At 42.6% G+C, this 144179-nt stretch overlaps 1 protein-coding gene across 1 annotated transcript; it reads right to left on the reverse strand.

Moving 5' to 3' along the window:
• Positions 1 to 34370: 34370 nt before the first annotated feature.
• On the reverse strand, positions 34371 to 111152 carry SLC16A1 (solute carrier family 16 member 1). The gene is made up of 5 exons (XM_054980826.1): positions 111069 to 111152; positions 62715 to 62971; positions 40794 to 40937; positions 38769 to 39635; positions 34371 to 38318 (listed from the first exon to the last, which is right to left on the reverse strand). The coding sequence occupies exons 2-5, from the start codon at positions 62929 to 62931 to the stop codon at positions 38047 to 38049; spliced, it is 1500 nt and encodes a 499-aa protein (XP_054836801.1). The 5' UTR covers positions 62932 to 62971; positions 111069 to 111152; the 3' UTR covers positions 34371 to 38046.
• Positions 111153 to 144179: the final 33027 nt, after the last annotated feature.

A 144179-nucleotide genomic window follows, 5' to 3' on the forward strand; every position in this document is an offset into this window, starting at 1 on the left:
GCGAAGAACGCGACTGCTGGCTGGGTCGGCAGAGCAGCCTCTGAGGCATTTGGCTCCGCCCCCAGCCAGAATGCCCGGATGGAGGGAGGGGGTCTGTCTCCCTCCCACAAGCCTGCAAAGTTACGGCCCCAGGCTGAGCGCAGCGAAGCTGCTGCCTGGAGTGCCGGATTGCAAACTTAGTGGGAATAAAGAGACAGACACCGGCTTGGAACTAAATGGCCGTTTATTGAATAACATAACATAAACAACGGCAAGGGCAAACTAAGCGGTACAGGTCAAGCCACGGGGTCCACTCTGGACCTCCGCCTTGACCTGCCTGGGCGAGCCCCACAGCCCCAGGATTGGGCCATCCAAGGAATGGCTGCCTCCCGGCCAGCTAGGCTGCTGGATCCCCCCATCAAGCTCCTAACGCCCCAGCCGTACAGCATGAGGGAAGGACTTGTGCCTGGGGATCCCCGCAGGCGTCTGCCTGTGCAATGGTAGCCGTCACAAGCATACCACACTGTTGGCAGACCCTGTTTCCCCTATGGGGAAATGCCTCTGGGTGCTCACCGGCCCGCTCCCTATTACCCAAAACTCCTGCCACTGCAAGGGTCAAGCCTCTGCTTAGACCCTCGCACCCCACAGGTGGCTTAAGGCCAACCTAAGCCCTTGCCGGAAGTCGTCTAAGAAAATTTCATTGCCTTCAGGAGACAAATGAACTCCATCATCTCTGTAAAGATGGGCAAATTCGGCCTTAATTCGCGGATGGGGCAAATAAATTCCCAAGCCAGTCCCCAGAGGCTTTTTCATAGCCCTATTCGCCTTGCGACGCGCTCCCTCGATGGCCCGGGGGTCTAAAGCTTCCCTCCAAACCCGACGTTGAAGAATTTCAGACCAAAATATCAGGACCCCAGGCCAACGGCTAGCTATCAGCCGGAGGTCATCGGTCGCCTGCAGGGACAGGGCCTTCCCCTGTACTAACCCCAAGTCGTTCCCACCGAGGTGGATTACTAAAATATCCGGAGGAGGACCCGTCCTGCCCCCAAACAACAGTGGTAGTAGGCCAGGCCAACGAAGGCCGCGCCGACCCCGCCACTCAACAACGGCCACAGCACTGAGCCCCAGCTGAGATCCGATTTCAGTTCTCCTGGCTTGATGGGCAGCCCAGAAAATCATGCTGTGCCCGCATATCAGGATCCTGCGCTTTCCAGTGCCCGGTGCCGCACCTACGGAAAGAACAGTTAGTAACCAGTCAAAATTGCATGAGGGGACGGATGTAACTCTTAAAAGCCCTGGACCGCCACCTGCCAACCCTACGAATAGCACCTGAGGAGTAACCCATCGCAGCTGCCGTAGAGGCCGCACCAATTCTAAATGAATGGGTTCCAAATTTGACCCCAGAAAGCCCTATCTTTCCGAGGGCCCGCTCCGTGACAGCCCAAAATTGAAACCGCGTCAATGGGGACTGATCAGCATGCCTAAAAAGAAAACCCTCACATGTACCGCGTATGCAAAGATAGTCCCTGAGTGCCTGGACCGGGCAAAGGTCAGAATCAGCACAAGGACCCAACAACAGTGAAGTCCCCTTCTGCCGCTGATCAGTCTTAGACCTCCGTATCCTGATGGACACTTTATCCCCAACAAAAGCAACGTCAGATGCCACCAATGCCCTACCAGACAAGTCCCTGCGCGATTGGGCTACTAACTCGCTGACCCTCAGGGCCCCGAAGAAGGCCACCAGCGCAGCAGCATGGAAAAGCAGCCGCTCATAGTCGGAGGAGCACACCGTCTCCCAAGCTGCCCCAAGTCCCTTCAGCACCGATGGGGAAATGGGCTGGCGCAGGTCCCTGGGCCCACTGGTCTCCCTCGACCAACCTTCTAACATTTTGCGTATGCGGAAATCCCCAGTGACTTCCGGCAAACCACGGGCCTTGCAGATGAATGCCAACGCCGACAGCTGACCCCTAATGGACTTAACGGAAAGACCCCTGCCCCGCTGCACCACGCAAAAGTGCATCAAATGATCCACGGGAACAGGCCAGAGCTCCTGCAGACCAGCTGACTGCCGAAAATCAGTAAACTGCCCTACCGCACGTTGATAAGCCCGCCGAGTGCTAGGGGAGATGGCTAGCTGGATCGCCCGTTCCGCTTCCGCCTTCCAAGCTCCCAGAGCTCCTTGGGCATCTGCACAGGAAACCGATCCGCTTCCGGAGCGAGGTGCCAGAAACGCCCCATCTGTTGGCGAGACAGAGCGTCTGCCACCCCATTCAAAATTCCAGGAACATGCTTAGCCCGAAATAAGATATTCAACTGCAAGCATTTTAAAGTAAAGGGGCGCACCAGCCCCATGACCCTTGGAGACCTCGATGACAAGGAGTTTACCACATGTACCACCGCCTGGTTGTCGCACCAGAAGTGGACTGTGTGGTTTGCTAACTCCTTACCCCAGATCCACACTGCCACCAATAAAGGAAAAAACTCTAGAAATGTTAAGTCCTTAGACAAACCTCGATCTAACAAGTCAGCCGGCCATTGTTCAGCGCACCAATGTCCGCGAAAATATACACCAAAGCCCAAGGTACCAGCAGCATCCGAGGCAATCTGAAGTTCTGCTTCCAACAAGAGGTCTTCCCTCCAAAAGGACACTCCATTAAAGGAGGCCAAAAACGCCAGCCATACCTCAAGGTCATCGCGTAAGCCCTTACTGACCCTCATTTTGTGATGGGGTAACCGCAAGGAATCCATAGCATCACACAGGCGACGCAAAAACGCCCTACCGGGGGCAACTGCCCTGCAGGCAAAGTTCAAGTGTCCCAGCAACTGCTGTAACTCGAGAAGGGAAACCTTGCTCTTCCCACGAAAGTCTGCAAGCCTGCGTCGCAAATCTTCAACCTTAGCCATGGGGAGCCTCAATGATTGCTGGACGGTATCCAACTCAATGCCCAAAAAGGTCAACACCTGTGAAGGGCCCTCAGTTTTCTCATGTGCCAGGGGAACACCCAGCTCCCCCGCAAGAGAAACAAAACCCTGTAAGAGCTGGGCGCACTGCCCGGTACCCGCTGGCCCAACGAATAAAAAATCATCTAAATAATGACAGGTGTTTGGGCAAGAGAATCGGCGCCGCAACTCCCATTCCAAAAAGGAACTGAAGCGCTCAAATGCCGCACAGGAAATCGAGCATCCCATGGGGAGGGCCCTGTCCATATAGTACTTGCCCTCAAAAGAAAACCCCAGGAGCTCGAAGTCTTCAGGGTGAACAGGGAGCAAGCGGAATGCCGATTTAATATCGCACTTCGCGAGCTCCGCCCCAACGCCGCACCGTCGAACCACCTTGACCGCCTGGTCAAAGGACGTATAATGCACGGTACAAAGTCCCTCAGGGATGGCATCATTCACCGAGCCACCCCTGGGGAATGACAAATGATGAATAAGGCGAAACTCACCAGCCGCCTTTTTGGGAACAACACCTAATGGCGAAACTCTCAAACATGGAACAGCCACAGAACGTAAATTGGCAGACATGAAAGGTGCCCGTTGGCCCTGAAAGGGAATACGGAAACCAAAACGGAAACCAGAAACCAAAAATTCAGCGTCCTGACACCTGGGGTAGAGCTGCAACAAGCGCTCAAGAACTTTCAGGTTTACCGGGCTGGGGCCCTTTTCCAACAGTATGCTGGGTATTGCCACCCTCAAAGCGCTTACCACCGCCCCCTTGCCTAGCCTTAGGACAGGCTGCGTATGAATGAGGTCCCCCGCAGGTGGGGCACTCATGCCTGTACTTGCAGGCCTTCCTACTGCACACACCCTTAGAAGTGAAATCCCAGCAGAGCAGCCGGAATTGAACCTGCTGCCCCGCGGAACCGCGGGTGCTGGGCATAGCCTGGGGGCGCTGAATCAAATGGCCGCTATCAGAACGGTCCCCAGCATTTGGCTTAGCAGGGGACATCACTTGCAGCCAGAGCTGCTGCTGAATTTGGTCCCACGGCAAACTGGGGTTCAATGCGGCCCGCATTCTAAATTCCTCATCGTATTGGAGCCAAGCTGGCCCCACAAAGTCCGTGTAACCGCGATAAATAATATTCAGGTATTGGAACAGTGGCGCTGCCCTCCAAGGGTGCGCCCTGGCCAACACGCCCGCGTATATGAGGAATCCAGGCAACCAATTAGACCAACACCTATCAACGCGCCTATGCCTGATCTTTTCTTTATCCCGTTCATCTAAGTCTTCCTTGTCCTTCTTCTCCAGTTCCCTGAAGAGAAGGGTGAAGACATCGGCATACTCCCCCTTTATAATCTTATCCCGAGTGGCCTGTGTCAGGTGATCACCCAAGGGGAGAGCGGTGTCACCAAATGGCAAGGCTCTATACGGGACAAAGCCGTAAGGAGAGGAGCCATAGGGGGGGAAAACCCACTGTTGGCCGTGACCATAAGGCCAACCTGCAGCCTGAAGGCTCCCAAATGGATCAGCCACAGCGGGCTGCTGCTGACTGGTTGAAGGACTAGCATAGCCTTGCCAACTGGCCGCGACAGGAGGAACCCAGACCTGTGGTGTATGCAGAGCCGGTGTAGGTGTAGAGCCTGGAGGTCCGGAGGCAGCCAACTGACCCCAGGGCCCCCAAGGCCAGGTGCACCCTTGCGAAGGCAAGGCAGACTTACCCTCCTGGGTGTTCGGGTCAACAGCAATGGCAACCGGCCCTGGATCTACCGCTTCGCACCCTTCCTCTGGGGGAACCTCCTCGGCAGTCCTGGGTTCTGCGGGAGTGTCGCTGGTCACACCTCCTTCTGGAACTGCTGTGGACTCTAAAGCAGAAAGGCGCATCATAACTTCTCTCTGGAAAGCGGCCGTAGAAGCCTTCTCAGTGGGCCGCCTAACCCTGGCCCCTGATGCTCCAGATGGCGCACCCCCCCGTGCTTGTTCCAGAGCAGCCAGCCGAGCCAAAATCTCCTGCCGGCTAGGACCACCGTCCTCATCCTCAGAAGAAGACAGAGCCGGGGGGTGAGGCCGTTTGGAAGCAGCCCGCTTAGCAGGCTGCTTGCCCTTAGATGGGCCACTTCCTTTCTTAGGCGGCATTCCTCCGCTGAATATGTTATTATTATCCTCCCAACAAGACCAGCGCACTCAGTGGGGGCTAAAAGACCCCCAAAGCCCTGCAAATTACCCTTGCACGAGGTATAGCAGTGGCTGATGTACTCAGGCACAAACGCACTGACTGCTTTGACCAGACCACAAAATGGCCGCTCCACCACCCAGCTCCAAAATGGCCGCCAAACGGCCACCGCTTCTGGAGGAAAATGGAGACCAAGCCGAAGGCCAACGAGGGGCAATCAGCCCAAGGAAGGCTAAAAGCCCCCAACGGGCCAGCCGGGCAGGCCAAAGGCCGGGGCCGAGGGGGGGGGAGAAGGGTGCCCAGGGGAAGCCCCGCAGGGAGAGCCCTCCAGAAAACGCCACTCCAGAAAACGCACCACCGGGCTGCCCAGAACGCAGAGGGCAAACGCACCCGCCCCCGGCCCAGGGACACGACCTGCAACCAGAAGCCTCTGGCTGCAAGCAGCCGCGGCGCAGTGCACGCGACCAGCCGCCTCAAACCGCGCCGCTCGTTCTCCGCGGCGCCGCGGGCCTCCTCGAGTTGGGGCGGCTCAGAGCACGCGTCAGCGCGGCCGCCCCAAACAGACCGTCCGTCTGCCGCCGCGTTAGCCGATCAACCGGCCCAGTCGCTCTGCTCGGGGAGAGCACGCTGCTTTCCCCTCCGAGCGAAGAACGCGACTGCTGGCTGGGTCGGCAGAGCAGCCTCTGAGGCATTTGGCTCCGCCCCCAGCCAGAATGCCCGGATGGAGGGAGGGGGTCTGTCTCCCTCCCACAAGCCTGCAAAGTTACGGCCCCAGGCTGAGCGCAGCGAAGCTGCTGCCTGGAGTGCCAGATTATATCTGTAGGGGCATACCTGAGAGTATGTCTGTTCAGCATTACACATGGAGAAGGATTTAAATACTAGTACCAGATGAAGCAGCACATGATATATTCTGCCTCTGCTGGGCCCATTTCTAACATCTAGTCTTTAATGCATTCATCCTTACAACCTCCCTGCAGCTTGGATGTGTTGAGGCAAATAAAGGGCTTAGCCTTTAGGACTCCTGTGGGAAGGGAATAATAAGCAGTCCATTTGCTTTGGCCTCCACTGAAAGTCACTCTGTTACTTCCATCTTCCATGCAGATGAAGGCAATGAAGATATCAGAAAGGTGACAGTCAGTGGTGTGAGACTTGACTCTTCATTACCGACTCATCAAGCTGTGGGATCGATTCCATTTTCCCACAGTTTATTGTCGTTCAAAGCTTGGTTAGCTTTAGCATTTCATTTTGTAAGGGCTCTCTGCACTCCTAAGGCAGACATCAAAGACAGAGTGGTATTAGAGAGGTCAATGAAGCACTCGGAAATAGCAATAGCACCTGCAGAAGTACAGCGCTGTGTTCATTAAGATGTATGACAATAAGCCTTTCTTCAGCAAGCATTGCACAAGGAAACAGCAAAACAGGAAAATGGTATGCTAACATCAATAGAGGGGTCATGATTTGTTAAATAACTTGCAGTCACAAAATGAAGGAAACCTAAAACAAAAACATTCATATTCTAATGGCAGGGTATGGCATTGTTGTTTAGCCTCACATTCTAATTAGTTCCTATGATATGAATTACCCAATATAAGCTTGCGGAGAGGTTTTGTGAGGCCAGGATAAGCCTGGTAAACAACATTTGTGTCTTTCCAGTACACAGGAGCTAGTCCAAGTTGGGAAAGGAACATAACTCAGTGATTAAAGTGCCTGATTTGCATTCAGAAGGCTGTATGTTCAATCCTTGGCATCTCATGTAAAGTTTCAAGTAGCGGGTGATGTCAGAGACCTCAGCCTGAAAGCCTGGAAAGTTGCTGCCCGTCAGATTAGCCCATACTAGAGTAGATTGACGAGCAGTCCAGTTCGGTATATGGCACTTTCATGTGTTCAAGTGAACAAAAGGGACAACAAGGGAGGTGGGGCAGAGGGGGAGAGTGGCAGTTGTGTTTGGCTGGTGATCATACCACTCAGGAAGTAGTATGCAGTACTTGCATTCAGGCTACTACAGACAGATGGCAGAGATTTATTAATTTATTTTGTGACTATCAAATTTCACAACTGTGAACCTAATAACTATGGCACCTAGAATCACAGCTGGCATCACTGTCAGCATTGCAACCATCTTGGGTAAGGAAACAGCAAACACTTCTGCACCTCTCAGTACAACAGGTGCCTAAGGGGATTATCTACTAGTTGTTAAGCAAAGAACGCCCAGAAGCTGCCTGATGCAGTAGCATCTCTGGAATGAACTTTGGACCTTGCCAATACCTGTAAAGAACTCCTTTGAATACTTCCTATATTGACACTCTGAGGAAGAAGGGTGAGATACATATGTAACAAATAGTAACAACAATAATAGAAGCTCCTTTCATTTGGATCATTAGGTCATTGTGTAGGCCGCACTCAAATGGTCCTATCCGATGTGATACGAGAAAGCCAGATTGCATTTGCTGGCTGACTTTCTACTAGGTTTTTATATGCATAAACACACACACCCAACTTACATTACAGGTTCGATACAGAGTGAGGGGGTGTACAAACCCCAGGCTCACTCCCATGCCCTCCCTGTGTATATTCTATATGTTTCCACTGTGTATGAGCAGTCCCTAAATACAACTGAACTCCTTGTACTTCGTAACTATTGATTTCATGGAATACAGACACATCCAGCTTTCTCTAGTTTTGGCCTACCCTGTACTGTAATATCTGTAATAACTGTACTGGGATATTATAAAATAATGCCTGGTCCTGCAGTTCAGAAGCTCTATGATTATAGTCAATGACTGGCTAGAGAGCGACATCTTTCCCCATAATATAAGGTGTCTTTATATTGAGTTTGGTTGTAATTGTAAACCACCACCACCTCTTTTTTTAAACTTGCCTTTAGCAGCTGCATAACAAACAGAAATTCTGCAGATGACATTCTTTATAGCATGGAGGTGAAATGATGAGAAACCCTTTAGCTGCTGATTTCTGCCTATATGCAGCTTGACAAAAAGGTGGCAGTCCTACAGGGCAATCTTAGATAAACCACCTTGAGTTCAATGATGGAAGAAAAGTGAGTTGTACATGCAATAATGCCTGAAAGCATGAAGCTGACTTATGATAAGCCAGACAGTTGGTCTATCAGTATTGTCTGCTCAAACTGGCAGTAGCTCTCTGGGATCTCAAGTAGATCACCTGATCCCTTTAACTAGAGATGCTGGGGATTGAACCTGGGACCTTCTGCATGCCAAGCAGATACTCTACTACTGAGCCACAGCCCATCCCTCATATACAGGTTATAAAAAACTAATTATTTAATTCCTGGAGGATTCCTTTTTCAAAGTTTAGCACAATCTGAAAAACTACCCCCCTCCCCCATCTATGTGAAGATGTTTGGACAATGATATTGATTCTTACTTTACTGCCACCATTTTTCACTCTGAAGGATGTTGTACAAGCTTTTCAACTTGATATTTGATTTCACATCTAGAGTAAGTCTCATCAGCTCCTGACACCTGGCTCTATCTTCAGCTTCCATAGAAGATTGTCTGAAATCTTGACTGTTACCTGCTTGCAGAGTCTTTGTGTCTAAATGTGCGCAGCTGAGATAAATGGCACATTAGCATAAGACTCATTTTACTTCTCAGGCTCCCCGTTGTGTCCTTGTCCAGAACTATTAAGAATGAAGCAATTCTTGCCAAAGGAAAAAAGCTGTTGGTGCAAAGGTTAGGCTCTGCATAGAATATTTGATAGACACGTTTTGGAAACAGAGATAGCTCTAAGAAATATGGGTGTTTGCTTTGGATAACAAGGCCCAAAATGGCTCATGTTGTGTTAATTTAGATAACCTCATTGAGACTCCTCCAAAACACTTAAAAACTTAAGTTCAGAGTTTCTGAAATCTGACAAAGTGGCAGGCTTGGGAATTGAGTTGGCAACAACCTGGAGAGAAAGAGTCCTGTCTCTTTAATAGAGGCTTAATGTGTGAAAATGGGCAGCTGAAGATTTTCATGGCATGGAGATAGGTAATATTACCCAGTATGTAGCATACCAATAAGCCTCCATTAAGCAAATCGGACACTTCTTTTGCAGACTTTTGGCAACCCTACATCATGGCTCCTTGTACCTTTACTAGTAAAAAAACAATTCAGTCAATGAAGCTTTCTCATCACTGTCTGTGCATGCCAGGACAAATGTCACCTGCTGCATTTCTGCTGGCTGCACAGCTGTTAGACACAGGGTTTTTTTCAGCTGGGACGTGGTGGAACGGAGTTCCAGCACTGCTTTAAAATGGTCACATGGCTAGTGGCCCCACCCCCTGATCTCCAGACAGAGGGGAGTTTAGATTGCCCTCCTCACAGGTGCAAAGGGCAATCTAAACTCCCCTCTGTCTGGAGATCAGGGGGTGGGGCCACTAGCCATGTGACCATTTTTGCCAAGGGCAACTTAAACTTTAAAAAACTCCCCCATTGTTCCAGCTGACCCAAAGTGATGTCATTGTGCGGCCCTGGGAGCATGCGCGCACTTTACACATGTGCATGTGGTACCAGGGGCACTACCGCCCACCAAGAGTTGCCCCCTGTGCTGACAACCCACTGAGTCCCACCACCTCTTTTCCCAGAAAAAAATCTCTGGTTAGACATAGATTCCTTGCCAGAAAAATAAATATTGGCAAACACCTTTACCTATTTTACAAAGGCTTTGAGAACCAGTATGATTAAAAGGGAACTTGGAAACAGACTTCACAAAAAGTTTTTCCTTGGATTTTACACAGGAATTAGGGCCTACCGGGGGTGGAGGGGGAGTGTTCTGGCAAGGATCCTGTGCCTTCTATAGCTGACACAACAGGCGCAGCTTTGCATGGAAGTACGCTGATGGAGTCTGCTATTGGTCCAGCTGGTGAAGACTCAGGAGGAGTCCAGCCAGAATAAAGATGAAGCTAGAATGGCTAGAAGATATTAGCAAGTCTGAGTTGACATTCACTGTCAGAATGCCCCACCCTCCAATCCACAACGTAATGTGCAAAAACTAGAAACCACCTGATACTTGCTGATATCTTACAGTTCAGTTTCTTTAACTGAGCCTTTTGGGGTAATGCTAGTAAAATCCCAGTAGCATTTACCTCAGAAAGGACCTGGAGAGAGTTGGCAGCTTTCCTCTTCACCTGGTTCATTGGCATGAAACCCACCAGGTTCCTCCATTAGCCAGAAGGCTTGTGTATAAATGGAAGCCTTGAGCCAAGCACTGCTGGAGATGGGAGATGGCTAATTGCCTGACAGGGAGGAGATGAATATGAGATGCTGATCTTTAATTGCAAACAATTATATTTGCAAGAAACAAGCTCATCCTCATGCATGACATGCAGCTTCTAATTAAATTCTAAACTCAACCCTTTTTTTCTTGTTCTCATCTCCCCCCTCCCCCAGTTTTCTGTAAAGAGTAATTAACTAGCTTGTCTACAGGTAAACCTGTAATTAATATTTTGTCATTATGATCAAGATCAAATTGTTTTGATTTATTTAATGTTACTTCTTGCTTAATGCAATTATACCCTGATTCTCAGGAATGGACAGCAATGGCTGATCTTTAATACATGGCAGCAGTCAGGTAGGAAAAGGGCATATGCAGTACTTCACAGATGCATAGCTGGGGTGGCAGTCAGGGTTGCGAACGGCCTGGAGAAAAATGTTCTGTCCTTTTAGCAGAGGCTTAATATGTGGACATAGAGTACCTCCACCTGCTAAACTTCACTCATAGCTGCATGTAGGAACAGCCTCTTTTGAGAGGGATTGGTGAGGGCTCAGTCTGTGCTGCTTGACAGATAGAAGTTCCGTGTGCAAATCATTGCTTAAACTTGTAGTTACTGAGCTATAGAGCAATCTTTCAGCTTCCATTTCTTACCCATATTTCCTTTTTTCTGTAGCTGGGATCTCTAACCTAGTCAAGCCTGTGAGCACTTTTTGGATTTTGAGAACAGGTGATAGATGCCACTGTAAAATGGCTGTTGGGGTAGACATAGCCAACCATAAAATGGCTGCCACAGGGGGCTGAGGTCAGTCACAAAAATTTGGAAGGTTTCAAACCAAGTGTCCTCCTATTATGAAGGTGGCAGCTATTTCAGAATGGGTGTTCCCTGTAGTGATTCCTCCTAGTCTCTTCTAAAACAATTCCTACTAGGAGTGTGCACCTTGGCACATATTTGGGTTTCTCACTTCAGGTTTACTGAAGTGAAAAAAAATGCAGGTAAACTCAAATCCTGAAGTGGCAAGCTGCTTTGGCTTCAGGTATTTAAACCACTTCAGTATTAGGTAAGATCCAGACATTGTTTCCAGTAGGAAATGCCATTCCCAGCAATCTGGGGCCTGGGAGGGGGGCATTTTCTAACCAGATAATTCCAAAGTTGCTGGGGACCCTCTTCGAATCCTCCTTTCATGACCGTCAAGTTTCAGGAATATTGGACGTTGGGAGGGCCATGTTATGGCCCCTCAAAGAAGGTGCCCATATCCACCGCCAATCTCCATTATTCCAAATGACAAAAACTCGGGGGGGGGGGTCTTGGTGACTGGGGGTGGCATTTTGCAATCAAATTTGCAGAGGACCTACACCTACCTGTCCTCCCATGAAGACCTAAATTTCAGGGAGATTGGACTTCAGGGGGGCATTTTATAGTTCCCCCCCAAAGGTGCCCCTATCCTCCAATTTAAATCCCTGCAGCATTTTTAAAAAGGGATTCTTGTTCCAGCCAATCCCGATTGGCTGGAAGGAGAGCTGCTGCAGGACTGGCCACTCTGAGTCACCTCTCCCTTCTCTGATCCCCCTCCCTCCTTCCACTTCTGACTCTCACTTACTCCAACCCTCTCCTCCCCTCCCATTGACTAAAAAAGGTACAAACGCCAGGAAACACTTTTTCCTTTCCTGGAACAGCAAGGGAAAGAGTGCTGACGCACTATGCGAAGCTTACCGAAGTGTTCCAAAGCACTTTGGTAAGCTTTGCTTTGGCATTCTCAAATCGCTTCAGCAATGCTGTGACTGATTCGGGAATGCCAAAACTTCCCAAATTGGGCTCGATCTGGGTCCTGAACCCAAAGTGCACATCCCTAACTCCTACTTCAGTGAAGTGGATGTTTGCTTTGGGGGAGAAGGAAGGGTGCACCAGGAAACACAGCAACAGGTACCATGGAACTCAGTACAGCATCCTCACGGGGGTATTCAATGAAGTTCATGAGCAGTAGATTCAGGACAAGCAAAAGGAAATATTTCTTTACTCTATGAGTGATTAAAATGTGGAATTTCATGCCAGAGGGTGTCGTGATGGCACAGACAACTTTAAAAGGGGATTAGACAGATTCATGGAGGAGAGGTCCATCAATGGCCACAAACTGTGCTAACTAAAGGGAACCTCAATATATAGAGGCAGCAGACCTTGGAGTACCATTGCCAAGATGCAACATCAGGGGAAGACGTCAGCCTACGTTCCCTGTTGTTGGTCTTCCAGGGCAACTGGCTGGCCATTCTGTGACATAGGATGCTAGACTTAGATGGACCACTAGTCTGAATCAGCAAGGCTCTTCTTATGTTTTTATATTTTTATCCATCACAGGGATAAAAACCACATGCTTTCCTTCCAAAGCTACATGGAAAGTGCAGGTTTTGCCCTGTTGTGCCTGAGCTGTTTGAGAGATGGAAGATATAGGTTTGTCTTTTTGTTTACCATCTTTATGTGATCTTGCTCCTTTGCTTTTTTATCTGCAGCCTGAGATGCACATATTTATGGAGTGCAACTTTTCCTAATACTCTTCATGCCACGAAAAATGGCACCAGCTAAATGTCTGAGTTAAAGGTGCAGGGCCATTAAGAGAGAGGGGAAAGTTTGAATTGTGCCTGCTTTGACTTGTGCAAGTTGTTTTGAAGCAGATACTTTTGACCATCTCTATAAAATATGTAATCAGGCCCTTTGGTAGCTGAGAGATGTAATCAGAGCTCTTGCCACTAGAGGGTACCATAAACTACAAAATCAACCCAGGTCTTATGCAAGAAGACATGAAAAATGTCAAGCCCTGGAACAGTGCAAAAATGGACACAGCCTTCCAGTACGGTTTCATCTACCCCAAATTCCAAAGATACGTAGCGCAGAGTCTTGGTAGACACTTGCACTCTGCTTAACTATGTATGGTGTTCCAGATCCACATTCCTACCTATACATTTTTAGGGAGTGTAAGCATTTTTTTCATGTTTCCAAGTGAGAGACTGTCTGATTAGCACGTTCTCCTTTTCAAGCAGACATGACCAGCTGAACCTGCCGTATTTAACAATATGCAGAGATAGGACCACTGCCTGTTTTCATTTTCCTCCTGTTCATTCCTGCATGAAGAAACAGAGTATACAGCAGCCAAAAACCTGACACCCTAATCTGAAACTTGTTTTCTAACAAGGTTTTTTCTCCTTTAAGTAGAAGTACACCAGTTACTTATGATAAACAACTGATAATTTCACAATTTCTTTCTTCTTTCTGCTTCCCATTTCAAATGTGGCTAATCCTAAAACATGAAAATGCAGCATTTCTGAATTACTGCCATATGTTTCCTCCCAATCCATGAGTTCACAAATATGCAAAAAAGATTGCCTGCATTTTTGAACCACACTATATCAGCATTAAAAACAAATGCTAGTATTAAATAAAGTATGCTCTTAAACTAATAGGAGCACTAGTATTTGTAATCTGCTTTGAGCCTCAAGGAAAGCGAAGATAAAAATATGTTAAAAAAATGTTAAGGAGAACACTAAAGAGAGTCCAGTAGCACCACCTTTAAGACTAACCAATTTTATTGTAGCATAAGCTTTCGAGAATCAAGTTCTAACAAAGTTGCAAAGTTCTAACAAAGCTGCATGCATCTGACGAAGAGAACTTGATTCTCGAAAGCTTATGCTACAATAAAATTGGTTAGTCTTAAAGGCGCTACTGGACTCTTTTTGATTTTGCTACCACAGACTAACACAGCTAACTCCTCTGCACATAAAATACTGGCTTTAACCTGATGTGTTCCATCTATTGTTTCTTCTCTAAACAGTGGGGCAAGAAATACATAGTGGTGTGACTATAGGAGTGGAGAAAATATAAGTGTTCAGTTTTTATTGTGGTATCCAGCGTGGCTCATTGGTGCTTTGTTAAAAATAACCCATATCCTGCAGGCATTCTTGTAGGGTATGCAGTGGTTCCTTGCTTTTGGTACACAATAATCTGAATGCCATATGCTGATGTGTTTGAAAGACCCGTCTTCAGTGCTGATGGCTGGTCTTGTATATCTATGAATGAAGTAAAGCCATTATTTTTTCTACTGTTTCCAGCAAGGAGACAATGTTTCAAGCTCCTTGGATCTTTGTTCACTTATCTTTAGACTTACTTACTTCTCATATCAGTGGACAACTCCTTTAACTAACTGTGACATAGCAAGATGCCTCTGCTGCAACAACCACACAGACAGTTGGATCACTGTGCTCAGCAGGAACAGGAAACTAACCATCCACAAGGATTGTCTGTGGTTTTAAAGGATCAAGAGCAAAAGAGCGATCTCTTTTGCTTTAAAAAAAAAAAAAAAACCTCTGCCATCAAGTTATTTTTCTAAATCAAAGTGTCTGGAAGGACTTTTATACATTACAGCAGTAGCTTGAGAGATGCAGTTCTCTGACATCACTTCACAGCACCACTGGCGAAGTATAAAGGCCAGACTTCCCACCTGATCATGGTGTTGGGAGATCCAGCCTTTAAATTAGGACCATGATGCCACATATGGAATTATCTCAAGGCAGATGCACAATCTAACAAGGGGGACTTTTACACACTTTCTACACACTGTTGATTTTCTTGGAAGCAGATCCTCAAGCACTGGAATTGGTTTGGGCACAGTTCTTCCATATGACTGCACTCTCTCTGCATTTTTACAGATTTGCAGGTGGCTTGTTTTATTAAGGGCTGGATTTTTAAAAAAAATAAAAAATGAACACACTGCCTGTCTTTGCATGAGGGAGTCTAAAATGGAAGCAGCTAATACCCCCACCTCATGATCCAAACTAGAGTGCCCTGCCCAAACCAGCCAACCCAGAGCGAGGAGGTTGAGGATGGCACCAGCAGGACAAACCGACCTCTGCAGGGATGGAGCCCAGAACAGCAGTGACTATACAACCATGCTGCTTTTCCTGGTACTGTAAACAACCACCACAACCGACATCCCTGGCCACCAGGGCTTTTCCATTTTTTAAATGGCACTTTAATATCGCTATATTGACATAACACTGTATTGATAGGCTTAGCAGGTTCTCTGAATTTCCAATTATCACTTTTTTTTTTTTTTGAAAAATTTTTTATTGGGTTAGAGCATTTTTATTTTTACATTACAGTCAATTTTCCCCTAATTTTTCGTTTCTAACCCCCTCCCTTTCCCCCCCTTTTGTTGACTTCCAACAGCTTTCCCACCCTCTGTCCCTTTTCCCTTACTTCTATTAAATTCCTCTGTCTAAAACAGATATACATTCTCCATTATATTAAGCAGTACATCTTTAACTCCTTTACTTATTATACACCCAAACTATACGTCTTTAGATAAACAATTTATCCCATTTTCCAGTTTTGAATATTTCTATATAAACCTATATATCATAAACCATAAAAATTTCCCACATTTAAATCAAACAATTTGATTTGTTCTCTATATATTACTCATTTCAACTTTTTATGGTAATTCTATATAACTCCTCGCATAATCAATCAATTTAACTCTTCTGTACATTCAGTTTGGTGCATATAAATCTTATCAAAGAAAGAAAATATTGTTATTTACTCAATCCTCATGTTTAAACCTTATCATTAATTATTCTCTATCAATGTTCTATCAATTAACCTATACATATCTATATATATCTCAATCAATTAATCTAACTGCTTATAAATTCACATTTCTCTTCCTCCCCCGGTAAAGTCACCCCTCTCTTTTATACTTTTATTATACTTCAATAGTTCTCAAACTGCCACAGTTTTCCTCCCACCTCCCATTTCTTCTCCAGATATTGTTTCAGCTTCTCCCAGTCTGTGTTAAACTGCCCTGAGTCCAGATCTCTCAGTTTTCTTGTCATCTTGTCCATTTCAGCCATATACAGCAATTTGTAAATCCAATCTTCAATAGTTGGCACTTCTTGTACTTTCCATTTCTGCGCGTACAAAAGTCTAGCTGCTGCAGTCATATAAAAAATCAACGTCCTATGATGGGCTGGAATTCCCTCCATTCCCAAGTTTAGCAGCAGGAGTTCTGGGTTCTTATTTATTTGAAACTGTAAAATTTCACTCATTTCTCTTATTATTTCCCCCCAGAACTGCCTAGCTACCTCACACGACCACCACATATGATAGAGGGAGCCCTCATGTTTCTTACATTTCCAGCATTTATTAGAAGTATTCAAGTTCCCTAGCGCAATCTTCTTTGGTGTCATGTACCAACGATAGATCATTTTGAAAATGTTCTCTTTAATATTTATGCATGTCGTTGTCTTCACTGTAGTTTTCCACAAGTATTCCCATGCCTCCATTGTTATTTCTTTATTGAAATTTATAGCCCATTTCACCATCTGTGTTTTAACTATCTCATCCTCAGTATACCATTTCAACAGTACTTGGTATACCTTGGATATTCTTTTCTTGTCTTCTTTAAGAAGGGTCTGCTCTAGTTCCGAGTTCTCTGTTCGTATGCCCCCTTTTGCAAAGTCCGAGTTGTATAAGTCTCTAATCTGTCTATACTGGAACCAATCATAGTTAGGTGATAGTTCCTCTTGCGTCTTTATTCTAAGTTTAGATACTTCAATCTTAGTTATTTCTTTGTACGTTAAACATTGTTGTTCATTATCCACAGCTCTCGGATCTATCACCTCATATGGAACCACCCACAGGGGGGTTCCCTCTTGTAGGTAAGTTCTGTACTTCTTCCAGATTGTATATAGACTTCTCCTTACAAAATGATGCAGGAACATCGAGTTGACCTTTACTTTGTCATGCCATAGGTATGCGTGCCATCCAAAAAATTTTTTATATCCCTCTAGGGCTAATAGTTTCTTATTCTTTAATGTCATCCAGTCTTTTAGCCAAACTAGGCAGATTGCATCATGGTAAAGTCTCAGATTGGGCAGTTGCATTCCGCCTCTCTCCTTTGCGTCTTGTAGAACTTTTACTTTCACTCGAGGCTTCTTGCCTGCCCAAACAAAATCTGATATTTTCCTCTGCCATTTTTCAAATTGTTTAGAGTCTCTGATGATTGGTATTGTCTGTAACAAAAACATTATTCTTGGTAACACATTCATCTTAACTGCTGCAATCCTGCCCAACCATGACAAATTCAGTCTATTCCATTTGATCAAATCTCTCTCTATCTGAGTCCATAATTTTTCATAATTGTTCTTGAACAAATCTATATTTTTTGCAGTCAGCTCAACTCCCAAATATTTCACCTTACTAGTTACTTCACAGTCCGTTGTTTCCATTAACAATTGTTGTTTCTGCTTAGTCATGTTTTTACATAGTATCTTTGACTTCTTTTTATTAATGAAGAAACCTGCCAAGTCACCAAACTCCTTGATCTTATCTATCACTTTTGGCATGTTCTCCAATGGATCTTCTACAATTAACATTATGTCATCTGCAAATGCTCTGACCTTGTATGAATAGTCCTTTATTTTTATTCCTCGTATTTCCTCGTCTTGTCGTATTTGTATCATCAGAATCTCCAATACTAATATGAACAACAATGGAGATAACGGGCAACCTTGTCTTGTTCCTTTACTAATCGTCAATTTCTTGGTCAATTCATCATTCACTACGATTGCTGCAGTCTGGTCCCTATATATTTCTTTAATTGCTCTGATGAATCTTTCTCCCAATTGTAGCTTTTCCATAGTGGCAAACAAAAAATCCCAGTTTAAGTTGTCAAACGCTTTTTCAGCATCTACAAAGAAGAAACCAACCTCTTTATCGCAACGCTTGTCATAGTATTCAATAGCATTGATCACTGTCCTTAAATTGTCTCTTATTTGTCTGTCCGGCAAAAAACCTGCTTGTTCTTCCTCTATAACTTCCGAGAGCCACCCCTTCAGTCTCTCCGCCAATATCTTTGCAAAAATTTTATAATCATTGTTAAGTAATGATATAGGCCTATAATTTTTCACGCTAGTCAGATCTTGGCCCTCTTTTGGGATCAATGATATATTCGCTTCGCTCCAAGTGTCTGGAATTCTTTGATCCCTAAAAACTCCGTTCATCACCTCTTTTAGGAATGGTGCCAGTTCATTGGCCATTGTCTTATAAAATTTAGCCGTAAGTCCATCTGGCCCTGGCGCCTTTCCTAGATTTGCGGATTGTATTGCCATATTTATTTCCTCATCAGTTACTTCACTGTTCAGCTTTTTTCTCCAAGCTTCCGAGATCTCTGGAAGTTTAGTTTTCTCCAAATATGATGCTATTGATTCTTTGTTTACTTCTTTTTTATTATACAGCTTAGCGTAAAATTTATAAAAGGCTCTGCTAATGGTAGTCTGCTCCAAATACGTTTTGTTTTCTTCACAAATTTTATTTATTATTTTCTTTTCCCTTTTCTTCTTTAATTGCCATGCCAAATATTTCCCAGGTTTATTAGCACCCTCAAAAGCTTTTTGATTCAGTCTTGTAAGGTTCCACTCCAATTCTTTATTACTCATTGCTGTTAACTGTTCTTGAAGAATTTTGATTTCCTGATGTATTTTCTTTTTCCCTGGTCTCTTTTTTAACTGTACTTCTTTGGCCTTTATTTTCTCCTCAATCTCTTGTCTTTTCTCCTCTTTCTTTTTCCTTGCTCTACCATTTAAGTCCATTAGTATGCCCCTTACAACCGCCTTATACGCAATTATCACTTTTTTTAAAAAAAAAAGAAGAAGTAAAACTCTAATCCCTTCCCTTATTGAGTTATAAAGAAAAGCGCATATTTCCTCAAAGGAAGGGACTAGAGACTTAATTTTTTAAAATGAAAACTGGAAATCCAGAGAATCTGCTGAATTTATTAACTTGGGTGTGTGTGCCCATGCTCATGAGCACACGTGCATGTTTATATCGCTATGTCAATATAAGGATTGATTTTTTTTTTAGATCAAAAATGAAACAATTCAACTTCGGGGGAGGGGGGAGGAGAGGGAGTGGTTTGACAATGACAACATTCAATCTTTGCAAAGGCAAGTGGCGTGGGTGGAACAAAGAAACCAAAAGAAACATTACATACAAGGGGGACCCAAATTAGCTTCTAGAAAAAACGCTGTTGGAAAAGGGGGAGGGCAAAGCAGTACAGGGCGAGAACCTAGGGGAAAAAACTCATGAAGAAAAGCCAAAGTTCAACTTTCATGTCTTTGATCTCCATTTCAGTTCTGCTATGATGACTTTTCTGTCTCCTCTCTCCCCATCACACATGGAACATGCATGGCCAAGTACATTGTGATGAGCTGAAAACATCTGTTTTTCAGTAAGAGGAGGGTGAAAAGTAGCTAATATGTGAAGTGTTCTCCCAGGCATAACGCTTCTAAATGAAAGGGGATACCAATTTAGGTAAGTTCCTGAAAACATAGCAGGTGATTAAAAATCCCTGCTGGCACTAAGGGCCAAGCTACAAGTGACGAATGACACTTGAACGGCAAGTGGATTGAGTGGAGGGCAAGTGAACAGGGAGAAATACACTTGCCGTTCAAGTGTCATTCGTCATGTGTAGCTTGGCCCTAAGAGGAAGTAGATTTATAATGTTTCCTCCAACAAACGGCATATACTTAACTAAGTCGCTTGCTACGGTAGGTACCAGTTCACATAGGATTCCAAAATGGAGGTTCTGAATCCATGGAAAATACATCCACAAAGATCTATGTATCATCAAACCCATTACTGAAATACTACGGTTACTGTAATTTATCATTTCCATATAGAACAAACTGACCACAATACATTGAATATTCCCATCAGAACCATTGATCTGCAGTGTGACATGATGCTGAAGTTGAACTAAGCATACAGCAATAACAACTGTGCTCATATACTGCTGTTCTAGACAGATAAGTGCCCCATGCAGAATGGTGAACAAAGTTAGTGTTATTATTATCCCCACAATACAACTGGGGAGTTGGAACTGAGAGGAGTGGCTTACCCAAGACTGCCTGCTGAGATCATGATGGCAGACAGTAGCGGGATTCTAACCAGCAGAGTGCTGATTTGCAACCTGACCATTTAACTGCTATGCTACAGCAGCTCAATCTTTATTATAATTAATGTACTTAATCTGACAGGTAATAATGTTCAAGATGTGACAATTACAGGAAACAAATGGAGGATCCCGCAAGGACTTGCAAGGGCATCTCATTCCCTGTTTCCCACTATTTCCTCTTTCCTTTGCCTGAAAACCCCCATACTTTCCCCGCTTTCCCCGTTTATGACATTCCCTTGTCCTTAAACAACAGAAATGGCACCAGAGGCGTTTTTAAAATTCCCAAAATAACTAACTAGGTTATTTATTAACAACAACATTCAATGTATATAAGAAGGGAAAGATCAGGTGAAATCGGGTTGACAGAGGTAATTCAAGAGAAAGAGAAAGAGAAAGATGAGAGGTAAAATCAGAATATGCACAGACTTCAGTTCTTATGCTCTTCACAGATATGTAAAGACTTCTGTTTCCTGGCTTTGGTTCCCTTGTTTTTCCCCAAGCATTCTAGTATACTTTCTTTTAGTATTCTCTTCCTCTTCTGGAGTTAGAAATGCTGGTATTCACTTTCTAGTACCCCAATCCCCTTCTCTTCACGCACCAGTGCTTTCCTTCAGTTTTTAACTAAATTTGAAGGTCTCTATAGGCAGTTTCCAACCACACTTGACCAGGGATTTCTTCACTCTCTAGAGCTACCTCCTTGTTTGACTGGGTAGGAAAAATCTCCTCTCCTTAGAAGATCTATCTCCTTTCTTTGACCCATTTGGGAATCTGCACCTTCTTCCCAAACTTCTTTGCCAACTTTACCCAGTTCTCCTGTTGGTATTAAAACTGCTCTCCCTTAGGACTCCATCCCCACTCTTCAAACTTGATCTTACTCTGCTAAGACTGAAAACAGACTCTCCTCTTTCCAGCTCTTGCTACCTAATCACCTCCCTTGGAGTAGCCTGTCACTCATAGCTCTCTGATTCTGTGAGGGATTAACCCCTAACAGTTCTGCAGCTGCATATGTACAACACTTTCGGGTTTTTTAAAATTTGTGGTCCATCACACTGCTCCTCTCTTTCCCACCTACCAGCCAGCCTATATTTACCTACCCCTCCATCTCCAGGTTTCCCTTCTACTTCCAGCCTCTGCCCAGGAAAACTATGGCCAAGTAGTGCAGTGCTGGCCACCTGGCCCAGCTGTGCAAAGGGAACCCACAGGGACTTGTGGGAGCAGGCCACAGTCACCCATATCCTCCTCCTAAGGTGGCCAAGTCTCCCAACCCCCAGGCGGGGGTAAGAGGCCTGGCACCCACCTTTTTGATGTCCTTATCACTCGTGCACTCTGCATGCATGTGCTCCCAGCCCACACAATGACATCACTTCCTGGAAGTGACATCATCGCACGGGCCATGAGCCAACCTGGGAGCGCTCCAACACTTCACAGGGGCCAAATCAGGCTGCTGAACGTGGGAGTGCTGCTGAGCTTCACAGCAGCCTAAATCCAGCCCTATTTGGCTTGAATTTGGTCACTGTGGTGCACAGGAGCATGCAGCACCTCCCAGGAGCACAGCTCAGGAGGTTTGCCCCCCCCCCACTGGCCAGGTAAGCAGGGGTGAGGGGTGGAGGGGTGGAGCAGGGGATCCCCCACCCCCAGTGGGGGACTGGCAATCCTACTTCCTCCTCATACTATTTCCTCTGGCAGCCTTCATATCCTCTCCACTTTCTTTGTTTCCTTTTCTCTTTCCCAACCATGCGCCACCTTTTTATCTGCTCCCCATCCCGAGTTATTTGTATTATTTATTTATTTCATGTATAACTTGCCTTTTTCCATTATGGGGACTCAAAGCAGCGTATATAATTCTTCTCTCCTTCATTTTATCCTCACAACAACACTGTGTGGTAAGCTAGACTGAGTGCGTGTGATTGGCCCAAGATAACCCAACAAGCCTTTGTGAAAGAATGAAGACTTGAACCCCGGTGTCCCAGTTTGTGGTGAAACACTAACCACTATGCTACACTGGCTTTCCTGGGGTGGCTGCTGTTGAACAGTAGCAAGCAGACGGGCCTGGGTGAATCACATAAGTTATATGGTAGCAAGCTGGTTGTGGTTACTACTTAGGCATGTCCCAAGGAGTTCTCCCTTCAAAGGCCAAAGCAGCCCTGCCACATCCCTTTGCCTTTTACTGAGTGAAACCAAGGCTTGAAGGCTGGCAAGTCTCTTTGGTTGTCTAGCAACAGCCACTGATGGCATTCCGTCCTTAAACTTATAGGCAATCTTTCTATCATTTTTAAGGGTTTTAACTCCCAAATTGATTTTTTTTAAGAGTTCAGATTTTTTTTGCAAACTTGGGGAACTTCTTAGGCTTGTAGAAAAAACTGTCTTTGTTCATGGCTCCAGTCTCTGGATTTAAGTACCCAAAGATTTGGCCACAATGAGAATTACATATATTTATGTTTATATCTGATCATTCCCTGAGTCCTTGTGAACTAATTTAAGTTCCCTGAATAGCAGGAAGGGTAGTGAGGGAAGATAGTGACTCAGTAGATATATGCCTGACAGGGATATTATCCAACCAGAAAAGTTAACATATGTTGTGTAGGTAATTAACAATGCAATCCTGTGGGTGTTGAGACTTTGAAATAAGTCCCACTGTGCTTAACAAGACAAGTGTAAATAAGATTGCAGAGAGTCTACTAACTTTCAGCTTGCAGCTTCCTCTAGGTTCCCAAGCTTCTCTAGAGAGCAAGCTCACAAGCTGTCCTCCTCATGGACCCTTTGACTGACTTAAAGTTATCAGTTGCCTTTCCAGGAGACCTTGCCAAAGGCAACATATGACAAACACCGGGCCAATTAAGACATGGGTGATTGAAGGCAGGGAAAGAGATAAGCTGATTGACACGAGAGCTTAGTGGCTAGCTGGTGTTCATTAGTTCTGTAGCTTTCTCACAACTCTTTCCAGACCTAGTTACCTCAAAGCATTGGGCTTTGAATAAGCAGCTTTATCTCCTTTTTTCTCGGGACTCAGGAGGGCTCTTTCACCCCACATAACTTCTTCATAAAACACACGCACTGGAGGCAAAAAGATGGCTTGCAGAACACCAGCCTCAGCTATTCAACAAGTGATCCTGAGTCAGCAGAGCTGAATTTTTTTTAAAAAAAAATCTTCCCAAAAGGGGACAGGCAAGAATGCCAATCCACCCCTCATGGCTATCACATGAACAAGCTCAATGCATCCGTCTTTGAAAAGGACTGAAGTGCATTACGGTAATGATTAAGCCGCTTTACAGCAGCTTGAATGCCTGCCTCTGTGTGACAAGGAGATTGAAAAAAGATCACAAGGACAGGTTTCACCTATGCCAGCAAAGGAAGCAAAGAAAGGAGATGCCATCTTCAAACCTTTTGTCTTATAATGCACTACAGAGCCAAGAAAAGCCGTTGCTGCTGCATCATTATGTTAGATTAGCAAGAAGCTATAAGACAAGAATCGTAGAGGCAAGAATTTAGGTGTAGTTACAATAGCTTGAGTAATATAAGTGAGTCACAGTGACATCATGTGACTCACAGTGAGATGATGGTCAAGCACGTGTTACAGAGAGAGCGCTACAATTTCAGTAGACACAAAGCCAGTCTGAATATTCCTTGTAATTTGCAACTGTACAGGGGAGATCCTAGTGTTAGAAAGGCAACCACAGTTTTTCTTAGAAGTAAGAAAAGTATTCCAGGGAACTGTATGCGACATGGCTGTTGGGATTTTTAAAAAATGTATATATATCAAATTTCTATGAAATCAATAAAAGTTTAAGACACTTGCAACTCTACATTCAGAAGTCTTATGTGCTGTCATTTACCAGCCACAAATTGCTAGAAAAAAGAATAATACCTTTGGAAGTATAGTTACAAGAGTGGAGGGTCATTTTTTGGCATACAGGGATATTTTAGAAACCTACAGTAAGCCAGAGTTTAATAATAATAATAATAACATCCAATTTATATACCGCCCTTCAAGACAACTTATCCACTCAGAGCAGTTTACAAAACATGTCATTATTACCTCATGACACTCACCCTGGGTGGGGCTGAGAGAGCTCCAGGAAGCTGTGATTGACCCAAGGTCACCCAGCTGGCTTCAAGCAGAGGAGTGGGGACTCAAACCCTGTTCTCCAGATTAGAGTCCTACTACTCTTAACCACTACACCAAACTGGCACCAACTACTAGAAGGTATCCATTTATGTATTTAAATTTCAATCCTGTACTTTCACAAATGTATATGAAATTTCCATGGGGAAATGAACACGAAAGCTTCAAGCTCAGTGACGTGTGTACAGATAACTCACTTATCTTTGATGCTAAACCTTGCACAACTTTTCAGTTTACAGAGGGAAAAAAGTCCCAGCGGACTGAACAGGGTAACTAATGCCTTCTTGTTAATCGTAGAACTGATCTATAGATGATGCTTACAAGACAAAGTGCTTGCAACTCTGCATAGTCTTAGGACAACCTTTAAACTATACCGGAACCCATGAAAGGCAGCCATATGTCCTTATTTTGTATGCTAGAGCTCTGCAGCCCTTGCCAATACTGTGTTGGGCCTGCATCTTAAACACATGTAGATATTTGATCACATTGTAGCACAGTTTAAATGAGTCTGAACGCCTGCAAAGTACTACAAGGAAAATCTTTTGCCTTGCCAGCCTCACATTTGAATCAGATCTTAAGAGCTGCAACTCCTGTTCAGACATCACTCGAAGCTATGTATATCTGTCAGTAGCCAGGTGGGCTTAAAAATGCTCTGAAAAGGTGATGTACATTTTATTAGTTCCATGTATTTTTAAAATTCAATGCGTTCACATTTTCAAGAACTTCTGAAGAAAGTTCTTTATAGAGAAACAAAAGTCATCAGTAGAGTTGTTTAATGTCAATGAAAAGGGTTAGGCAGTTTCACTGCATTGTTTATTGTAGTATACTATTTTTATTGCATTTTTAAACAATGTTGTAAACCATCTTGAGTTTTATTTATTATCTTAATTTATTCCCCATCTTTCTCCTCAACGGGGAACAAAAGCAGTATACATCATTTTCTCTCTTCCATTTTATCCTCACAACAACCCTGTGAGGTAGGTTAGGCTGAGTGTGTGAAGGCCCAAGGTCACCCAGCAAGCTTCTATGGCAGACCAGAGATTTGAACCTGGGTGTCCCATATTCTAGTCTGACACTAACCGCTATACCACACTGGCTCTTGACAAAAAAGGAAGACTACAAATGAATGAATGAATTAAACTGAGATTCATTTTTCAACAATTACAAACACTATCTTCACAAATGCCAAAGCTAATGGAAAGTAGCATGAAACCAATGCATGGCTTATCTACAAGACAACCTGGTGTAAGTGAATTGCTTGCTGCATGAAGGAGGGATGGTTTGAATAGCAGTCAAGTGGTGTCCATGATTTTTATTTAAATTTCATTCCACCCTCCCCACACAGGCAGGCTCAGGGCGGATATGTTCCCTCAGTCAGAATCTACACGTTTTTTAAAAAGTATAACTATGCCACTGAGTCACTACATAAACAACTGTGCTGCACCTTGCACTAACAGTGACATAAAGATCTCTAAGTTTTTAATGGATGTGATAAAACTCAAATGTAAATACTTTTAAACCAGTCTGTAAAAAATTAGCAGAAAATGCATGTCTTGCCTATACCTAACCTATCATGAAGGAAGCAGAGGAAGAGGGTTCTTCCACAGGGTCACACAAAGGACAAGACAATGTGTGCTCATCTTCCTCAGATAAAGCTGGCCATCATTTGCAATTCTGGGTAGCTATTGTGAAATAGAACTGGTTTTAGCGGATATTGCTGCAGCTGCATTCTTTTGTTAATGGTTCAGAATGATCAGCTGACTTTCTCAATAGGCCCTCCTGCTTGTGAAGAGACATTGATTCCTCAGCAGCTTTGTAGAATGGTTGGGGAGCTGATCCCTCCCAGCTGGGGGAGGGAAGAGGGAGGGCAGTATGAGAAAAGAAAAGAAATGGAAAGTTCGAGTCAAAGAAAAGTTCATAGAACAGTTGAAGCAACTTAGGGGTGTATGATCTCTCAGGAAATTTGATGTGTTCCAGTGAATAGTATGTCCTGGAGGAATGCCTCTTGCCCCCCACTGGAGCTTTTCTTGTCTATTTGTACATAAAGGAAACGTTACAAAATTGCCCTGAGTCTCCAGTGTTCTTTCCTCAAGGAACACTGAAACTTCTCATCACTTGTGGAACCAGGCAACACACAACAATATTTTAAAGACTTGCTTTTTGTTTTATTTTCTTATCTCTTGGGTGGGGGGAGCATATCAAACAGCAAAAGAGGCTAGTTACGTTTTCTAATCAGCACTTGTCAGAAGAAAGCTGAGAGGAAGAAAATTGATTCATTTGAAATGTGATGCTGGAGGAGTTTTGCAGATACCATGGACAGTCAAAAAAAGAAGTGGGTACTAGATCAAATCAAGCCTGAATTCTCCCTAGAAGCTAAAATGACAAAACTAAGGGTATTGTACTTTGGTCACATCATGAGAGGATAAGATTCCCTGGAAAAGTCAATAATGCTAGGAAAAGTAGAAGGCAGTAGGAAAAGAGGAAGACCTAAAACAAGATGGCTTGACTCAATAAAAGAGGCTACATCTTCCAGTTTGCAGGATCTGGGCAAGTCTGTTAAAGATAGAATGTTTTGGAGGTCTTTCCTTCATAGGGTCATCATAGATTGGAGGCATCTTGACAGCACATAACACACACACTGATCAGGAAACAGTTCCATGCCATCAGGATAACCCTGCTGGAAATCTGGGAAACTTTCACATCTTGATTCAAGTCCAGTTGCACTTTAGAGACATCAGGCAGTCATGCCACCAATACACCTTCTGAAAACCCCTCACTTAAGACACACGTGGAAAGCATTGGCTGCTCTCATCACTGCTTTCATTTCTTCAGTTTCAGCTAGTACAGAGACTGGGACAAGCTAAATCTTATTTGTGATAATCCAGAAAAGAAGACTCAAGAAAGAACATTTGTCTATTGTAACCCTACTTCACTCTCCCCCGCCCCATTCCAGCCAAGGGTTTTAAGCTCCAACCAAGCACAAGGAATGGTAATAATATCAGTAAGCTCTGGCAAAGGTGGTCTTACTGAGTCTGGGAACCTGTGCAAATGTCAAGGAAGGCCTCCCAGACCACCTTTATTCCAACACAACTCATTGAACTAGAATAAAGGGAAAGACTTGTCCAGGGCTACAGCAGCCCACAGAGGGGAGCAGTCACACAGCCCAGCCAGCTTCTTTGACCCTATTGTCTGTCACCTGAAAGCAGTGGCAGGATCCACACCAAAGCCCCTCCCTCCCTTCCAGTCATTGGTACCCTATGAAAACCACAGAATACCTGTTTTCTAGGGCTGGCAGTACTTGTCTTTTACTAAAAACAAAAAGTTCTTGTCATACCTTAAAAACTAAATAGCTCTATTGCAGTGCAAGTTTCTGTGCTATTTATTCATTCATGTTCCACCTATCCCACTGAGTCCAGTTTACAGAAGACTGCCATCTGGAAGAGCTAAAAGGCACAAGGAAGAAGGTGCAGGCAGAAGAAACTTCTTGAGAGAATATGGAGATGTCATCAGAAGAGTGATAAAGTTACTTGTGCTAGCTGCTTGCTTACTTTTTATATTTTTGCAGACAAGCAGATTGCAATGTTTTGTATGTAGTTAATGTATTTCTGCAGGTTAATTGGGTTTTTTAATATTTCTTACTATGAGGTTAAATGCAGGCATCTGAAGTAAGGAGGCTGGATGGTTGAATGGAGTCTGCTCTGTTTGGATGGTAAAAGCAAACTGCAGTTGTTCATCATTGTTCTAAGAGAAAATATTCATTCTGGCCAAATCAAGCAATGTGTAGAACCTGAGCACTCTCTCTCTGAGAAATTATTTTTTCAAGGTCAAGCAAAAAGGTCAAGCCTGAAAGAGTTTCATTCTATCTAGGTCAGGCAACCTGTGTGGGTAAAAGCCTAAATGGGTGGATGACAGGAGTGTTTATCCTGTTCATAAAGATTTGTGTAGAAAAGAAGTCTTTGCAACTGGGTCTGTGAACGTATAACTGTTCCTGAAACAACCAAGCTTAAGAACTATTCTGAAACCTATACACTTACCAAACTCTGCAACCATCACACATGTTTTTTTTAAATTCTACTTTTGTTTTAAAAAAGATCCCTTTTTAATTTCATAACCATCTCTCACACACTGACTGTTCTGTCAAACTACCATCTATAACAAGCCTTCCTATGTTATCATTAAACTGAGGTCTACGGTGAAAATCTTCGGTAGCAGCAGGGCTCATTTCGAGGGGGAACGCGCAGGAACGCAGTTCCAGCAGTTCCCCAAAGAGGTCACATGTTAGTGGCCCTGCCCACCTGACTCTCGGCCATTTTGGGCCTGTTTCAGCCTGGATTAGGGCCGAAATGGTCCGGATCAGACCTCTGATGTGTGGTGTATCACTCTCCCACTCAGCAGTGGCCCGATCCTAACCATTTGGGGCCCCTTTTCTGCCATTTTCAGCTCCTTTTTGGCATTTTGGGCCCAATTTCGGCCCTGAAAGGCTAGGATTGGGTCCAAAACAGCCTGGATAGGTGATGTCAGGGGCTGTGGCATATGCAAATCAGTCATGCCAATGACACACTTCCGGTGATGGCAAGGGGGTGTGGCATATGCTAATGATTTATGCTAATGACTTATGCTAATGAGTTCCTCCAGCTCTTTTTCTACAAAATGACCCCTGGGTAGCAGCAAAAACTTTTAAAGGAAGTCAGGGAGGCAACAACATATAGGTCACATAAACAAGAAAGGGAAGGTGTTATGAAGGTAAAAGCCTGGGTAAAGTAGAGAAAACCTGAAGCTCTGTATGTGTGGAGAAAAGGGAGTATGGGCTGTGACCTGAGGTAAATGTTCAAAGGTAACAAAAAGTTTAAGGTAACATAAGGAATAACTCAAATAAAAATCCAAAGGGAAAAGATGTTATCTCCTACTAGCTTTAAAATAACTAAGTTGAAGTAATCATGACTTGCCATTTTGAATGCAGCAATAGGGGTGAGGTCTCTAGGGTTGCCAGGTCCTCCAGGGTCTAAACCGGGGGGGGGGGATGAGAGGGGTCGTGGGAGGCACTAGTGTGCATTCACGATTTCAGATGATTTAAGCAAAATACCCCCACAGGGGCCTTCCCTTTGTTGTCCCGCTGGGAATGCTGTCATTACAACAAAGGCTCCAAGGAGCACAGGAGTGTGCTCCAGAGCACCTGGGCCCTTCCCCGCATGCACACACCTTGCCAGCCACATAAGAGGAGGCAGAGGGCAGAGGTTGGGAGTGGGGACCCCCACCCACTGGGGGACTGGGAACCCTAGAATCCTCCCAGCTATTTTCTGGAACAAAGTCCCTCCTAAAAGGGTTGCTTGGCCCATAGGGGGCATATTTTTGACTAGCAGGACAAAGCTTCAGGGGTGGGCAGGGCAATTTCATTCTAGGAGAACTTCACATAGCAGCAGTAAATAACATCCCATTAAGCTTCTATTAAAGAAACAACATTTTTTTCTCCAGGCCACTTGGCAGCCCTACAAAAATAGCAGGCCTCTGCTGCTGCATTTTATTAATAGAAAGGCATTACAAGATCAGCAGCTTCAACACTATGGGCAAGAGATTTGACTAAATATTTAGAAATTTTCAGTTGTTGTAAGGTCATTTTATTTGCCAGCTTTTAATGGGGTATAGATTGCTGGTATCTGCTAGGATGGAGGGTAGTTTTGGGGGTTCTTTCTGTTTTACATTGTGATTAGTAGCCATGTGAGCCATGATGAAAAATGGCATATATTTTAACAAAGTAGAGATAAAGTAGTATGACATTTCAATTCACAAATACATGTGGCACAAAACTGGGAGCCCATCCTCCTGCTGTATGACACAAGATAGGCACAAGGACATTCACTCACAGAATGTGACTTTCTAAATTCTACCTTCTAAAGGGAGCCCAAGAGACTCCCCCCACATCCTGGCCTTAAGAGTTACCAGTTCCCCAAGAACAGGATGAGGACTGGTGTTCAGGCTTCCATAGAAAGGAGGAAGTGGGAAAAATTGTACTTTACAAATGGAAGTCCTTGTGCTTGTGGAAATACTAGTCACGATCCAAATTAATGTCTGTAGATACTGATTTGCTGCCACAGGTCTCATGTCCTGAGAAGAGCTTGTGATGGATAATGCACCATCCTGAACTCTGTGCCAATCTGGGTTTTGTTTGCACACAGTAATTCTCCAAGTGCATACAATGGCATATGAAAAGCCATTCTGTGTTGCATCAGCCATTACACAACTAAGGCTGTGGTATGCCTGGCAGGAATTCTGCCTGCAGAGGAGACCAAGCTAGAACGGAGAATAGGTCTGAGAAAAAAACAAGGCAGGTTTCATTCTCTCTGTAAAAATGTGCATAACAATAGGCCTCCTGGATCGCTTGGAGGAGGCAGGGAAGCAGGGAAAGCTTTATTAGCTCTTAAGAATAACTCAAAAATAAACATATACCAGGTTCATAAAAATGGGTGTTTATATTACCAATGGCCAGGCTACAATAATTTCTGAAGCACAGCAACAGCCTTTCCATTGCTATTAAAAGACATCATTGGCCAAGACAAGATTTACTTTGGAATTCCTTATTTGAATGGAACTTTGTCCTAAAGGCATGAACACTTAATCCGCTGTGCTCTGCTGTCCTTGCTTCTGCCCTGCCAGCTATGAAGACCATTCGGTGCTCTCCTTAAAACTTTCTCTCTCTCCTTTTCCCATATGGGTTCAAAATGTCCTTCTGCTACTTCCAAAAGTAGCAACATATTCTGAAGGGGAAATTAACACATTATGATCCCCTTTGGGGCCATGACCCAATAAGCCTATAATGATAGGGATATTTGGAAGCAGTAATAGAAAGGACTTAACAGAAGCAGCCGCACGAAACTCCATCCCAGTGGTTTCCCTTTCCAGTTGATGTATTTGTACAGTTGAGCTAGCTATGGAAGGAATCTTGGCATTGTCCCTCACTTTCTTCCTTTACCTCTACAAGTAATAAAACCATTACCAAAATTATGTGGACATTTTTAGCCTTTGAAGTTCTGGCTCCCTTCATTCTGCCTTAATCCTTAAAAAAGGTACTACTTGACTTATCTAGTTTTCCTGATATACTGTAAAGGAGTTTGTAAGTAGAACAGCCATCTCTGCTGCCCTCAGAAATAGCACATCAGCAGTTCTTAGCTTAATACAGTTAAAAAGTCACTCAGTTAAGGGGACTGTAACCACAGGAATGTGGCTTTCTTTTAAAAAAAGAGTCCTGTTGTTCAGGAAGGAGGTCCTGTCATTAATACTAGCAAGGCACTACATCCTATATCCACAAACATGGAAGTAGCAAATAAAACGTGCAAGGCAATAAGTATATTTTCCCAGTTGACTTTAAGCATTTCAAATTTCAGTGTTTTTAAAAATAGCTGCTTATGCAAACAAAGAATGGTTCAAATGCCTGATGGGTACTAGCAGAAGGTAGTTTCTTGCTTTCTAGAAGTAACCATCATTAAAGTTCCTTTGTCCACGTAGCAATGAGACTCTGGTCCAAACTTGCTATCGCATCCAAGCATTTAAAATGTACTTGGCAATAAAGTGACTGTAGACTCTTGAATATTAATGCATTTCAGTGTTTCAGGACAGAGCTGTAGAGCTGGATTCCTGCCCAGCAGTATGGCCTGCAGCAGCAAAAGAGGACAGTAGTACTCAATTACTGAAGACTCCCAGGCTCAACAGATCACCAAGATTAAGATAAAGGTATGTTGTTTCCACACCTGAAGCTGCTCCTTTCAATGTATTTGCTAGCAAAATCTTATCGGTTGGGCACTCAGCGAACAGTCCCAACATGGCTTGAAAACATCTCTGTACCTGTTATGAAGCAATCTTAGCTAAATATTATCATATCCAAGCTGAGTACTAGGACTAACTGTGAGTCTGCAAGAAAAGACTATTGTTAATCTACCATTTTTATTTATTTATTTTAAGTATATGTTATTTATAATCTGCCTTTTTCACTGAGACTCAAGGTCAATGACATAGTGTAAGTCTATATGATCAATGGCTGAGACATTCAATAAACAATACAACAGGCTATCAAAAATTAGATACTTAAAAAGCTCCCATGAGCCCAAATCATCCAATCCCAGAACAAGCAGCCAACTCTGCCTCTGCTGGTGTCGTGGCTCCAGCCTCCTTTCAACCTGCCTTTCTTCAGTATGGGACATGCCTCCAATCGACCATTCGCTCATTTCTGATGCATAGATGGAGCACAGTTTAAAGGAAGCAGTACCGAGCATCTTTGCATGGGTTTCTGCTCCTGCTTTGCCTCTTTTCAATCAGGATGGCCAGATCAGGAACCCATATAGAAGCAGAATAGGTGTGTTCTGAAGAGAATGTGTAATGTTGGTTGTTGTGGATTTTCTGAACTGTATAGCCATGGTCTTGGCATTGTAGTTCCTGACGTTTCGCCCGCAGCTGTGACTGGCATCTTCAGAGGTGTAGCACCAAAAGACAACTTTCAGCAATATTTAAACTAGCAGTTTTAAACCTCAGTTCAACGAATTTAGCGAGTACTTAATTTAGCGAGTACTTAATATTTAGAAATCTGATGTGACAATTGATGCATACAGTAGCAAATACTGAAATTTCTTTACAGTAGCCAAGACAAGAGACTGCCTATGCCTTGTCCTCCTTTCCCTCACCCCTGCCTCCACCTCACTACACGTGGAACATTTTTGAAGATACTGAGTTGTTGAATTATTGGAAGAAATTAGGTCTTCTAAAATGAAGGTTTGAAAACCATGTTGCTTTAGGTGGCTTTTTTTTTTGAAGCAAAGAAGCTGCTGAGAAATCTCAAGCTAGAAATCTCAACCCACTAACACACAAAATCAAGGAAGTGCTGAAACAATGATGACTAAATATTTTCCCAGCAGTTGCAACAATTTACTTTTTTGAACTTGATCAATCTCTGTTTGTGCAGTAACTAGATCTGCTTCATATACCGTAGCCTTTGTCAGCACTGTTAAGAGAATGCCCACATATCAGGTGGTTCTTTTGCTCAAGTATATAATAAGAAATTAAGAGGCAGATATGATAGTTAATGTCACCTTTCTCTACATTTCATATAAATAGCCTCTATAAATGCAGGCAAAGGAATGGGCATGCATCACACTAGAAACGGCAGCATTTTCTACACAATAAGCAGAGGAGAGTTAAATACCTCTGCCCCGTATGTATCTAAAAAAGAAAAGGAAGTCCTTATTACCGCTACTTTCAGCCAGCCAATATTACATGTTCCAAGTTTATTCCTAAGGTCTTAGGAGCAGCATCAATCCCAGCCCTATTTTATTTGCCAACAAATTTCTGCACCCATTCCTACTCAAGAGTTCTATGTACCACATAACTTCCTCCCTAAGTTAAAGTTATAACTGCAACTGTTTCAACCTTTGTTTTATACTGAAATTAGTAAATATGAACCTTCTTCTCCTGGCACAGGATGAGAACCTAATGTAGCATTTTTCATATACACTATATTTTACAATAGCTGTTCTACACCCTCACAAATACATAAGCATTATTGTTACTGACAAAATGAGTCAATGGTTACACTATAAATTGAATCAGAATCACTTATTTCAAAATACAAGACCACCATTCAGTGGACCATACTGGCTTTCAAATTTAATTTAATGCCTTAACATTGGGCTCTGGCTCTACATTGAGATGTAGACACGTGGCTCTATCCTACTAGATTATTAAAAATATACTTTGAGGACTGAGGACCTGAAGCAGTTCTATATGCTGCGGGGGCGGGTGGGCAATAGCACCTAAATAGACTTTGGATATCCGTGTACTCCTTGCATTTGGCAAAATATGAAGTCAAGTCCAAACATACATTGTTATCATAACATACAGCTGTTAGCATAACTCCTTATACTTCAAAGAACATGGACCGCACCACAATTTTAATGGTTAGTTTATTGCAATGTGAACCAGTTGCTATGAAGAACTCTTGACAAATGGAATTTTTGAACATACAATAACTTGGTTTTACAATGTCACATCTCAGCATAGTACAATAAAATCTGTTCATACAAAACACTATTGGTTTTATAAACTTATTTTAAAATATGAAAATACCCTGACCTGCTCCTTTTATACAATTTTAGAGCAGAATGCAATAACAAAATAAAAAAATAGTAACTAACTTCAGCAGCCAAGACAACAGAATAGTGGACTTCACAGTGCACTGAGTAATACTGTCCAGGGATTTCCAGAAACTTTTTTTTTACAAAGGGAAGGTCACTTGTCAGAAGCTATGAAGTTGGGGGGGGGGTACAAAAAACCCAAAATCTGATTTGTTCAGCTATATGCATACTAACTATGTTTGGACCATTTCCTAGCACTACTATTTGCATAGCATTCTAAGCATACAGGCGCTCTGCAAAATTAAAAGCATTCTCTCTTCAGTATGAGCTTTAACAAGACAATACAGGTTCTCTGTGTGAAAAGTTTTCAGGATACAGTGGAGACAGATCAGAGGGCAAAACTTATCAAACTCCTGTCTTTTAACAGAAGATAATTACAGCGGGAGAAGACTAGGGCCTCATGCAGTGATCAGCATTTAACAATGTGTCTGAATGGACCTTCTTGTAAAGACTGAAGAGTTTACAAGAAATCTGATTTATCATCCTAACAGACAAGCAATGTACTGCAGTTTACTTCAACACCCATATTAATTGTAACACTCATATTAAATGCAAACCACCAAGCATAAAGGCATCTCATTCTTTCTGGGAGAAAGCCTGCAACTGCATTTCTATCTAAAACTTTCTTGCTTACATGAATTCAGGAATGTGACACTTTATTGATGTTAGATGAATAATTTGCAGCATTGCCTCACAAAACAACCCACATGCCATTCACAAGACAGCGCTATTCCTGCAAAGCCTATGAGGGTCCTCTAATATGCCCTCACTGAAACTGTGGACTATCATGGGTCAGTATTGGTTTTGCTAACTGCAGAGAGGATTTGGTGTGAGAAATTCTTGCTCTACTTCAAACCTGTATTTAGCAAGAAAATGGTCCCACGCAAAAAAAGTCCTGTACTTCTGGAGTGGTAACACACAGGAGAAGTCACCCAACATTATTACAGAGATGGCCTGCACATTCAGTGTTATAGGACATTGTACAAGAGCAGTCTTCTCCAACTGACCAGAACAAACCAAATGGCAAGGACAACATCAGAAACACCTGTCAGAGTCTGGAAAGAAACAGTAGTTTACAGGAAAATAAGTTACAAGACACCAATGTAGGGCTGTTATCAAGCAAAATCCCCACTGATCAAAAAGTATGCAAAAGCAAATTTTAATCTCTCTGCATCTTAGAGTAGAAGACAAATACAGCACAGCTACTTGTTTTAACACTGAGGCTAGAACTTAACATACAGAAAGGCTACGTCGCTGCCAACAAACCACAGGCCCATGTCTCTTTTTCCTTCTTCCATCTGGCAACATGTAGCAATACAAAAGTACAAGATACTACCAAGCTGTGTGTATGAGTCTCAACCTGCAGCTAATGAAACTGGCCCACTGTAGTGAACAATGTACAAGATGATCAGTATATATTCACTCAATTCCATTTTATTGTATTATAATACAAATTGTAGAGAAAAAGAGAGGCCAAACACTGTAGGGCACAGAAACCAGAAGCATACTGTTATCACCTGTTTTGCATTATAAAAAGTCATCAGATGAAATGAGGAAGAGATGAGATAGGTCCACATTTGGGCATTGACAGCTAAGCATTCCATGTATCTAGTTCCAGTTTAAGGGTGTCTGAACATTACACCTATGTGATCAAGATAACACCATTCACTCCAGCAGGCACACTGAGTGAGGATCTGCTAGCTTTCATAGGACTGAGTAACTCATGAAAATACATCTTAATTAAATAAAACTTTATTTGCAAAAAGGGCTAACTTAGATCTTAATCCTCACAAGGACCCACACACTTTGGAATGTGGCCAAAAAAGGAATGTGGCCAAAAAGGACTCAAGTAGGCAGGAGACTGGGCAGAATTATACAAAAGAATTTATTGGAAGAAGTAGTGAGTGTTACTGATTAACTTTTAGTAGAATTAGCAATGGCTGAGAAACTGCTCTCTGACCCTTCCATGTAAATTGTAATTTTCATGACATATACTTAGGATTATCCCATCTTCTTCCAGACAAATATCCTGCATTTGAGCAATTACGTATCAATTCATATTCTCAGCTCATTAGGAATGAGGATGCTGAGAAGAACTAGTAATGCCTTCACTGGGGAGGCTGTTTAGTTTGCAAAGGGGGAAACGTAAATTGATCTAAGGGGGAAATGTAAACGGAAACTCTTTTTCCCACCACAGGAAAGAGGCAAGCTGTTACTGATGTAGAGCCATATCCTCAATGAAGTCAGGGATAGTTTTCTGCTGTACCTGTTCTGGCATGTTAGCAAGCGTTAAGGCAGTTATTCATAAGCACAGAGCAGAGTATTAGTGTTTTGCCCAGGTAAAAAGGAACGTAAAAACTGAAAACATCTCATTTGAAAGCAGCAGAGTTGAACAGCAGTGAAACAGGTATAAGTGGCAGTGATGCAGATGATAAGCCTGATTCTACATGCACTTACTTGGAAGTAAGTCAACTCAATTTCAGTGGGACTTACTTTCTAATGAGTATGTCTACGATAGTTGATTCAGGCACAGAATCATTCTGAGAAATTGTTAAAAGATATATATTTTGATTCTCCTAACTACAATTAAGGAACGCATTTCATACTCAGCTCACTCTCTTGCACTGATACCTGTTTCATTTTGTGTTATTCCGTCAATACAAACTTTCTAAGCCAAAAACAGCCAAAGGCATAATAGTTAAACAGTAGGTTTGACTCCATAGTAAGTTGTGAGAAGAGTATGAAAGTGTCTCTTTACATAGTTTACTCAGTTCTAAGACCTCAGATTTAACCAGGAGGAGATTAAAAAATTCTGCAAGTTAGAAAAGGTTTTCAAAAGATGCTAGCTAGACAGCACAATCAGTTTGACCCTGTCATCCAGAAATTTCAGAACTAAAAAACTACTGCATCAAGATCTACCAATCTCTCCCCCCACCCCATGCCCCATTCTGCCAAGAGATTCTAAGCAGCAGTGTGTTTTGGAACTTTGAGATAGTGTTCATTTAACACTCAACTTTGGGGCCCTATGAACAAAACAAGTCAGACACCCTTCATGGAAACAGCCTAGGCACACTACATACTTGCAAGGAGAACACTTTGTAGGCTGGAGTTAAGGCTTTGCCAATAGTGTAAATGTGGAAGCTCTAAGGCACATATTAGTACATTCACATTACTGTTAAAAAAGCCAGAGTATAAAAACTTCCCTCCCTTCCCACCCAGTCCCAATAAAAAGATGGCACTGCCCACTGAGCTCTGTAACTCCTGTCAAATGCTGATATACACACAATTTGTAGTTTTGTTTTTTCTTTAAAAAAATCACCTGATTTTTACACTTCTCATCATTGCCCACAACCAGTAGTGCTTCCAAACACAACATATCATGTTAATAATATTTTATCCTATCCTCCTGGACTTAAAATACCAATCCCTCACATGTGGCTCTCCTCCTCTTTTATACCATCTTCTGTAGTTTTCTGAGGCAGATTGACCACCTTATTGCTAGGCTCTTTTTGTTTCACAGCCTCATCAACATTGGTTTCCTCTTCTTTCCCATCAACCTTCTGCTTGGCTTCCTCCTCTTTAGCCATGAGCTGATAATTGATTCCCATTCCAATAAATAGGAAGATTCCGGACACGACTAGGATGATGCCACACGCCCAGTAGGTATATTTGTAGTCACCATATATATCATTCAGTTTACCTAGTAGGCAAAAAAAAAATTAATTAGAAAAAAATTAGAAGACAGTCTGCAGAAGTAATTCATGGCAAGGCATGAGTACCTCAGCCTTACTACTAGACAGCAATAGCTGCTTCCTCCCCTTTTACATTATTTCTACAGAGATGCAAAGCCATATTTCTGTTTAAACAACCTATATGATGATGTACACTCAACCTATTGGATGAAAGACAGTTTTACCATGGATGCAGGCTGGTGCAGAATAGAGATATAGAGTCTGCATAACAAAATGACATGATCATTCCACTGGATTCTGGATGGTACTAGAATCAGCATAATTGCAAGACTGTCCTACATATATATGATTGTAGAGACTGAATAGACTTTCTTGCCCTCCTCATGTTTTGACAGCTGATTCCCCCTACAAGCATATACATTCCCAAACAGTTATCCCTCCAAACAGAAATACTCTACCTAGGAGAGGTGGCCCCAAAAGCACAGGGCAGCATTCCACAATAGTCACCAAACCAACAGCACTGGAGAATCGCTGAGTCCCAACTAGATCCATCAGTGTCTCAAATAAGACAGAGCTCAGCCAGCCAAAGGCAAATCCAAAGAAGCCAGCATAGATGCAAAAGCCAGCATAGGTGGTGGCTAAAGGAGCCAGAAGGTGGCATGCACCATTATAGATCACAGACACAGCAAAGAAATACTGCACTCTGGGCCTCACCCACTTGGTATTTGCTACCAAGCCCATGGATGGCCTGGCAACCATATCTACAAAGGCCAGAATGGACAGCAAGAAGGCAGAAGACTCATTAGAGAAATGCAGACTCTTCCCATAATTACTGAGGAAGACTAATGGTGTAAACAGTCCAAAAAACATGACCACATTGCCAAACAGATAGAGTAAGAAACCACGATGTGTGAAGAGGGACAAATCCAAGAACTTGTTAATAGTTTGGAAGATTGTGGCTTTCTCTTCTTTTGTCTTCCCAGCAATAAGATCTGTGTTGACATCTGCTTCTCCTCCTTTTCTCACAGGTTTACCAGCTTCCTGCAACACTTCTTTAGTAGCCTCTTTCTTCTGTGAGTCTGGTTTGGGTCCTATTGGTCTCATCAGAGATCCAGCAACACAGCAGTTCAGCAAGAGCCCCCCAAGAATTAAGAAGCTCCCTCTCCAACCAAAAATGCTGTAGAAATATTGGTTCAAGGGAGCCAAAGTAGACAAAAACACAGGGCTGCCTGCCATTGCCAGTCCATTAGCCAGGGGACGCCTCTTGTAGAAATACTTGCCAATCATAGTCAAGGCTGGGTTTAAATTAAACGCAAGTCCAAGTCCTAGGGAGCCAAAGTAAACACATGATTAAAAGGATAACAGCTGCTTTTAAGTACACATTCAAGAAATAATAAGCTAAACAAGAGGAACTAGACTGACATACTGGGATTACATTGTATGTTGCCTTGAGCTATTATGAAGGCAGGCAAGAAATGTTTGACCAAACTGCAGTACACTTAATATTTCTACAAAACTGGTACAATGTGAAAATGAGTTCAAGACTTCTATACATTAAAAAAGTGAATACTGATTTTTTTCTTTGGCGGTAGGGGGTTAAATAAGAATTTAATATTCAATATAAAAATGAATAGTCATTGGCCATCCCATGTAAGGTACATCTGTGATTATTATCTGGCAGGAACTCCTCTCACTTTCTGGGAGTGCCATCTGCAAGGTGCTATGGTTCAGGGTCATAATCCAGTAGGGGAAGAGGTGATGGGGCTTGGAGAAGACCCTATGCTGTTTCTTACATGTAGGAATACCTCCCATGCGGAAATGGAGGCCTCACCAACTCTAGGGTGAGCTCATTTACCAAAGAGATGGGAATTACTTGGTGGAAGAAAAGTACAATTTTTCTTTTTCTGTTTACAAGTAAAGTTAACAATAATTTGATTAAAAGCTAAACAAGAGAGGCATATGTTGTTTTCTATCTTCCAAGCACCCATCTCTTCAGAAACTGAAACAAAACCAGAGGCACAAAGCCCTCTGGAGCAGTTTTCCCCCCCCCCCCAGTGGGGAAAGGAGCACTTACAAGAAGGAGGTAGCAAAAGTTTCTCCTGAACCCCGTCATCTTTCAAGTGCCCCAGCAAAGCTGGCAGTGGCAGCAGCAGGGGCAGGAGGGGGGGGGGGGAGAAGAGAAGGAAGAAGATTGCAGACTTTCTCCAAGATGCCAAGACATAATAGTCATTACTGCCCAGAAGCCTGGCTAAGAAAGATCCGTACTTCACAGGCTCAAGAAATTCACTTGTCTTTATAGAGATTAATATTGACCCCCCGACTCTGAATAACCTAAAATGATTTCCTCAAATACACAAAGAAATTGACATCATCTTGTGTGATTATATGCTTGAATATTTTCATTTCCATAAGCTATAATAGTATGCTTGCATTAAATTATGACTAAGGTAGTCAAGAATTGATGCTATACCAGCAGCACTCACCTCCCACAACCCCAACACAGAAGTAAAGCTCTTCCACAGTATTACAGAAAGAAGCAGCAATCAAACCGCATCCTGACAAACAGCCCCCTGCAATCATGACTGGACGACTGCCATATTTGTTCACCAGGATGCTGCTGATGGGACCTAGGAAAAATGGAAAATGTAGACAATAGTTAGTCAAACATGAAACACCTTCGCCCTTTATTCATTTTCAGTCCTATGCCATGCAAACTTCTGAATCCTATGGAAACCTAAATATTATGGATTAACTAATTTCAGAGGGTCAATTGTGGTGTTTGATAGATTACACCTAAGTGCACACTTGAAAATCTGATTTACACTTTCCAAGTGGAGACACCCATTAAGGAGCAAGGAGTTGAGGTTTCTTGTCAAGCATACTTTCAGCAGCAGAGATTTTGGACAGTTTCCATTTTAAGGCAAAGCTGGCTTCCTACTACTCTTTGGCATTAAATTGTTTAGTCTATGGTTGCATCTATGGCTATCTCAACTGTCCTGAAGCAGCAGGTATCCATTAAAAGAGGAACAATGTGGCTCAGAACAATCCAGTATCATGTTACTCCTAATGCAAAGACTATCCAGACCATCTATAGACTTTAGATGTCAATAGCACACCCAGAGTGCAAGAGATAAATCATACAGTGATTATCCACCAGTGTACAAGTGACCCCCACCCCTCAGATCTGTGCTATTGCTATAGCATTTGGAAGCTATGAATGCTAAATCCTTCATACGACTGGAAATTAAGAGTCGTGAATGAAGTTCTTGCAAACACAAGGTGTAGCACAACGAAGTGTTTATGTATTAGAACGTAAACCTAATCTTTTGCATTATAGTGCTCTGCTGTCTCTAAATGAAATTAAAATTTAGATTATTGTTAAGAATATGAATAGTATCCATTCTGGAGCTATAATTCCATTGTAGCTTTCAGACAGCATGCATAGTTTATCTACACTGACCTGCACCCTGATTTAGATCTTATTCTGGCTATATGCAACTCCATTCAACAAGCAAAAAGATTATTAGAAAATTCCATTTTAGATTCATAATAAAGTTCTTGGTTTAGAAGTAAAAGAGCTGGATCTTACCAGTCTGTTCTACTGATGCCAGGGTAGTCTTCCATCACAAAGAACCATGCACTGATGGAGGAGCCTCTTCCATTCACAGCATGGCCCTTGAGTCAGACAATTCTGCCGGCACTGGCAGAACAGAATGTTGGGATCCAACCCATTTGTGGCAGCAACAAGGATGGGATGGGGAAGGAGCAAAGAGACAGAGAAGAGAGACTTCTGAGGCAACTGCCCTCTGGACTTATGGCTGCCCAAATCCCACACTCTGGTATCTCCTTTTATTCATTTAAACCCATTCTGCCACCCACAACCAGTAAAAGGAAGACAAACTTTATTTAACTGACTTTGTGTTCCCTAAAGGGTTCTTATTTGTGACCCTACAGAAATAATATGGTATTTAATTGTGAGGTAGTATAAACACACTTTTCACAGCTACTTTGACTTGACAGGCAAGATGTACATGGAACTGAACAAACATTTATTTATAGAAAATGAGGTGTATAACAAGTTAAATATTTCCTGTAGAGTAATAAGTAGGGAATGTACAACTGGCTCTCATTCACTCCCCAGAAATGTTAAACTCTTCCCGCTAGGGGTTAACACATTGAACTGGACCTTAGTTAACAAACAAAACACTGAGGGGAGGTTTGATTCCTTTTTCTCCAGACAGGTTTCCTCAGCATTCAAGGTTCAACTGTAACCTTTTTACCACAGCTGACAGCCTGATTACTCAGATTCCAGGCTGCTCCTTTAACTCACAGAGATCCTAGTAACAGAACCTGGAAACAGAAAGTTAGATGGTTGCTTTCACTAAAACAAGTTTCTTTACCTAGCCTGACCCTAAAATCTAACTAAAAAACAAAATTAAAATCCTGTCTAAATTTATGTGGTTATCCAAATGACCAAGATCCCTATTTGAGGAAAAAAATATCTATTTTCTTAAGCAGAGGCTGGCTCACCTTGTCCCAGCCAGTGGAGTTCCAGGGGCTCTGATTGACTGGCAATCTCTGGGATTTGCATAAGGCTTAAATCTCAAGAATTGGTTCAGAGCCCTGGAGGACAGGCAGGACTTTGGGGGAGTTTGCCATACCACTCTACCAAGACTACAATAAAGGGGATACAAGTTGAAGGGTTTCTTTAGCATCAGCTAAGAAGTTCTGAAAACCAAGTTATTCTTCCTTTCCAGTCCTCTCCCAATTCCCCTACAGAAATGAACAGAACGTTACGGTAAATGAAATAAATTGTTTAACAGTGGTAGAGAGTTGGAAATTTCCATGGATTTGGAAAACATGAGAAGAAAATTCAGACCCCCCCCCCCCCAAAACTGGAGGGAGGGAGGAAGAATTGAAATATATGCAATACTTTCTGCTGATGTGACCGATGATTCCTGAAGAAGGTGGGTGCATCTTAGTCTGATGTCTCAACCTTAATCATTCCACCTTGAGTGACTCTGCTAGGAGTTTAGACTCTTGACTGCATCTGTGCTCATAATAGTAGACATGGGCATGAATAAAAAAAAACCTGAACCACGTGATTTGTGGTTCGTAGCATTCCACGGAACCTCAAACTACGAAGTTTTCCCATTTCGTGGTTCGTGGAATTTCAACCACCCTGCACTGGCTGCTAAGGCTGGTGTGGGGTGTTTGAAACAGACAGCCCCTTTCTTCTGCTGACTGGGCAGCAGAAGAACGGGGCTATCAGTTTCACAGCAGCAGGAAAAGAGGCGGTCAGTATTACAGACCCTGCACCGGTTTCAGCATGGGGTCCGTGAAACTGACAGCCCCTTTCTCCTGTCACTCTGGCAGCGGGAGAAAGAGGCTGTGAAACTTTTCTCCTGCTGCCTTTTTCTCCTGCTTTTTCTCCTGCTGCCAGAGCCCCTGGGGCTGTCAGTTTCACAGCCTCTTTCTCCCGCTGCCAGAGCGACAGGAGAAAGGGGCTGTCATTTTCACAGACCCCGCGCTGGAACCAGATCTGTAAAACTGACAGCCTCTTTTCCTGCTGCCCGTGGTCTGTAAAACTGAGAACCCGGACAGCAGAAAAGAGGCTGTCAGTTTTATAGACCCCACACTGGTTTCAGCCGATCGGCTGAACCCAGCACAGGGTCTGTGAAACTGACAGCCCCTTTCTCCTGCACAGGGGCTGTCAGTTTCACAGACCCCGCGCTGGGTTCAGCTGATGGGCTGAAACTGGCGCGAGGTCTGTGAAACTTCATACTGGCCATGGAACGGCTGGAAAAATTCGTTTGTTCCGTAAAAATGTATTCCCACGGAACGCGTGTTTCAGTGCAAATGGACCAGCCATTCCATATGGAATTTTGTTCCGTAGTTCGTTTGTGCCCATCTCTACATAATAGTATTGTTCTCATCTTTATTAACACACTCATAATGCAATCCACAGCAAGTCTATTCACAATTCTACTCAGGTCTGTTTTTGAGGGGGAACGCTCCAGAACGCTGTTCTGGAAGCTCTAGAATCTGCCCACGTGATTCCTTCTCCCTTCGACCCTGCTGGCTTTGCAGAGAAGGCTAAGCTGCTTTGAGTTCATTTGCCTTTCTTGAGAGAGAGAGAGAGAGCTGGGGCCTGGCATGAGCTCTGCAGAGGAGGTGTAGATGCTTTGAGTTCAATTCTGCTTTTTTTTCATTCGTGAGTGAGACAGAGTGCAAGCAGAGCTGCTGGGGCTGGCTCTGCGGAGGAGGCATAGCAGCTTTGAATTCATTCTGCTTTTTTCCCATTCCTCTATGAGAGAGAGAGAGAAAGCTGGGGCTCAGCATGGGCGCAGAGCTGCTAGGGCCAGCTCTCCAGAGGAGGCTAAGCTGTTTTGAGTTCATTCTGCTTTCATTTCATTCAGAGGTTTCTGTGTATGTGTGCTGCTTTGAATTCACCCTGTTTTATTTTCATTTGGTGCTGTGTGTGTATGTGTGCTGCTTTGAGTTCATTCTGCTTTCTTTTCATGGGGGGAGCTGTGTGTGTGTGTGTGTGTGTGTGTGCTGCTTTGAGTTCATTTTGCTTTCTTTTCATAGGGGGTGCGTGGGGTGTGCATGTGTGTGTGTTGCTTTCATTCTTTTGTTGACTGAAGTTGACAATGTTATGGTTCCCACAGCTTTTGAATGCAGATGGGTTGTGTTAGTTAAATATATCAATTATGGTTATTTGTAACAGTTAAAAGATCAGTTACGGTTATTCCAGTTTTACGCTAGGAATGGACAGCTGTGTCCAAGTCACAGAAGGCTTTCATCAATATATTCATCAGCATATAGGTGTTCTTATGTCTTAATAGCTGTAACTCAAATGGCTCTCCCCACCTTCAACTGATTGACATCAATGAAACTGCAGTGGACATATGAGAGTTAAGGAAGTTTTTATGAATATTTGTCTGGGACATTGGAATATTTATGAACATTTCACAGTGTCACAACAGCTTAACCATTGGTAAGGTAGAGTTGGCAGGCAACAAAAAAAGCCATTTTAAACGAAGTATAAATCTAATGCAGCTAAAGTTGAGTATGTAATTTTGAATTGCTCCAGTAAAGCAAAACCCTCCCTGAATATTTAAAAATTAAATATTCATTAGATTAGGAATTTCAGACTCTGTGGAATTTTAGAAAGAATTTTGGAATTTTTTTCCCTACACTGGCAGAGGGAATCTGTTAGAATTCAGATTTGTGAGATGGCTTTTGGATTTTTAGGGGCCCTCTTCTTGCATATTTTAAAATATGATTCCAAAGAAATGAAATGTTTGGGAAAGGGAATGGAAGATTTCCCTTTTGTAGAGGATACAGAAAGGAAACAAACCCTTTCTTATAATAGTGTAATTTTCCAAGCTTACTAACATTTATCTCGTCGTAATGCATTGTGCTCGGTTCCAGGAAGCGACGGCACTTCTGGAAGTGATGTCATCACACATTTCTGGGAGTGCACAAGTGATAATAGAGAGTTCCACCACCTCTCTTCCCAGAAAAAAGCCCTGAAGGTATGCATCCAAAATATTTCTGAGATGCTTAAAATTACTTGTTCCACTGAGAGGTCAGTGGAGAAACTGGCACTTTTTGGAATTTAAAGGTATAAATATCTTGGTTTCCTATAAGAAAAATTACAAATGCACACAATACTAAAATGAGAAAGAGAGGCAAATTGCTTCAGTATAAGTTATTTTAGCACATTTCACTCATTCCAAAAGGAATGAGGATGTGCATGCGTGCATATGTACATACATACATACACACACACACACTTCCCAAGAGGGTTTTTCTTCTCCCCCAAATTTCTGTTTTTCCACTGGAAAAATGTCTTCAGAAAAAGTAAGGCTGTTCCTCCCTGCCCTGAATTTTTCCAGCTCCTCTCATCCCTAGACAGTAATCACAACAGACTAACAAGAACAAGCCAAATGAATACAAAACGGAATTGGCAAAGATAGGTTATTTTAGTATTATCAGCATGTCCACTTCACAGCCAGTCAGTGGCGGTAATCACAGCATAAATCCAGCCAAACCGTTCCCATATACAAACTGCACTGTTTTAATTACCATCCAAAGCTTTGAATCTGATTAATCTAAATGACAGTGTTTAAAACACTTGATTACAGAAAAACCTTAAATCCAAAGTTAACAGTGATTGAGGGCAGACATAGTGTTCTATAGACACTAAAGCCTGTTTAAATAAGACTGAATTGGCATGCCCTGAATAGTAACAGATCTAGTTTCTTCATTAACAGATAGCAAGGCCTTCAACACACACATAGCAATTCAGCCTCTGTGTGACCCTTTCGGATAAAGGGAGGGCCAGTGTTGCCTATAGCATCCTAGATGGAAAATAAGGCATTTTGAAATCCTAGCAGTTGTTGTCTCAATTAGATCACATCATCTGTTTCACCTGGTGCCTTGGGCTGCTTTCAAGGAGTCATGTAAACTCAAGCGCAGACTCCTTAGGGTGCTCAACCACCTTGAAAATCATATTTTCTCAAGACAACCCTACAAAAAAGTCACTGGAAAATAGTTTTAGAGATAGCTTTCCAATCAAGCAGTCCCTTGATAGCCTCACAATTCAAGTATACATCTACTGAATACCTAGCCCAGTCCATTTTGTTCCTGTACACTGCTTTCACCCTGACCTGGACGGACCAGGTTCGCCTGACCTTGGAAGTTAAACAGGGTTGGCCCTGGTTAGTACTTTGATGGGAACACCAAGGACGTTCAGGGTCACTACTAGAGGCAGGCAATGGCAAACTATCTCTGCTCATTCCTTGCCTTGGAAACGCCAGGAGGAGTTGCCATGTCATCTTTACACACAGAGAGAGCTTCCAAAAAAAAACATTAAACACTGACAGACACAGCAGCAAAACAATTTCCTGTCAAAGCAATGTCCCCAGTGATGCACCTACATACAATCCACCACATGCAAAAGGTTGAAGCGTCATGTGGATATGAAAAATCTTTGCTATGAGTCCATGAAAAGGACAGCTCTGTAGAAGTGTGCTATCTGGATCCTGGCAAATCTGTTACCTGGATGAGGGCTCCTTGCAAAAACGGGGAAATTAGCAAGCAAGGAGCAGCGAGAGGTTGGTAACTAGCAGGATTTTCCACCAACTTTTACAGGGTCCCTCTCCCAGAAAACTAATGAGATAGGGGTTTTTCTGAGACAAAGGTAGTTTTTACTGAAGAGAAAAGCAGCATACATACTTACATATATTGAGCAAACAAGGGTCCTAGGAATATAGCTGGAAAATGGGGAATAGAGTAGGATTCAGGGTAAATTTACCTATCAGACGAGAAGTGAAGTCAACAGAAAACAACCAGCGTCAGCGAAGGGAAGCCCAGGGCAAACCCTAGGGGTGCGATACTTGGATCCCAAGGAAGCTTGCACTTTGACTGGGTCAGAGCCCAAATATTTATAGGGTGGAAAGGACCTTGAGGCAGAATGGCTCTATATACTAGGAAGAAATAAAACTATCTAGAGGTGACAGATGATTCCAGTTTGCTGGACAGGATAGCATGGGGTTTCTCACCAAATGGATATAAAAGGGGAAGGAATGTCATAGGGGTGTCAAGAGGGAGTTTTCTCAGGACGTTTCTTATCAAGGAGCTGCAATTTGAAGCGTGAGAGGCAGGAGTGCAATAAGCCTAATCGCCCTGCCTTCCCTTTGCTTGGTACGTCCATTTCAGTCTCCCAGGCTAGATCTGGTAATGTTCTGTCCCACCGGATGTGTAGTGCTTTTGTGATACAAAGTACATCAGATTGAGAGGTTCATGTCTTTCATATCATAAGCTGTTAGTGCATCAGGGGCTAGCCTTATCACTCACCAAAAAGCCAGATTTTTGCTGATCTGGCTAAATTTAGCTTTCCCAAATCAAATCAGAGACACCAGGATCCAGACCTCCAACTAAATACAGGTAAATCCGAGAAACACAGCTTCAGCCTCTGGCTGGCTGTTTCCTGGGCTTCTCCTGCTTTTTTCCCCAAGAGGGAAGGGGAATGAGTGAGGGGGGAGTGCAGGAGTTGTCCTTGTTGTCCTTGTTTGGCTTCTGTGAGTGACACTGGTTGAGTTGAGCTAAGTTACAACAGCATCCCTTGCTTCAGTTCAGTTTGGGTGGAATTCTCTTTTGACGTGATTCTCTGGTTTGATGTTTGTTCCCTTGATTCACTTTGGTTCTGTTGTGCTTCCTCTTGCATTCAGGAGTGTGCCTTTGGCCACTGGCAGTTTTTCCTCTGTGTGTTTTTGCCTGAGAGCCTGCTTGGAAATTTCCCCCATAGGAAACAATGGAGAATGGTTGGGGGCACTGTCTTCAGGGGCCCATTGAATTGGACCTCGGGGTCCAATCTTCCTGAAACGTGGTTGGTCTTTAAAGGACAGTCAGGAGTAGGTTCCCTGAAATTCTGGTGGAGTTATCTTGAAAAATACCACCCCAGGCCCCCAGATAGCCCCCCATTAGTTTTCCTCATAGAAAATAATGGCCAAATAATGGGATTCTCTGATTTGTCTTAACTGGATCTTTCCTGGATTTCAGGAATCCTGGATTTTTGGAGGAATCTGAAACCTGGATATAAATTTCCAAGATTTTGTTTTGCACGCCACTACAGCTGTACATTCTACCCCATTAAAATGGAGAATAAGAATAATTGAAGGCCAGCAGAACAAACTTTGCAGTCAAACCTAATTGCTGCAAGGAACAGCTTCTGTAAAGTTTTGCAGAACATGAACCATGACAAATCATAGTTATACAAAGCTCTTCAGCAGCAGTTTGTGCCAAACATTTAGTCACTGCTAAAGCATATTGAAAAGAACCCTTTCCATGTCTGTGCAGATTTACAGGTTGTCTTAAAAATAAAATTTCTGGTTACCTTGAGTACAAATGAAAAGGACAACAGCTAATTTAAGTGATTATGTAAAAGTGAACCATGCTCCTTACAGCAAGGGAAGTCATAAGTAAATAATGCTTTTTCTGTGACCTTTATGGAACCTTGACATTAAAAATGAGTGCTGAAAATTCTGCCCTTTGGAGTTTGTTGTACCTTCAAGACATGCAGACTGGTTTTGTTTGCTTCTTTCCTATTTTAAGGGAGCTCTCTCATTTTGCCTACAATTCAGTCAGGCCTCTCACTCACTATGCCATGAGGTATGACCTTTTTACAGAGAAGCAGTAGCAAAGAAAAGGCTTATTGAGCGAGTGCTGTGTAGTGGTTACAGTCTCTGACTAGGATCTCGGAGACCCAGGTTTGAATCCCCATTATGCCATGGAAACTTGCAGGGTGATCAGTCACACACATTTAGCCTAACCTACCTTGCACAGTTGTGAAGATAAAAAGAAGGTGGAGAGAATTACATAAGCCACTCTGGGTCTCTATTCTGGGGAGAAAGGTGCGGTATAAACAAAGTAAATAATACTGGGCAGGCAAGCAGAAGAGGCAAATGTTGCTGGTGAAGCAATATAAAAGGAACCTAGAAGTAGCAACATAAACATGTCTAATTCAATCACACATCATCAATAAGCATCTTGGCAGAAATTAGCAAAGTCTGTATCACCAAGGGCAGCCCCACCCACTTCTCATACTCATGCTGCACATTCTTGGAAGGAAACTCACACGTATACAGCAGTAGACAAAGCAAGCAGGTATTATGCTAATAGAAGCTAGCTTTCATTGAAAGCTTCAAATACAATGGATAACTGTATAATGCTGCATCTCATTTCTGGTTATCACATGCAGGAAATGTTAGAATGGTAGTAGATTTCAGTGTCCAACCCTCCTTTGCACTTCAGCATCCAACTCTCCTTCACGTTCACACACACACACACACGTATGCAAACCAAAAACAAGCATAGCAGGGAAAGAAACCCTTCCCCTCTTTTTGCTTGCAATGATGGCTTTGTATTTGTATCAGGGAACATTCCAAAATTTATTCCTCCAACTGCAGTCCATTCTATGGTCTCAACATTCAACCATTCCCTGGGATCATATAAACTGAGAAAACTTTGAATCAGTGCCTAGAGTCAGTTTTAAGCTGGATGAAGACCAATAAACTGAAGCTTAATGCTGACAAGATAGAGGTGCTGCTAGTGGGAAGAAGAACTGATCTGGGAATTGAGGTTTCTCCTGTTTGGGACGGGGTTGCACTCGCTTTTGAAGGGGCAGGTTGTGTGGATGTGATAGTGCAGGTGGTAGAGGTGGCTAGGGAAACCTTCTACCAGCTTCGGCTGGTGAGTCAACTGTCACCTTTCTTTTGTAAAAAAAATCTTACCACTGTGGGGCATGCCCTGATAACATCTGGATTTAACTACACAATGTGCTCTTTATGGGGATACCCTTGAAGAATGTCTGGCAGCTACAACTGGTACAGAATGCTGCTGCCAGAATACCGACTGGAGTGGATCAAAGGTCCATATCACTCCAGTCTTGTTCCATCTATCAATTTGCTTCTGGGCCAATTCATGGTGCTGATATTGACCTATACAGATTGGGTCCAGCATACTTTAAGGACTATCTACCCCCATATGAACCTACCTGAACACTTAGGTCATCTTTGGAGAACCTGTTTTGGGATGCAGGTTCCCACCATCTGAGCAAGTATACATGGAGGACCCCGTTCAAAGACACAGTCCTAACAGACCACTGTATATAAAATATAAATGTAATATGTTAGTGAAATTTATACTTTATATACAGTGGTCTCTTAGGACTGTGTCTTTGAACAGGGTCCTCCGTGTATACTTGCTGTGTTAGAGACCACTTTCCTTTTGTTGTTTGATCCCACCATCTGAGGCCAGATGAGTAGTAACATAATAACACAAGAAAGAGACTTCTTGGGCACAGCATGAAATTATGGAATATGCTCCCCAGGAAAATTAGTCTGCACAGTATATCACTGTCTTCTACTAGCAGGTGAAGACTTTGTTTTGCTCATCATTGCCATACTGACTCACTGTTTTAAATTACTGTTTTACATATACTTATGGTTTTTACAGTTGATCTTTAATGTCTTTAACTGTCAGTCACTCTGCCAGTCCCTAAATCTTTTAAATGAATAAAATAGGGTCTTTGTCAGGGACATCAGAAGGCAATTGTGGAGTGGCCTCAGTTCATAGTAATAAAATAAAATTGCTATTCACTGAATGAGTGAGTTAATGAGCAAGTGAAAAAGTTGGAGGGGGTTAAGAGGGTCCAGAGAATTCCCTTTCTCCACTGCCTGCTGGCTCTCCCCTCTAGACATCTCATTTTCTTTGCCTGATCGAAATGGATGCCTTTCCTGCTTATTCCAGATAATCAACAGCAGGCTAAGTTCCATCAATGGTCTGGAAAGAGCCCTACATGAATAGAGTCACTGTTTTAATTTTAAAATGTTACAGATATATATTTAATATTAATAGCTATACTATATAGCTATAGTATGAGTGAATTTGAAGAGATGGCACACAGGGCATACAATAGGACTTCTACGAATGGCAACTGCAATGCAGCTTTCTGTGAGCCACAGAGTAAATATCAATGTCTTAAATAAATGTCCAGGCAGAGTTGTAATCTTCTGTTTTTCATTTTTTTTTCTTTAAAAGTACCCAGTGTAGAACTGTGCTTTGGCAGTCATATCAACTAGATAACATATCCTGAAAAGTGAAAAAGGGTGGGTGGGTGAGATGTACTCATGAGGTAGATAGGGTTTTGGACTGGAAAATGGTTAGTTTTAAAAAGTTTTCAAAAAAAATAATGGTATTTATGGGAAATGGGTCAGATTCTTCAAGGGCATACATGTGTGCGTGCACATGCACACACTCACACAGATTCCAACAGGAAAGAACAGACAAAACCAATCATGGGAAAAACTGCAATTCTTTAGTAAAGTGCAAGCCGTTTTATAAGAAAAACTGGAACATGGAATGGTAGTCTGGAACAAAAGGTTACAATTGGACGCAGTGTGGAACACACCTCCTCCCTGTATAAAAAAAGCATGTAAGAATATGCTGCTTTGGGATAACTTATGATATGACACTCTCACCAGAACATCCAAAACGGATAGAATGGCACAAAGAAGAGTTTCTCAATAGATTTATTTTTCAGATTCCACTACTGTGATGTGGGGAGCATAAACACAGGTTGTATTGTAACTATACAAAAGAGACTTTATCAAATGTTTAATATTCCAGAGGCTGGCTGCACATTCAAGAATGCAAAACCCAAGGACATTCAAACTGTTGCGAATAGGAAGACATGGAGCTCCCTTCTGTAAACATGAAGAACGCTGGTAAGCAAAGGATCCCTCTAATCCTTAAAACAAAAATAAAAAACTACTTACATTTTAGTTCTTTAGCAATTTAAATAAAAAAACTATTTACAGCTTAGTTCTCTAGCAATTGTACTTCTCCTTATTCCAAGTGCCTCAGGGCTGCACACTAGATGTGTGTGATTCAGTTTGGAATTCAGATTAAAATACTGAATGTTAGCTGATTTGGTAAAATCCAGGTATTCTGAATCAAAAACCAGGGATTCTGAATTTTTACTCCCCAGAACCAAAGTGAATCAAGGGGATCATCACACTAAAAAAAAAAAATCACACCCATTCCACCCAAACTAAGCAGGCAACACTGTTGCAACTTAGATCAACAGAACCAGTGTCATTCACAGCAGTTAGGCACTGGGTTCAGCCAGTGGGGAAACACAACAGAACCAAGCAGTACACAGACACAAGCACAAGGCATTCCTTTGCTTCAGGCTTGCACAGAAAACAATAGCTGAATTTTTCAGAAATACCCAGAACAAATTAGAGAATCAATTCACAATACAGGGAATTCCAATTTTTTTCTTATATTTTAAAAAAAAAATTACTGCATTTTTGTGGGGTGCACACCCCTACTGACACCATTCAAGTCCAATCTGTGAATCACTGTTTTTATTCCATTAATAGGCATATAATATTAATTTTACCCACTCATCCACTCTTATTTCCCTCCCATCGCCAAGCTTTAGACTTTAAGTACCTCAGGACAAAGAGCTATGGTTTCGACTTATGTTACTTTGTAAAATTGCATATAAATTGTTCACATAGTGCATAGTCTTGGAAATACCCCTTCTTATAAGAGTTAGACTTAATTGTTTAATTTCAGGCAGATTGCACAGCAACTCTCGTTCTAGATGGGCCTCTCTGTAGAACTGGAGTCTCAAATCCCAGGTTAGTTAGTTAGTGAAATAATAATCTGTGTTTATATACCGCCTTTCTGGACAGATTAATGCCCCACTCAGAGCAGTGAACAAGGTCAGTGTTGTTATTATCCCCACAATAGGCTGGGGAGCTGGGGCTGAGAGGAGTGGCTTACCTAAGGCCACCTGCTGAGTGCATGGCAATAGTGGGAGTCGAACCAGCAGAGTGCTGGCTCGAAGCCCAGCCACTATGCTACAATAGCTCTCGTTCTTGCACAAACCAGCTCTTTTGATTGAAAGGGGGGATGAATTTATGTTCCTGTAATCATTTTATATGGACTATTATACAAACAGAGAATTTAAGAGCACAGATACTCTTAAATCGGAGACGTCATCATTTCCCCCATTTTTCAAAGTATGGATTTCTTCTCAATCTTTTGCAAGTGAGTATTCATGGGATGAATTCTCTGAACCATTAGTAACAGACAACAATTACAGAAGTCTCATTAAGACAGTGACAGCTTACGTGCTTAGTGTAACATTTGAGCAGGAGAGTCTGCTGGATGCCTCATGCACAGAGAGAGAACAAAGCAGAGACTGTTCCTTTCTGAGGAAAAGTCTCATGCTCTGTCCAACAATGTCAACTGCTTTAGAAGTCAGGCATTTCACCCACCAACATTGCAACAACACAGAAGCCGCCAATATTCATTCTGCTTTCCAAGAGTGAAATCATGCAACATTGAAAAGGGCCAGTGGAAGCAGAGAAGAGGAAGCCTCAGAGCTGCATAGGAATGCAAAACACAAGCTACACTCACTATGAGAATTTTATGAAGCAAGAGATACAAGAGAGGACCTTTGGGATTACAAGAAACAGTCCAAAACTGTCTATAAAATCCAATTTCTAACAAGCACCACAATACTAGAGGGGGCCTGTGATTTTCATTTTCTTAATAACAAGCAGGGTTCATTTTGAGGGAGAACATGCAGGAATGCAATTCAGGCAGTTCTCCCAAGTCACGTGTCAGGTGGCCCCGCCTACCTGATTTTTGGCCATTTTGGACCCGTTTTGGCCTGGATTGGGGCCAAAATGGCCCAGATCGGGGTTGAAACATCCCAGATTGGGTTGGTGCCAGGCGGGAGAACCTTCCCCTGCCTGCTACCGATCCAGTCCTGCCCGTTTTGGTCTCCTTACTGCTTCCCCGTGACTCTCATGGTTATTCCTTTGCTCAGGTCCAGCAACCCCAGGAATGACTTTTCAAGGGTCAAAAGGGACTGCAGAAATGAACACAGGAAAACGGCCGTATTGGGTTGGCCATTTGGGGCCCATTTTGGCCAGGATCAGGGCCATAACTGCCAGGACTGAGTTGGTGCCTCGTGAGGGACCCCTCCCTTGCCCAACACTGACCCAATCTGGGCCATTTTAATAATAATAATAACATTCGATTTTGGGCCCATTTCCGCCTGGATTGGGCGGTTTCATCCTGAATTAGGGCAAAAACAGCCCAGTTCAAACCACTGCCAGGTGGGGGAACACTCTTCCATCTGGCAGCAGCCAAATCCCAGCCATTTCAGGCCAAATTTTGGGCCCAATTCAGGCCCAAAATGGCCAGGATCGGGCCTCTGGCGGGTGGTGGGTCACTCTCCTGCTCAGCAGCAGCCCAATCCTGACCATTTTGGGCCCCTTTTTGGCCTTTTTCAGCCCCTTTTTGCCATTTTGGTCCCAATTTCGGCCCAGCATGGCCAGGATTGGGTCCAAAACAGCCAGGATAGGTGATGTCAGGGGGTGTGGCATATGCAAATCAATTATGCTAATGACACACCTCTGGTGATGACAAGGGGTGTGGCATATGCTAATGAGTTATGGTAATAAGTTATGGTAATGAGTTCCTACAGCTCTTTTTCTACAAAATGACCCCTGATAACAAGTATAACATTTTTAACATGGATGATTCAGTTTCGTTTTCCCGGCCATGTCAGACGCTCCTCTCCACAGGTCCGGGAGGAAACGTCTGAGCAGCCAGACCGGGCAGTTGACCCGCGAGGGCTAACCCCCAGGACTCCCAGTGAGGGAGTCAGGGTCCGGGGCGCCGCAGGAAGAACCCCCTGGAAGCAATGCAAGGGGTAAATTGCCCATTTGCTCCAATGGAGGCCAGCAGACTTGCGCAGCACATCGTGTGCAGCCGGGCCATGGAGAACGGCAAAGAGCAGAACTAGGTGATAGCCTGTAAGTAAGCGAATCCCTTCTGTTACTACAAGCGTACGTGAAGGATTGGTGGGATCTGAAGCTAAGAAGGCTCGGGTTTCTTCCCCCTCACTGAGTTTCAGAACTTGGTCGGCGGTCTCCCCCCCCTAAAATGGCAACGAAAAAGCAGAGTCCCGCTTTGGGCAAGTCAATCTCGGCTGCCCTGCAGGGTAAAGGAGAATCTCTTGAGGATCTGGTGAAGTGGTCGGTGACTGAAGCCATAAAGCCCTTTGTTGACAAGCTAAATGAAACGGATCAAAGGGTTGGCTTAATTGAGAGCGAAGTGAAAACCATTAAGGAAACAGCGGGGGGGGGCAGAGAAGTCTGCTCGGGAAAATGCGTCACTCGTGAGGGCAACAAACAAAGAACTAAAGCTGGTGGAGAACCAGCTGATCGGGCTACAAGTGGAACGAGCACAGACAATTTTGCGTCTCCAGAACATGAAAGAGGAGGAAAATGAGAATTTGCAGGATCTGGTCTCGGAACTTTTAGCGACACCCGCGAGGGCAACTAAAGAAGAGTTAAAAAGCGCCATTTTGGAAGTCTGTCGGGCTTCTTCAAAATATGCAATGAAGCGTCAGCTGCCTCGCGAGATCATCATTGATTTCTCATCTAAGAGGATTCGGGACACTATCCTATATAATTCATACAATGCGGATCTGGACTTTCTGGGTAATAAGGTTAAGATATTGAAGGACGTTCCATTTTTAGCTCGGAAAAGAAGATTTAAATACAAAGGGTTTGCAGCTCTTCTGAGGAAACATGAAATAAAGTTCAAATGGTTATTTCCGGAAGGTATCTGGTTTAGTTACAAAGATCAAGCTTACAAGATAACATCAGAAGATCAGCTAAGAGACTTTGAGGGTCAGCATCAAGAATTCCAGCAAGATGCTAAACAAGAGGAAAAGGATTCCAAGTTTGAAGGGGGAGGGGAGGAGGGAACGAGCACGGCGACTGCAGCTGTTCAGAGAGAACTGCGTCCGAGGCCCGGGGGGGGGGGGGAGACCTAATTTTGATTGTAATCTGTATTTTGCAAGGTCTACCAATCTAACAGTATTTTACAAAGTTTTAATTTTAAACAATGGCAGTATGAAGGGAAAGCATTATTTGTAGATGTAGTGTTTGTGTTGTTATGTGCTGTTTTTTTTCTTTCCTTCCCTCTGCCCCCCTTCTTTCCTTTGTATTGTTAGTAATTAAAATAAAAAAACTTTATAAAAAAACATTTTAACATGGATAACGATTATAATAGCTTTTTCGTTCTTTTGAAGGTCTATTGTTAGTGTCCATTTTTGTTTATAAGCATCTGGTTTAGTTTTAGTAACGATCCAAGGGTTATTCAAAGTTCCAGTATGTTGTTTGATGTTTGTAATTTCAGTTTTTGGTAGGTCCTCAGAGGTCAAGGTATTCTGTTATGTTTTAATAACTCAGTCCATTTGTTAGTTTGGGAGATATTTGGTAGATGGGTTGTTGTTGTGTCTTAAAAATTGGATTGTTGAATCTTCGGATGTTGAGAGAAATTCTGTTCAGTTTTGAGTACATTCCAACGGTTTCCCCAAAGTTATAACTTAACAGAAGTTGCATTGCTAAATTAAATTGAACATTATTTGAGAGTTCACAGTAGTTTGTGATTGTTAGTTGTGGAATAAAAAAAGAAAAATAAAGGATATATTTTAAGGTTGGTATTGTAACCTAATGTTAAAATAATGAGAGATTTTTTTTCATTTTTTATTTTTATTGTTCATTTCATTTTATTTGTATGTATACATATGTATACATATAATTTGTTTTGTATATCTGAATATAACAATATATATGCCTCTTTTTTTCTTACTTCACTATATTTACATACACACTTAAACAGTAATTATAGCTATGCAACTATCAAGCAGTGTGACCCACTATTTATTAATTAGTTCACTAACAATAAACTTGTCTATTTAATGAAGCATAAGTACTAGGCGTATACATATTCTTTTGTTTACCCTTTCCTTTCTTTCAAAACAAACAAACAATATATCCCCCACTATGCCCACTCTCTCAATAAAACTGTATACTTTTTATGTTTTAGGTGGTCCCCCTCCCTCTTCCCCCTTATAGTGCAATATGCACTATAACTTTAATTTTTGTATAATTTAGACATAATGTTCCCTATTTCACTTTTTTTCTTTAGCATTAAACCCTTATATTTTTTTCATGTGTTGTACCAGATGGGTATTTTACTCCCTTTGTGTAGAGAAGGTGGTTGTTCCATTTTTCGCTTTGGGGATAGTTTGTCAAGTTCCATTGGAGTAGACATGTTTAAATCTTGCAATATTAATAGACCTGACTCATGATCTGAGATGATCTGAGTACAGTTTGTCTTTGTGTTTAAATTGTAGATTGGTGTAGTCTGACCATCTGTATTTGACTTGGGGGAATACATTATATTGGGTAATACATTATATTGAAATGCCCTGCCTAAGAACTTGAACCAGAGGAATTTCCTATGCTCAGCTTTGATTGCCAAATAAAAATAGGCATCCTTGAAGTCTAGGCCTGTAAACCAATCATCCTTGTTTAGAAAGGGAAGGATTGTAGAAAGGGTGACCATTTTAATAACAACAACAACAACAACATTCAATTTATATTCCGCCCTTCAGGACGACTTAACATCCACTCAGAATAGTTTACAAAGTATTTATTTATATCATATTTGTATTCCGCCCTCTCCACAAGCGGGCTCAGGGCAGATAACAACATTAAAAACATTTTAAAACGTTCCATATTAAAACAGCATATAAAAATAGCAGCACTCTTTGCCTGGCGGCAGCAATACAACTATTAATGAACAATACAGCAGTACAACTAGATATAGCAACATAGTAACAGCAGCTGAAAAACAAACAGTGGCGGGCAGCTTTCACAGGGAGGGGGTTAGATGTTGCATCCTCCGGTATGTCATTATTATCCTCACAACAACAACACCCTGTGAGGTTGGTGGGGCTGAGAGAGCTTCTAGAAGCTGTGACTGACCCAAGGTCACCCCGCTGGCTTCAAGTGGAGGAGTGGGGAACCAAACCTGGTTCTCCAGATTAGAGTCCCGCAGTCTTAACCACTACACCAAACTGGCTCTTAAATTTTGATACCTTGAGGAACCAATTTAGGCCCCTAAGATCCAAAATAGGGCATAATCTTCCATCTTTCTTGGGCACGTGGAATAATTTTGAAAAGAAGCCTGGTTCATTATATGCGTCCTGGATCTCTTCATCAGCTCTCTTCTTGAGAAGGGGCTGAATTTCATCCTCTAATTCAGGTAGTACACTATTGACAACCACAACGCAATCAGGTAGTGCCACAAACTCTAATCCGTAGTCATTTTGCACGATGGCTAAGACCCAAGAGTCGTATGTTACCGACTCCCACTCAGAAAAGAATGCTGCTAGACTGTCTGAGTAGCAAATGTCCAGGCTAGAAGTGGCATGAAGAAGTCAGACCTGCTTCCCATGTCCCTGAGACTCCTTGTGCTGAGGATTGGACTGCGATGCCTTAAGTTTATACAGTCCTCTTCTCCTAGATAGTTGAGGAGGATGGAAGGACCACTGAGGCTCCCCTTGAGGCTGGTGGTACTTCCTGTAGGGCTGGTCATAAAGAGGTGCCTCAGAAAGTACCTAGGTTTGAAGCTGCATTGTTTTGGCGGGATGATTCCGAGGGATTTCGCTGTTTGGTGATACTTTGGGACAAAGTATCATCTGCCCTAGAAGCAAACAGTGTAGAACCCTCAAAAGGCATCTTAGCCTTAGTTTCAGGTTAGAGCACTGTAGATCTGAGGCAGGAGCATTGCCTCATCAAGACAGCCCCAGCCATTCCTCTAGCCAATGCCATCTGGCATTTATTTGCTGATTAGATTTTTGAGGATGTAGTTAGAGATTCTCAGGTTAAGTGCAGACAAGGAATATTGTCATCTGCCTAGAGCATCTAACTTACTTACTTCTTTATCTGGAATGTGCACCAGGATGGTGTTGGCATTTAACCTCTTTGGTGACAAGAGAGGATGTAGGATGTTTAAATAATAAGGGCCGTGTATCCTGTTTTATTTTGTACATCAGCTCTATCTTCTTGGAAGTTACTGGGAGCTCTGCTGGTCATTGCCAGGTCTTAAGGATTACCTCATCCAAACTTTCAAACTTCTGAAGGTACTGGAACCGGTTCATCCTCGTCTTCAGAGTAGTATGGCTCTTGAAGCTGAAGCAGAGAGGGTGGTGGAAGCCAGCCCCTGCCCAAATAGGTAGAAGGTCTCAGATCTGAACTGCGAAAACCCGTACAGCCTGCAAGCCACTGGCAATGATAGGTGGGGGCACACCATACGCATGGTGATGTTGTGCTGCATATGAATGTCTTGATTCCGATGGTCTTCGGTCACCAGAGGCATGCTGATTCACTTTGGATCCAATCAGCTCTTGGTTTCACTCTTCCAGCAGGTCTCACAAGCTCCAGCTCTATACTTTGAAGCAGTTTATTTTACTTATTTATATTGTATTTGTATTCCGCCCTCCCTGCGAGCAAACTCAGGGCAGATAACAACATTTAAAACATTCCACATTGAAACGTTTAAAAGCATCATACAAAAATATAAAAATAGCAGCACTCTTTTTCCTGGTGGTGGCAATACAATCAATAACAAATAACACAACAGTACAATTGAACATAGCAGCAGCTTAAGAACAGTGGTGGGCAGTTCTCATAGGGAGGGGGGTAGATGTTATATCCTCCAGCCAGCAGAGGCCCAGCCTCAGCCATAAGCCTGGCAGAACAACTCTGTCTTACAAGCCTGGCGGAAAGGTAGTAGATCCCGCTGGGCCTTGGTTTCAGTAGACAGAGCGTTCCACCAGGTAGGAGCCAGGACTGAGAAAGCTCGGGTCGAGGCCAGGCGGGCCTCCTTGGAGCCAGGGACTGATAACAATTGCTTTCCTCCTGATCGGAGGGTCTTCTGGGGAATATACAGGGAGAGGCGGTCCCTCAGGTACGCTGGCCCCAGTCTGCACAGAGCCTTAGAGGTCAATACCAAGACCTTGAACCTGATCCAATACTCCACTGGCAACCAATGCAGCTCGCGCAATATTGGTGTAATATGCGCCCTACTTGGTGCTTTCATAATGATGCACGCCGTTGCATTTTGCACCAGCTGTAATCTTCGGGTCAGGCTCAAGGATAGGCCTGCGTAGAGCGAGTTACAGTAATCTAACCTAGATCTGTTGCCTGGATCACTGTAGTTAAGTCACAGGTAGACAGGTAAAGGACAATTAGCTTGGTCTGCCACAGGTGGAAAAAAGAAGACCTGACAACCACTGTGACCTGTCCCTCCATTTTCAGGGAGGCATCTAGGATCACCCCCAGGCTCTTAACCCTCAGAACTGGCACAAGCTGTGCCCCATCGAGGGCCGGGAGCCAGAGTTCCAAATCCATTCCTCCATGGCTCAAGTACAGGACCTCCGTCTTTGTTGGGTTCAGTTTCAGTCGACTGTTTCAACCAATCAGTCACGGCTGCAAACACATGTTCCAGGACATCTGGGGCTGAGCCGGGCCAGCCGTCCATCATCAGATATAGCTGGGTGTCATCTGCATATTGATGACACCCAAGCCCGAAACTTCGCACCAACTGGGCAAGGGAGTGCATGTAGCTGTTAAACAGTAAAGGGGAGAGTATTGCCCCCTGTGGGACCGTGCACACCAATGGGTGACGGGGTGACAATTTCCCCCCAAGCGCCACCTTCTGTCCCCGACTGTGGAGAAAAGAGACAAGCCACTGTAAGGCAGTCCCTCGTATCCCCACATCGGCGAGGTGGTGAGTCAGAAGACCATAATCAACGATGTCAAACACTGCTGACAAATCCAATAATATCAGCAGCGCTGAACCACTTCGGCCCAGATGTCTGCGAAGGTCATCCGTGAGGGCGACCAGCAGCGTCTCCATCCCATGTCCTGGCTAGAAAGGGATCTAGGGCCGAGATGTCATTCAGAAAACCCTGTATCTTTCCCACTGCTGCCTGTTCAATCACCTCTCCCAGAAACGGGAGATTCGAGACGGGGCGATAATTGACCAGGTCAATGGGGTCCAGTGATGTTTTCTTCAGGAGAGGTCTCACCACGGCTTCCTTTAGTGGCCCGGGAAAACCCCCGGTGCCCAAGGACATGTTAACAATGGTCTCCAACGAGGACCGCTGACCATCCGCACTGGCCTTTACCAGCCACAATGGGCATGGGTCCAGGGGGCACGTGGTGGGCCTAACTGATTGCAGGGTCCTGTCAATCTCTTCCCCAGAGAGTGGACTGAACTGATCAAATATTGACCCCAAAGACGGCTAAGGGGTCTCTAGTTCCTTCACTGTATCAACTGTGGCTGGCAAGTCATGGTGGAGAGACAAAAAAATTTCAGCAAAAAAGCTCCCAAAAGCCTCAGAGCTGATGTCCGAATTCTGAATTTGGCAGCCTCCCACTGGGAGGGAGACTAGTGACTGAACCACATTGAACAATTTTGCTGGGCATGAGCTAGCTGAAGCGATGGAGGCTGTATAAAACTCCTTCTTCACAGCCTTCACCGCCATCTCATAGGCTTTCATGCAAGTCCAAAAATACATTTCTTTTACTTATCCAAATTATCTTTAAGAAACAAGTCACACACATGCCCTAGCTACTTAAGGAAGCCTTCTGAAAAGACAAAATAAGGAAGGTACACTGTAAGAAACATAATTAGAATTATACAAGTAAGAAAGGTTTTACTTACGTTTTTTGAAAAAAAGCCATAGATTAAGCCATTTTTTACCATTTGGGGTATTAAAATAAATTGAATCCACCACATCAGAAACCAAATAAGGTACCTAAAACAGATTAGTGATATATTCTGGACTCCAACAGACATATGACTTAAATGAAAAATAGCAACTAAGGGAAGCCTCCACACACACGCGCATAAATTTATTCAGTTTGCAAACGTACCTCCTCCGTACATTACTGCCAGCATGATGGAGGAGATCCAGGACACTTTGCTGCTAGAAGCATCAAAGATTTGCTCTATCTCTTTGAAGAATACTGTGATGGATTTTGGAAATGCATAGGAAAAGCCAATTGAGATAAAGGCACCGACAACTACGGCCCAACCCCAACCTCCTTCTGGAGGCGTGTATCCCACAGGACCTCCAATTGCTGCTGGCATCTTGATCCAAAGGGTAATAATTCAACTAGGAATCAAAGATCTGCAAAGAAAACAGAACAAAATAGTTAGGATTGCTAAAGTTCCTTGGGTGTTTTTAGTCTCTCAAAATAACCAAGTGCTGCATGCAAAGACTTCCCTCAATTTCTACCCAAAGGATGATAGAAATTGATGGTTTGTCAGAATGAAACTCAGCACTTGCACTTTGAACCCCAGTGCTTTTTGTGACAGCTGTAAAGTCACAACCAGGCTAATATCTATTTGAATTATATACCAATTTTAAGCAATTACCAGTTGGTTAGGCTCTTGCACATTTATGCCAGGTGACACTGAAAGCCACCGTGAGCACTTATCTGGAAAGGCATGGGACGTCAAAACTCAATTTCAACAGCTCAAGATTGTGAACCTGATCCCAATTAAAGATCAGCAGGAAAAGACTACTGTTAAGAGTCTAAGAGAAGCTCAACTTTAATCATTTTTATAGGCAATATTCAGTTTCAGAGTTTTGTATGGTTCCCCCCCCCCACACACACACACCTTTTTTTGGCATAGAAGTTCTGAGTATCTTGAAAAGATTGAATGGGTGCATTTGCAACTTGCTGTACCTATTGGCTCCCTCATCACCACCAGTATTAACTAAATCTGACAAGTATGTTTTAGAAATACTGTATTTTTAGAGATACTGTATTTCCATTTTCAACTACAACCACCACCTATGCTGGGTGGATACAGATGCATGTTCACTTCAGTAATATGCCCATAACTATAAGGTATAAAGAGTGAATGGTAGCTGGGAACTGCAAAATAAATTCAAAGCTTTTTCACACAGGCATTTTAAAAGTTTAGCTATTAAAATAACAGAGCTGCAAAATTACTGAATTTCAACTCTACAGCACATAGACAGCACAAATGCCAGTTAGCAGAGACTTGTGCAGGGTTTATTTTAGACTTTAGACATGTGAGGAGGTTAATAGAAGCGTTAACCTGTTTATAGTCACCACTAAGACAGCAGTTAAAGTCATGAGAACCAGTTGCCCATGAGTGGTTGAGTGCAACATGTGGCATAACTGAACTCAAGTAGTCTTGATTCCTTGGGTTGTTGTGAGCATATAATAAATATAATCAGAGGCTGTGATACAGTTAAAATCACACTGATTCTCCACCCCCACTATGCATGCAGAGACTCTACCATCAAAATAGCCAAGAGTTGGAAGAAGCCTCCCTATCTCCCAAAAAGATCATGTGAATCAACCTTTAGCCACTGTCCAGGCACTACTTGGGTCTGAACAGCATCTTTTAAGTTCTAATATCCATATTAGTCCTTAGTATCACAGCAGAGAAAGGCACAAGCCCATACAACAGATTTTTTAAAAAAAATAGGCAGGACTATTCATGTGTTTTAGAAATAGTCCATCACTTTTATAGGACTACTGATACTTTCATACCCACAACAGACACAAATGGTACATTTTCCTACATTCTGCAAAATGCTTTCCTCCTTGTCATCCCCCATCATTCTCTTGGTTCTTTGAGCTACTACTGCTCTAGAAAAGTGCACTTGTATTAATTTTAGTTCTAAAATCACCTTTCTGTGATTTTAAGAACCCATTTTAGCAAATGCTCACAACTCTCCGTGAAAATATCTCTCAGAAGTGTCCATATTAGATATCTGATGCTCATATGCTAGCAACAGTTCTCAATGTTGTCAATGCAAACTGTTTCCTGTATGCCTTTTGTTTTCAGAGGTTATCACATTACTCTAGACTCCCATTGACCTGCATGTAGGGCTACAGAGATCTTCTGGCTGAAATATCGTATTTAGCTGGGAAGTACAAAGATGATCCTCAAGAAAGACCATTTCTTGAGCTAAAGAATGTGATGCAAATGAGTGAACACTTGGGAAGCTTACATTGTCTGATAGAAAGCACTGTTTGTTTGACTATTTACCTGAAAGGCATGAAGTCCTCTCCATCTATCGGTGTCAAACATTACTCCTACTCTTCCAAATCCCAAGATTTACATAAAAGGTTTCAAAAGCAGCAGTGGGGTGTGTGCGTGCATGTTGCTGAACGCTACTACTGAAACGGGGAAGCAGAGAAGACACTGCATTAGTAGGGATATTGTGTTAGAAAACATCCTTCCCTCGTGCTGAAATGTCCAAGTGCCTTAATCGCAGACCCTTTATAATCATTTTTGAAGAGTCCCCTAAAGGTTAGTGAACAAATCTAAATTTAGAAGTGACCAATAACAAAGGAAAATAGGCTTCATCGGGATTCTTGCATGTGCAGAATGCAGCTTGTGCAAATGTTTTAGTGGCTGCCTCCACTCCAGTTTTCTCCTCTGACCTCTCAATGAAACAAGCAAGTTTAAGCATCCCAGAAATATTTTGGATGCACATCTTAACATGATAGGGGAGACTGTGTCAATGAAGCTGAAAGCAACACCATTATGAGCACAGATGCAGTCAAGAGTCTAAACTCCTAGCAGAGTCACTCAGGATGGAATGATTAAAGCTGAGACACCAGACTAAGATGCACCCACCCTCTTCAAGAATCATCGGTCACATCAGCGGAAGAGAACTGACAGTTCCAGTGGTGAAGGGGGTAGAGTAATAATTGAAGGCTAGCAATTGGGCAGCAGCAGTGAAAAGTGACACTAGCAGAAAGTCTTTTATAGACAACAGTAATGACACTTCAGCTAATCCTAGTTACTACTAGGGCTGTGCACCCGAAAAAAAAACCCAAAGCAGGAAAATGATTTGTAATAACCCGAAAGCCAAAGCAGCAAGCTGCTTCAGATTCGGGTATTTAAATCGCTTCAGTATGCTCTGTAAAGATTCAGAGTATGCCGAAGTGAGGGAGGATGCTGTTTCCCAGCCCGCACACTCCACCCCCACCCTACCCCATTTAGCCCCCCATCCCCCACCCCACTTACCTGTCCATGAAAGACCACAGCCGCTACCTCCACAGTGGCCATGCCACCACCTCCGCCACTGCTGGGAAGGCCCAGGTAATTGGGGTGGTGAAACGGAACTCCTTTAAAAGGCCCTGAAGCGTCCCAAAGCTATCGAACCGCTTCGGAAAGCTTTGATTCGGGACAGCATGCTGCCCCCAATTCAGGAAACACGAATCTTTATGGATTGGGTCTGATTCGAGCATTTTTCTCCAAATCAGAAACCAAAGCGCACACCCCTGGTTACTACTGCACAGGATGCAGCAATGGCAAACCACTTCTAATCATCTCATACCTCAAAAACCCTATGATGAGAGAACCAAAAATGAAAGAAGACATACTGCTAGAGGGCAGGACCCCCATGCTGAAAGGCACTCAGCTATTGGGGAAGAGCAGAGGCCAAGTATGAACTGTGGTGTTGGTTAATGAAGCAACTAGATTAAAGTAGAAAAGTTATCCAGCTACTGATATGAACAGTGGCTAATGGAATGTCCAAAGCTGAATAACAAAATTGAGACTTGGAAGGGCATCCATGAAGAAACTGATAAAAGATCCTTAAGTGTAAGGAAGAGTTGCAGGAGGCCAAGATCAAGAAAATCCATAGTACAGCATTCCTCATTATTATGTATGGATATGAAAGCTGGCCAATGAAGAAAGATAATAGGAAGAAAATTGACTCATTTGGAATGTGTTGGATCAGCTTTATGGATACTATGGATCACCAAAGAGACAAATAAGGGGACACCTAGAAGCTAACATGAGCTGGACTCAAGGAAGCCACAGCCTTCAGTTTCTAAGAACTGAGAAAGCCTGTCAATGCTAGGACATTTTGTAGGTTATTAATTCACCGGGTTGCAATAAGTTGGAAGCAACTTGATGGCACATATCATATAGAGAGAAATATAGAAGTTAGAAGATCTCATTCATTACTTGAATTCATAACCATTTGCTTAGTAGTTACATCTAAGGTACAGCACATAGATGGCCCTAAAGCCCCAAATCATGAAGACTCTGAGGTGTTTGTGTGTGTAGACAACAAAATACTTATGCAGCAGTTTACTTGGACAAAATGTACCTTTGGTTTTCTGTAAGAAAAGTAGAAACATGGAAAAGCAAAAGCCTGGGACAGAAACTTTTTTGGTAACCCACCTTGAGTTTCATTAGAACATAAGAAGAGCCATGCTGGATTAGATCAAATGCCCATCTATTCCAGCATTCTCTTCGCTCAGGGGCTGCCCACAAATTGAATGATTGCAACAACATCTTCCCACCAGTGTTCCCTAGCAACTGATATAAACAAGGCATACTGCCTCTGGTATTGGAGGGAGCAGATATACATCATGACTAGCAGACAATGACAGCTCTATCCTCCAAGAATTTGTCCACTGTCCTTTTAAATCCTTCTAGATTGTTGACCATCACCCCATCTTATGGCAGGTTGCTCCACAAGTCAACTATGAACTGTGTGAAGCAGTGCTTCCTTTTGTCTGTCTTGAAACTCCCATCCACCAGCTTCAGTACATGACTTCAAATTTTCTCTCTCATAATACTAGACATAACAAGGAAGGTTGGCTATAAATAAAGTAAGTAAATAAATCTGGATTTTAGAACTGTCTTCTATATAGACATACAAAAATATTTGGATATGATCCAACTTTAGCTTAAGAGACATTTTAACAAAAAATCAGAATGCACAGAAAGAATGTTCTACTGATACCTACTCTTCCTGCACAAAACTAGTAGCGCTCCCAAAAGTGTTTTCACAGTGTTTGTGCATTTATTACATAAGGTGTGCCCTCATGGGAATAACTGCACTGTGCATTAAACCCAGCTATTAAACAAATGTATGTGGGTTAGGTTTGCAGGTTGTATGGATGCCACATATGGGAACATGGTTATCAGAGTATCAGCGTGGACTCTGGATACCAAATCCACAGCAACACTGCAACAATGAAGGGGGGAAGACAAATTCCAAGAGCCAAGGTTTAAAATACTGTAACAAAAAAATCTAATGTCAGAATGCATCTTTAGTTTCATGACAAACAGTTAACATGGTGTTGCAGCTTCAGAACACAAAACAGAGCAAATAAATTTTACAGATGGAAAGAAGATTGTAAAATATTGTGGTTCCTCCCGGTATTGTTTTGCTTATAAATACGTTGACGTGTTTCATTTCTGTTGTTCAATATATTTGCTACTATAGGTTTAAATGCAGGTCTCTGAAGTAAGGGGGGGGGGGGTCCTTACTTCATGCAGAGCATAAATCTAACTTTTAAAACTGGCACAAATTATACTATATTGGCATTCCCAGTCAGCATACTGAAATGATAATGGAAAACAGGATTTGGTTGTGATCTTTTAAAAGATCTAGCTCTCCTATTTCATCTTGTATAGGTAATGTAATTTACATTTGATTAGATTCACTTCCCTACATTCAGCCCAAGAAGGAAAACAGAAACAGCATTTAAAATACTTGCTGCCTGAAGATTAGGGCTTATGTATGTCTTTTGGATTACAGCCTCTATGCAAATATGTGACTACTTATTTGAGATCCATACCTGTAAAATGTTACATTGAACATTAGGATTCCTGCGCTCTGGTTTGGTTCACACAAAAGCAATCTTACAAGTACACAAATGGTCACAGAATGGTCTTGTGTTATTTCAAAGTTTAATAGTAAACTTCATTTCTCACTCAGACTGCAAACTCTCTTAAAATTTACAACTCAGTACAGGCTTTATGTTAAAATATTTTATTTTTAAAAAGAGTTAGGCGTATCTAACCAAATTTATGATTAGAACAGTTTCTACTAGGGCCCATTTCACATTTCTGTTTTAACCTGGTTGTTATCCATTGCTGCTCTGAATTCATGTAAAGTGATGTGGGGGGCAGCAGTTTCAAACAGTATTTACATCTATTTGTGAAGCATATGTAAATCACTGTGGTCGGTTCAGAAAGTGCAGATTTACCTGGCACCTAAAGTGGCTACCTCCCTTCCCTGAGCCACAAGGGTGTTTGCAATTTAAGAACTAGCACAAAAATATCACAACTACATTGTAATGGTAGTATGTTCTCTGAATTCCCTGCTTTCATTTTTTTAAAAAAGTTAATCTCTAGCCCCTTCCCTTGTGGAGACATACGAAAAATTTCCACAACAAGCAGTCAAAACAATCTATAAAGGCTGTGTGAAAAGGACCTAAATGTTCCAGACTTGGCAAACAAGGACTTTCTTTGACACAGAACTTGCCACAGATTTCTGGTCTAAAAGCATCAAGATACTTAACCAGCTGCTTTCTATACTGGCTTCAATACTAAATTGAGCTTTTGAACACAGTTATGAAATTGAGAGAAACTGGGAAGAAGTTGGGTTACGGTTAGCTTTTTATTGTGATGACAATGAGCTAGTTACCCATATTCAATTCTTAACATGGCCAAATAGGTAGATACTTAAATCCAGCAACTGGAGCCATGTACAGACAAGACAGATCTTTTTACAAACCTAAAGAAAATCCCAGGTTTGCAGAAAAAATCTGAAATCTGTATTTAAAAAAATACCACGGAGGGTTAAGCGCCCACAAATGATCGAAGCAGCACCTGTAGCTTTAAGAAATAAATGCCATTAGTGGCTGCTGCTGGGCAACCACACAATACTGTTAGCCTCCAACCCTTCATTCCTGCAAGTAAAAGGCAGGGCCCTTTCCAAGGCTGTTTTGGCCTTTGAAGGAAGACTACTTGGGGTCCAGCCCAGTAACATCCACCACGTGACTTGCATGACTCATCCAGGCCTGGCTGCTTGCTACCATTCAACAGCAACCATCCCACAAAAGCCAGTATGTGTAGAGATTAGAATTTGCGACTAGAATCTAGGAGATCACACTGAATGCCCACACTGCCATGAAACCTCACTGGGTGAATTTGGCCCAATTACACATCCTGTTAATGATAGGACATTTTGGAGGTCTTTCCTTCATAGGGTCACTCACACTCACACACACACACCTTCAGCCCAACTTGTGAGAGTTGTTGTGAGGATACACCACATTGGTTCTCAGACTCCTGTATTCTTAGGGTTACCAGTCACCCCGCTCCCACCCTCCTCTACCCGCCCAGCTTACCTGGCTGGCAGTGAGGAAAGCAGGGGAATGTGCCTCCTGGGGCACGCTCCTGGGCAGCACACTGCAGTGGGCCAATTTCAGCCCAAAACAGGCCTTATTTAAGGCCCACTGCAGAGCGCAGGAGCACTCCAGGCCTGACACGGCACCCTGGGAGAGCTCCCACACTCTGCAGTAGGGCTATTTCAGCCTCAAACTGGCCAAAATTGGCCTGCTGTAAAGCACGTGAGCACTCCAGGGGCGGCATGTGACCTGTATGATGACATCATTTCCCGGAAATGATACCATCATGTAGCCCCAGGAGCGCTCAAGAGGACATCTGTAAGATAAGTGCCCGGTCTTCCACCTCTCACCCAGAGGGTAAGGGGACCTGGTAACCTTATGTATACTGTATGGTCGAGTGGAAGAAAATTTGGTTCTTGGGAAATAATTTGATGTGCTTTATCCAACTACCTTCTGTCTTCCAAGAGTTCAGCAGAAATTGCTCCTATGGCAACAAGGTTTCTTTATAACTACAAGACCTAGAAACATACGGCAGCTTCTTTAAGAAAGCTAGTGAATTTGCTACGGGGTACTCCAGAATAAATTGCTCACCTGCTTAGAATCCCTATTCCCCAATTAATGGTCAATCTATTTCTTATATCTATTGGATAATGCATTTCTAACAGCTTTATGTATTTATTTATTAGATTTATTCTAACACCCTGACAGTTGTATCCAAATTGTCTTACAGCATCATAAAAACACAAGGTATAACACAGTATAAATTACAGCACAACATAAATCCATCATCATAATTTAAAGATGCTAGGCAATATTCTACTCAGAAAAATAAACCAAAGGTCTGCAGGATGAAACTCACTAGGCAAGAAAGAATTGCTTATGTGTGAAGATACTCCCTCGAATATGCTCATGAGCCATAAAACTTTAAAGGTCAACTTGTTTCCAATCAAAATTCTAACTAAAACGCAGTGGAGCAAAGTGGTAGTAAAGCCTTACTAGGATGGAGTGCAGCTGGTATACTAAGTGAAGTTGGTAAAAAGCACTCCTAACAATGTCTGTCAATCTTTGCACTGAGAAAAATTTTCAAAAGTATGATCCTGATCCTTTAAGGTGACTGTGATCCCATTCAGGAATACTCGCTACCTTCTCCAGCACTGAACCATCCCACTGCTGCCCATTGAATTCTGATTGCCTCCACAGTGCATAAAGAATGAGTTGTGTGAGGGTGCCTAGTTTGCAGTCCGCTTGACCATACTGGCATGGAAGGAAAAGTTAGACAACTATCCCATAACTTCACAAGTCACATGGACCTAGGGACAGTTTCTGAAGAAGGCAGAGTCTAACAGTTGCTGTTTTAGAACTGCTGGAATTGCATCTTCTGATACCACATTATTTTTTGGCCTCTGGCTGTTTATAAGCTTCCATGAGAGGCCTAGATCAACCAGGCAAGTTGTGGTATGTTTTGGGCCAAGTATCCCAAACTTGACAAAAAGATGCCTTGGTATTTGGTATTGGAAAAGATATATGGATGGAATTACCCCCCTTTTTATAGTACAATTGTTTGCGTTCTTTGTTTTTGTGAAACACTAGTAATGACAAAACATGATTTATCAGCAGGCCTCAAACCTTCATAAGTGGGTTCGCAAGCTGCCAGTACAGGAACTAAGCACAAGACTATTTAGAGGAAACTGTCTTCTGGTTTGAGGCAGGGCAGAAGGTGATACTTCATGACCTGTAACTGAAGATGCTCATGTGGAACTCTAACAAGATGGTAACAAGCTGCAAGAAGCTGAAGATATGATTTCTGCAGTGTCATTTTTGACTCATCTGTTTTCATTACTGGAAATATGGCTACTGTAAATACACATAGCTTGCAGCTGTGAATCTGGCTTACAAGCACGGCTCTCACGTAGCAGTGTTTAGAGGGAGCTGAAACTGTCACGTTGCGGGGAGGGGCTTTTTTAGTGTTTGGGAAGCTGGTGTACATAGTGCTGAATACGTGAACGACCTATTTTTTTTCCTTCTTTCACATTAGACTGGAGGAGGAAATGAGTAATCATGAGAGAGGGCTGCAAGAAGGTATAAAATAGGCCTGTACTGATGGTTGGGAACAGTAAACTTAGCACAGGGTCACTGGATCAGAATCTACTGAAACTCTGACATCAGTTAAGGAACTTCCTGATACTAACTGTTGCACCATGTCACAGTATTTGCATACAAGGAAGCCCCTAAATGGGAGGGTTTTTTCTGCTAAAACTTCCCCACAAGAGGACTGATCAGAACTTAAATTACACCATTTGAGAATGCCTAATGATACATGATTACTCTCACACTAACTAGAGTGAAGGAAAGTGGAGGATGTTTTGGTATGATTGTAAAGCAGAATGAGGGAACTCAGCTGTTATACATATACCCGTATTTTGAAAAAAGGCTGTCTTTTTTAATTCTTTCTGTTAAGGAAAATGAGACAGCGTTTAAAGCTACTGTCCCTCTAAATATTAAAGACAGTAACAGAGGCAGTCAAAGAGAGGAAGTGAAAATAGTCCAGGATATATGCAAGATTTTTTTTTCCATATTGTACTTTGTTCAGGGCTTACTTTGCTGAAGCTCTGTAGCTTTAACTCTTTAATCAAGGTTGTTGCTAAGAGCCTCTTCTCAAACATGGTGCTAGATCAGAGCTTGGATTTCACTATATGTCAAATAATGCTAGGTATTTCTTCTGCAAAAATATGCAACAGATGCCCAGGGTCAGTAAAGAAACAAATTATAGAATATACCTTGCAGATCAAGGACATGTCAGTCATTTTATATTTGAGTAACTGGTCCCTGTATATAAATTTTGACCTTTATTCCAAACTCCTGTATGCCTTAGTATAGATGAAGGCATATGTCATTTTATTTCTTACAGTGATTAGCAGACCTTAATAAATGTTCTGACTCCAGGAACCAGCCCAAATGTTTAGGAGCCAAACTTTTTTTTTCACCCTTCAGTTTTTATTTTATTGATCCATTTTTTAAAAAATTATTTATTTATTTCAAATTTCTATTCCACCCTCCCCACGAGCGGGCTCAGGGCGGATAGCAACTTTTAAAAATACAATTTAAAAAATTACTGTTAGAGAAGTAAAATTTAGGGAATTTTTGAAGTCATAGGGAATTTGTTCTGATGTTCAGAAAAAGTAGAAAATTGGGGCAGAGGAGGGGAGACAGTACTTACTTTCCTACTGAATCTAAACTTGTTTTATTGCTTTAGCATCTGAAGTGCATAATTTATAACTTAGAATATAAAATTCTATTGGGTATGTAGTGTAAAAGTCATGGTTTTCTATCTGCAAATATACCCAATATTTCAGAGAGCTGCAAATCTCTGCACTCTATGCTATCTTAGCACGAGTGTCTTAATTTTTGCCAGGAAAAAAATAAAAGTTAAGGTGGGAAACCAATTCTGCAGTGCACAGAAGACAGTACTATATGGACAGAATCACTGTAATACAGTCACAATATATAGGGCTACCAACATTTCTGGATATCAAGTTAAAGTTTCTAACACTGAAAACATTTAACTCTATCATAATTAAACATAATTGTTTATATGTAATAATTTCTTAATGATCAACATATCTTGAAAATATGTCATATGTCTAAAGTAAACTTAGCATTTATCATTGCATATTGCTGAAGATCAAATCATCTCAATGTGACCCAGAAAAAGTTTGCAGAAAAATCTTCGTTTTGTTCCCCTAGTTCACCTCACCCCTGCTCCCCTCCTGCATGCCATGGAAGGAGAATTCATCAGGGCCAGGCCCACAGCAAACATCTTTTAATTTGCTCAACCCGCCCAGGCCTGATAGTGACCAGCTGGCAGCTCACTGCTTTATGACAGCAGCCACCACACAACTTTCCTTGATGACTCACTACCATGAAATCTGCACAACTCACCTGTGCTCAGCAGCAGCCACCAAACAGTTTGAGCAACTTGGATGGACCTGGTGGTGGCTACCATGTAACTCATCTGAGCAACACAGCCAATCTGGTCACCTACATGGCCAATCTGATCACCTAGACCAGCGATGGTGAACCTATGGCACGCAGAGCCCTCTCTGTGGACATGTGAGCCAAGTCGCTGGATCGCTAGGTCCAGGGCTCATTTGAAGGGGGGAGAGAGAGTACTTGCAAGCCGGGCTGCTGGTGTAACAGAGGGCAAGCTGCTTTGATTTAACTTGCTTTATTTTCATTCGTGGCTCCTGAGTGAGTGAGTGAGAGAGAGTACTTGCAAGCCAGGTTGCTAGTGATTATTAGCAAAAGCTTGAGAGAGAATGCATATTACTTCCATTCTGCAGTCACTCCATTGGATACCCATCAGTTAGGGGGCTCAGTTCAAGATTCTGATTGTCACATATACAGCTCTTTTTGGTCTTGCTTCTTCATATCTATCGAACCACTTCTCCCCCTATGCTCCACCACAGCAGCCTTGCTCATTTGAGTAGGTGCCACCCTGCAAATGGGCAAAATGAACAGTTGCCCATTCATTCACATTCAATGTAATAGACCTCATCTTATTTATGTTATTTATAGTCTGCCTTTCTCACTGAGACTCAAGGCAGATTACAGGAGTTTATTACACTCAATATCAAAGATATTTCAATAAATATGTAATGGTACATATATCTCCATCTCCAGATCAGGCTACTGTAATTTGCTCTATGCAGGGCTGCCCTGGAGGCTGATCCAGAAGTTACAGCTGGTCTAGAATGCAGCAGCACGCATCCTCACCAGGACACCAGTTCAGATACGTATATGACCTGTCCTGTGCCAGCTGCACTAGTTACCAATTGAATTCTGGGTTAAGTTTAAGGTTTTGTCTATGACGTTCAAAGCCCTAAATGGACTGGGAGCTACATACCTACAGGACCACTTCTCACCATATGTTCCCCAGAGGGCCCTTCATTCAGCCAACCAACCTCTTCTGGTGGTCCCTGGCCCCAAGGACGTTTGCCTAGCCTTGACCAGGGCCTGGGCCTTTTTGGCCCTGGAACTGGCCTGGTGCAACTCCTCCTCCGTTGAGACTAGGGCCCCGTGGGACTTGTTACACACAGTTCCTCCAGGTCTGTAAGACAGAGATGTTCCGTCAGGCCTACAGTAGTTGTTGAGGCTTGTGTGGGCTACTTGGTCGGCCTCTCTGCTGTGGCCTTGATCCGCTGTTTAGCTGTGACATCTGCAGCCTGTCTTCTCTACTCTAATGAATTCCTGATGAGGTGTATTAACATCACACATTACTGCTTGGATTTGGTTTTAATTTTATATCTTGTAATGTACCATTGATTTTATACTGTATTTTATGTCATTGTAATATTACTAATGTTGTTACCTGCCCTGAGTCTGCTTGCGGGGAGGGAGAGCTAGAAATGCAATAAATTAAATTAATATGCAGATTTGCAAAGATTTAAAAAATCAGCAGAAATTCAATATAGAGCTGAAGAAATGTTGAAACAGAGCATAAGCAGTTCTATAACTGACATATTAAATAACAAAGGAACTACCCAGTAGGATCATACTTACAACAATAGTAGTGAAGTATATAGACTCAATATTTATAGCAATAGTAGTAAAGTCTTTGGTCCCTCCTTATCCCTTTACTGATAGCTATTTTGAGACCACTTCCTTATACTATAGCCTTCTTATCTGAGTAAAGAGCCCTCTTGAATAATTCAGTTTGCATCATTTATGGAAGCCAGGAAAGTGGTGGTTTTCCTAATCTCCTCAGGTACTGTGTGCTATCCGTTCCTGTAAGTATGTTCCTACTGGGTTCACTCCATAAAGTGGGGGCCACCACAGAGAATGCACATTGATTTTTCCCACGTGCAAGACGGCACCTGAGGAAAGCCCTGTTCAGATGAGCAAAGTTGCTGTGATGGAATATAGCATGAGAGGCAGTCCCACAGATACGATGGACCAAGACTATGCAGAGCTACTGATAGGTAGCTAGCTCCTGATAATAGTGGAGCTGCAGCATTCTGCACCAACTGGAGTCTCTGAGTTAACTTAGGGGGGAGTCTATGTACAGTGCATTACACTAGTCAAGTCTTTTTTTTTTTTTGAAAAATTTTTATTGGGTTAGGATCAATTATTTTCACATTACAATCAATTCTCCCATTTTCCAGTTTCTAACCCCCTCCCTTTCCCCCCCTTTTTGTTGACTTCCAACAGTTTTCCAACCCTTTGTCCCTTTTCCCTTACTCCTTTTAAATTCCTCTATCTAACAAATGTATATTCTCCCTTTATTCTAAGCAATACTTCTTTAACTATTTTTAATACTCTGTACCCTAACTATGAGTCCTTATTTCCATATTGGATAGACAATTTATCCCATTTTTCATAATTCCAATTTCAAATATTTCTATAGATCATAAACCATATAAACCATACATTCATATAAATCAAGCAATTTGACTTATGCTCTATGTGTTACTCATTCTATCTTCTTCTTTCTGTTTTAGTTATATTTGATTACATTAGTATTTCTATTCCCCTTCAATAGTAAATCTATATAACTGTCATCATATGATGTCAATCAATTTGACTCATATATATCTTCAGATAAACATATTCAGTTTGGTACATTATACAAATCTTACCAGAAAGAAAATATTATTAGTTAGTCAGTCCTTATAGTTAACCCTTATGGTTAGTTATTTTCTATCAATATTCTATTTGTTATTCTATATATATCAATCTAATAACATAACTGCTTAGAGATTCACGTTTACCTCTTCTCCCCCCCGGTAAAGTCACCCCCTCTACATTTTATTGTACTTCAATAGTTCTCAAACTGCCACAGTTCTCCTCCCACCTCCCATTTCTTCACCAGATATTGTTTCAGCTTCTCCCAGTCTGTGTTAAACTGTCCTGGGTCAAGGTTTCTCAGTTTTCTTGTCATTTTGTCCATTTCTGCCATATACAGCAATTTGTAGATCCAGTCTTCAATAGTTGGCACTTCTTGTACTTTCCATTTTTGCGCATACAAAAGTCTAGCTGCTGCTGTCATATAAAATAACAATGTCCTGTGATGAGCTGGAATGCCCTCCATTCCCAAGTTTAGTAGCAGGAGTTCTGGGTTCTTATTAATTTGAAATTGTAAAATCTCACTTATTACTCTTATTATTTCCCCCCAGTACTGCCTAGCTACCTCTCACGTCCACCACATATGATAGAGGGAACCCTCATATTTTTTACATTTCCAGCATTTGTTAGAAGCATTCAAATTCCCTAGCGCAATCTTCTTTGGTGTCATGTACCAACGGTAAATCATTTTGTAAATGTTCTCTTTGATACTAGTGCACGTCGTAATCTTCATTGTGGTCTTCCACAAGTATTCCCATGCCTCCGTTGTTATTTCTTTGTTAAAATTTATGGCCCACTTCACCATTTGTACTTTAACTGTTTCATCTTCAGTATACCATTTCAACAATACTTGGTATACCTTAGATATTCCCTTCTTGTCATCTTTTAAAAGCGTCTGCTCTAGTTCCGAATTCTCTGTTCGTATACCTCCCTTTACAGAGTCCGAGTTATAGAGATCTTTGATCTGTCTATACTGAAACCAGTCGTAATTAGGTGATAGCTCTTCCTGAGTCTTTATTTTAAGTTTAGCTGATTCTATTCGGGTTATCTCCTTGTAAGTTAAACATTGTTGCTCAGTATCGACAGCTCTCGGATCTATCACCTCATATGGAACCACCCACAAGGGGATTCCTTCTTGTAGATAGGCTCTGTACTTCTTCCAAGTTGCATATAGACTTCTCCGTATATAATGGTGCAGGAACATCGAGTTCGCTTTTACTTTGTCATGCCATAGGTACGCGTGCCATCCAAATATCTTTTTATATCCCTCTAGGGCCAATAGTTTCTTATTTTTCAGCATCATCCAGTCTTTCAGCCACACTAGGCAGATTGCATCATGATAAAGTCTTAGGTTGGGCAGTTGCATTCCGCCTCTTTCTTTTGCATCTTGTAAGACTTTCATTTTCACTCGAGGCTTCTTGCCTGCCCAAACAAAGTCTGATATTTTCCTCTGCCATTTTTCAAACTGCTTGGTGTCCCTGATGATTGGTATTGTCTGTAGCAAAAACATTACTCTTGGTAACACATTCATCTTAACTGCTGCAATCCTTCCCAACCATGACAAGTTCAATCTATTCCATTTAATCAGATCTCGCTCTATCTGAGTCCATAATTTTTCATAGTTATTTTTAAATAAGTCTATGTTCTTTGCAGTCAGTTCAATTCCCAAGTATTTCACCTTACTTGTTACTTCACAATCCGTTATTTCCATTAGCAATTGTTGTTTTTGCTTAGTCATGTTTTTGCATAATATCTTTGACTTCTTTTTGTTAATAAAAAAACCTGCCAAATCTCCAAACACCTTGATCTTATCTATCACTTTTGGCATGTTCTCCATTGGGTCCTCTACAATTAACATTATATCGTCCGCAAATGCTCTGACCTTATAAGAATAGTCCTTTATTTTTATTCCACTAATTTCTTCATCTTGTCGTATTTGTATCATCAGGATCTCCAATACCAAAATGAACAACAGCGGAGACAACGGGCAACCTTGTCTTGTTCCTTTGCTTATTATCAATTTCTTAGTAACCTCATCATTCACCACAATTGCTGCATTCTGGTCTCTGCAAATTTCCTTAATTGCTCTAATGAATCTTTCTCCCATTTGTAGCTTTTCCATGGTGGCAAACATAAAGTCCCAGTTTAAATTGTCAAACGCTTTTTCAGCATCAACAAAGAAGAAACCAACCTCTTTATCACAACGCTTATCATAATATTCAATAGCATTGATCACTGTCCTTAAATTGTCTCTAATTTGTCTGTCTGGCAAAAAGCCTGCTTGTTCCTCCTCAATAACTTCCGAAAGCCACCCCTTCAGTCTCTCCGCCAGTATCTTCGCAAAAATTTTGTAGTCATTGTTAAGTAACGATATAGGTCTGTAGTTTTTCACATTAGTCAAGTCTTGGCCCTCTTTGGGGATCAATGATATATTCGCTTCATTCCAGGTATCTGGAATCCGTTGATCCTTTAAAACTCCATTGATCACCTCTTTTAGGAATGGTGCCAGTTCGTTGGCCATTACCTTATAAAATTTAGCTGTAAGTCCGTCTGGCCCTGGCGCCTTTCCCAGATTTGCAGATTGTATTGCCTTGCTTAATTCCTCATCCGTTACTTCATTGTTCAGTCTATTTCTCCAAGCTTCCGAAATTACTGGGAGTTTCACTTTCTCCAAATATGTCGCTATTGATTCTTTGTTTACCTCTTTCTTGTTATACAACTTAGCGTAAAATTTGTAAAAGGCTCTACTAATGGTAGTCTGTTCCAAATACGTTTTATTATCTTCACAAATTTTATTTATTATTTTCCTTTCCCTTCTCTTTTTCAATTGCCATGCCAAATACTTCCCAGGTTTATTTGCACCTTCAAACATTTTCTGATTGAGTCTTTTAAGGTTCCACTCCAATTCTTTATTATTCATTGCTGTCAGCTGTTCTTGAAGTATTTTGATATCCTGATATAGTTTCTTTTTCCCTGGTCTCTTTTTTAACTATTTCTTTGGCTTTTATTTTCTCCTCGATCTCTTGTCTCTTCTCTTCTTTCTTTTTCCTGGCTCTACCATTTAAGTCCATTAGTATGCCCCTTATTACCGCCTTGTAAGTATCCCAAACTTTATTAGTTGGTACTTCTTTGTTCAAGTTGTATTGTATGAAGAACTTTGTCTCTCTTCTCAGCATCTCCATATTCTCTCCTTCCTGTAACAAGTCCTCATTTATTCTCCATGCTTTCCTTTTTCTCCTTCTCCCTAATTTCCACATGATTGGATTGTGATCTGAGCCTACCATCGGCATTATTTCTACCTCCTTAGTCCATAACGCTAAGTCCTTTGAGGCCCAGATCATATCAATTCTCGATAGTGTAGAATGCCTTGCAGAATAAAAAGTAAATTGTCTGCTTTTTGGATTTTCTCTTCTCCATACATCTTCTAAAGTCTCCTGTTGTATCAGCTCAAAAAAGAGCTTTGGTAATAGTCCTCTTTTCTTTTGTGCCGTTGATGTCTTTTTATCTAATTCCAAGTTTGTCACTCCATTGAAGTCTCCAGCAAGAATTATCTGGTCGTATGAAAGGTCATCTAATTGCTTCCTCAAATCCTCAAAGAAGCTTTCTTTTGCCCCATTAGATGCATAAAGTCCGACTACCAATACTCTCTTTAAATTCCACGTACATTCCACTACTATAAATCTAGCTTCCACATCCTTCATTACAAATTTTGGCTGTAGCTCCTCTTTTATATACAACACCACTCCTCTTTTTTTCTTATTAGAGGCCGCTGCAAATTCATTGCCCAATTTTTCCAATTTTAGATATTTTACATCCTGCTATCGAATATGGGTCTCTTGTAAACACACAATATCACATTTTTGTTTTAATAGCCAGTGGAAAATACTTTTTCTCTTGTTCGGTGAATTTAGTCCATTTACATTCCAAGATAGGACTTTACACTCCATATTCATGGTCTTATTGCTGGTAAGTCCTTTTCATAGTCCCTTAAAAATCTCTCCATCTCCCGCTCAGATCTAATCCGCTTTTTGGCCCCTCCAAATTCGAAGGACACACCTTCTGGTAGTTCCCATCTGTACCTGATTTTCATGTCCTTCAAAATCTGAATTAGCACTTTATATTTTTTCCGATCTAGTAACACTGATCTGGGTAGTTCCTTCATTATAATAATCGTCTTGCCATCAATCTCCAATGGATCTTGAAACTGTTTAGTCACAATCTTCTCTTTCATATTTCGAGTCGTAAACTGCACAATCACGTCTCTTGGTAATTTCCTCTGGGTTGCAATTCTCGAGTTTACACGATATACCACGTCTAGGATAGCCACAACTTCCTCCTCCTCCTTCCCCAGGAATTCAGCTAACACCTCAGTCATCTGTTCTTGCGCTGTCTTTCCTTCCACTTCCGGCAAGCCGCGAAACCTCAGCTGCTTCTCCATGTGTTTACTTTCCGCAACTGCCATTCTTCCCCTCATCAGTCTCATCTCTGTTTGTTGCGTGTCTGCTAAATTCTCCATCGCGCCTTCTACTGCTTTAACTCTCTGCTGCGTTCCTTGTAATTCATTTTGTATTGTTTCCATACCTTTCTTCACTTCTGACAGCTCCGATTTTACTGTCTGTTTAACCTCTTTAATCAGCTCCAATTTCGTGTCTTTAAGTTCTTTAATCACTTCTAAAAGTTTTTTATCCAGGTTTTCTATTGCCGATTGCCACTCTTTTTTCGACATCGTGGGGGGCTTGCTTTAGCTCGCTCCCACGAGTCCGCTCTCTTCCTTAACTCCGTGGCGTAAAATTTAATGTCTTTTTTAGTCAAATATCCCGGTCTTCTTGCAAAAACTAATTTTTAAAGAGTCCAAAATGTCGGGCGTCTTTTCTCTATGGTTCCTCTATGATTTTTGTAATCCAAAATGGCTTGCTTCCTCTTCCGCTGAAGCCGCGACCCTTCCCCTTTCAAAGATGGCGATTCCCTTCTTCCTGCCCTCCGGCAAGGGCCGCTTCTCTCCAGCAACTCTATTGTTATTACGTACTTCCTGTCTCCCGACTTCCCACAGTAGGTCTCGCGATGGTATCTTTTTCTCACAGCTCCATAACCGCAAGTATTCAAAACAATAGTCCAATTTCTTTAATAACTTCTTTAAAATTAGTCTCTTTTCTAATACAACTCTTGCCGAATCTTCCCCTCCCTGTTATTGGCCTGTTGCAGTTTGAAAATCTACTTTTATTCTTCTTTACTTTTAACAATCTGTCCCGTATCAGAAGATAGTGATCTTTACCTTCTCATTCACTTTTCTTGGGTTGTAGTCGCTGTTTCGATTTTAATTTCTCCTCTCCACTTCTTCCCCAAATCGAGGCTTGGGTATGTAGGTCTTATGCCAACCAGGTTGGCCCCAGAACTGCCGCAGAGATCGTAGCCGACCTGTCGCAGGGTGGGACCTCAAGGATCGGGAGGGGACCCGTTGTGTAGAGCCCCCCCTCGTCCGAGATCAAACACACCCTAGGGTCTTGAGCGTTCTTTGCCTGCTCTCCGCCTGAGAGCAGTCGGCCGCGGGCTATATTTCCCCCGCCGGCCGCTTAAAAACGGTAGTCCGGTCAGCTCCGCAAGTGGAGCTGCTTCAGACCTCCATGAATCCCGAACCGGAAGTCACACTAGTCAAGTCTTGATGTTATAATGGCATGGATGCAGGTGGCCAGATCAGCGGTATCAAGGTAGAGGGTCATCTTCCAGGCTAGACAGTTTGTGGAAGGCATTTTTTGCAACTGCATTGACTTGTTTTAACTAGCCATAGCTAGTAAACCCCTAGCCTCAAAACTGAGTCTGCAAGGTCAGATGAACTCCATCAAAACTGGGGAGTACGATGTCCTTCAGTATGGCTACCTTCCCAACCAGCATCACTTGTGTCTTGTCTGGGTTCAGTTTCAGTGTGTTTGCTTTCAGCCATTTGACCACAGCGGTCAAACAGCAACTTAAGATCTCTACTGCATTATGGAATAGCCTGCCTGAAGATGTTCAGGCACCCCAAAAATTACTGGCATTGATTGTGTGGGCCTAGTGTTGGACGCCGAGGAGAGGTTGGCAATATGCGTGGTGTACCGACCGCCTACTGCACCTGCATCTTCCCTGTCTGGTCTCTTGGAGGCGGTGGCCAGCTGGGCCTTGGAATTCCCGAAACTTTTGGTTCTCGGGGATTTCAACGTCCATGCTGACGACGATGCCTCCATGCAGGCCATTGACCTGGTGTCTTCCATGGCGGCCCTAGGACTCTCCCAGTTTCTTTCGGCTCCCACGCATCAAGCAGGTCACACGCTGGATTTGATTTTTGGGGCAGGGATGATGGTGGTCCTGGATGCCTATGATGCAGTGCCATGGTCAGATCACTTTGTTCTGAAGGCTCGTCTGAGCATGCCGCTCCTTTCCCGGGTGGGCGGTGAGCGGATTTACGCTCGCCCGCGGAGGCTTATGGATCCAATTGGTTTCCAGGTGGCTCTGCGGGATCCGATGCCCCCTGGCAGTATGTTAGATGAGCTGGTGGATGATTGGCATGGCCGTCTTTCCGAAGCCATCGACGCTATTGCCCCCTGCCGTCCTCTCCGAGCCCGCAAACGGGTAGCTCCTTGGTTTACCGAGGAGCTTCGCCAGATGAAGCGGTCTCTGAGACGACTAGAGCGAGTGTGGAGGCGGGGGCGCGACGAAGAGGCAAGAACATCTTATAGGACGTTTATGAAAGCCTATGAGGTGGCAGTGAAAGCAGCAAAGAGGGATTTCTTTGCTGCTTCCATTGCATCCGCTAGCTCACGCCCGGTTCAATTATTTCAAACAGTTCGGTCCTTGGTCTCCCTCTCTCAGGGAGACCACCAAATTCTTAATTCAACTATTGGCTGCGAGGCTTTTGCGAGCTATTTTGCGGGTAAAATCTTGTCCCTTCGCCGTGGCCTGCCACCCACTGTTGATACAGTAAGGGAACTGGAGACCCCTTGGCCGTCTTCTGGGTCCATATTAGACCATTTCAGCCTGCTCTCTCAGGACGATGTTGACAGGATCCTGCAGGGGATGAGGCCAACCACCTGTCCTCTGGACCCCTGCCCATCCTGGCTGGTGAAGGCCAGCTCGGAGGGGCTACGGGACCATCTGGAGGCCATTGTTAACATCTCCCTGAGCTCTGGGGTTTTTCCAGGAGTGTTAAAGGAGGCGGTAGTGCGGCCCCTCCTGAAAAAACCATCTTTGGACCCCACCGACCCGTCCAGTTACCGCCCAGTGTCAAACCTCCCGTTCCTGGGCAAGGTGATTGAGCGGGCGGTGGCGGTACAACTGCAGGAATTCCTGAATGATGCTCTAGTCCTGGACCCATTCCAGTCTGGCTTCCGTCCTGGCCATGGGACGAAGACAGCCTTGGTTGCCCTCACAGACAACCTTCGCAGGCATCTGGATCGAGGCGGGTCAGCGCTGCTTGTGTTATTTGATCTCACAGCAGCGTTTGACACGGTTGACTATGATTTGTTGGCCAGCCGCCTTGCCGACGTGGGGATTAGGGGGACAGTCTTACAGTGGCTGGTCTCCTTTCTCCAGGGTCGGGGACAGAGGGTGGCGCTCGGGGGAGATCTATCGGCCCGTCACCCTTTGGTGTGCGGGGTTCCCCAAGGGGCGATACTCTCCCCAATGTTATTTAACATCTATATGCGCCCCCTCGCCCAGTTGGTGCGGAGGTTTGGGCTGGGTTGTCATCAATACGCGGATGACACGCAACTTTTTCTGTTGATGGACGGACGGCCAGACACGGCCCCAGACAATCTGGCCAGAGCTTTGGAGGCTGTGACGGCATGGTTGAAACAGAGCAGGCTGAAACTGAACCTGGTGAAGACGGAGGTCCTGCAGCTGGGACGGGGGCTGCCAGATGTTGGGATCCAGCTCCCTGCCCTGGATGGGACACCACTGGCAACTTTGCCAGTGGTAAAGAGTCTGGGTGTGTTCCTGGATGCCTCCCTATCGATGGAGGCCCAGGTCACGGCGGTTGCCAAGTCTGCATTTTTCCATCTTCATCAGATCAGGCAACTTGCCCCCTACCTGACGCCCCAGGACCTGGCTACAGTGATCCATGCAACGGTCACCTCCAGGCTAGATTACTGTAACTCACTCTACGCTGGGCTACCCCTGGGCCTGATCCGGAAACTACAACTGGTCCAGAATGCGGCGGCACGGGTCCTGACTGGTATACCTTACCAGTCACACATCACACCTGTCCTGCGCCAGCTGCACTGGCTTCCAGTTGAATTCCGAATCAGGTTCAAAGTGTTGGTTCTTACCTTTAAAGCCCTGAGTGGGTTGGGACCGGCATATCTTCGGGACCGCCTCTCCCTGTACGTTCCCCGGAGATCGCTCCGATCAGCGAATAAATATTTACTTGTGGTCCCCGGCCCTAAGGAAGCCCGCCTCGCTTCAACCAGGGCCAGGGCCTTTTCAGTCCTGGCCCCAGCCTGGTGGAACACTCTGTCAATGGAGACCCGGGCCCAGCGGGACATATTATCGTTCCGCCGGGCCTGTAAGACAGAGCTGTTCCACCAGGCGTTTGGTGATTGAAGGGGGCGGTGCCATGTCGGCCTCCCACCTTTGGGGTGGGGAAGGTTCTCCCCACCACTGCACCTTGTTAATTTGTTTTATTATTTGTATATTGATTTTAGTTTTTGTTTTTATCAATTTTAACTGTTCACCGCCCAGAGCCCCTGGGATGGGCGGTATATAAATTGAATAAATAAATAAATAAATAAATGTTAGGAAAGCTCCCCTAGGTTTCTGCAAACTGTGCAAAACCAGATCATTCAGGAAAGATCTATTACACAGTTATAGGCTGTACTGTAAGGAAATGGTTCAAAGAGATGCTTTGATAAGGGATAGGGACTGTAGACTATACTATTGTGTGCTGTCTGTTCCTGTAAGTATGTTTCTACTACTAATAATAATAATATTTGATTTATATAGTGCCCATCTGGATGACTTAACACCCACTCAGAGCAGTTTACAAAGTATATCATCATTATCCCCACAACAACAATTACCCTGTTAAGTGAGTGGGGCTGAGAGAGCTCCTAGAAGCTGTGACTGACCCAAGGTCACCCAGCTGGCTATGAGTGGGGACTCAAACCCAGTTCTCCAGATTACAGTCTCGCGCTCTTAACCACTACACCAAACTGGGTTCCTTCCACATCAATTAGTATCTTATGTCAAACTGATTGTATTTGTTTCAACATTGTGACAGCTCTGTATCAGATTTGTGCTTGTTTACAAATTTCTGTAGCCTATATGCTAATGTATTGTTTAGTGAATGTCCCAACTGTTGATTGGATTGAGTTACCCTGAATTACACTGCGTAATCTGCCTTGAATCTCAGTGAGAAAGGCAGACTATAAATAATGTAAATAATGAATAAATAAACTTGCTACTACAGTTTTGCAACTTGGCCAGATTTTTCCCCAAGTGCAGGCTGCCAGGGGGAAAGGAGGAGGGTAGGATCCCAGATTAGGATCAGGGAGACCCATGTTCAAATCCACATTCTCTCAAGGAAGTTTGCTAGGTCACTTTGTGCCAGTCACTTTCTCTGAGCCTAATATACCTCATTGGGTTGTTGTGAAGATAACAGGGAGAAGAGAACAATGAATCCCTATTGAGGGTTAAAAGGGGATATAAAAACCAGCAATCTTCCTTTCTGTAATTCCAGTAGAGACATCCCTTTCTTCCCCTTGCTTAAATTAACTGGAGTGCAACCTGACACCAAAGGATCTCTACTTGCCTGTTTGCACTGAGCCCAGGGATGATGGTGACAAAAGGCCTTTAAAACCAAGGTCTGAAATTTCTTTTTCTCCTTTCATCTCTTTTTTATTTTGTAACATCAAGCCTGCGAAAGAGAACTTAAATCTTGCACACTGTTTTGTATCCTAATAAAAGGTATTATTATGTGGATTGTTTCTGGATTTTGATTTTGGACCAGCACAACCATCAATAACTTTCGTTCCGTACAGATGATGACATTTCTTTAGCAGTGAATCTGAGACAATCTAAACTTCTATCTTCCATAAAGGCGGATGGCTTTGCTAGCTTCTGGTTTTCTTCATTTACTCTTGTCAACTAGAAAGACTATTGGCTTAGATCTAATGTTAAAGTTCTGCTAAAATAAAGGAGGTGGGTTTTTTTTGCCAGTTCCCCCTTCCGCTACAGATTCCCCCCCCCCCCATTAACCTCTCATGCTGTCCCTGAGGATCTCTTGTACCCCTGAAACAGCAGCTGGGCGCTGATATCATGTTTCACTGATAGAAATGCTGTCAGCAGAGATTTACTGCAGGATTCAAAGGCATTGCCAGTTACTTCTTGATCCATATGACTGCTGCTTTCATGTTTGAATGTGCCCGTTCGTCCATGCCAATATTAAGTGTATGGTCCAGAGTTACCTTGGTGTTGTAACTGGTCTTATGTCGTAACTGTAAGTACATTCCTTAACCTGCAATAACCACTTTCGTTTTCTCAGACTCACAGACAGCTGCGGACAATCTTTTCTATTGATATGGGGTAGACTGACCTTGAGTTTCTGAAGTGTTGCAGTATTCGGTATCTTGTCTGTCTAGTGTGGGAACTTCAGAAATGTTTCCCAGACTAATTCTGTACTTGTGATCTAGGAGGGAGGAGCTTGGTTGATTATATTGTCCTGTAATAGCCTGAAGCTTTATTCCTTTCAATAAGAAGTTACCAGGCTCATCTGCCTTTACTTCATGTACTCCTATGGACCTGTGTATATGTAAAAGATTGAATTCCTGAATCAAGATCATTTAGCCAAGGACATGTGTCGTGCTGAAGTGATCCAGGGATCTACCTGCCATAACCTGGCATCCATAGTCTGACAGCTGCTCTACCAAGTAGTAAAATGGCTGCCACAGCCAGAATAACAACAGCAGAGCCTCAGGGATTCTGTGGAGGGCAAACTCATTTCAGCAACCTGCGGGATCCTTAAGGAAACTTTACCCATCTTTAGGTATAACTGCTCCAGAGATCAAAGCAGCAACTGGAGCATCAATGAAATTGATCAGAGGTAATTTTTCATAAAAAGCTCTTTGGAAAACCTAGACCATACTTACTAGACAGAGGTTCAGCCCATTCTTCCCCTCATGGTTGACTCAAATCTCAGGAAAGGGAAGAATCCTCTTTAACTTTCTTTGGTTTTGACTCTGGTTGGACCTCCATCTCCTTGATGAGTTACAAAATTCACTGACAGTTTTCAAGAAGAGGCTGGATGAATATTTGTCAGAGATGCTTTAGGCTGATCCTGCACTGGGCAGGGGGGTTGGACTAGATGGTCTGCATGGCCCCTTCCAACTCTATGATTCTATGAACATTCTGTTGGCTTTTGTCAAAAGGGCTTCAAAATCCCCTTGCACGAATTAGTGCATAGCTTGCTGGTCAAAACCTACAGACAGTTCATCATATAGCTCCCCTACCACCATGAACCAGACACTTCTGATTCCAGCAGAGATATTAATTTTGTTGTTGAGCTTTGTCTCACAGAGGAGGGAAATTGGCTTGGGGAGGCAGCTTTTTGTGCTGCCTTGGTAGGCCAGCTAAAGTACATAGCTCTGAGGAGCCGAGTCACAGGAGCAATAGATCAGGTGGCTGAAAGAGCCCACTCCTAAGCCTCCCTTTGGTTGGTTGACTGGGGGTGGCAAGTATAAGAATAGGGGGACCTCTGCTGTTTGTAGTTAACTGAATCAGTGGCAATGAGAGAAGTGAGCTGCTATTCCAGTGTCTTGTCTACGTGACTTTTCAATCCTGAAGTCTACTTCGACAAGTTGTTATGCTATGCCTCATCCAAGGCTGAAATGGAAGCCTTTTAACATACAGCTCCCTTTCAGGGCTCTACCAATCTTTGCCCTTACTGCCAATGAGGGACACCTTCCCCTCCAGAACTTCAACTGCTGGAGAATGCACAGGAGTCCTTTATCTGGCAATGAAAAGACTTCTTCCAATGATGTGTTATCCCAACGTAAGCGCAGTCAATTGCCTCAGCAGAGGGCATATTCCAATGACGTACCTTGATAATGAACTGCAGCTGTATTTTTAACACCCAAGTTCCCAGGGACAGGAAGAAAGAGGAAGTAAATATGGGAAAAGGACAGAAGAAAAAAATCAAAGACAACTGGCCTAAAGCTATCTATAGGGGGTCTAAAACAGCAGAGCTACCTATAAGTCTTGTGTTCATCCCCTAAGGCATGAAAAGAACTGAAGGACTTCTCAATCAGACAAGAAACTGGAGAATTGTTTTACCTCCACGTTCCAATGGGAGGTGTCACCCACAAACCAGCATGTACTTCTGTGTGAGAACAAATTCAACAGCTATCTATCTAAAGTTTCACTGGGAGACTACAGCAGATAAATACTTCTCTAACAACTCTCTTCCATATTGCAAGCAATGCCTTTCCCCTATCAGCACGAAAAGCCATTACCTCACACTGTTTCTGCTGCACAAGATTAGTTTACATAGTGAATTCAAATAGGTTTAAATGCCTTTTATCTAGCTATGGGCACTTTTCTAATGTAGGTGTGTCACTGTAATAGCTACAGAGAAAAACCTCTTCTCAGCTAATCGGATTAGTTAAAAAACATGCAATGTAACAGTTTTAAAGGGAACAGAATTTTCTCCTGAAACAGCTGTAGCACAAAAATGTCTTCTCTGAGGAGGTCTCAATGGCATTTATCTGGACAGGCATAAAATGAAAACTTGTTGTCATAACTCCTTCCCTCTTCATGCAAGTGAACTTAAGGAATGTGTTTAGAGTAGGATTTTGCAGGGCCCCTGTCCCTATGCTTGGCTTACATGACTATCCAGGGCAGACAATGCCTCTGTGCCATAGAGTTGATTACTATATAGTTCATAGGGTGAACTAAGGTCAGCAATAGCTAGCCAAAGTGACTGAGATTTTCCCAAATTGGGGGGGGGGTTGTAAAAAAAATTACTCCTTTTCATGCCAGCCATAACATATCCCACAAACAAGCAAAAGAGCCAGGTCATCTCTGGTATTTGAGACATTAGCTTTCTCTTTTTTTAAAAAAAATGTGAGCAGAGAATCCAAACCATGGGCAAGGATAGAAAACTGAGATACTTTTGTGGGAGGGGGGTTTAAACAGCAATATTCTTTCAAAGAATACAGTCTGCCAACATTTCAGACCTTAGCCTGTCATCCTACTTAAAATAAAGTATTAAGTAGACATGTGAAGACCCAGGGAAAAGAAACACAGATGTGTTCTGTTCCCTCCCTTTTCTGGAGATTTCTACTCCCCCCCCCCAACACACACACACTTTTTCCAACAGGAAAACTAGAAATTTGAGGAGAAATCCAATTGGCTTGGAAACCATGGTACATTTCTGTTAATGGTAAGGGTGTTGACTTACTGACAACCTCCACAAGCACAGTATTTGAGATCCTTCTGGGCTGCAGCAGGAAGGAGAAGTCAAGGAAGTCCTGCTCTGCTAAAAGAGATCCCTTCTGTCAGCAGAGATTTACTGCAAGCTACAACCCATTTTCTCTTTTGGAATGTGTGAAATGCTTTTTAAGAAAAGATTTTGGTCACTTGGGGCACGTAATATGGAGTCTTTTATCCAAGACAATCTACAGCATTAGATAACTCTTGTTTATTACTGTAGACTAGAGGTGGGCATGGATCAGAAAACGGAGCAAAATTTCACATGGGCCAGGCTGGTTCGGAGTTTGCAAACAGGCGAGTCGTGGAATGGCTATTTTCCATGGACCCCAAGACTTTTTGGCTGGTCCATTGGTCCATTGTCCAAGGATCCAGACATGTGTGTGTGTGGGGGGGGGGGGTGTTAAAGCGCTCCCGGCGTTGCTGGCAAGCTCCAGCTGACTGCTGAGCCCACCAGCCGGCTGCAGCAAGGGGGAGTTAAAGTGCTCCCAGCGTTGCTGGCAAGCAGCACCGGGAGGGCTTTAACGTTTAAATCCCCCCTTGCTTCAGCTGACTAGCGAGCATGGACCCATGAACCGGCACAGGTCCGTGAAAAGTTTCTGGCCCGTGGTTCATGAAATGCAACAGACCACAGTCCTATGGCCTGTGAGTTTTTCCCAGTCCATGCTCTCCTCTACTGTAGACCTACATAACATATTTCAAGCATTATTTTATTAAACAAAACTGTGTCCATAATTGCTATGCTGTAATAAAGTGTGTGATAGTACTTCACACTATTGAAAAAGTCAGAGTTTTCAGTGTTCTGAAGTTTAACTCAATATTCAAGTATGCTGAGAGCCCTATTATAACAGTATACAACCTTTTCCATGCAGATAACATTTTTCTTTATTACAAAATTTGTGGTTACTATTTTTAAGTTTCTTTTTTTTCTGTCTCTTGAACAACACATACACTAAGGAAACACTGAGTGAAGCAGTTTGCAGCTATCCCTTTAGTATGGAGCATACTCACAATTTTGCTTGAAGAACACCTGAACCTACCTTATGTCAGACCACTGGTCCGTCATGATCAGTATGGTCAATGTCTACTGAAACTGGCAGCCACTCTCCAAAGTCTCAGGTAAAGATCTTTTACATCACTTACTACCTGATCCTTTTTTTTTATTGGAAATGCTGGGGATTGAACTTGGAACATTCAGTGTCCAAAGCAGATACTCTCCAACTGAGTTATGGCAACTGCCAAAACTAAAACATTAATACTTTTAGCTTCCATATGTATGCCAAATAATACAATTTTATATGTTAGGTTACACATCATCGTCTTTTATGTTGTTGAAGTAGTAAAATAAATTTAGGCTTGATAAGGAACTATTGCACTATTTCAGTTTTCCCCAGAAAAACACTGCTTTCCAGAAAGGAAAGGAAAAATCAACAAGAGATAACCCTGTAAGCAGTGAAACTTCCTAGCCACAGTTATTGTGAAAACATCCACAAACTTGATTTCAGTTTGAAGAAATCTTTTGCTAGTTACCACAAGATCAGGGGGAAAGTGCAGTGATTATTAAGAAATAGCCCACAGAATAATTCAGTGTATCTCTTTATGTCTATCTGGCTCTGACCAACCAGTCAGGGGAACCAATCATGCAAAATATGAACAAAAGACTGCAGTTTATCCCATTTGCAGTGAAATATTTCTGCTTACGGAAGATCTACAGTGCAATCCTAAGCATATTTATTCAGAAGTAAGCCCTCCAATGAGACTTACTCCCCAGTAAGTGTGCTCAGGACTGAAATGTAGACTGCATTCTTGTGCATCTTTACATGCGAGTAAGCACAATTCACCAAGACTTACTTCCTGCCAAAGAAGTGAAGAGGGATGGCTGCTGCTGCTACTGCTCCTCCTCCTGCATGAACTCAGGGTTTTTAGGTTTTCCTTTCCCTATGTGCCTTTTCCTGCTGCATAACGGAAATCACACGAAATACTGGATTTTGAGGTTTTTTTCTTCCTGCTGTCTCTCTTGAAACCTAATACACACATAAGGGCCCTTGCTGCTGCACTCATGGCCCTCTCCTAAGCAGAAAGAGATGTGTCTCAGTTATTAGAATCAATGGGCCTACACATGCATAATTAGCCTCAAGTTACAGCTTAATAAGGCCCCTGCAGATTTACTTGCCAATGTTATTATAGATAACTGTTGCTTTACTTTGACAGCATTTGAAGAAACAACAGAGACCAAATAGATTTCAGTGAACTGCTACTTTCCTACAATTGCCTCTAACACCCATTTATAAACTAATAGTATCTGGAATGTTTACAGGGATGGATGAGGCATCTCCATCCCCAGCTTCCCTGCCACATAGGCACTCCCAGCTAGACTCAGAGAGAGAAGTGAGTTGAGGAGAACCAGGATTCTCCCTCTGAGGCGGAGGACATCTTGGGTGATTCCCACCATCCAATCAGGGAGGTAGGAACTAACTTTCTTCCTCTTCCTGTCTATCATGTGGGACCACCCTCTCTTCAGTTCTGTTCCTGCCTCCAGGGAGAGCAGTTCTGCAGCAGACTAGCTCTGCTGCCTTTTTTCTCTCTATCTCTTATTTATCTTTTTTCTTCCTCAAATCATTCTTTACCTTACTCCTTAACTTACTTCATTACCTTACTCTCCTCCCATTTCCTCTTCTTTTACTCCTCTTGCCAAAGAAAGAAAAGAAAAGGACAAGATGGTCTCTAGAGAGTCATCGGACTCTGAGGAAAGCTTCATGGAGAAGAATTTAGGCTGTTCCCACGGAGAGCCATCCTACCGGTGGCGGGAACAGGCCCAGCCAGCACCAGCATGCCTCTGAGGCTGTATGGGTTCCCTGGCGAGGAGAATATGGGCTGTTCCCATGGAGTGCTGTCCTACCGATGGCGGGAACAGGCCCAGCCGGCACCAGCATGCCTCTGAGGCTGTATGGGTTCCCCGGAAAGGAAATGGCCTTGGAAGAGACGCAGGCCTCTCAACAGCCCCATCTTCCACAGAGGGAACTTGTTAAAACAGCGTGCCTCAGCCAGCCAGCTGAGAACAGCGCCACCTGGCGGAGCTCAATTTTGGCAGGAAACAACGCAACACACTTGCCAATCTCCTGGCAGGAGAAACATGGCTGAAACATAATCCAGACACCCAGAGCTCCAGCCGACAAGCCCAGGAGGGCCACGTAAGTGTTCCCCCGAGCGTGTTATACCTCCAGAATTCCTGGCAGCAATTAGACTGGCTGTGAGGAAGGAAATCCTGTTACTTTACCAGTCAGAAGCACCTTAGCCCTATAAAGATTCCAGGAATCTCCTCAGCCCTGGTACCATGTGAATGTGCCCATGCCAATCTCCTGACTGGAGATTTTACGGCAGGCCTTTTCCCTTTGGATTTAGCCCAACTTTTACAACAGGATCTAGCCCTGCCTTTCCCTGTCAGATGGGTAATGTATAAAGGGCGCAATTTTGCCGGTGTCTTTGAACCTTTTAACTCTTAAGACTAACCAGGAGAGAGGAAATAGTGGTGTGGTGTCTGCCTCCTCCTCCCTCCATGAGTAAGGCTGTAGCTCTGTGGAAGAGCTTCTGCTTTGTATGCAAAAGATCCAGGTTTGTTCCCCATTAACTCCAGTTTAAGAGATTAGGTAGATGAGGGGAAAGACCTCTTCCTGAGACCCTGGTGTCCTGCTGCCAGTCTGAGGAGATAACACTGACCGATGGTCTGAGTCAGAATAAGGCAGTTTGTAACATTTATCAGTCAGGGATCCCCACAGAGCAGGGGAATCACCCTCAGATAGAGTTTGTAACGACAGGGAGAAGGATGAATTCCTTCAGATGTGGAAAAGGAAGAAATATCCCTACCAGAACAGTCAGCCCAGCTGTCAGAATCTGAGGTCTACCAGTATTTACTACCTAAGACATGCTCAGCCTAAGAGCTGTAAAAATTAGCCTTGGGGGAGTAGGACCCTTAGACTGGGAATACCAAATCCAACCCAGGAAAACGAGTCGATTCCTAGTGAAGGTTCCTCAGAAAAGGTCCTCCCATTTCCAGAATATTTGTGCAGAAGGTTCAAGGCTGAGTCGTCTAAACCATAAGCCAATTAATAATCTCCAAACTTGGTCCCAAAACAAAACAAACTGTACTCACTACCTTGCTTTGCTATGAGTTGTTGCAGGTACCTGCGATGGAACCTCCAGTGGCTACACTTCAGTCATCTGGGCTCTGGTCAGAAGATGGGTAAGGATCAGTCAGAGACCACTTAGACAAGAGGAGAGAGGCCATGCTAACAAGAGCTCACGAGGCCAGGACCATGGCTATTAAGGCTACAGCTATTGTCTCAATTGCTTCAAGAGGGTCAGGAGTATGGATCTGGAAACTGATCCAACTCCTCCTGTACAACAATAGCTCCCCCCATTGGAGGGGCAAACAGAAATGTAAGGGCCAGTACCTTCAAGACAGACATCATCCTGGATACATTTACCTTTATCTTCTAGGATTATGGTCTTGACAGCAGTGACAAGCTGGCACGCTTGAGTAAGAGCATGGCTAGCAGATTCACACTCTAAAAATATCATCCTGGCTTACCTCTTTCAGCAAGACAAGCTATTTGGGGGTGCCCTGGGAAAGATCTAGATTGAGACATAGGACAGAAGAATGTGTTGCCAAAAATACTCAATCAATCTGAGAGGAGATCCATTGGCCCTCAGCCTTTTATTCATAACACACACTACTAAGGTCCAGACAAGATTCCAAATGGCCATCCTGAGGTTAATCTAGGAAGCCCTTTAATAAGGGGGGTCTTTTCAAGACTGCACTTGTAGTATAGTGGTTAAGTAACTGAACAGTGATGCAGTACTCTGCAGGTTCAATTCTCACTGCTGCCATGAACTTGCCACATTGCCTTGAATAAACCAGTCCTCTCAGTCCCAGCTCTCCAGCTGTATTATGGGGATAATGCTTACCTTTTCCCAAGATCAAACAGCCAGTTCTCCACACGGGGAAAGAGATAAACCTTAATACCCAGATCTCTAAGACAGAACTTGCTAGCTGTCCCGTGAGAGGCCAACTACTCTTTACCATCAAGCTTAGGTTGACAGGCAGGCCTTACAAATAGTCTCACAAGGCTATTCCATGCAATTTGAAAGTTGCATGGAAGACCCCTCCAGAAAGGGGTCTGCTCAATCTTCTTCTCAGTCCCTAAAAAGAATAGGGACTGGAGGGTGTTATTAGACCTCAAGTTTTTTTGAACAAGTTTATCAAATTATATGACTTCTGAATGGAGACTCTGTGCTCAGTCACAGTGACTAATCAATCAGAAGAACACACGACATCTACAGATCTCACAGAGACATACCTCCATGTACCAATTCTGACAGCCCATCAACAATATCTTAAGATTTTATGTTTTTTTAAAAAAAAAATTTTAAAAAATTGGCAGTTCTGAGCCATCCTGTTTTGGCCTGTCCATCACACCAAGAGTATTCACAAAATTCATGATCAACCCCATCATATGTTTCAGAGACGGGGTATTCATGTTCACTTGTACCCAGATGATCTCCTGATTGGTTCAAGAGAAAATCTCACCACAACACTCAATTCACCATTCAGTTCCTACAAGCTTGAACACCTGGGTTAGATCAGTCACCAAAAGAGTTTTTTTCTATCCCTCACCAAAGAAAAGGTCAGGAAGACCAAACTGTGGACTGAGACTGTCATCAGAGTGCAAAATCACTTCTCACAACACTGCTGAAACTGATGGGTTTGCTAGTTGCTACCTACAATGCAATACCTTTGGGGTCATCTATAGGCAAGACCACTTCAGACCTTTCTTAGATCTCATTAACAACAGATTGTGGAGAAGACAGAACTTCCCATTCAGATACCACTTCAGATCAAAACCCATCTGAGCCAAGGTCACCAACTCAATGCGAAGCAAAAGATTCATGATCCCTCGAGAACAACCAATATTTACAGGTGTAAGAATCAGGTTAGGCATGTCTTCCTATCAAGGATGTAGAAAGGGGAGCAATTTGTCTGGCCCTGTTCCAGTTCAGAGATCCGTATGGACAAGGTTGCAGACAAAATATATATAAACAAGCAGGGGGGATTCAAGACCTTGAAGTGACACAGGTGGCAGCAAGGATACTTATCTGGAAGGATGGTCACCTAGCTTCAATCAGAACTGTACACATCAAAGGCATATCCAATGCCCAGGCAGACTGGCTGAGGGGACAACAGGGGAATAGTCCCTTAAGAAACATCTCATAATACTGCGCTTCACAACACCTCATGAACCTGTGTGCGCCCCAACACAGCCATCAACTACCAGGGCAGATGACAAGATTTGTTATACTCACAAGCAGATGCCCTGACATTGCAGTGGCTATTATGCCTCCTCTGTGTATTACTACCCTTACCAGTAACAGACCATGCCTTTCCACCCTCCAACAGATGGTGATATTTCCAGCTTTCATCCCACTGACCTCTTCGGTCAAGTTACAGCAGGGACCAATTTGGCTCTCTCATTTAGACTTACTCTGCTGAACCGTGTGGGAATAGAAAGGAACACCTTCCTAAGATGGGGATATTTCTGAGAGGTGGCCAACACTCTCCTAGCATTCAGAAAACAGTTTATGCTCAGAATTTACAACTCTTATTGGGAAGCCCTCACTCAGTAGACATTTTACACAGCCCTGACCAAGCATCCATTTGAACTGGTCAAGTATGTTCCCCTGAGAAGGCTGAGAAGGAAGACTATCTTCCTTATTATGTTCACATCTGCCAGAAGATTTAGTCAGACCTGAACTCCATATCTTTCCCAATAGTAAGGTGATGCCTCGTACTGTCTTCCAAAAGCGTATTCCAGACTCCATAGTTTGCAAGAGATAAGGCTACCATATTTCTACCTGTACCCTAAATAGACAAGGAAGAGGCTCTGATACAACCTAGATGTCAGAAGGAGGCTCAAGGTCTCTGCTCTGAATAGTGCAAATTAGAAAGTCAGTCTTACTGTTCTTAAATATATCTCATCTCAGTTTGGGGAAGAAAATGTCTTCAGCAGCAGTAGGTGCCAATAGCAAAACATACACTATTGAAACTCCTAAAAACTCTCTTTGCAGAAGTTCCTTGTGGAATACCAGCTCACTCTTTGAGGAATGCTACTACCAGTGCAGTGTTACACAGGAACACTTCTGTAGAAAAAGGCTGCAAAATTGTCAGTCTTGACCTTATTAAGATGCTACAAATTGAATCTATATGATTCAGTGGACACTGACTAGTAGAAAAGTACTGCAGTACAGGATCATGGACGAAGACCATATCCCACCCAGAAACTGGAAACTGCTTTGGGAGCACCCAAGATGTCCTCCGCCTCAGAGGGAGAACGGACCTTTGGACACTTACCGTGAAGAGTCCTTCTCATCTGAGGAAAGGAGGACATCTTGCCCTCCCTGGGTCTCCGTCCTTCTCTACCCTGCTGCCTCATTCGTATACCTCCTCCGGGTTATGCTTTATTTAAAGTACATGTTAACGCAACAGGTGTTTTTTCTCTCAGTATTGACAGTTGCTGAATGATAAATTCAATGTTACTGCTTTGTGGAGTCACCTGAACTGAAGAGAGGGTGGTCCCACAGGCTAGACAGGAAGAGGAAGAAAGTTAGTTCCTGCCTCCCTGATTGGATGGTGGGAATCACCCAAGATGTCCTCCTTTCCTCAGAGGAGAAGGACCCTTCATGCTAAGTGTCCAAATGTCCGTTCTCTTCCTTCTCTCAACAATTCCCACCTGAGCACTCCAGAACAGGTAGCAGGGAACCTCCTGACCAAACTCCTCCCCAATGCTTTTAAAGGCACTGCTGCATTTAAACTCTCCTGGACATCCTCTCTTCTCAAGAGGAGAGCAGTCTTCATATGGCACTGGGATCCACTTTGCCTGTTGTTGCACCTGGAATGCTGGTCAGCTGGAGCTCTCTTATCCCCCACCCCAACAATAGATAACAGTGTTCTTCTATCCAGTCCTAAGTCTGGAATATTCAGAACTATTTAAATGTCTACAGCTTTTCAACTTCATGTCAGAAAACACAGCAAAGCACATCTAGCTCAGATCTGCGGACCATCCATAGCTACTCCATTATGTGATGGTTCCAAAAACTGACAACACAATCTTAGTAGATCATATGCTCTTCATATGAGCTTAAAAAGCAGCCTTACATGAACCCCTACTCCATCTAACTCAGTATTTTCTGCTCTGTCTGACAGCAACTCTACAGGGTATCAGAGAAAGGACCAAACCAGAAATTCTTTAACTAGAAAAGCCATGCTCTGAACCTTGGACCTTTTGTTTTACCACTGAACTAGGGCTCTCCAGTACAGCAATTTAAGCTTTCTCAAGCCATTTGCAAAGTACTTCTACAGTCACAATTTATTTATTTATTTATTTATTTTGTGGGCTGATTCCACATGGCTTACCTGAAGCCGGGATGTGGCGCAACATTGCAGATCATGCCGGGGAAAACACGAAAGATCACGTTTTCTCGCGTGAGTTTTGCGCGACGTCGTGCAAAACTCGCGCGAGAAAACGCAATCTTTCACATTTTCCCCGGCATGATCCGCAACATTGTGGAATCGGCCATAGTCCGCCTTTCTCACTGAGACTCAAGGCGGATCACACAGTGCAAGATTAGTACAGTCAGTATCAAGGACATTTCCATGTCGATATTGCCAGAGGGTAAATAAATTAGAGATGGGCACAAACTGCAAGACAAACTAAAGTTCATCACGAACTACGCCAGTTCGTGCTTCACAAACTAGCGGTTCGTGGAAACCCATTTTTCACAAACTTCCACGAAATGATCTGCCAGTTCATTTGGTTCATGTAAAAGCCCAATACCCCTTTCCCTGCCACTGCGAAGTGGCAAGGAAGGGGGCATGTAAACCCCCATTCAGCTGCTTATTGGGGAGATCCCCGACAAATAGCTAATCCAAGCCTGCAGGGGTGAAATGCCCCTTTCCCTGCCGCTGCGAAGTGGCAGGGAAAGGGGCATTTCACCCCCCAATCAGCTGCTTGTCAGGGATTTCCCCAACAAGCAGCTGAATGGGGGTTTAAATGCCCCCTTCCTCTCTACCAGTTAGTAAACAAAACACACAGTGAGGTGAAATAAACAGGTTTTTTTTTAAAAGGGGGATTATTTGTGTTTTATTCCTCTCCCCAATTCATTACTTAATAAAGCATATGTACACTCACACATTCCTACAGATAATCACCTGAAAAACATTCATTATAACTTCAAGACTGCCAAACTTACTTATCATTGAATTGGCAATGGTACCCATTCATTGTTATTAGTTTTATGAAACAATGAATCCGCCCCACATTCCCAGAAGTAACTGTGTCATAAGTTTCTGTCAAGCATTGTCCTATATGATGCTTCAGTCTAACTATTAGATCCACTATAAGCAATTGTTAGGGCACAGAACTTGACTAGAAAGCCTTCAGATTTCATTCTTACTTTTTGAAGACACTGGTACTAGCCTTTGCCTCAAGCCAGTGGCTCTAAATATCTGTTGAACTCAGTATATTTCTGAGTGCTAGTAAAAACAAAAAATATATCACAGCCATTTTCAAAATTATATTGTAATTCACCAAAGATGACAGTGGAACTTCTGTCTAAGATGAGCTTTATTTCTCAGAACACAGAGTCTTAGCTAGACCCAGAGAAGCATGGGAACCTAGAAAAGGAGGAATGTCACAGCAAATGGGACAGAGGAATGGAAACAAGAAGCGAAGACAAACTGGAAAAAACAATGTTCAAAGCAAAGATACACATAAGCAGAAGCTACAAAGGTTAGAAAGCTGAGGTTCATATAATAAACACATGATACTGCCTTATACCAGATCAGAGCACTGGTTTATTAAGGTCAATATTGGCAACAGCACACCAGAGTCACAGATAGAGGTTTTTGATGCCACCTAATAGCTGAACATTTTAGCTGGAAATGCTGAGCATTTATAGCAGACTTTAAGTGTTCCAAATGAGAGCACTCCACTGTAACAGAGGGCCTCCTGTCAGTCCAAAGCACACATAGTTGGAAGAAAGTTCATTAAAGTCAGCAGGACTTGCTTCCCTCTTGCAAAAGACTCAGATTAACAGATATCTCACGGTTTTCAGTACTCAGTTCCAGATTGTCCTCCAGAGTTCACATTTTTCTTTCTATACAGTATACAGAAAGTATACACAGTAACAAGGAACTGCCTGTTCTTGACAATCTTCCTATTCTAAAGCAACATAGTGGTTAGAACACAGATTTTTAAAAGTCAGCCACTCTTCTGCTATTCTTACTTCTAAACACAGCTTTCTTTTATAAGGCTGCCAGTTCTTCCCAAGCCTTCTCTTCCCACAGTTCTTCCCAGCTATTTCAGTGGTGGTAAACCAAAATCTGTCAAGGCAGCATAGACCAGCAAGGACTGTGTTAAAAAATACGCATATGGAAAAGTTTGAGCTATAATTACTGCCAATCTTAAGAACAGTAATAATAATTGTTAATAATTTTCTTCTTAAAACATTTCAATTTTGTTAGTTTCCAAATGGTATTTTTCAGACCTGAGCAATAGTAATAAATATTAATTTAAAAGGCACATTATTACATTTAAGCTACTTATTATAGGATGATTTCACAGGAAAGAAGATGGACAGAAAGATGTACACATTACACTAAACAAGAAGAAGAGAATGAAAGAAATGTATCTTACAGATGTACTATATCTGTGTGTATCTGAGTGCACATGCTAAGGTTTAGGAGGCAGGAAGGCATACACTCCTGTGTGCATTACTTTTTATCTACTTTAACAGCTTAGATAAGCCTAGCACAAGTTCAAAGTACAGCACAAGCCATCTAGGCAAAACTTCGTTCTTCCACTACATCAGGGATCAATTCCTGATCCAACTGAAACAAGCTTGAGGCTTTTCAATATTTACAAGATAGACTTGTTACAGTCCTTCTAGAAGGGTAGCCACTAGCCATTGTTAATCTATTATAGTAAAATACCTTCTGCTTTATATTAAGATCAACAAGGGAAAGCTCAGTAAGATTATATCCAATGTAAGCAAGATGGTGGGTAATCTCTCTCATCTCTGCCCCCGACATATACACACAAAGCTCATGAGAAAATAAGAGACAATTAGTACTTTACAGCACTATTGCTAAAATTGCTTTGTGTAGGATTCCAGACAGAGAGCATATTAATTCTGTAAATAAAGGCAGAGAGCCAGAGACTGAAATGTCTCCTGCTTTAAGGCTGAGGTCAGTATTTTGCATGACATATACCATGCAGTAACAGAACAGCAACAGTCTGACTTAACAAGGCTTTAAATTTAGCATAAATACTGCCATTTGCTTTTAGAAAGCATTTAAAGTTTACAAAGTATGCAACAGGAATGAATTTCAGGCTTTAATTGTAGCTACTCTGAACTATCACGAAATACTTACAGCCAATCAAAAGGCTGGTTCGCTAATATTTTTCTGTAAAGTAACCCAATCCAGAGAACAGGATTACAACTTTTTATCATTAAATAAGGGACAATCCATATCCATTTTTAAGGAGTGTTAAGAATTCTGGAGGCGTCTGAATACAAACCCAAACTTCACTCAGCAAATTTGATATATGCACAAGCATCATCTCAATAAAGACTACTTTATTTTCCTTTTTTCCCCATAAACCTCAGAGCAGACTATAGAATTTTAGTTGCTAATGTTAACTAAACTGCTACTAAACTTTAAAAAACATCAGGGAAGAAACATAGAGGCCCAGCAGTTGTGTCTCCTTTAATTCTTTAGATTAGTGTTATTGACAACGGGGTTATGCTAAGAGTATTCAGATAAATTTCTATCATATAAAAGCAATCAATTTTTATGAATTATTTCTTGAACTTGGCTAAGTTTTTAGGAGCACAGTTTAGATTTTTTTAAAGAACATATGTAACATATGTCTTAGACTGTCAGTCCACTAGTATGTTTAGTTCACTGCTATTTAACACATGAATTGCCTCTCCAAGTGTCAGGGAGAGGTTTTCCTCAGTCTTGATATCAAAGATTCTTTTAACTGGAGACCCAAGAATGTGCACTATGGTCTACTAAGCCATGCACTACAGTAAATCTTAAGATGCCACAAGACACTGTTGACTTTGTCCCTGGAGCTGAACTAGAGATGCCACAGACTGAACATGAGGTTTTCAACATGCAAAACAAACTTTGCCATTAAGATATGGCATTTGTTGTTTCAATTCCAATGAATGAAGTATCCAAATACATGCATTGTTTAAAATTACTCTAAATTTTGTTTTTCTGAATTTACTTTTGCTTATGAAACATATCTTATTACGGATTCGGTTTCGTTTTCCCAGCCATGTCGGACGCTCCTCTCCGCAGGTCTGGGAGGAAATGTCCGAGCAGCCTGACCGGGCGGTTGACCCGCGAGGGTTAACCCCAGGACTCCCAGTGAGGGAGACGGGGTCCGGAGCGCGGCGGGAAGAACCCCCTGAAAGCAATGCAGGGGGTAAATTGCCCATTTGCTCCAACGGAGGCCAGCAGACTTGCGCAGCACTTCGCGGGCCATGGAGAACGGCAATAAGCAGATTTCAGGTGAAAACCTGTAAGTAAGCGAATCCCTTCTGATTTCTAAGCGTATGCGAAGGATTGGTGGGAGTTGAAGCTAACAAGGTGCGGATTTCTTCCCCTTCACGGAGTTTCGGAACTTATTTGGTGCCCCCCCCCTAAGATGGCGACGAAAAAGCAGAGCCCAGCAATGAGTAAATCGGTGATGGCGACGTTACAGGGGAAGGGGGAAACTTTGGAAGAGATGGTGAGACGAGCAGTCTTTGAAGCTGTGCAGCCCTTTGTAGCGAAACTGAATGAAATGGGGCAAAAGGTTGATTCAGTGGAAAGCGAAGTGAAAACCATTAAAGAAACAGCGACCAGAGCAGAGCAGTCTGCACACGAGAACATAGTACTCATGAAAGCAACAAGTAAGGAAGTGAAGCTTTTGGAGAATCAAATAATAGGATTGCAAGCGGACCGTGCCCAAACGGTACTGCGTCTTCAGAATGTAAAAGAGGAGCAAAGTGAAAATTTAAAAGATCTGGTGTCTGGACTTTTGGCGCCATTCGCAAAGGCAACTAAAGAAGAGTTAAAAAGCGATACTTTGGAAGTCCAGCGGACATCTTCAAAGTATGTAATGAAGCGTCAGCTGCCTCACGAGATTATTATTGACTTTTCATCTAAGAAGACTCGGGACACTATCTTATATAATTCGTACAATGTGGACTTGGATTATTTGGGCAACAAGGTTAAAATATTGAAGGATGTTCCATTTTTCGCTTGTAAAAGAAGATTTAAGTATAAAGGACTTGTGGCTTTCTTGAGGAAATGTGATGTAAAATATAAATGGTTGTTTCCAGAAGGCGTCTGGTTTAGATATAAGGATCAAACCTACAAGATTACATCGGAAGCGCAGCTGACAGACTTTTTGTTCAACCATCAGGAGTTCCAGCAAGAAGAAAGTCCAAAGTCTGAAGGGGAAAGTGGGGGGGGGGGGAGAGCGGGTGCAGCTGCTTCAGCTGCACAGAGCGAACTGAGTCGCGGGGGGGGGGGGAGAGAAAACCTGATCCTGAATATAGTCTGTATTGTATAAGATCTACCAATCTGATAGCATATTAGAAAGTTAACTTTTAAGAAAAATTGCAGCATGAAGGGAATACAAAACATGTAGTGTAGTGTTTGTTGTTTGTATGTTGCTCTTCCCCTTTCCCCAGTCCCCCCTTCCCTTTTTTTTCTCTCCCCCTTATATTTTTGTAGTCTTTTGTAGTTTTTTATGTTAGATATTAAAAATAAAAAATTTTCAAAAAGAACCCCACATCTTATTACGTTATCAAACAGCAAACGTTCATTTTCCCAAACTCTTCCATCAGAACCAAGATAAACACAAGCTTTTGGGTGCCTATCAAACAGCCAGAGAAAGAAATATTCAAGAACCTGTTTCAAGAAAAAAAAATAGAATTACACTGTACTAGTATCACTTTTCCAACTGCAGCCACATATAGCACAGATTGCACTGTTTGGTTTTAATTAATGCAAGTGCATTAACAATAACAACAACAACTGTGTTTATATACCACTCTTCTAGACAGATTAGTGTCGCACCCACAATGGTGAACTAGTTAGTATTATTATTATCTCCACAATACAGCTGGGGAGCAGGGGCTGAGAGGAGTGGCTTATCCAAGGCCACCTACTGAGCTCATGGCAGTAGTAGAATTCGATCCAGTAGAGTGCTGATTCGCAGCCAAACCACTTAACAACTATGCTACAGCAGCTCTCTTGATTTCAATGGGCTTAGACTGGAGTAACTCTGTTTTAGGATTTCACTGTAAGTTACAAGAGGGAGATCTACTGGGGTGCACTGGAAAAGCCACTTGGCCATGAAACTCACCAGGCTAACTTGGGCTGGACACTTTTATTCTCAGCCTCACACACCTCGCATGGCAGCTGTGAGGGTAGAGAATGGAAAAGATGTACCTGAAGAAGCTTCTTGAAGAAAGGGCAGGATAAACATGTAATAAATAAAAGGAAATGGCATTTGTGTAGGTTAACAAAAAGCTTCCCCATTCATGAAGTGCTGAAAGCCCTTTTCTTACATCTATCAATCATTTAAATGCATAAATTCGGCTGCAGCCTGAAAAACAGGTGCGTCCATTTCAAAATTTATGTTTGGAAAATTATTAGATCATTTACATAGAATGTCTCTAATAAGAATTTTAATGCATCAGTACCAATTAAATTATGGCTTATTTTGAGTATTCTCCTAGGGAGGAAGAATGGATAACAATACTTTTGCAACAGGAAGGAAAGTGTTAAAGTCTTAAAAATTAGGAGGTCAGGTCAGCAAATTAGCAAATTCTAATCTATGTAGTTAAATATTGTAAGAAGAACATGACCTAATTTAAGGAACACAGAGCACATGCAGCAGTGGGAAATCTGCAAAATTAGAATGAATAGGCTTTAGGAAAGCCCGTATGCTAACCACAATGCTTCATCAATTAATGTTTCAGCAAACAAGTCAACTAATCCAATCAGTGCAAATAAAAATACTTTAACTTCCTTAAAGCTCACTTTTACACTTCCTGTATATTTGAGTCATGAGTCATGTGAGGAACATGTCCTCTTAATCTGGTGTGATTATCCAACATCTCCCCACTGACCCACCCCAGTCAACCCTAGCAGCAGACAAGGGGGTTGCTGCAATGCAAATAATTCCCTCTCAGTCCTCATTACAATTGCAGGATGGGTGCAGGAGAAAGGGAAATTAACAGATACAGCTTCTCATGCTGGACCGCGGGTTATCAGGTTTGGGGATCCGGCTCCCAGCCCTCGGGGGGGGGGGGAACTACTTGAGCTGGCACCAACGGTAAGGCATCTGGGTGTAATCCTGGATGCCTCCTTGTCAATGGAGGCCTAGGTTATGGCAGCTGCGAGGTCTGTGTTTTTTTCTTTGCCAGGCCACTTGCCCCCTACCTGTTGACCTGTGACCTAGCAGCAGTGATCCACACAACAGTCACCTCCACGTTGGATTACTGTAACTTGCTCTACACTGGGCTGACCTTGTGCCTGCTCCGGAAGTTACAACTGGTCTAGAACGCAGCAGCAAATGTCTTAACTGGGATTCCATTCTGGTCACATATTACATCTGAGCCAGCTGCACTGGCTCCCAGTGGAGTTCCGGGTCAAGTTCAAGGTTTTGACCATCAAGGCCCTTAGTGTACTGGGACCACCAACATACCTATGGGACCGTCTCTTGCCCTAAATTCCCAGGAGGTTGCTCCAATTAGCAGGCAAACAGCTACTAGTGATCCCTGGCCCCAAGGAGGTTCACCTTGCCTCAACCAGGACCAGGGTTTTTTTGGTCCTGGCACCTACCTGGTGTAACTCTGTGAAGGCAAACCCGGTCTCAACAAGACCTGTTATCATGTTGCCAGGCCTGTAAAACAGAGATGTTCTGCCAGGCTTATGGGGGTTGAGGCAAACAAATCATCCAACCAGCCACTTCCAGGGGGAGGGGGGAGAGATGTGCTCAACCCTGTATTTATTATATATTAGCCACTCTGCCCTGCGGATCTTAAAGATGTTGAGACATAGGGTGCAATGTGGGCTGCCTTAGTATGTTTTTAGTGCTGCATTTACATGATTGGTAAGGTTTTTTTAATCTGTTTTTATTATATGTATTTATATGCTGTTAATCTGCTCTGAGCCCGCTTGCAGGGAGAACAGACTATAAATAAAATAAATAAATGCAGCATTCAGAGTAATCAGAGCCAGGGCTGAAAGACTGTTTGGAAGTCTTGAGTTGATACCTAGAAATCTAGAACATTTTCCTCCCTGTACAGCTCTGATCTTGGGAATTTAGCAAGAAAGGACAGAGTACTCAAAAAGACACTGAAAACTGTGTAATAGGAAGGAGGAAGAATGTGACAGTCCAAGACATTTGTATGTAGTTACTTTTCTGTAGGGAAAACCTAGGCATGATTTATGTTGTTCCAACTGTCTAATTTCCCCCCTCCCTACTAAGAAGCTCCGTTTCCAAATCATTTGCATGTCTGCATTTATAGACCAGAATGGGGCAGGATGGCTTTTGGAGCCCAATAAATGGACATCTATTATGGCTCTGCCACATATGTCTCACGTAGGATGCCACTTTTAGGTAAAACAAAATAAAATTCAGTATGCATTACAGTATGTGAAGCAGCCTAACTTACCTGACAGGATTGGGTTCTCATCGGGCAGAAAAGCAGGGTATAAATGACTTAAATAAAATAATTAAATGAATAGTTACAGCCTTCTAAATCTATTGAAGCCAATGGGCTTAGAAGGATAACTACTAGAGCTTGCACTGTAAGTGGCAATTCTAAGCAGGTCTACCCAGAAGTAAATTTCATGTCATTCAACAGAGCTTACTTCCACAAACTGCAGACTATTTTGATGTTACTTTACTTAAATAAATAGCTCTAGTTTGCACAGGGATCACAAGATTTATGGATAATGATTTATAAAAATCGGGAACCTTTGGCTAAGAAATTCACCTTATATGATGAAGCAGTTTTTAATACAATTTCAGTCAGGACCATTACAACCTTGTAGTAGGACTGGAGGTATCGCCTACTGTTGATAGTTATAAAAGTCTTAAAACTGTTCATTTAAGACAATGCTTTTTAAAAATGTGGTGTTCTTGCTGAAGCCATGGAAGTTAGGAAAAATACAAAATGGCAGTGGGGTAGGGATTATATTATCTGTGATTATAATAGTCCAAAAAGGAGAGTTTTACTTTCATGGACTACAGTCCACTTGGTCATATCTGGCTGAGTGGGGCCCTAGTCCACAAAAGCTTATGCTTGAACAAAAATGTGTTAGTACATTGCAGAAACGCCTTAAAGACTACCCTACCCTTCTATAATACAAAGAAATGATATAATCCATGAGATGCACAGGCTTTCCCATGATGAATCTAGGAAGTCTCCCACTATCACACCATTTCTAATATAGGATTTTGTCCTACCAGTTTTCCATAAATACATTCTTTCATCTTAGACATTTAATTATCTTCTGCTAATTTTTTGAGTGGAGACAACAGATTTGCTTACCAACTTGCACAACTTACGAACATTATAGTCCCACCTTAAGTTCCTTCCTTTTTAACCATGAATAAATACAACGGTTTAGGTATTAAAAAAATTCTAAGACCAATCCTGAGGCATGAACTGAAGTGGCTAAGTACATGGTGCCAACACACCTTCATTTGTTCAGAAGTAAAACAGTGAAACCAAGGAATACAAGAAGCTCCATCTATCAGATGTTAAAGAGCTTTATGAGATTACCAACTACAGTGTAAGTAAACTACAAATACCATCCTTGTTTGATAAACAGAAATAAGGAGGCACTGGAGATGCTGGCCTGGGTATATGTACCTACAGACAAAATATTCAAGGAAACAAAGCTGACTGATGTAATACAGATGCAACCTTGAGTTAGACTGACTGATTTCCCTGACAAGCTATAGAGGTGGAACTTCTAGCTGAGAGTCATTGCTATTTGACATTGTCAGCTGCATCAGGATTATAATTTACAACAATGAGAAATGGCTCTTGTTACTGGGGACAGCAACAGCCAAATTTGTTGCAATGGGACTGAAGAAAGGGGGTAGCAGGAAGACAGGCTGCCTGAATAAAGGCTGTTCTTCACTCTACTAATTTGTTCATCCATTCTTTAATTCAGTCAATGTTAGAATCTCAGTGGACCTAGCCATGCAGCACATGTCTATTTGCAGGCATTAGTTCTCTGTGCTGCTTATCGCAAATGCCTGTATACTCAAGATACAAGATTTCGTGCCTCTGGCTTTCTGCTGCTGAATCATACTCCTGTTATTTACTGCTCTGTCATTACAGAAGACTCTATATCAGGTATGAGTATCCCATTGTGGGAAAGAGATAATTAGAATTAAAGGTGTCAAATAAATAAATGCCGCAGAAGCTGAAGAGGCAACCCACAGCCATATGTAATATAGTGGTTATAGTGGTTATGATCTAGGAAACCTGGTTTTGAATCCCCGCTCTACATGAAGTTTTCTGGGTGACTCTGGACCAGCCACATACACTCAGCCTAACCCCCCTCACAAGGCTGTTGAGATGATAAAATGGATAAGTGGAGAATGATGTAAGGTGCTTTGGGTCCCTCCTGAGGAGGCAGGCAAGGTATAAATTAAGTAAATAAATACTGTGTTCTAAACTAAGCAAGAAATCTTGCCATTTAAAGGAAAGTGATAGCTAAAATAGAAAAATGCAAGAGGATCTGCTATACTCATATCCAAATGATCACTTTCTCTTTAAGTTTTTTTGCAGACCTCCTCATTAGAAAAATAACTAGTTACAAGGAGAAAAATCCTCAATCCAGCTGTTGTCATGAATAACCATCCAGATGTGCGTTAACATGCATTCTCTCAAAAATGCGTATGTTTAGTTTAACAGAGCTCAGAGAAGCATCACAATGGAGAAGTGTATCCAAATCCACAAACAGTGTACACAGTATACTACTTAGGCGCATGGATCTAATAACACTAAAGGCCAAATGATCCAAGCAGTGCCTCTTAAACCACTTTCTTCAGTTGTGCCTTTTGGAAGCAATGTGTGTGTATTCAAGTGCCATAAAATCACAGCTGACTTATGGGGACCCCTGTAGGGTTTTCAAGGCAAGATGCATTCAGAGATATATTCAATCCTGAAAATCTCAGCAACAGCCTTTCACAATACAGAACCTTAGTTTCCTATAACAAAAAGCCCAGATAACCCAAAACAGATCATGCAAGGTAATATGATCAAGATGAATGAAGAGGATAACCATTACAACACTACTCTACAGTCTTTATTCCGAACTGCTAACATGTGTTGTTAAAGAAGAGGGCTCCCAGAACTCGTAATTTCTGTTCCAAGTCCAACTGCTAAAACTTGCTTGTGCTTGAAGAAAATAAAGCACAATAAACTAGTTCAGCAAAGGGTTTCTACAAAAAGCATGTTTCCAGCATTTGGCATTAAGTGTCATCATTCTTAAGCTCAAAAAGTCACCAAGAGATACCATAGCAAACAAGGCAAACCCCTTCCAGAAGAAAACGTGAGAAAGTCTCTCCACCCCCACCCCTACCCAGTCCTAAGAGCAGCCTTCTTAAAAGGCCTACTAACTCAAACAGGAAACATACATAACATACTTATCCAGTGTTGTGTGTTCTTTTCCTGGAATAACAGATATTCTATAATCAATTAGAAGCATTCGTTTATTTTTTACAAATAGAACCACACTTTACTTCATTCTCATCATGCAAAGTATCTATCACATTTTTGTACCCCACATCAGGTAATCCACTGGCACTAGACTCAGATCTCTTTATCACTTCCTGGCTGCAACATCAGAAAAAGACATCAGTGCATGAGAGCCATCACAGAGAGCCATTACAGGAGATGGAACCCTCACACTACATTGCACTACCCCAAACAATAGCTTTTAAAAAAGTGAGACAGATTGATTCAGTTGTGAATCAATCAAAAGCAGTGTGAATCAAGCCCACATGTGAATCAATCTCCAACATCACAGTAAAATCCCTACTGTGCCTATATACATGCACCAAAAGAGTGGAAATATATGCTACAAGTAGACTGTGAAAGTACTGATGAAGCTATCCACTGCCTTCCAGATAAGCAACTTACACACATACTGAATTAGTGTCTTAGGACAAAGATGCTCAAATGTAACAGCAAAGTTAGAAAAAAAGTCTCTCCTACACACACGTGCACATGCACAGAGCACTTCATGGGCTCGAACCACTCACATGCAATTCTAACCTGGCTGAAAACATACATCCGTTAAACTGTTTTTTAAAAACCCATATCACCTAACCCCACGTGTTTAAGCATGGGAGCCGACATGTCTTCCTCCCAGCTCCTGGACAAAGCATCCCCCTTTCCTAGCCGAGATCGGCCGAAATCAGCGACCACTAGAGTAAATGGCCCAAATCCACATAACGAGCAACGTTCACAGAGGAGGGGGAGGGGGATTCCAACGGCCACCATAACAGGATGGCTGACTGGACACGTATCCCGCATCTTCAGCCTCCATGCTCTCCGCTCTACTCCACATCACAAGCCAAAAAAATCCCAGGGCTCGCCCCCCACCCCCAACGAGGCGGTTATTCCCTTTCACCTCGTGGCCAGAGAGCTCACATGCACGCCACCTTCCTCAGAGCCCCATCCCGGGACTAAGGACCGCTTGAGAGGCACCCCACATGCACTTCAGCTCGCTATCTTCGCTCCTACCGCCTTCCACAGCGTCCTCGCCCGCCACGTGGAGCACCGGCTGCTACTATGCCAACCACCATGGACGGGAAAGTGCTACCCCGACAGGGAGAGCTGTACCTGTTGCATGTAGCGAACCTGATCCGAGGCGCTTCAGCTTCTTCGTTGCCTCCTCGTTCACCAGCCGCGTCGCCGTTGTTCCCGCCCCCTCACGCACTATAACGGGCTGCTGAGGAAGGCGGGAAGAGGGAGGGACTTCGAGTCAATGGGCGTTCGTGAAGCGGCGGCTCTTCATCTCTCGCTGCCAGGAGCCCCTGTTGAAGAGGAAGAGAGACTGAGGGCACTCTCTCTGACGGGGACGTGGTTGGACCCATAGGTGTAAACTGGGGGGGGGGGGGGCTGAGGGGCTCGAGACTGCCCTTGGATTTGGCCAGGGGAGGCTGAGCCCCCCCCCGCCCCCCCCCGCCGGCAACTGGTGAACTACATGGAGGCTGAGGGGCTCAAGCCCGGTTGGATTGGGGGGGGGGGGGGCAAGCAGTGACAAACTCACATGAGGGACTCAATTAAAATGGCAGATGAAACCCAAGACTGTCCACCCGTTCTGTTGTATCAGATTACAATTTCCATGATTCTTTGGGGCTTTGTTCCTGTTTTTTGCTCTTATGTATTTCTGCGTTTCTTAAGAATTTATAGTTTTTAAAAGGAGTTGTAATTTATATAAACAATTTACAAATAAATGTTACAGAAGAATTAAGAGACTCTGACGGAAGATGTACGATTTTGAAAATCAGGCTTCTGAAAGTCCAGATTTACACACTAGCAATAATATATGCGCCAAACAATGCAAGAGAAAAAAATTTATGAAAATGTTTTCCAATCCATTTTTGATTTTCAAGAAAATGATCTTCGGAAACATGAAAGGGGCAACGGATCAAAAAAAAAGATAGATGGGGGGAAAAAACCAAAGAAGGAAAACTGCAGGGTGTTGAGCTCTGCAGACAAGCAACTCCTGGTGGTCCCTGGCCCAAAGGACATCTGTCTGGTCTCAACCAGGGCCAGGGCTTTTTCTGCCCTAGCCCTGGCCTGGTGGAACACTCTCCTACTGGAGATCCGGGCCCTGCGGGACCTGTTACAGTTTCGCAGGACCTGTAAAACGGAGATGTTCCGCCGGGCCTTTGGCTGAGTGCCAGCGGGTGTCCTCCTCCTTCCATCTAAGACCACCACTTCTGGGGCTGCCCTCAGCCATCTGCTATGCCGTATACGGACTCCCGATATTTGTTTAAATAGCCTGCTCCTGGACTATTTTAATGACTTAACAAATCATTATTGATTTTATGTTTTTGTGACTTTTAATGTATTTTTTTAAAATGTTGTTAGCTGCCCTGAGTGCATCTGTGGGCAGGCGGGGTATAAATCAAATCAAATAAATAAATAATATATGGAAATGTTACAATTGGAAGATGCTTGGAGGATAAAAATTCTGAATTCTGGAGACTATAATTTTTTTCTAACAGAGACCAAACACATTCAAGTAATGATATATGCTGGATATTTATATTGTTTATTATATATTTACTCTTTCTTTTCTTTTTCTTTTGATGTACTTATAATTGTGCTATCATTTTTATTTTCTTTTTCTGTTCTGTTTATATTTATAAAAATTAATTTTATATAAAAAAGAATTTATACACTGCCTTAAAATGGCTATGGCCCACACTAAGTAGCTTAGTCCTTAACCATGGCTGGCTGCACCCACTTTCAATGTAGCTACAGTCAGATTGCAAAGCCTCTGTTGGGCATAATTGCAACATAATTGCATGGCTCCAATTTACATTTGGAAAAAAAAACCAATGGCCAATAGACTAGAAACGCTCAGTCTACATTACAATTCCCCCAAAGGGAGATGCCAAAGAGTGCAGCAACTATCGAACTATTGTGTTAATTTCCCATGCAAGCAAAGTGATGCTCAAAATTCTAAACCAAAGACTCTTACCATATATGGAACGAGAAATACCAAATTTCAAGCTGGATTCAGAAAAGGAAGAGGCACCAGAGATCACATTGCTAATTTACAATGGCTAATGGAACATACCAGGGAATTTCAGAAGAAAATCGGCCTGCGTTTGATAGATTATAGCAAAGCTTTTGTCTGTGTGGATCATGAAAAGCTATGGAGAGTCTTTATAAAAAATGGGGGGGGCACAGCATCTGATTGTTTTGATGTGCCTGTACTCTGGACAAGAGGCTACTGTCAGGACAGAACATGGGAAACCAGAATGGTTTCCAATTGGCAAAGGTGCCAGACAAGGATTCATATTATCTCCCTACTTGTTCAACCTCTATGCAGAGCATATCATAAGGAAAGCTGGATTTAATCTAGAAGAAGGTGGAGTGAACATTAACAATTTGAAATATGCAGATGATACCATGTTACTGGCAGAAAATAGTGAAGACTTTAAAGGACTACTGATGAAGGTTAAAGGAGAAAGCGCCAAAGCAGGATTACAGCAGAACATCAAGAAAACAAAAGTAACGACTATTGAGGAATTACACAGTTTTAAAGTTGACAATGAGGAAATTGAAATTGTCCAAGATTTTCTATTCTTTGGCTCAATCATCAACCATAAGGGAGACTGCAATGAAGAAATCAGAAGATTGAGACTTGGAAGAGCAGCTGTGAGGGAGCTAGATAAGATCCCTAAAGATAAAGATGTCTCTCTGGGAACCAAGATCAAAATAATCCAAACTGTGGTATTCCCCATTACTTTGTATGGACGTGAAAGTTGGAGAGTGTAAAAAACTGACAGGAAGAAAATGAATTAATTAGAAATGTGGTGCTGGAGGAGAGTTTTGCTGGTACCATGGACAGCCAGAAAGACAAATATGTGAGTACTAGATCAAAATTAGCCTGAATTCTCCCTAGAAGCTAAAAATAACAAAACTGAGGCTGTCATACTTTGGTCAAATTGTGAGAAGAAAAGATTCTCTAGAAAAGTCAACAGTGCTAGGAAAAGTAGAAGGCAGTAGGAAAACAGGAAGACCTGAAATGAGATGGCTTGACTCAATAAAAGAAGCCATGTCCTCCAGTTTGCAGGATCTGAGCAAGTCTGTTAATGATAGGACGTTTTGGAGGTCTTTCATTCATAGGGTCGCCATAGGTTGGAGGCAATTTGACGGCAAATAACAACAAGACTCCACTCCTAACACTGTCCCTTTCCTCAGATTTCAGAACAGGAGAAACCAGAGAGTTGGAAAGATAAGACAGGTCAAGGCATCTGTTTACTCGTTTACTGCCCTGAACTATCCTTTGATGTGTAGATTGTTAATCTCAGAACTTCCTCCTCAGGAATAGATTGGTAGATAGGAATCTATCTCTCCACTTTCCTATCAAAGTATATAATGCCTATAATAAAGAACTCTTACTTCTTTTCTAAATCTAAGGCAAGTATAAGTTTGTTATTTCCTCTTTCACATTCACACCAGCCAGCATGCTTCAACCACCCTCAAAAAGTGCTTGTACTCACTTATAGGATATGAGTTTGAAATGAGAAGAAGGAGATAGCTACTACTCTGAACTCTGTACATTGCTCAGAAATCGAGTGCACAGAAACTGTTTTGTATTTTGCCCTGGTTCAGATTTCAACCACACATTTACCAAATGAAGACATCTGCGATGCCACAATTTAATAAATTTCAGTACTAAGTCACCCTTATGAATAAGGCAGAATCAAGTTTCCTGTAAATGAACGTCCAGGAAAACTTTAAAAAATGTTCCCCTACAGGCTTTTCTGTGTTGCCATTCTTAGTGTCAAATTTGTGACCATTTGTTTGTCCTATACACATGATATGTATATTTGTAGATCTTAAAGTGACTATTCTAAAAGTGAATTTCAAAAACTGGACACAGCAGGAGATTGCTGAAATATCACTATAACCACTGGCCAACTCCCACCTTTTCCTAGGTTTGGCCCAGTCCAGGGGAATTATTAGGGGGGGTCCCCATGGGTGCCCGGGTCCCCCTAAATTTGTGGGGAGCCCCTCCCTAAATCCTCCATGGCCCCGCATCCATAGATGGTGGCAATGGAAGCCCTCCCTGTGATGTCATTGGCTCCTCCCTATAATGTCACTGGGCCCGCAGTTCTTTTAAGGACCGGATATACAATTCCTCTGGCCCAGCCCCAGCCCCCCCCCCCGGGAAATTGGAAAGTCTACGCCCCTGGTTGGACCCCCCCCCCAAGGCTGTAAAGAAGCCAAATGGAGGCACAGAAAAGCGAGGGCTGTGCTTGGTGTTTCTAGACTATCCAACAGCAAATATCCCTCCTAGAAGAAGAAAAACCAAGGCCCCCGGGGGACTAATCCTTGTTTGATTTGAAAGAACCAACACGTGTGCGCACACACACACACACACACCACTCTCTCTGTCCCAATTAGATGGAGTGATGGAGGAGTGGCCCCACACCTATTACTTGTATTTCTCTAGGAGCCAGTTTTAGAATTAAAATCTGTTCTTTGAGATAAGCCCTGACTCAAATTCATCGTATTTGTCCTGCATCTAAAAATACAGCTATGAGGTATCACAGCGCCACACTGAATTCTTTGTTGCTTTTGGACAGATGAAGCCTAGCCCTGAAGGATGCAGTTTTTGTATTTACAAATGGGAAACCCACAATAACATGAGAGAAGGGCATCTTATTTTTCCCTCCCATGCCATTTCTTTCCCTTTTCTTGAAGCCTCCTCCCCACCCACAGCAAACCCACAATTTATCTGGCCTTCTTCCTTCCCTCTCTCTGGTAGCTCCAGCTAGGAAAAATATGGTTCAGTTGTGCCGTGCTGGCCTCCAGGCTCAGCTATGCAATGGAGAATCAACAAGGATTTGTGGGAGGGTACCTAACTTTCCCTGTATCCCTTTCCCCATACTATTTCTTTTTTCCCTCCTCCAGCAAACCTCATATCCTCACCTTTCCTTGCTTCCTTCTCTCCCTCCTCACCAATCAACCTACCTGTTATCTCTCCCCCCACCCCATCTTCAGCTATACTTATTATGAATTTACTTCATTTATACCATGCCTTTCTGCACAATGGGGATTCAAAACATCTTGAATCATTCTTTACTCCATTTAATCTCCACAACAACCCTGTGAGGTAAGTTAAGGTGAGAATGTGTTACTGTCCCAAGTAGGGTTCCCAGGTGCCTGCTAATGGCAGAAGCACTCCCATGGCTGGCATGATGACCTCACTTCCAGGAGTGACATCATTGTGCATGCGCCAGAGTTCACTGCCGGCACAAAGATAAGTGCCACCACCACCCCGCCACTCCTGCCAGGAGAGTATAAGGGCCTGGCAACCCTAGGCCTAAGGTCACCCAGTGTGCTTTCATAGCAGAGTGGTGGTTTGAGCTTTGGTCTCCCAGATCATAGTCTGAAACTAACCAGTACACCACTCTTGTTTTCATGGGGTGACTACAGTTGAACAGCAAGCAGCTGGTCCTGTGTTTGTCATGCAAGCCGCATGGTATCAAGTCACTTGGTGGTTGCTGGAGGGCCTGGCTCTGCTGAATCCTCCCTCAAAGGCTAGAACAGCCCTGGAAAGGACCCTGCCTTTTACTGACAGAAACCAGTGCTTGAAGGCTGGCAACCACTATTGCGGTTGCCTACCAATGACTACTGAAGGTATTTGTTTCTTAAAGCTGCAAGTGCAGTGTCTACTATTTGGATGGCTAACCTCCCCCCCTCCCATTTTGTTAAGGTTTCAGATTTTTCTGCAGACTTGGAGTATTTTTCAGGTTTGTAGACAGATCTGTCATTTGTTCATGGCCTCAGTCTCTGGGTTTAAGTATCCACAGATTTGGCCATGTTGAGAATTAGACATACAATAACAACAACAACAACAAGATTCAATTTATATACCACCCTTCAGGACAACTTAATGCCCACTCAGAGCAGTTTACAAAGTATGTCATTATTATCCCCACAACAAAACACTCTGTGAGGGGGACTTCCGGTTTGGGATCCATGGAGGTCTAATGCAGCTCTAATCGTGGAGCTGACCGGGCTGCCGTTTAAGCGGCCGGCGGGGCAAAATCAAGCCCGCGGCCAACTGTTCTCAGGCGGAGAACAGGCATAGAACGCTCAAGCACCTCAGGGCGCGTTGATCTCGGACGAGGGGGGGTCCTACGCAACGGATCCTCTCCCGACCCTTGAGGTCCCAACCTAAGACATGTCGGCTATAATCTCTGCGGCACTCCTGGTGCCAATGAGGTTGGCATAAGACCTACATGCCCAAGCTTCAACAGGGGAAAGAAGAGTGGATGGGAATCGAAGATTGAAACAGCGATTACAACCCAAGGAAAGTGAATGAGAAGGTAAAGATCACTATCTCTTGAAACGGGACAGATTACTTAAAGTAAAGAAGAATTAAAGCAGACTTTTAAACTGCAACAGACTAAGTATAAGGAGGGGAGGACCCGGCAAGAATTATATTAGAAAAAGGACTAAGTTAAACGAAGTTATTAAAGAAATTGGACTATTGTTTTGAATACCTGTGGCTATAAGGAGATATCAGGCTGTGAGAAAGTTTCACCATCGTGAGAACTGCTGTGGGAAGTCGGGAAACAGGAAGTATGTAACAACAATAGAGTTGCTGGAGAGAAGCGGCCCTTGCCGGAGGGCAGGAAGTAGGGAATCGCCATTTTTGAAAGGGGAAGAGCCGCGGCTTCAGCGAAAGAGGAAGTAAGCCATATTGGATTACAAAAATCATAGAGGAACCATAGAGAAAAGACACCCGACATTTTGGACTCTTTAAAAGTTTTTTTTTTTTGAAAGACCGGGACATTTAAACTAAAAGGACATTAAATTAAACGCCACGGAGCTAAGGAAGAGAGCGGACTCGTGGGAGCGAGCCAAAGCAAGCCCCACGATGTCGAAAAAAGAGTGGCAATCGGCGATAGAGAATTTGGATAAAAAACTTTTAGAAGTGATTAAGGAGCTCAAGGACATGAAACCGGAGTTGGTGAAAGAGGTTAAAGAGACAGTAAAAAATGAGCTGGCAGAAGTGAAGAAAGGTATGGAAACAATGCAAAATGACCTGCAGGGAACACAGCAAAGAGTCAAGGTAGTGGAAAGTGTGGTGGAGAACTTAGCAGATATGCAACGAACAGAGATGAGGGTGATGAGGGGGAGAATGGCGGTTGCGGAAAGTAAACATATGGAAAAGCAGCTGAGGTTTCGCGGCTTGCCGGAAGTGGAAGGAAAGACAGCTCAAGAACAGATCGCTGAGGTGTTAGCTGAATACCTGGGGAAGGAGGAGGAGGAAGTTGTGGCTATCCTAGATGTGGTATACCATGTAAATTCAAGAATTGCGACCCAGAGGAAACTACCAAGAGATGTGATTGTGCAATTCATGACCAGAAATATAAAAGAGAAGATTGTGACTAAACAGTTTCAAGATCCATTGGAGATTGATGGCAAGACGATTATTATCATGAAGGAATTACCCAGATCAGTGTTGTTAGATCGAAAAAAATATAAAGCTCTAATTCAGATTCTGAAGGACATGAAAATAAGGTACAGATGGGAACTACCAGAAGGAATGTCCTTTGAATTTGGAGGAGCGAAAAAGCGCATTAGATCTGAATCAGAGATGGAACAGTTTATAAGGGACAATGAAAAGGACTTACCAGCAACAAGATTATGAATATGGAGTGCAAAGTTTTATCTTGGAATGTAAATGGACTTAATTCACCGAATAAGAGAAAAAGTATTTTCCACTGGCTATTAAAACAAAAATGTGATATTGTATGCCTGCAAGAGACTCATATTAGAAAGCAGGATGCAAAATATCTAAAATTGAATAAATTGGGCAGTGATTTTGTAGCGGCCTCTAATAAGAAAAAAAGAGGAGTGGTATTATATATAAAAGAGGAGCTATAGCCAAAGTTAGTGATGAGAGATGCGGAAGCCAGATTTTTAGCAGTGGAATGTATATGGAATTTAAAGAGAGTATTGGTGATTGGAATTTATGCACCTAATGGAGCAAAAGAAAGCTTCTTTGAGGACTTGAGGAAGCAATTAGATGAACTTTCTTATGACCAGATAATTCTTGCAGGAGACTTCAATGGAGTGACAAACTTGGAACTAGATAAAAAGTCAGCAACTGCACAAAAGAAAAGAGGACTATTACCAAAGACTTTTTTTGTATTGACGCAACAGGAAACTTTAGAAGATGTATGGAGAAGACAAAATCCCAAAGGCGGACAATATACGTTTTTTTCTGCGAGACACTCTACGTTATCAAGAATTGATATGATTTGGGACTCAAAAGACTTAGCGCTTTGGACTAAGGATGTGGAAATAATGCCTATGGTAGGCTCAGATCATAATCCAATTATGTGGAAGTTGGGGAAAAGGAGTAAAAGGAGAGGATGGAGAATAAATGAGGATTTGCTGCAAGAGGGAGAAAATATGGAGATGTTGAGAAGAGAAACAAAGTTTTTCATACAATATAACATGAATAGAGAAGTACCAACCAACAAGGTATGGGACACCTACAAGGCAGTAATTAGAGGCATATTAATGGACTTAAATGGAAGAGCCAGGGAAAAAAAAGAGGAGAAGAGACAGGAGATCACGGAGAAAATAAAAGCCAAAGAAATACAGTTAAAGACCAGGGAAAAAGAAAATCTACCAGGACATTAAAATTCTTCAAGAACAGCTGACAGCAATGAATAACAAAGAATTGGAATGGAATCTTAAGAGAATGAATCAAAAGGCGTTCGAAGGTGCAAATAAACCTGGGAAATATTTGGCATGGCAATTGAAGAAGAGAAAGGAGAAGAAAATAATAAATAAAATCTGTGAGGACAATAAAGTGTACCTGGAACAGACAGCTATTAGCAGAGCCTTTTATAAATTTTATGCCAAATTGTATAATAAAAAAGAGGTGAATAAAGACTCAATAGCGACATATCTGGAGAAAATGAAGCTCCCAGTAATTTCGGAAGCTTGGAGAGACAAATTGAACAATGAAGTAACGGAGGAAGAAATAAGAAAGGCAATACAGTCAACAAACTTGGGAAAGGCGCCAGGACTGGATGGACTTACAGCCAAATTTTACAAGGTAATGGCTAATGAACTGGCACCATTCCTAAAAGATGTGATTAATGGTGTTTTAAAGGATCAACGGATCCCAGATACTTGGAGTGAAGTCAATATATCACTGATCCCCAAAGAGGGGTAAGATTTGACTAATGTGAAAAATTATAGACCTATATTGTTACTTAATAATGATTACAAAATTTTTGCGAAGATACTGGCGGAAAGAGTGAAGGGATGGCTTTCTGAAGTTATTGAGGAGGAGCAAGCTGGTTTTTTGCCAAACAGACAAATCAAAGACAATTTAAGGACAGTTATAAATGCTATTGAATACTATGACAAACGTTGTGACAAGGAGGTTGGTTTCTTCTTTGTGGACGCTGAAAAAGCGTTTGACAATTTGAACTGGGACTTTATGTTTGCCACCATGGAAAAGCTACAAATGGGAGAAAGATTCATAAGAGCAGTAAAGGAAATTTACAGAGACCAGAGTGCAGCAATTGTGGTGAATGACGAGGTGACCAAGAAATTGACTATAGGTAAAGGAACAAGACAAGGTTGCCCGTTGTCTCCACTGTTGTTTATTTTGGTTTTGGAGATACTGATGATACAGATACAAGAAGACAATGCAATCCGTGGAATAAAAATAAAGGACTTTTCCTATAAGGTCAGAGCATTTGCGGACGATATAATGCTAATTGTGGAAGATCCAATGGAGAATATGCCAAAAGTAATAGAGAAGATTAAGGAATTTGGAGATTTGGCAGGATTTTATGTAAACAAAAAGAAGTCAAAGATATTATGTAAAAATATGACTAAACAAAAACAACAACTATTAATGGAAATAACAGACTGCGAAGTAACAAGTAAGGTGAAATATCTGGGAATTGAACTGACTGCAAAGAATATAGATTTATTTAAAAACAACTATGAGAAATTGTGGACTCAGATAGAGCAAGACTTGATTAAATGGAATAGACTGAACTTGTCATGGTTGGGAAGAATTGCAGTAATTAAGATGAATGTGCTGCCAAGAGTGATGTTTCTGTTACAGACAATACCAATTATCCGAGACTCTAAGCAGTTTGAAAAATGGCAGAGGAAAATATCAGATTTTGTTTGGGCAGGCAAAAAGCCTCGAGTGAAAATGAAAGTCTTACAAGATGCAAAAGAAAGAGGCGGAATGCAACTGCCCAACCTAAGACTTTATTATGACGCAATTTGTTTAGTGTGGTTGAAAGATTGGATGACGCTGAAAAACCGGAAATTACTGGCCTTAGAAGGATATAAAAAAATATTCGGATGGCATGCATACTTATGGTATGATAAAGTAAAAGCGGACTCTATGTTCTTACATCATTATATTCGGAGAAGCCTATTCACAACTTGGAAGAAGTACAGAAATTACCTACAAGGTGGAATCCCCTCATGGGTGGTTCCACATGAAGTAATAGATCCGAGAACTGTCGATAATGAACAACAGTGTTTAACAAAGAAGGAGATAACCCGAATGGAATTTTCTAAACTCAAAATAAAGACGCAGGACGAGTTGTCTCCAAGTTACGATTGGTTTCAGTATAGACAGATTAGAGATCTTTATAATTCGGACTGTGTGAAGGGAGGGATAAGAATGGAGAATTCGGAATTAGAACAGGCACTTTTACAAGAGGACAAAAAGGAAATCTCTAAGGTATATAAAGTGCTGCTGAAATGGTATACTGAAGATGAAACAGTTAAAGTGCAAATGGTGAAATGGGCTATAAACTTTAATAAGGAAATAACAATGGAGGCGTGGGAATACTTGTGGAAAAATACATTGAAGATTACGACATGCACCAATATCAAAGAGAATGTCTATAAAATGATTTATCGTTGGTATATGACACCAAAGAAAATTGCGCTAGGGAATTTGAACACGTCTAACAAATGCTGGAAATGTAAAAAGCATGAGGGATCTTTGTATCATATGTGGTGGACTTGTGAGGTAGCTAGGCAGTACTGGGGGGAAATAATAAGAGTAATAAGTGAGATTTTACAATTTCAAATTAATAAGAACCCAGAACTCCTGCTACTGAACTTGGGAATGGAGGACATTCCAGCTCAACACGGGACATTGCTATTTTACATGACAGCAGCGGCTAGACTTTTGTACGCACAAAAATGGAAAGTGCAAGAAGTGCCAACTATTGAGGACTGGATTTATAAATTGCTGTACATGGCGTAAATGGACAAAATGACAAGGAAACTGAGAGACCTTGATCCAGGACAGTTTAACACGGATTGGGAGAAGCTGAAACAATATTTAGTGAAGAAATGGGAGGTGGGAGGAGAACTGTGGCAGTTTGAAAATTACTGAAATACAACAGAAGTAGAGGGAGGTGACTTTACCGGGGGGCGGAGAGTTAAATGAGAATTTCTAAGCAATTATTTTATTAGACTATTATATATAGCATTAAATATTACAGGTGTTATTATAAGAATTATAATGATAGAAATTAACTAACTATAAGGATAGAAACTAATTAATTTCATTTCTGGCAATAATCGTATAATGGAGATAATTTTATAATTGCAATGAAGAAATTTAAGCAAGGTGGGAAAATATATATTAATGTATAGATCATGTATTAAATTGATTGACTTAGTTTGGAGGTATATATGGGTCAAATTGGTTGACTATTTTTGGTGGATAGTTGCATAATGGAAGAATTATATAATTATATAATTAAAACAGTACGAAGATAAGATATGTAGAAAAAGTAATATAGAGAGTATAAGTTAAATTGGTTGACTTATATTGAATGTACTGTTTATAGAAGTATCAAAAATTATGCTAAATGAGGGATAAATTGTTTGTCCCATATTGAAGATGAGATTATAAGACAGAGTATAGAGTACCAAAATTAGTTAAATGATTATTATTAAAAGAAAATATGCCAAGAATGTATTATTTAGTTATGTATTATTTAGTTGTTAAAGTAAGTAGGAAGACAGAAGGAGCACTGTGTTATATAGATAAGCTTAGAAGAAAGTGAAAGTTTACGTTTGATAGAATAAATTTGAAATGAGTAAGGGAAAAGGGACAAGGGGTTGGAAAACTGTTGGAAGTCAACAAAAGGGGGGGAAAGGGAGGGGGTTAGAATTGGAAAAATTAAAGGAAACTGATTGTAATGTACAATTTAATGACATCTAATCCAATAATTTTTTTTTTAAACAAAACACTCTGTGAGGTGGGTGGGGCTGAGAGAGCTCCAGAGAGCCGTGATTAGCCCAAGGTCACCCAGCTGGCTTCAAGTGGAGGAGTGAGGAATCAAACCCGGCTCTCCAGATTAGAGTCCCACAATCTTAACCACTACACCAAACTGGCTTTCATTGATCATTTAGATATATTTATACCCTGCTTTTCTCCCCAGTCAGGAATAAAACCGGTTTACAACATTGTTCTCCTCCATTTTATTTTCACAATAGCAGCCCAGTGAAGTAGGTTAGGCTGCAAGCAACAGGCCCAAGATCACGCAGCCATCTTCCATTACTGAGGGAATATCTGAACCTGAATTTACCAGATCCTAGTCCAACACTAAGCACAGTACAATGCTGGTGTCTAGGTCCAATCCTAGATTATCAGGTACCCTTACCCTCCCAGTGAGCGGGAAGACCTGGCACTCTCCTTTTTGTCGCTCCTCATGTGCAAAGCCCACATGCTCTCCTGGGCTTCTCAGTGGGCTGATTTTTGGGCCCAAATCAGTTCACTGTGAAGCGTGGGAGCACTCTTGGAGCAGCATGATGACATCACTCTCAGGAGTGACATCATTGTGCTGCCCTAGAAGGGTACCGGGAAAGCCTGTTCTCTGGCCTTTCCTGCTGCCGGCTAGGTGAATGGTGGCATGGGGCAGAGGGTGGGAGCAGGGGATCCCCCACCCCTACCATACTCTAATCCTAGCATTGTATGGTTGATTTTGTGCCATCCCCTACCCAAAATCATCATCCATTTTTCCTCCAAGTATTTAATTCAAAACTACATGTACATCTCAGGAACTGAGCCTCTGACATATTCCTTTTCCCTGCTGCTGCATACAAGGAACCTAGGGTCCCAAAGGGGTTCAATGGAACAGCATGGAACAAGCACAGAAGAGATTCCAGAACCACCCTGACTATGGTATCCCAGAGAAAGAGAAGATTAGAAAGAGCAATAATCATATAACCAATCAGGGAGACTAGTGCATAGAGTAATGCAATTGCCTAGGAAGCCTGACTAATTTAGGTCTCAGGACATTTTTAATTCTCCTTTTTCTAATAACTTTTTGATTCCAGAATTTCTCCTCTTGCCACACTTCTCCCATATTCATTGGATTGTTTACCATTATCCATTGGTTCTTTTTCTCACCAGATATCGCCTGACCCTCTCCCTATAATCCACCACAGCAATGCTGCCTGGCTTGTCAAATGAGAAGTAACCCTGTGTGTTGGTGTGTATCAGATAATCACTGTGAACAATGTAGAAAAATTAAAATCTCTGTAAACATACCCCCCAAAATGGTCCTCATGTCCATTTTCTGTCTCCCTACAACCCCTACCTCAGTGGATCCAAACAGGAAAGATATGGGCCCTTCTAGAATCCAGTCTTGAATGGTCTAATTCCAAGATCTTGCTTCGAGGAGAACCTCTGACAGAGATCACATCCAAGCATTTCCACTCCTCAGAGATAGTAGCAAAAGGGTTTTTTTCTGCTCTTGTAGCCCTATTCCTGGATACTCTTTTACTTCATTTCCCTGGCTTCTAATTAGGGTTGCCAGCCTCCATGTAGTGGCTGGAGATCTTCCAGAATTACAACTGGTCTCCAGGCCACAGAGATCAGTTCACCTAGAGAAAATGGCTACTTTGGGGGGTGGACTCTATGGAATTATGCCATGCCAAGGTCTTTTCCCTCCCCAAATCCCACTTTCTCCAGGTTTCTCCAGGTTTCACCCTCTAGATCTCCAGGAATTTCCCAACTTGGAGCTGGCAACTCTACTTACAATTCTATGGGGTAACTAATAAAAAACAAATTCACGGGGGGGGGGGGAGCAGTAATGTAAATACACTTGTTTTCTGAATCTATTGATGTCCATGAAGAAATTACAGTCACAGCTCCCTTGACTGTGTTTCTGAGGCTATAAAATATTATTATTGCTTTCTAGAGTAGGAGGCTTTGGCAAGTCTTTTAGCCTCTCCCTTTTGATGATGGAAGGACAAGACATGACCTCAGCTTCTCCAAGAAGCAAGAACCATATCCACATCTGTTTTAGCTCTCCTTCCCACTGAGCTACTAACCAAATCACAATAATGCTTCCTGTGCCTCATCTTCCTTATCCATATGATCCAAGTGAATTCATCTTAAGGTGATACTTGGTATGGCTGGAAGGAACAAGTTACAGCCTCTTTGCTAAATCTAAATTGGGTGGATCAGTGCCTGAAGATGAGATCTTCCGGAAATTGTGTGTAAAATACTTTGAGTTCCATAAACGAAGAAGTGTTGACAATTCTGCTTTTGCTGTACAGTATATTGACTGGCTTCAGGGTTGTTGCCACCCCCATGCACGCACATGCACCCAGACTCTGAGATGACGTCACACACAGTGATGTCATTATGCAGCATGCTGCTGCGATCCGGCCTCATTGGTGCGGCAGGCAGCTGAGACAGCGCGCAGGTGGCCTCCCAGCCCTCCTGCTCAGTTTCCCCACACCACCCACAGAGCCTGACCCGCAGCTGTGTGCAGGCGGCAGCAGCACAGGGCTACTGAGTGGGAGGGCTGGGAGGCTGCCCGCTCAGACTGCCCTGCACTGCCAGCACCAGGACGTGTTCCTGGCCTGTCACAGCAGCTGCGGGCCAGGCACGACAGGTGGCCGGGGTGGTGTGCAGGCGGATTCCCAGCCCTCCCACTCAGCCGCCAGCACTGCTGCCACCAGCTCCACGGCATGCACCCCTGCCCCCGTCGCCCCCTCCGGCTCCTCAGCGCTCGAGGCAGCCGCCGGACCCGCCTCCATGGACACACCAGCCCTGGCGGCTGTATATGCGGCAACTTCTAATAATAAACAAAAGGAACTTCTTCAAAAGGAGGCATACTGGATGTTTCTTTTAAACACCCTCTACCCTTCAGGATTCAAATGTCAGTCCATGGATGACAGGCTATGGCAGACTGACCCCTGTACCCATACAGCAAGAAATCCAGGTTCTTGGTTAAAAGGTTTTATTCAGGAATCAAATCATTTCCATAGAAGGTCCATAGGATTACTCAGCAGCAATGTAAGCAACTAAGCAGCAGACAATAACTTGATAGGAATAAGGTACTGAGAAAAGCCCTTTCTTCTTAGCAGCCCAGATGCATCTGGCAAGGAGAGCTGTGGTTATCGAAGGCTCATACTGCATTGGAATTGGATGGTCTAGCTGTTTGGCTGCTACAAACTAACAGGGCAAACTCCTTTGAAGCCAACTGATCCACACACCAAAAGGAGATGTTTACATATACTAGCAAAGGAATGTTTTGGTTTCCCCCCCTAATTGCCTCTTCTCTCTCCTCCCCTTCTTTCCCTCCTCTTCTGTATTTGACCAGTCTCTGTATCATGCATCTGACGAAGAGAACTTGATTCTCGAAAGCTTATGCTACAATAAAATTGGTTAGTCTTAAAGGTGCTACTGGACTCTTTTTGATTTTGCTACCAAAGTGAAATGTATTTGGGGATGAGTTAGAGAGATTGTCAAAGTGCTACTTGCCATGTGTTCTCTTTTCATTTGTGAATCACCTGTCAGTGTAACCTAAAATTAGTCTAGGCAGACTCATTTTGCTTCTTTTCTAGAGCTAAATGCTTAATATTGAATAATTTGTACCAGATGAGAAACAGGGAACATGACCAGTAAAGCAGTGACATTGAGCACATGGGAAATAGATCAAAGGGAGAAATCATCTCCATAGCAAATGTGATACTCAAGATAAGCTTCATAAATGTTATGGCACTTAGTGCTGCTGAGAAAAGAAAACAGGACCTTCTACCTTGGCCAGTAGCACAATTTTTCAACTATTTTAAATCTGTTTTAAATCTTGGCCAGTAATCTATTTTTCAACTATTTAAAAAATTTTCACTAACATAAAAACAGGTGGGTTGAATTTTTAACATGAATTTAAGCCAAGAATATGGCATATTTGACTCTTCAACATTGCAAAATCAAAAAAAGATTAAATTCTGAGATCTTGCTGCAGTTTTCTCCAGTAACCTTGGACATTGTACTAGAAAAGATAGTTGATGGCTGCTGACACAAGCTCTGATAAGTTTGGATAGATGGCCTGTACTTATGAGGAGAGGCAAGCAGCACGTACCTCCAAGTCCAATGTAATCACAATATTTTGTCCACACTGTAACTATTTTGCTAGATTGGGGGAGGGGTTGTCACTTGCTATAGCAACTCTAAGAGGCATCTTCCTGCACACTAAAAAGGCCATGATGCAGACTCACGGTAGTGGTCAGCTGATCCAGATGGAAAGGTGGTATATGCCAAGGCCTGATGGTGTAAGGTCTTCAGGCTTCTTGTCTCACAGCCACAGGAATCCCTAAATATGAAAAGACATGTAAGTGTCAAACATACTGCCAGACCCTCTTGGTCGTTCAGATAAAGTTTGGTCAGCATTATTCAAAGAGGGGTTTTTTTGTGAAGGAAGATAATGGCCATTTTCCCATGTTTCTAGCCCCAGTTTATATCCTAGCTTGGAATATACCAATTAATTTTCAGTTTACATACTAAAACTGTGTGCATTAGTTTGCAGGAAGTAAAGAATCAGCATAAAGAATATTCAGATACATAAGATTAAACAGGAATCCAATAGCACTTCAAATACTACCAAAATTTATTCCAGCAAAAGCTTTCATGAATCAGAGTTTACTTCATCAGATGCATGGAGTGTGCATCAATATGAATGTACACTCTATACATCTAATGAAGTGGGTTTTTCTTCTGGAATGCATTTTGATCGTCTTTAAGGTGCCACTGGGCTTTTGCTTAATTCTGGGGCAACAGACCAACACAGCTATCCTTCTCAAAGGAACAGAAAGTTAGTTTTTGAACAAGGCACCCAAGCAATGCTTTTTGCTCAGTGGCATCTTTCACATTAACTTGAGAATGTAGTGGAAGAGTAATCTACTCTTCAACTGCCTGAAAAAAATAGTTTTATGGGAGTAATCCAGTTTTAGGTTGATTTTCCCCAAATGCACACTTGACTGGTACATGACCTAAGGAAAACTTGGTTTCTTTGCAACAAGATTCCTGCAAAACCAGAGAATTATCTCTAGTTAGCAAACACTATCTCTACATAAAGTACACTTTTAATTATACAGACAATAGAATCTTGTGCACCTGACAAAATCTCCAATTTCAACCTTCTGTAAAGTCTTTTCTGATATGATTGTGCTGGCATTTGGGTCAGAAGGAGGCCATCCAAAGCAGAAGATTTGTATGATCCCTCTCTTTGTCTGAAGCTTCTAGATATCACCTCCTCTTCCTATGTTCTTTAGTCTCTCTCTCCTGATGATCTTGTGAGAGGCAGGATGCATTCTACAGCACTCTCCTGTGCAAGCATGCCAACACTCATGTGCAGCTGGATTAGCTGGCAACTTGTAATAAGGATGTAATAGTGTTATTTACATTAGGTTTCTATGTTTTCTTCTGCAACTATAAGAATGGCCGAATCCACATTACCTCCACGCGTCCCGGTGTTGCACTAAATGTCCGCGAAACACCCGGAAGTATAGCGTCTTTCAAGCGCGATTTCTGAATCGCACTTGAAAGATGCTATACTTCCGGGTGTTTCGCGGACATTTAGTGCAACACCGGGACGCGTGGAGGTAATGTGGATTCGGCCAATGTAAGTGAATGTGAATCAGCTTCAATAAAAATATTTTTTGTCTGTTGCAATATACTGCCTTGGAGATAATTTCACCACACATGATTTCTCACTTTCCTAACTATGCTACAACAGCTAACAAATTTACCTGATATATATGACATCAGATACTGGCATTATCATATTTTTATCTCTGTTTTAGTAAAGTTTTACATAATATTGTGTTGGATCCCATGGATCTGTTCCACTAGCAGTGGTCCTTTCTTCTGCTGCCATGAGCCTTCCTCCAATGAAGGGGAGAGGGGACCCATGGGATCTAAAGAAGTATAACCCACTTTGAGTTCTTCTTTGGACAAGGACAAGATAAAACTGCTGTGAATGAAATAAATAAATAAGTAAATTAAAAAGTGTCTCCCAGCATAATGAGCACCCATTGATTTGCAATGCCTAAAAATTACATATTAAATAATTTAACCGACTCCCATGTTGCCTGCAACATTCAATGCAGTCAGTTCTTGAGGTGGAAAGCAATCACCAACTCAAAAGTTAAACTAACTGCAATTTAACATTCTAAGAATATTTTAGATGACAAAAATTGGCAACAATTGGCTTCATTTTTTAAAAAATCCCTAAATTGTTCAAAATGAATGGATAAGAAAGGAATAATTATAATTTATAACTATGTACATTCTCTTCCTTCACGTGTTTTTAATTTGTGAACTATATGCATTGATTATGCATTTTAATAAATTATTTTTTAAAAAAGAAAAGAAAAACAGTCGCCAACATGTTCATTCCACAATTTACCCTCAGACAAAACGTAGACCAGATTCCTCAGAATATAATTTCACAAACTGAAATTTAGATCAGAGAAACTGTTCCTGCCTCTTGCGTAAATATCTGTGTGATTACTGAAGCAGATACAAATGTTCAAAATCTTCACCTTTTCCAAACCACAAATTTAATTTAATCCCTTGAAGAATTTTTTTTTCTTTTTGAGGGAAAATAGGAAGTGTCTGAGGAATCTGGCAACACAGCTGTCCTTTAAAAGCAGATTTGTTTGCATTTGCTTCTTGGTCACTAAATACATTCTATACCATAGCAGGACCCTTCTGCTCCAAGAATGGGATGAAAGGTAATTGCAGACTGTTAGTGTGAATTTATTTGCTACTACCTTATCTTTCGTTTAATTTTAACTTCTAGCAAAATTCATTATTATAACAGGCATGAAAATTTAGGCCACATTTTTCCTATCGATCTCCATATCTTACAGTTAAGAAATATGTGCATGCCACTGATACACTAATGTAACTTCAGTATTCTGTACAACAAACCTATGAAATGTAAAGGCAGGTGTCTATTCTTAAACATCAGTGGAGACATGATGAGGATCTAGTCTTCCTGACACAGGTACTGAATGTTTAGGTAGATGCATGTCACAATTGATATGTTTGCTGCGTGGGATGCTGCTATTTTATGTAAATATGAAGAATATCTGTGGGAGACAGGAAATGTAGTTCTCTGATTTCAATGGGCTTATACTGGAGTAACTCCGCTTAGGATTGCACTGTAAATGTCCAGACTTTATGTATTCTGTGTTCCACTTACAATCACCTTCACAAACAAACATTTCTTTCCTCAGGAAGTAGCCAATTCTTGGTCTTATCACAAAATAGCCTTAAATCTTTGAGTCCACATCTAATGTCTCTTCTTTTATCAGCTACCTATATGTCAGCACTGATTGCTAAACACAAAGCTGTTTGTATCATTTCTTCAGACAAGATTTAACATCATCTGGATAGATCATTCATAATTCAAATTCTTTGCACATATGTGAGCCGATGAAAACACAGGAGGAAAGATTAAGAAAAACATTGAGGTGAGAAACAAAAAGTTCATCCAGCCCCAAGGAATCCATCTTCTCTTGGGTGCGCCTCATTTATCTTCTCTGTCAACAAGATCAATAACCAAAAAAACCCAACCCCTTAGGCTATTGCTGAGCTGAAAGGACAGCATGATTTGTGAAAATGCTCATCTCCTTAGAAATTATTTTCCCTCTTCTGCAATTTTGCAAATCCCTTTGCAAAACAGGTGCAAAATTGCTCATGCTATGCAAGGTGTGAGTAAGGAGATGGAATATGGCTAAGGACTAGTTTGAAGCAGAATGTGGATGAGAAAGTACATTTGCAAAATAACACAGCATTGATGGATGACATCTAGGGTTGCCAGGTCCCCCTGACATGAAAGTGAGGGTTTGGATGGTTGTATGAGGGGGTGGCCTGATGGGAGGACTCACCTTGAGTGCTCATGGAGCACTTGCGAACTCTGAAGCACTTCCACATCGCATTGTCTAGGCCCCAGGCCCCCGTCTCCTGTTCCTGGGCACTGAACACGGCCTTCCCAGGACCATTAGGAGCTTCCAGGGGCCTCTGGGTTCACTCTGAGGGTGTGTACACTTCAGCAAGTAACTCTGGACACAAGCAGGTAAAATGTAGTTTATTAGAGAGAGATTTCAGGAGTGTATGCTGAGCAGGAACTGCTCTTCAAATAGGCATTAAGGCAGACACAAAAACAAATAAGAGCTTGGCTATTCTAAATACACTTACCTAACTAAAATACTGCAAGCTAGCTATCGATCAATCCCTGAGTTGGCTTCATGGCTGAGGTTCTTACCAAAGGCTTTATCAACAGAGTCCAGTCCATGCCATGGAGTTCTTGTCATGCGGAAAGCAGGGGGCATGGAAGCAAAGCCTTTCTCACTAGGGTTGCCAGATCCCTCTGTCCTCTCAGCGGGAGGATAGGGGCCTGGAACTTACCCTTGCATGCGCACATCAGCATGTGCATGCTCTGGCAGCGGCATGATGACATCACTTCTGTAAGTGATGTCATCGTGCCAGCTGTGGGAGCGCTCCCGTGCTCCAATTTGGCCGGTTTGCGGTGCTCCGGTGGCCAGCGCGAGGGGTGAGAGTGCGCGCATGGCACGTGCTCCTGAGGTGCATGCCAGTGGCGGGCACGCTCCAGAAGTTTGCCCCCTCCCACCAATCGCTCAGTGATCAGCGGACAAGGGGGCAAATCCCCAGGCATTTGCCCGCCACCGGCAGGCACCTGGTAACCCTATCTCTCACCCATCCTGATCGACACGTACTAACTAGGGAGGATCCACAATACAATCAGTCATTTTTAGGCCTGCATTACGTCAGATCACCAGAGCATGAACCAATCAGGGCTTAGATACTTAACTGGCGGTGCTAGTATAAGAACTGATTGATAGTGATTACAGCTGTGCTCCACCAGGGTTCCCAAGGCCAGTTCTCTTTTTTTTTTTTTGAAAAATTTTTTTATTGGGTTAGAATCCGTTGTTTTTACATTTGCATTCAATTTTCCCCACATTTTCCATTTCTAACCCCCTCCCTTTCCCCCCTTTTGTTGACTTCCAACAGTTTTCCAACCCTTTGTCCCTTTTCCCTTATTTCTATTAAATTCCTCTATCTAAAACAAATATATATTCCCCATTATTCTAAGCAGTACATCCTTAACTATTTTTATTATTATATACCCCAAACTGTAAGTCTTTATTTCCATCTTAGATAAACAATTTATCCCATTTACCAATTTTAAATATTTCTATATATCATAAACCATATAAATCTTACACATTTAAATCAAACAATTTGACTTATTCTCTATATATTACTCATTCTGTCTTTTTATAATAATTCTATATAGCTCTCATCGCATAGTCAATCAATTTGACTCTTCTATACCTTCAGACATTCAGTTTGATGCATTATACAAATCTTATCAAAGAAAGAAAATATTATTGGTTGCTCAATCCTTATATTTAATCGTTATAATTAATTATTTTCTATCAATATTCTGTTTATTAGCCTATATTTATCTATATATATGTCAATCTATTAATCTACCTGCTTATAAATTCACATTTATCTCTTCTCCCCCCGGTAAAGTCACCCCCCTCTACATTTTATTGTACTTCAGTAGTTCTCAAACTGCCACAGTTTTCCTCCCACCTCCCATTTCTTCTCCAGATATTGTTTCAGCTTCTCCCAGTCTGTGTTAAACTGCCCTGAGTCCAGATTTCTCAGTTTTCTTGTCATCTTGTCCATTTCTGCCATGTACAGCAATTTGTAGATCCAATCTTCAATAGTTGGCACTTCTTGTACTTTCCATTTTTGCGCATACAAAAGTCTAGCTGCTGCTGTCATATAAAATATCAACGTCCTATGATGGGCTGGAATTCCCTCCATTCCCAAGTTTAGTAGCAGGAGTTCTGGGTTCTTATTTATTTGAAATTGTAAAATTTCACTCATTTCTCTTATTATTTCCCCCCAGTACTGCCTAGCTACCTCACACGACCACCACATATGATAGAGGGAGCCCTCATGCTTCCTACATTTCCAGCATTTATTAGAAGTGTTCAAATTCCCTAGCACAATCTTCTTTGGTGTCATGTACCAACGATAGATCATTTTGTAGATATTCTCTTTAATATTTGTACATGTCGTTGTCTTCATTGTAGTCTTCCACAAGGGTTGCCAGATCCCTCTGTCCTCTCAGCGGGAGGATAGGGGCCTGGAACTTACCCTTGCATGCGCACATCAGCATGTGCATGCTCTGGCAGCGGCATGATGACATCACTTCTGTAAGTGATGTCATCATGCCAGCTGTGGGAGCGCTCCCGTGCTCCAATTTGGCCGGTTTGCGGTGCTCCGGTGGCCAGCGCGAGGGCTGAGAGTGCGCGCATGGCACGTGCTCCTGAGGTGCATGCCAGTGGCGGGCACGCTCCAGAAGTTTGCCCCCTCCCACCAATCGCTCAGTGATCAGCGGACAAGGGGGCAAATCCCCAGGCATTTGCCCGCCACCGGCAGGCACCTGGTAACCCTATCTCTCACCCATCCTGATCGACACGTACTAACTAGGGAGGATCCACAATACAATCAGTCATTTTTAGGCCTGCATTACGTCAGATCACCAGAGCATGAACCAATCAGGGCTTAGATACTTAACTGGCGGTGCTAGTATAAGAACTGATTGATAGTGATTACAGCTGTGCTCCACCAGGGTTCCCAAGGCCAGTTCTCAAGAGACCAGCTACAACTCGCAGGTATGCCTGATTAGCGAGCCAAGACAGTTTTCTCAAAACAGGCCTGGTTTTGGGGCCTGTGCAAACTTAGAGCCTGAACCAGACTGTTAAACTTATCCACTTGAGAGTCTGATAGGGCCCTTTCCTTACATGCATGCCAGGCTGATTTGGTAAAATCAACCCCCAACTTAGTCTTTGGAGATGGTTTTTACTAAATCAGCCCTGTATGTGACCCGTCTCTTCTGCATCGCACCAGGAATGATTTCGATGTATTGTCGAAGGCTTTCACGGCCGGAGAACGATGGTTGTTGTGGGTTTTTCGGGCTGTATTGCCGTGGTCTTGGCATTGTAGTTCCTGACGTTTCGCCAGCAGCTGTGGCTGGCATCTTCAGAGGTGTAGCACCTACACCTCTGGTGCTACACCTCTGAAGATGCCAGCCACAGCTGCTGGCGAAACGTCAGGAACTACAATGCCAAGACCACGGCAATACAGCCCGAAAAACCCACAACAACCAGGAATGATTTCATTGCCGGTGAGACATGGAAGTGCTTCAGAGCACGTGGGATCATACTGCAGGGTTCCTAGGCCCACTCCCACCCCACCCCCCTAGCCACATGAGAGGTAGCAGGGCAGAGGCTGGGAATGGAAGATCCCCACCCCCACCAGGGGAATGGTCACCCTAATGACATCTCTCCAACTAGGAGACCTAGGTTCAAATCCCCACTCTGCCATGGTAGCTGGAGCCTATGAGTGGTCTTCCAACCCAGGTGGAGCTGTTCTTGAAAACAACTCAGAAGCTTGATTGGTGCAGAATGTAGCTGCCCATCTTTTACCTGGTGTTGTGAAGTGCATTCATACTCAACAGATCCTACACCAACTGCATTAGCTACTGGGCTCAGTTGTTGTAGGAAATTAAAAGTTAGCAGAGTTTAAGGCAGAGATTGCGCATTGGACTTAATGAGAACAGACACACACTCCAGTATAGCTCTGTAAGAATACTTTACTACATAAAGAATAAAAATAGGGTTACATTGGTGAGCCAGTTTGGTGTAGCGGTTAAGAGCACGGGACTCTAATCTGGAGAGCCAGGTTTGATTCCCCACTTCCCCACTTGAAGCCTGCTGGGTGACCTTGGGCTAGTCACAGCTCTCTGGAGCTCTCTCAGCCCCACCCACCTCATAGGGTGTTTTGTTGTGGGGATAATAATGACATAGTTGTTGTGGGTTTTCCGGGCTGTATTGCCGTGGTCTTGGCATTGTAGTTCCTGACGTTTCGCCAGCAGCTGTGGCTGGCATCTTCAGAGGTGTAGCACCAAAAGACAGAGATCTCTCAGTGTCACAGTGTGGAAAAGATGTTGGCAGGTCATTTGTATCTACTCAGGAGGGGTGGGGTTGACCTGCCAACATCTTTTCCACACTGTGACACTGAGAGATCTCTGTCTTTTGGTGCTACACCTCTGAAGATGCCAGCCACAGCTGCTGGCAAAACGTCAGGAACTACAATGCCAAGACCACGGCAATACAGCCCGGAAAACCCACAACAACCATCGTTCTCTGGCCGTGAAAGCCTTCGACAATACATCAATAATGACATACTTTGTAAACCGCTCTCAGTGGGCATTAAATTGTCCTGAAGGGCGGTATGTAAATCGAATGTTGTTGTTATTATTATTATTAAAATAAGAAATTTCTAGACTGACTGCATCTTGGTAGTAAAAGGTAGCTCAGGACTGATACACTGGCCATCGTCACACGGGCATCTGTTCCGTTAAATTTACAGCATATAGCATCATACCTGATATCGACACAGTAACGTTTCTTTGGGTCACCTCACGGCTCTTCACACTCTGAGCTGTCCACACCGAAGCGCTCTGTTCCATTCTCTCTAATAGCGCAGAAGCAGCTCCTCCCCCTTTAAAATTTTTTTTTGCCATTTAATTCCTCTATAACGGAATAACATTATATAAACATTCCCGTAGACCAACCCAGAATGACGTTGATAGGTTGACCTTTTTCCCCGCCCATGGAGTGGTCAGAACATTGGTTGACCCTTTTGTTTTTCCAACTTTAGTGAGGTGTGGTTTTGGGTTAAAATATTTATCCAATGGTGATTGAGTCATTTTTACTTCAGCAGAAAATTTGCTTTGTGTTATATCGTTATGGCGTTATAAGGACATAATTTTTTTTTTTTAAAAGGGAGTCGCGGGGAGAAATGGATTCTGGGATTGAAGGGAGGGCATAGGGCGTTGCAAGGCGAAATACATCGATGTGAGGTATTCACACTGAGGCACAAAATATTGTGACTATCAAGCACAAAGCAGAAGAGAGAAAATCGCATCAGTGTTGGAATAAGGTGGGTGTTTGCTGGGAAATTGCGCCATTTTCGCGCTAAATAAAAGCCCGTGTGACGACGGCCACTGACTGAGAGAAACTCTGAACAAAGACCAATAAAACTTCAGTTTATAGCTTCACCTAATTGCTCCCCCCACCTCCGCAGTAAGCAGATCGCCCAATAGAAAATCATAATTCTACTTCATTAAGACTAGTTACTCCCTTTTCCTTGGCGGGAATCCTTATTCAGGGCCTAAGTGCTTACATGTAAATAAGTTTAACTAAGAGCCAAACTACAAGTGACGTCTTACACAGGTTGGACACTAGTCGGCTTCCCTCAAGTTTTGATGGGAAATGTAGGCATCCTGGTCTTGCAGCTGTAATGGAGAGCCAAGCTGTAAAACCAGGGCGCCTACATTTCCCATCAAAACTTGAGGGAAGCTGACAAGTGTCCAACCTGTGTAAGGCGTCACTTGTAGTTTGGCTGTGAGTAACACAAACTGTTTAACTCTTTCATGACTGAAATGAAACATTTGCAGGTGGTGATTTTAATATGGAAGGCCAAATTTCTTTTTCTGTGTCCTCTGCATATGAGTATCATGTCCATCCCCTAATTTGTCCCTTATATAGAGTTCCCTGAGCCATGAAAGAAAAAAAAAGTTTATTATACCTGAAATGAAAGAAGCAGACCAGCAAATAATACCTATTCTCCATAATATTTGGATCCTGGACCCACATAACTGAAGAGCTGCTTCTCCACATGTCAATATAGACTGTCAACATGTTTTGATGGGGAATGCTGCATTAAGTAAAGATAGTGGGGGAGCGAGAAGAAAAAAACAAAATTCTTTCCTCTGTCTAAGATGCTAACCTAAGATAAACGTGCCTGGTCCTGGTCAGTAACTGAATATGAAACCAGGTGGGAACCCTTCCTGTGCTCCCATGAATAAATGTCAATTGATAGTAGTTGTTGCAATAATGTCTTCCTGCACATATTGCATGCAATATATAAACATCTAACTGTTCTAGTACTAGTAGAGAACCATGATTTTGTGCAACCAATTAGCTATTCCAAAGGTATCAGGGATTTTTGGCACAAAAATGAGGCTTGAACATCATAAGCAACTTCTGTTGTGTCTTTTGCGCAAATTTCCCTTAACAATCACAGTAAGGAAGTGAGAGATGACTGCATAGGCTCCAATGCTGCAACTCCTTCTGCCGCCCCCTTTCCTTATGGCATGTGAAGGAACTGGCATCCTGAATATGACTCTGTGATCGTACTAGCTCCTTCTTCCCACACACAAACATATTCTGTTTGCATTTTTTGTTGTTGTTAAAAGGAGCCTTATTGAAAGGACTGGCAGTAGGTGTTATCAGCATCTCTGTGCTGACAAACCTGCCATAGGAAATATATAACACTTAGAGCCAATTATGACATGATGTTTGCCTCCTCATGAATGTTACCGGCATTATTCTCAGGGAGAAATACATGGAGAAAATGTTAGGTCAGAAGTGAAAATCTAAATGCATTCTATAGTGGAGAGACCCATAGGTGGAAGCCAGGAGGCATATGGTGCTCCATTCATGGATCTTTCCTCTGCTCTCACAGAGGAAAGCATTGCAGTGGAATTAGCTGCCAGTATAACTCTGGAGTGGGAGTTTTGTAACTAGAACTTGGGCATTATGCCACATATATAGAGCTAGCTAGCCAAGGGCATTCCAACATTCTCTGTGAATAAGAGCTATGAATAAGAAGCAGTGAGTGGTTTTCATCTGGAAAAATTAGAGCAAGCAGCTGGAGGGTAGGCATGAAAGACAGTCAGTAATTGGTGGAGCAAATCACCAAATATTGTGCCCGTGTGAGAAGCAAGAGTTGCTTTTGGCCATTATCAGCTGGGACCCATATTATGGAGGGTGCCTTCTTAGGAGAAGGCCCCAGCATAGATTTTAAGCATGCTGTCAAGATATCCTGACAAAAAGAAACTCTTTTTTTTCTGCAGCACATTCTGAAAGATTAGTCACTGGTGGCTCATGGAAAGTTACCTAATAACTCACCTGCCCTTGTTTTGGTCCAAAGTGAGGGTCTTGTGTGACATCAAGTGCGATTCAGAAAGGTCCCAGACATTCTACTTTTATTTTTGTCTTATAGCCTGAGTTCCCTTTTTTTTTTTAAAGGAAGGAAGGAAGGAAACTTCACCTTTAGTTTCTGAGAGAACTATTTTGGGCAAGAGGAACCAAATGGTAGCTGTATGAGGCAGTGAGGGGTATTAATTGCATTGATCTCAAATTGCAGTTACTTAAGGTGGGGGCTCAACTTTCTCTGACTGTGCTCTGTAAACTCACTCCTGTTTCAGCTGCACCAAGTACTTCATAGATGCAGAGGAGTTAGCCGTGTTAGTCTGTGGTAGCAAAATCAAAAAGAGTCCAGTAGCACCTTTAAGACTAACCAATTTTATTGTAGCATAAGCTTTCGAGAATCAAGTTCTCTTTGTCAGTCTCTGTATCAGGCAAGTACTTCAGTGGCACCTTAAAATAAGCCAGTTTGATACAACATACAATTCTTGGTGTAGCAGGTTGTAATAGTGTTCTATAGAAAGTCTAAAAATACTTCTTTTTATTTCTTCATTCAATATATTAGTTAAAAATGTTACACATCTCCTTATTTGTCTATTCAAATGTAATCTTGTTACCAAGTTACAATAGTTTTCTTATTATGTATGGGAGTGTAAGGTGCTGTAAAGTCGCAATCAAGTTACGGTGACTCCACAGGATTTTATTTCTTTTTTAAAAAATATTTAATTAGTTTTTCAACTCCACAGGATTTTCTAGGTGAAAGATGTTCAGAGGTGGTTTGCCATTGCCTGCCTCTTCATAGCAACCCTGGACTATCCTTGATTGTATCCCATCTAACTACTAACCAGAACTGATCCTGCTTAGCTTCTGAGATCTGACAAAATCAGCCTAGCCTGGGCCATCCATCAGGGTATCAAAGTATATAAAATCAAGCAAAGGAATAAAGCATTGTAGGTGCTGGAGTGAAAACACCACACATTTTGTTTACTTTTGCAACCTGAAAATAATGTCTTTACTATCACTTCCCTATTAACACATGAACACACAACTAGCTTGTTTTTGCTCAATACTTCTTTTTCTCCCCATTTGGAATAGTAGTTCATCTGCCAGACATTCAAACAGACAAGTTTATTGTATATGACCATAAGCCTTTACAAGTTAAAACATATTTACAACTCTATAATTATAAACTTCTAATATTACATCCATCTCTAAAAATTCACATTCAAACCCAGAGACTGCATGTCATTTCATCAAGCTGCTTTTTTAAGTACCGCATTTTCTCTGATTTTCTGCTAAAGCAGAGTGCTACCCTGTTAGAAACAAAGGTATTCACATCTGACGGCATGAATTCTAATTTGTCAGAGTTGAAAAGAGAATGTAGACTCGCTAATATCTTGGTCAGGAATTTATTTCTGAGTTCCAAGTATAAAGGGCAAACTAGGATATAATAAACAAATGTGTTGTTCTAAAGGTATTTTTTGTCTGGTAAGTAGCTCCATTGGCATAGTTTGAAAGTGCAACGATGTAGACGCCATTCTGAGTTTGTAGATTGTTGAGGCTCTAAAGTGATATTTTAAAATGATTTTGTACTGTGGAGCAAATTTCAATTGGGTGACTAGCGAATTATCTATTAAGGTGTCCCCGTTATGCACCCATTCGCGCAATTCGGAATTATTCCTTGAAGATTGAAACAAATCATCTGGAATGGTATAACAAAAGATAATATTATTAAAGAATTCAGTGCAAGCTTTGTTTTTACTTTGCAACAGATTAAGGCTAGATTTGCCAAATGAGTCAGTGTTTATTGATTGGTTTTTCTTCCATGATTTTAAGATTTTCTGATGTCCTATAGTGGGCAAGACATGTTCTGGGCCAGATAGTCTCGGTAGAATGTCATTTATATATGTTGAAAAGTAAAGGAGCCAATACACACCCTTGCTTTCCCCCCTTACATACTGAGATCTCACTAGTTGGGGAACCCAAGGTGCCCACTTTGACTTTTGTGTATGTATCTGAGTATAACTCACGCATGAGAGTCTTTTATCAATATTTGTCTTTGCCAGTTTCTCCCAAAGTCGATCTCTGTCTATAGAATCAAAAGCTGTGGCCATGTCAACTAATACACCATACAAAGCTTTGGTTGGGCCATTCATGGCTGAGTAGGCCAGCTGATAAAGTGTCTGGCAGTGATCTATTGTACCTTGGCCTCTTCTGAATCCTGCTTGGGGGGGAGTGTCTAATTTGGTTATTGGTGACCCAATCCTCTAGCTTTTGTAGAAGGTATTTCCTGTAAAGTTTTGATGCAGTATCAAGTAGGTTTATGGGGCAGTAATTATGCAGATCAGTTTTGTCCCCTTTTTTATAGATGGAGACGATAATAGTTCACCTGTATACATCTTTTCTCCATTCCATTTAAGTACTAATTTGTGGCTTGTTCCAAGCAGTGTCCCTGTTGGTAACTATCCCACTGTTGTTCTGTTTATGCCAATATCACCTAGCTGTTTAGTGAATCCTTTTGGAATCACAGCTACTGCTTCTATCACTACTAGAATATCTGTTGTATGCTTCTGCCAGAGATGCTGAACTTCAAATATTAGATCTTGATATTCTTTTTAATCTCTTTCTTCAATTCAGTTGTCACCTGGGATTACCACATTGATCAGTTTGACCTTCTTACTTTCAACCATAATAATATCCAGAGTTTTATGCCAACTTCTTATCTGTTTGGATTTTGAAATCCCACAAGATCTTAATGATAACATTTGATTTATATACCGCCCTTCAGGACAACTTAATGCCCACTCAGAGCAGTTTACAAAGTATGTTACTATTATCCCCACAACAAAACACCCTGTGAGGTGGGTGGGGCTGAGAAAGCTCCAGAGAGCTGTGACTAGCCCAAGGTCACCCAGCTGGCTTCAAGTGGAGGAGTGGGGAATCAAACCCGGCTCTCCAGATTAGAGTCCCATGCCACTACACCAAACTGGCTCTCTTAATTTTAACACTCTTATTTTCAGCAACTTTCTTGGGATTATGTTCCCACCAATATTTTGCAGACGGTAACTAGTACTTTTTGCTTACAGCATTGCAGCTACTTTATTATGGTGTTATTTATAGTCAGTTTACGCAATCCTTCTGCACCTGCTGTTGAGAAGTTATGATGGACTGCACTTAAAAGCAGTGGAGCAAAGGAAAGAATTAACTCTTGCTTGGAATTGCGAGCTTTAGTGACAGGCTGCTCCCTCCTCTCTGATTGGTCAGTTAGAACCTGGCTGAAGGGTTGACAGGTAGTTTCTGACAGCATTGTTCAGAGAAAGAGTTTGTGAATGAATCTGACAGGGAAGGTTAGACAGGTTCCCCTCTGGAATGAGGGAAGTGGAAACTTTTGCCTTACCTGTAACATCACTGTCATGAAGAAGAATTATATTTAAGAATCTTACTATATAAAAAAGTCAGCATATTCCAGACAACTCACTTCTTATCCTGGTGCAGCACCAGAGGGTGCTGCCATGGAGGCAAGCCCAAGTGAGGCAGCCTGTCCCTCCAGAGAGCATGCAGCAGTGGGAAACCCAGACAGGGATCAGGAGGGGAGCAGGTGGCACTGCCCACCCCCCCATGACATCACCCAGCTGGGATGAGGAGCAGAGCAGGTGGCAATTCCTGCCACCTCTTCACATGACTGGGATCAGGCATGGAGCAGGTCGCAATGCCCACCCCCTCACCTTCACTGGCCAGGATCAGGAGCGGAGCAGGTGGCAATGCTGGCCCCCTGCCTTCACCCAGCTTAGATCAGGAGCAGAGCAGGTGCCAATACCCGCCCCACCCTTCAATCCAATGGAATCAGGCGTGGAGAAGGCAGCAATGCCAGCCCCCCTTCACAGCAATGACCACCACCCCCCTTTACCTGGCCAGAATCAGGTGCGGAGCAGGAGGCAATAGCTGCCCCCTTCACCCAGATGGGATTAGGAGTGGAGAAGGTGGCAACACCCGCCCTCTGCCTTCCCCCAGTTGTGATCAGAGCGGAGCAGGGGGCAATGCCCACCCCCCCACCATCACCCAGTTGGGATCAGGAGTGGAGCAGGTAGCAATGCTCACCCCCTTCACCCAGCTGGTATCAGGAGGGGAGCAGGTGGCAATGCCTGCCCCCCTTCAACCCAACAGAATCAGGCACAGAGCAGGCAGCAGTGCCCACCCCCCTTCACCCAGCTGGGATCAGGCGTGGAGCAGATGGCAATGCCCACACCCCGCCTTCACCCAGCCGGAATCAGGCACAGAGCAGGCAGCAATGCCCGCTCCCCCCTTCACTCATACTAGATCAGGAGCAGAGCAGGTGGCAATGCCCGCTCCCCCGTCAACCCGCCAGAATCAGGCACGGAGCAGGCAACAATTCCCCCCTCTTCACCTGGACGGAATCAGGCGCAGAGCAGGAGGCAATTCATGCCCCCCCTTCACCAAGGTGGGGTCAGTAGCAAGCAGGTTCACTTCTGCCTTTCCCCCAGCCTGCCCCCCCACCTTCACCCCACCGGTATCAGTCATGAAGGAGGAGGCAATGCCTGCTTGCCCACCCTCCCCTTTCTAGAGCCTGTTGTATTTTTCTCACAACGGACTTTGTTACTAGTTCTTAGTATAAGTGTCAGCAGAAGCTGAAGCCCCCTTGGCACAGACACCATAGAACTGGAAGCTAACAGGTCTAGATCTTGATTAATCAGATTCCCATTGTGTGCTATGTCTTCTATGACTGCATTGCATCTAGTGTTTCACTGCTATTTTTATTGATCTTTTGTCTTTTGTTTCAGAATATCTATTGCCACCTCCTGCTGGGAAGGAAAAGTCTGCTCAGTGGGAACGTGCTTCTCTTATGAGATTCCATGCTGCTCAAGAAGTCAACAAACATTCAGACTTGCTTTCTCAGCCCCTGCATACCGGAGAGCCATTTCTGGGGCTGTTTTTCATTTCTTCTTTTGGTCCCTCTAGCTAAGTCGTGCAAATAGTCACAGCCTATAACAGCCCTGCATGATAAAGCTGGGATCCAGGATCCTCTTTTGGCTATCAGTTCATTCTTTCTCTTGTATCCCTGAAAATAGAAACTACTACTTAGAAATATGTACACTAATCTGGCACCCAGGAGAGAGAGTCCCTCTGATATTACTTCCAAAATATGCTGTTTCTTATAAAATGTTGACCTAGTCGGCCATCTGCAGTTACCTAGTAATAGAGATGGCTACAAATAAAGCTTAGTTCTTCCCTAAAAACGAGTGGCACATAGATCCTTCCATGCTTCCTATATAATGCTGTGAGACCCATAAATGTCACTGACTGAGATCTGTGAAAGACATCATTGGAATTTCATAGATCTCACCCAAGATGCATGAGCTTCATTATCATATAAGCAGGGAAAGAGTTTCCTGTTCTTTTGCATTCTCATATATGTTTGATCTCAAACAGCAATATGCAGAATATGATCTTACCCAACCATGTTCTTTATTTCCCAAGACCTTTTCAATGCACTGTTGTCAGCTCTAGGTCCTGTTTATGCATCCTCTGATTTAGCCCTGTGTGATAAAGTTGAAATCCAGGATCCTCTTTTGGCTATCAGTTCATTCTTCCTCTTGTATCCCTGAAAACAGAAGCTACCACTTAGAATTATGATTACATGCAACAAAACATGTTTGGATTTTCCCTTTCCTATCAACAGCTTGTGTGCTTGTATGCAAAGAATTCAAGCAGTTTTACCAGACCAATGGAGAGTCAAGGTCTGTA

Source organism: Eublepharis macularius, chromosome 5, assembly GCF_028583425.1.
Source record: "Eublepharis macularius isolate TG4126 chromosome 5, MPM_Emac_v1.0, whole genome shotgun sequence".
In the NCBI taxonomy this organism is placed as follows: domain Eukaryota; kingdom Metazoa; phylum Chordata; class Lepidosauria; order Squamata; family Eublepharidae; genus Eublepharis; species Eublepharis macularius.

What these genes read in the sequence shown, in the direction of transcription:
- SLC16A1 (XM_054980826.1), bottom strand. Translation starts at nt 62,931, where the DNA reads ATGCCAGCAGCAATTGGAGGTCCTGTGGGATACACGCCTCCAGAAGGA. An exon ending in GGCAGTAATGTACGGAGGAG is followed by an intron (nt 40,938 to 62,714) that starts GTACGTTTGCAA and finishes CATTTTTCCTAG; the next exon opens with GTCCCATCAGCAGCATCCTG. An exon ending in TTTGGGGCCACCTCTCCTAG is followed by an intron (nt 38,319 to 38,768) that starts GTAGAGTATTTC and finishes TTTGCCTACTAG; the next exon opens with GTAAACTGAATGATATATAT.